The sequence below is a fragment of the Rhamphochromis sp. 'chilingali' genome (genome assembly GCF_963969265.1).
Source record: "Rhamphochromis sp. 'chilingali' genome assembly, chromosome: 10".
Taxonomy (NCBI): Eukaryota; Metazoa; Chordata; class Actinopteri; order Cichliformes; family Cichlidae; genus Rhamphochromis; species Rhamphochromis sp. 'chilingali'.
In genome coordinates, this window is record NC_137937.1 from 3,839,472 (window position 1) to 3,961,367 (window position 121,896).

The window sequence follows — 121,896 nt, forward strand, 5'->3', positions numbered from 1 at the left end:
TTCATGGAATACCTGTAAGAAACTCTGTAAGATACCTTGGAATTCAAATGATAAAAAAACGAGCAATCCAGATGCTCCACAAACTTCACTCCTATTATAGATAAAACCCAAAAAATCTTTAATTATTGGCTACAGCGAGACCTGTCATTGAAGGGAATAGTTCTGCTATCGAAGGCTGAAGGTATCTCCCGTCTAACCTATGCTGCTCAGTCACTACATGTTGATAATACAACCTGTAAGTCAATTAACAAATTATTATACAATTTTTTATGGAAAAATAAAACTCACTACTTGCATAAATCAGTAGCTTTAAATTCATATGATAAAGGAGGTATAAATTTTATTGATTTCGGTGCTCTTAACAGCACTTTTAAAATAAAGTGGATTAAAAAGTATTTAAAAAATCCCATTTCTATCTGGAACTTTATCTCACATCATGTGTTCTCTAATTTAGGCGCCTTAACTTCCTACTGCTCTGTAATTATAGTATTCCACAAATACCACTGAAACTTTCTCACTTTCATCAACAAATTCTTTTGGCATGGGCGCTGATTTACAAACACAATTTCTCTCCACAAAACTGTTTTATTTGGAATAACTGCAATATTATTTATAAAAATAAAACTCCTTTTTAAAATAAATTAAAAATTTGTAATTTAAAAATGCTATAAGTGCAATCCAAATACGGATGACCGAAGCTGAGGGCCGCATCTCAGATGTGGAAGACAAAATGAGGAGCATAACAGAAGATAATGGCAAAAACGCTAAAAAGCTCGAACAACTATGGGGCCGAGTAGACGACCAGGAAAACAGAAACCGCAGAAAGAATGTTCGGCTTATCGATCTGGAAGAGGGTCTGGAAAGTGGTGGCAGCATAAATGATTATGTGATGAAGATACTCGCGGATGGCCTAGGTCTACGACGGGAGGAATATGAGCTGGAAAGATGCCACAGAAGTACGAGACCACGCCTGGGACCTGGTCAGCCACCTCGAACCGTGCTGGTGAGATTTCTCCGTTACACGACAAAAAGTTCTCATGACCGCTAAGCAGAAGAAAGGAATACTGTACATGAAGTACATGAAGCTTTTGCATTTGGACGACTCCCTGCAAGTTTTAATCAGGCAGTGATATCACTAATTCCAAAAGGCGACAAGGATTTAACTGATCCAGGTAATTACAGACCGATAAGTTTAATCAATGTGGATTGCAAAATTCTATCCAAAGTTTTAGCAACAAGGTTGGAGGTTGTAATACCACAAATTATTCATCAAGATCAAGTAGGGTTTATCAAGAATAGATCTGCTTCTGATAATATGAGGAGATTACTACACCTGCTGTGGCTGAATAGAAATAACACAAATCCTGTATTGGCTATATCTTTAGATGCACAGAAAGCTTTTGATAGGGTGGAGTGGAACTTTCTGTTCACAGCCCTGGAAAAGTTTGGAATAGGTGACAACTTTTGCAGATGGATTAGAACCATGTACTCTGGTCCAGAAGCAGCTGTATTTACAAATGGGGTACTTTCTCCTTTTTTTAGTATTTCCAGATCAATTTAAGCCCATTGCTATCCATTCCATCCATTCGCTTCCGCTTATCCTTTTCAGGGTCGCGGGGGGCGCTGGAGCCTATCCCAGCTGTCATAGGGCGAGAGACGGGGTACACCCTGGACAGGTCGCCAGTCTGTTGCAGGGCTAACACACAGAGACAGACAACCAGTCGCACTCACATTCACTCCCGCATTCACACCTATGGGCAATTTAGATTGTTCAATTAACCGGTTAATTGTAAATATTGCTATTTACAATATTTTTAGAGCCATTAGCTATTCAAATTAGAGAAAATGCAGAGATTAAAGGTGTATTTGGGGGAGGCAGAGAACACAAATTATTCCTGTATGCAGATGATGTGCTGGTATTAAACCAAGACCCAACTAATTCTATCACAAATCTATTAGAGGTGATTAATACACACTCAATGTTTTCAGGGTACAAAATTAATTGGCATAAATCAGAGGCGATGCCAGTTTCCTGGGCTTGCAGTCATAACTTAATATCGGGCTTTAATTTTAAGTGGGTGGACAAGGGAATGAAGTATCTTGGAATTGAACTGAACCCCAATATTGAGGATATTATGGCTAACAGTATGGGAAAATTATTAAACAAGATCAATAAAAACTTGGGTAAATGGAGTAAACTAAATTTGACGTTGTGGGGAAAAGTGAACACAGTTAAAATGGTTGTGGCACCGCTCATCAACTATTATACAGGAATGCTGCCTATGTGTATCCCGCGACGGATGTTGCAAAGCTACAATAATATGATAAAAGATTTTCTTTGGAAGGGTGGTAAACCCCGTATTAACATTAATCGACTGTGCCAACCTAAGAAAGAAGGGGTGCTAGCCCTGCCCAATATAGAGTATTATAGCATCTCTTTTGAAAAGGCTTGATTAGGCAAACATTGGGCAGGAAAAACAATATAGATTGGATTTTAATAGAACAAGAGCTTGCATCTCTATTCACACCAATTGATATTTTATCACAAAAAGTAAATAATCACGGTAAGACGCAAAACCCAATTTTGAAATTTTCGAAAATGGTTGGAGGTGCATAAGAAATATAAACTTGTGCCATATGTACAAAAGTATGCCCCCTTGTGGTATAATCCTAAAATTTAATTTGGTAAGCAGACTGTTACAGTGGCTAAGAAGAGGTATCAGAACTGTTAGTGACCTATTTGAAGGGGGTGTTTTCATGTCGTTTCAAGTTTCATTTAGAGGGTATTTCTGATATACCTTTATTAGTCCCACAAGGGGAAATTTCATAAGGCTGCCGACCTATTGCATGCAATGCCGACGCCATCTTACCCTCCGACCATACATACATTACACAAAACATCACATGGGGAAGACAGGTCAGAGAGGTATAACAATGGAAAATGCACCACATGAGGAAAGATAAGGAGAAAAAAAATAACTCCCCCCAGACTGAGCTCCAACAGGGAGATCAGTTTGAGAACAGAAAAAAAACACCTCTGCACAAAGATCATGAAACAACCCTTAATACGCCAAAGAAACACATGACAAGCAACAGGGGTGGGTAAAGGGTGAGAGACAGCCGAATTAGACAGTACATCCGAGCCTGCAGCCTGTGCGTTGGTCTCCTTGATCCCCGTCAGCATCGGAAGGGAATAAGCATCGAAGGCATTTGGAAAGGGAGGGGGGATGAGTGTGTGCATATCAGTGTATATGTATGTGTGTGCGTGTCCAGAGTTCAGCTGAGACAGTGTCCTTCGCCCTGCCAGGCTAAGTAAACAGTCTTCCAGCCAACCCAGGTGGCCTTGCATGGAATGGGAAGAACAGACTAAACACAGTCGTTATCAGGGTGTTCTGGAAGTATTTGCAAATAAGAAACTGTTTAAAAGGAGGAGTTACAATAACGCGTAACTAATTATAGAGAACTTTATGCTACTACCCCCATTTCTATGCACAGCTGCGAAATGATATAATATTTGCCCATGGATTAAAAATAATATAAATAAGCGCCTGAAAAAGCATTTTAAAGGGATCTAGGGCGTACAATGGATGAAGGTACATGGGATTCTATATTGTCGAACAATGGATTATACATTAGGGAAGCCAGGGGGAAATTTATTCAATACAAAATTCTTAGCAGATACTATTATACTCCTTCAAGGCTGTATAGAAAGGGGAATTGGTAGAGATGACTTGTGTTGGAAATGCCAACAAGCCAAAGGTACTCTGATACATGCCCTCTGGGAATGCCCGCTGGTTTTTCCAGTTTGGAACACTGTACTGAATTATTTGCAGGGGGGGACACTTTGTAACCTACCCAGATCACCTAAATTATGTCTACCAGGAGACAAAGGAGAGGTGCCGCAATTAAATAAACACCAGTTTAGAGTGTTAAGTACTGCATTGGTAACTTGTGCCCGTGTCATTTTGGAACACTGGAAGGACTCCCATACTCCCATACACTTAAAATGTGGAAAGAAAGAATGATTGGGAATGTTGCGTGCGAAAAGATGTTGGGAAAGTTGCATTATGTGACGGAAGCTGCAGTGGAACAGTGGGACAATTTTTGCACCTACATGTCTACCTGACTTGGACATTTGAGCTTAATACAACAGATGTTAAAACCTCACTGTTTTTGTTTTGTTTTGTTTTGTTTTGTTTTTTGTTTGTTTGCTTCTTGCTTTTGGTTGCTGCATTTTTGTATTTGCTATTATAAAATGCAAAATCTAATAAATATTTGAATTATAAAAAAGATTAAAAGTAATAAAACAAGTTTTAAAAAGAGACTTTTCCATTTGATTACATTGTGTAAGGCAAGGCAAGGCAAGGCAAGGCAAGGCAAATTTATTTGTATAGCACAATTCAACAACAAGGTGATTCAAAGTGCTTTACAGAGACATTAGAAACAAAAGCAATGATGTATGATGGATTATGCAGAAAAATAGAATTGGGCTGAAAGATCTGTTGCTTTATCACCTATTCAGGTTGTAAATTGTGTTTTTAAAAAGTAACTAAGTAATTAATTACTTTTGAAAATAAGTAATCAGTAAAGTAACGGGATTACTTTTGGGGGGAAGTAATCAGTGATTAGTTACTGATTACTTGACCAACACTGTTCACAACACCGATAGAGAGAATGACAGATGGGAGCTGTCTTATTTAAATCTCTAACATTTAAGTCCCTGAGTGGTGTGCTGTTATCCTGCTAAGATATTTAAGGTTATTCAGATAATTTGAAATAAATCTTGCCAATACAGGAAAAAAAATCTGAAAAATTATAAACAATTCCCAATTTGTATAGGACTGTCTGCCCAAAATTCAGGTTCATTCCACATACAGACAGTCTTCAAACTTCAATCTTACAACACAGAATCTGCAGGTAAATATTGCAGCTGTTTGCATCAAAGTAAGCAATCACAGAAAACCTTAACGCCCACTCACATCCTGGACCATCTGACCTCAGGAATCACATGATAGGGTGGGGCCAGGCCCCACAATGGGTTACCCGAAACCTTGGCTGATTTTGACTTACACCCGTTTTCAAACCTTGGCTCGTGTGATTAGGTAGGGGGTCCATGCCCCTCTTGGGGGGACACTCCCATAGGGCTTAAATCTGTGACTCTCCACAATTTCACCTTAGAACTGAAGAAGCTTCTCGGATGAGAGGTGAAACGTCTTCAAGCAACTTAAAGAAGTCCAGATGCTTTTCTTTCCAAGCTCCTTAGACTACGATGACCTGGATGACTGAGAACCTTCACAGACAATCACAGAAAAACTACCCAAATTTGACTCACGTGGGAGGCGTGTCAGGAAAAAAAATCTTTGCTGTTCAAAAACAATAGTAGAAGAAAACTGGGAATAAGAAAAAGTGTACAAGCAGAATACATACACGTTAGGCATGGAGAATTAGACAGGCAGATAGCCCATTCAGACCAAATGCACACAACTATTAGACAGCTCTGTGACTGCCTAAATAATAGATGGGGGTTTTTTGTTATTAACAGATCACTTGGTGCATTGGCACCATCAAAAATCAAATTCAAGTAGCCAATAGTTTCCCAGTTAACAAGAAAACACAGCAGAAAGAGTGAGAAGTGTCACTGTCTTCTCTCTATTGCTCACTAACCATACTTATAAATTCTACACACTGTATTTCATGTGACTACTTCACAATAAACGACACCTGTGTTTTCCCATTTAATGGCTTTTTAAATGAAAACTACTCTGACAAAGATGGTAAAAACCATGAACACTCTCAGGAATGAGAAACTATCAAAAGAGAATTTGTGCATCTCTTATAAAACATTGTTGCTGTTGTTGTTTTCTTTCTTTTTGTTCACTTTTGTTTTTAGGTTTTAAATGCACCTTTATTGCAAAATGCACTTAAACCTGACTCCGAGTCTCTTCGTGACGTAACTCCAACATGTTCCACTCAAACATCTGAGCTCGCCTGTTTCATCGAGAGGTACCGACCCCTCGCTCGAAGAGCTTAGTGTTTGTTTCTACTCTGCATTTCAGAAGAGTTGAAGAGTTGAAACTTTATGTGAGTCACACACTGTTTACTATGGGTGTAACTAAATAATCTGGGGCAGCAGTTACAGTAAAAACCATTAAAGAGTCAAAAATGGGATTCATATTCTTCTGTTACTGTAATGTGAATCCAGTGAGAGCACACAATGTGAGAATTAGAGTAACATGAAGCTGTGACAATGAGTGGCCTGACTGACTTCCAAACTCATCAAGAACTCATTGTTTTCTTAATCTTTTTACTTTTTTGGCTGTAGAAACCTGAGATATTTTGCATAGAACTTTTTTTGTTTGTTCTCTTTGAGCTCAGTGATCATTTAGAATTTGGAAAATGTGCACAGCTGTTGTATGACACAAAGAACCTCTTACTGTGATGGGTCACTAGAAAGAAAGAAGAAGAAGAAAAAGAAACAGACAGTCCCGATGTTGTGTAGTCACACAGCTGGATGTGCAGCATCAGCTGCTGTAAATAACTGAGTGTAATAAAGTCCCAACACAATCATAACAAATATCATAAATTTAGGATTTGTTAGTCCAGGGCTGGACTTCTTAAATTCTGGGAAGTACACTGAGTTTCCAGAAGCTAGACAGAGGTTGCAAAGTCATCTTCATATCCAGCAAAGGCTTTCAGTATCCCTAGTGGTCCGGGACCCTCAGGCATTTCTTGCTCTTTTTCAGCTTAGCTGGTCACTTAGGACAACTTTATATTGATTCGAAGTGACCCGTCCCTCTAAGTGGACAAGCAGACAATGCAAGCCAGCCTTGCCATGCCAGCAGAACGTCCTCAAGCATGGACTGCATGACATCATTTTGCTGGCAAGATATGACGTCGCTTGTTGCTGCTTGGTCCTTTCCACTGATTAACCTCAGCAGTGTAAAGCAGGAAGCAACAGATATTATCTTTTTTTAAAAGTAAACATCAAATATGCTTTAATTTTTTGGTGAATTTAAATGATCTTAACAAATGTTAAGCACTGTGATTAAATTTGGCTGATTAATCTTAACATTTTCTCGCTGATGACATTTTCCAAAACTAACCACGAGTCTAAAATGTGATTACTTGTCTTTGAAGAACTTTTTGTTTACTTTTTTCAGGAAAGTGAAGTGAATTGCAAAAATCTGAGCTCTCGTGCTCAAAATGTTCTTCGCAGTGAGCAGTTAATTAAGTAGAACAAGACCTGAAAGTAGAGCACTTTGTCAACTAGTCCCGAGGTCAGCAGTTTGATCCCTTACTGCTTGATCTACATCTTAATATATTAAACCACTGAAAGTGGAGAGATAAAGCACTACATAGTGTAAATGAACTGGTGCTTATAGAGCGCTGAGCGCTTTATGCAACATGCCTCACTCACCCAAATACTTTTTGCTTTAAAGTTCTGATGCTGGCCTATAAAGCTCTGAATGGTTTAGGACCAAAATACATCAATGACCTCCTGACCCAGTATGAACCATCCAGATCCCTCAGGTCATCTGGATCCGGTCTTTTATCAGTTCCCAGAGTCAGAACCAGACACGGAGAAGCTGCATTCAGCTTTTATGCTCCTTATATCTGGAACAAACTCCCAGAAAGCCTCAGATCAGCTGAAACACTCAGTTTATTTAAATCCAGGTTGAAGACTCACCTGTTCTCAGCTGCATTTGAATAAAGCACCAAATCCACACTTTAAGCTTAAATTTCAAAACTTACATTTAACTACTGATTTTATCTACTGTTCTGATTTTATCTGTTTTGATTTTATATACTGTTGTTTGTTTGTTTGTTTGTTTGTTTGTTAATTAGTTAGTTAGTTTATTTGCTTGTTTTATTCAATTTTAAATCATGCTTTTTATTTGTTCTTGTTTCTAATGTCTCTGTAAAGCACTTTGAATCACCTTGTTGTTGAATTGTGCTATACAAATAAACTTGCCTTGCCTTGCCTTGCCTACGTACTAGTGCTTAATATCTAACATTCACACTCCGATGGATGCATCAGAGACCAACTCCGGGTTCAGTATCTTGCTCAAGGATACTTGGTATGCAGAGTGGAGCATCCTAACCATCAACCTTCCAATTAGTAGATTACCCACTCAACCACTCATAACTCAGGTGCATTAGGTTGGTGTGACAGATGCAGATGCTAGGGATAGGGGGAGATGGAGGCCAATGATCCGCTATGGCGTCCCCTAAAGGGAGCAGGAAGAAGATGGATATGGTTTGTAGGTTCAGTTACTTTAAGTGGTCTATACATGTATGAATGCCAGTACATTTACAAACATCTTCTTTAATCTTGGCCGTCTGTCCAGCAGCCACAGGCAGCTACCTAGCACCATCATTACTGTGCCAAAGCATGAGGAGGATAGTTAGAAAACAGCAATGTGTTTTCACTCATTTTATTAGTTTTTTATGTGAGAAATTACAAATTAAGGTGTCAAAGACCAAGTAAACTTTTGAATAGGATACGATTACTATAAAGGCTAATTAAACACTGCAAGGATTTAGCAGGTCAAATATGTTCAACCACAGACAAAGTCATCAGAACAAAAACCTTTTTGCAAATAATCATCCACACAAACTGAATTCTTTTTGGAAACATGGCCTGGGGAGTTAACGTCCACCCGAGGGATGTACTTTGAGTGGCTTTCTTCGCATTAGGTCGCTTGACAAAACCTAAAACTCCAGCTAGAAATAACAGGTATCACAACAGTGGTTATCAACTTCCTCTGTCAGGTTGGCCTTTCTGCTTCGGTTTTGGTAAACACTCACATAAAAAGGGGCATTTTTTTCTGCAGAAAAGATCCATCTTTGCCACCTACTAAAATCAGAGATGTTATCAGATGATGGTGATAAAAATAATGATAAAACTTGATCTCCAAAGCAGCATAAAAATTTAACAGTGAATATAGGACTGTTGATAATAAGACAAGAGATTAATGTTGCAGAAAATCATTAATTTGGTCATTTAGTGCACAAAGGGGTAAAATAAACATTTTAATTTAAGTTAATTAGTTTATGGCCCAGTGCGCTCACGATGCTGCTGTTTATTTCTAAGGTGATGGCAGCAAACTTTAAACATTATAGCTTACTGTCTCTCAGCATGATAAAGGAGAAGTGGAAAATGACTTAAGGTTCGATGGCTGGTCAAAGTAAACTCAGTTTCACTGATTGAAACAAATATTCTTGGTGTGTGTCTGTTTTCCTGCAATTACAAGAGTGTAAACGAGAATCAGCAGCAGATTAAAATCAAGTATGACAATGTTCCAGTGGTAATCCGGTGCTTCATCCAGTGGTTTTAATAACATGTGATTTAATAACGTACACATATTCCCCCAGGCCGCCTGGACTTATTTTGTAATTTTGGCTGTAAAATTACAAAATAATCCTCAACCTTCAGGAACCTTTGGAATTTTCTCTCTGTCCCAAAAAGGTTGAGGAGTTACAATAATGCGAAGCGCACATTTTTTTTGTCTGTGTTCAGACAGAAAGCCTTTATCTATACGGGTTGGTAAAGACTCAATGTCTTATTTAGAAGAGAGACCTGTTTGAGATGAACATAATAAAATTACACCAATAAGAGAAATCCTTTGTGCCACTGTGATACACTGAGTATCGACATAAAGCTCGTCAAATATAATAAACCATTTGAATTTTGTCTCTTGCACAAATGGTAACAGTTACTGTAATTTAAAGAGCACTTGTAAAGTGAGCCCACCGGGCAGAAAAAAGAGTGAAAACATGCTGCAAATAAAATAAACAGTAAAAATGTGAAGCTTCCAGCTGATTTAACCCTTGTGTGGTGTTCGTATTTTTGTTACTCAGCCAGTGTTCATGGGTCTGGTGGACCCGCTAGAGTTTTGGCTTTCCAAATTAACACTATCAAACAATTTTATGTTAAATTACTCAACAGATGTTTACTTCATCCCAATTACAAGACATATGAACAGCAAACATGGTTAATTTTTTCCCTTTACCTTTGTTAGATCACATTTATGAATTAATGTGCTTCTCGTTTTTCTTTTATATAAAATGTTATAAATAAATCAGTTATAATCAAGTGGAGTGAGTGGAAAGACACAACACATTTACACGTGAAAAAATAATTAATTGTTTAATTTTTCTTTTGAAAAAAACTGAACACGGGTCTCACAGACCCGAACACCATACAAGGGTTAAACTAATATGTTATGTGTCCAGTATAAAGTGGCCATTGTCCTGGTGGATTTTAGGAGCTGAAAACAAACTTTTTGAATGTACAAAGGTATTTTGGGGTGGAAAGTTTGTTTGTAATTCTTAAGCATGGAGGTATTTCAACCAGATAATGATACAGGGATAATTCATTAGTTTAGGGAATACTTGAAAATAATCCATCCATTCTCTTTTGCTTAGGACCTTCTCAGGGTCACGGGGGAGCTCGAGCCTATCCCAGCTGTGTTAGGACGAGAGGCAGGTACACCCTGGAAAGGTCGCCAGTCTGTCGCAGGGCTAACACACAGAGGCAGAAACCCATTCACACCTATGGGCAATTTAGAGTTTCCAATTAACCTATCCTCATTAACTGCAAATAGGATAGTTACTACAACAGGAGAAGGATTAATAAACAGACTTCAAACTGTCTCAAAAAGGACAAGCTCAAAGTTTCACAGTGACCCTCACAGTCCCCTGAACTACACTGTAAAACCTAATAAGTTCACAGAACTCAAAAATTGTTGTGTAACAGATTACACAACAATTTTTTAGTGATGTTTTTAAAAGTTTTAAGTTTAACTAAAATAAAAATTATAGTTGCAGTTGTCTTAAATTACCTCAATGTTAACTCATAAATGTTGATATTCCTCAACTTATAATTAGGGAGTAATAAACTCAAAATGTTCAATTTTTTCAACTTAATTAAGGTGGGAAATACACTCAAAATATTTTACATATTGCAACTCATACGATGTGGGAAATAAACTCAAACTTTTTCATATTTTCTAACTTATAATATGGGAAATAACACTTAAAATCTTCAATATTTTTTAAAATACTGTGGGAAATACACTTACAAATAATTCTAAACTGTTTACCCAGTAAATTATAATCAGCTAAAAGTGTTAGAAAACATGAAAGTAACAACACTAACAATTTAACAACTTTTTATTAAACACAATGTGCTTTAAAAAAGGCACAAACAACAGAGCTCACTCATAAAAAAGTGCTTCATAAATAAAACAAGAGAAAAAGACTCCAAGGGTCTCCATCTCAATTCTAAAATTCAATAACATTTTCAGTATTAACAGCAATTGCAGCTATTAGAACATTGATGCATTTAACACTTACTGTACCTTGACAGCTGCAGCTCACTTTCTTTTTTAAAAATACATAAAAAAAACAGTACTGGTTTCCACTGCTGTACTTATAGGGAACAAACATCAAGGCAGTGCATTTACGTATTAGGCAACAGAACATTAAACATGAATAGTGAACTGAACAGTCATTCATCTTAAATGTGAGGTAGAAGAGGCAAATGATTAGGAAAAAAACAAACAAAAAAGCTTCCTCAATACTCAGCTTAACAAGTAGTCCATTCTGAGTGATTCACTCATTGAACAAATCATTCTTCAGCATCAGTAGACGCCCTTTCAGTGGTTTGTTGTCCTCAAGGCACATCACAACCTTCTGGATAAATGTGAATGTAAGCTCAAGTTTCTTTGGGTATTGTAGGTCTAATGCATAGATGTACCCAAAGAGCAGGAGAAATGACTCAGCCAGATTTGTGGGACCATTCACAAGTATTTCATCCTCAACGACAATGCAGATGCTTTCGGGACTGAAGAGGGCCGAATCAGTAGTGTCATCCGTGACAACTGTCAGCAGAGCCACAGGAGTGTCAGTGAGGTCTGGACCATCTGCTGACTGCAAAACAAAAATAATACAAGAATGAGTTCAGCCCCACAAGGACACGATTCATGCTATTGATTAGAGGTGTGAATCTTCATAAGTCGCACGTTTCTTTTAGGATTATAATGTCAACGATTTAATTTGATATTGCGATACATCATGATGCATTACAATAATCTTAATTTGGGTTTGGTTTCAAAACATATGTGTAAATAAATGTTTTCAATAATAAATATATGCCAAGATATTTGTTTTTGTTATTTACCAAACATTTCTCTGACCACAACATGGCACCTCCAAAAAAATAGAACACTTGAATTTTAAAAAGGGAGATAGTTTTTATCTGCAGATTTTTTTTGTATAATAATCTTTCAACTATTTTCATGTTTTCTGGTTTATGCGTAACAATCTTCTTGCAATCTTATTCAACAATAGTTGATATATGGGAGAAAACAAGTCAGATGAGGACTGTGTTGAACATCCTTCCTGATATACACCCTGGTTCTCCTTGAGTTCTGAGCGATGTCATATGGTTGATGCTGAGGCCAGTACACTTACATCACAAGTCCTGAATAACGTGGAGGCATCTTCACGCAGGTACACAGGAAGTGCACGAAGGACGAGGGCCCGTCTTGTATTTACATCATGCTGTTCCTAGATGAACACACAATATCTATTAGAATAGTATTTACACAAATGCAGAGTAAAAACAAAGTGTTGGATAGCCATGTTCTGATTGTCATTGTTATAGATCAGGGGTGTCCAAACTTTTTGTGTAACGGGCTAAACCTGTCAATCTAGAAGGGTAACCCAAAAAAAATCTAAAAATTTTGAATAATTCAAGGCAAAATTCTCTAGTTTCTTTGTATTTATTTTTTATTTAAATTGGGACACAAATTATAAAACTCACCCACTGACAACTGGTGAAATGTTGACTCTCTGTAGCGCTCTTTGCAGTCTGATATCTGTAAACAATATGTGCACAAAGACGACTTATTAATGTTCAAAAACATTTTTTGCACAGCACACACACACAAGTAGTCAGCTGATCTCATCTGATGCAGATCTGCTCCTTGATCAAGTGACATTTGTCCGGATTTTTGGCACGAGTGACGTCGAATCAGCACCGCAGCTGGATGGCCCGATTTACATACCCAGCGCAGCTGATACTCACTACAATAATTTACTAAGATTATATGCACTCCTGTTATTAAGTCCAGTTCAGTCTGTTAATGTTAACCGTTTCAAACTAATGTTGATAGGTGTGTTGCTAAGCTTAATAACTTAAATAACAAACTTGAAATTTACCCGTCCTATTTTCCCTTTTATTGTTTTTTCTCTGTGCTGTAAATCTTCTGTCTAAGAAGAAATCTGAGGCTGCTGTTCTGAAAATAAGCTACCAAAGCTTTTTCTGAATGAATCAATAAAGATCCATTTATGGAAAGCTGTGATGAAAGCAGTTTTGTCTTTAATTATATTCAACAATATAACATATTCGACCACTTTTAAGTGATTTTGTGATCTTTAATACACTTTAATACACTAAAGTTAAGGTTATTTACCTAATTTCTAGTAAGTAGCCCTCAGTGAAAAAAGTTTGGACACCCCAGCCTTACAGGTTAGGGAGTATTTGTGATCCGCACAGTCTGCATCAATGATTCTTTCTTAGCCTGGGAGCAGAACGCGGCTCTTTATTTTCATTTCATTTCAATTTATCTAGCAAAGATCGATAGGGTCTGGCTTAAAGGTGTCAAGGAGGCGCCTCAGTCTGGCTGGTTGAGCCTTGTCGAATTAGCGCGAACAATTTAGCTGAACTTCGTTCGTAGCACCGAGTTCGACCAGTGTATAATGTTAGGCTGAATCAGGCGATGCATTTTTCCGCAAGCCTTGACTTGTAGAGCTCGCTTAGTGGAATACCCCTCTAAACTGTTAAAAGGATTTCGAGATTATCTCACAACCACACATTTGAGACTACGAAAAAATACAAACGTGTCTAATTACCATCATGATAACACACTCATGTTGTTTATTATTGTTCGCTTCATGCTAGCACACACACACAGCTCAACAGCGTAAACTACTGACTGTGTAACACGGACACTTATTGAAATAAGTATACTCACAATACGCACGTACATTACCGGCGAATACGACAACCAGTGGAAAGTTTTAGTAGAAAGTTCAAATGCATGGAGCTAGAACTGCCACCGTCAACTTCCCGGGCAAGAATACAATGCATTATGGGAAATGTTGTCCCCCACGGAAAACCGCCAAAACGTTACATCATTCTAATTTGAAATAACATTACGTATTTGTCACATTAGAAAACTTCTAAAATTACAATTACTTGGATTCGAATTCATTTATAACAAACATTCACTGTGCACAAAGTACGAATATATTTCCAGTAAAAAATAAAAAAGAATGTTTATCGAAATTAAATTTAAACAAAACAAAAACACGTTAGACTTACCAAATTTAGGGCAGTTGATGAAAAAAAATAAGGTGGTGGTCGTGGTGGGTTGAAGTTGGGGACTCTTAATCCACACGGGCTGGCCAAAACTTCCCCGTATGAAGGTAAATTCAAGATGGCTGACTAAGCTTTCCTGAGGGAGCGACAAGACTCCACCCACCAGAACGTCACTAATATATGCTTTTTAAACTTTTTGAGCGTTCCAAAAAATTTAGCTAAAAAATATTGAGCCCTATTCAATTAAAGCTGCATAAAAGCCAACAGAGCTCAATACTTTATAGTTTGCTCAACTACAAAACGACATTTGAGTGTTATGAGCTTATTAGTTATGAGCTAGAACAACTGTTAGGGATTACAGTGTAATTATCATAACAAATATATGGCTGGACTCTAAAAGAGGAGTATATGTACAACAGCTTAATTATCTAAAGATCTAAGGGGCCTTTGTAAAAAGAGCTTGGAATATAAATAAAACATGGAATGAAATGTGGTTTTGAAGATTTCTTCTCATAGCACAGGGACGACTTGCAGGTAATCATCTAGAACACACAGTGGCAAAATATGTCAACAAAGCTGATGAGTTTACAAGGTTGTAAGACCCAGACTGGAGGTGTGAAGTGGCAATCAAGGTGGAGGTAATGGGCCAAGTGAACGACCTCAATCCGAAGATGCAGGCGAAGAATGTATTTGTGCACGAGCTGATATTCACACGTGCAATCAAACTAACGCCATGTCGATGTGGCGCCCTGTCACATCCACAAATATACCGCTACTCGTCCAGGACTCCACGCTGGCATTTCACTGGCTTTTCAAAAATTCATGCAGATCTGCCGGGGCCAGAAAGCACCCCCCCCCCCCCCCCCCCCCTCCCAGATGTGTAACTACAGCTGACTGAGATCCACTGTGACACTCCTCTCAAACAAATTTTCAGTCCATTAACACCGGACAAACTCCGCAGCTCCCTGAAGAAACACTCTTTCCAAGCCTTCACAGACAGTGGATGCTCGTTGTATACGACTCTCTTACATCTGTGAACCAAACCTTTTCTTGGATGACCTACCACAAGTCATACTGACAGCTTACTGATAATGAAATAAGCCCCTTGTACTTCAGCATTGGGCGTCAGCCAAACTTTGATCAACCTGCAAGGAGGGGTGACTATTTTAACAGCTCCTATTACAATAAATGACAATTTTATGACAGTGGCAGAAGCAAAAAGCAGTCTCACACAGTGAATTGAGTAATAACAGATTAGAAAATAAGTTCCTTTACAGAAAGCCATGTTCATATTTGGTGTCTTTGAATAGACATTTCCTCATTCACTGACTGTAAACATGTGGTCAAAGGCTAAATTACATTTTGATCATTGCAAAACTGTTTTTTCTTTTTGAAATCAAATAATGACAAATTATCGGTCATAGCTGCTAAACTCACGCAGTTTAACATATCTCAGCACTGTGTGTGTAATGTCTCAAATTACTTTTCCAGGGTGTGACCCTTGGATTACTGCATTGAAGCCAATATGACCCTCAGGAAAGAAAAAAAGCCCACCCCTGATTCCTATAAAGACTCTCAAGCTGTTGGGTGGACGCCACTGGTCAGGCTTCGAGCAGCTGAGGCGTAGATGATCAGGGCAAACAGGAAGTGAAGCCAAGAAGAATAAATCAGATTTCTTTATGGAAAAAAAGGGCTTGCTGATATTAACCTTTATTCAAATACAGGTAAACTTAGATTTTTATTTTTATTTTTTACACTTTCACATGAATGATAATAACTTGCAGGGGGCGGTGTGTGAACTTTGTTTGACTTCTGAAGTGGGACATGCTTGAACAAGTTTAAAAGCTATTGTTTAGACATTATACCAAAGCTATGATAGTTTATCATTTCTTTTTAATAAATCAACATTAAAGCATGGATGATAATTTATAGGCCATGTATTTTTCATGAATTAATTTAATACATTTCAGTATAGATTCAGGTAGCCTATGTTGCAGAAAGGGGACTGAAAAAGTAGATTTCAATTTTAAAATTGAAAAACCCGACGTGTTAAGGAGTAGAAACTAATAATAACAAAATGACAGAATTATTCAGAGAATAAATCACAAACGTTCATAGTTTCATCCTGTATGTGCGTCCTATCACAGATATTTCCCGTTTTGCATTTTATAGCCTGTTTGTGTGAGTACATGACTTTCCCCAGGCAAATCTGTGTTCCCTTGGTGCATATTTAGCATATTTCCTTTGTGCGATATATTTTGGTAAGTATGCTATTTGCATATTAAAAAGGACAAAATGAAGGGGAGAAGGCCAGCTTTTCATGCATGTCCTGTCATATTTTAGAAGCTAATCACAATAACGCTTGTTTTCTAAGAAGACAAACAAATGATTATGTGATATCAAAAAATCAAATGATGCACAGTGGTATCCATGGTATCTTGTGTTCCTCCCACATAACAGGATTCACATTCGTTGATTTTAAAGCACTGATGTCTATCAAATATGCATTATGCACAAGTCGGTTGACCCAGTCAAGCAGTACTGCTGTCCTTTGGAAGATGAGTAATAAAAGCGGAGCTATCAGCAGAGAACTACTAAATCTGCTCTATCTCACTCATCGCCTGCATGCAGACAGGGTCGCAAATGGAAACGACTCCAACCTAAATAAATCCTGATTGCAAGATGCACAGTGGTGCATGGCTTGGCTGGGCTTTTTGACTTTTTAACCTGGACAAAAATAGGAGTTGCCAGCTGTGCTGATTGACCCTGCGTAGGCCTGACTTCTGAGAATATTGTGAGTAAAGGATGTGAGCAATCCTACCCCACACTTGTCAGGTTTGGGAAGTGGAACATCTGCAAGTCATCAGCCCAAATGGGATACATGATTCATTAGTAAAGAGGGTTTTTTTGTGTATTGCAGTTAAAAGAATAGAATAGTGTTTGTTCTCTTGGGTTTTAAGTGGCAGAGTTTGCTCTGTCGTTCAGCATGTATAGTTAGGTCTATCAGTTTTTAGAGAGTAACACTGTTGTTGGAATGCTACTATGCAAGTAACCCTGGCGGAAGGGGCTACATGAATAGGATGACGGACCTATGGATTCTTCGATACCCAATGTTGTGATATTTTGATACCATGGTAGCATTTACAGGATATTGTTTTATTGTGATATTATACAGAAAAGAGTTACTCAATAAGGCCCATTTAATAGTTGTTTTTCTCTTTCTCTGTGACCCAAGAATTAATGTGTAAGACTCACAGGCTGGTACCCCAAGGTCGAAAATACCACAGAGACGAGACCACTTCCTTACTCCCATCCTCCCTTTTTCTTTATCTCTTAGAAAAAGGCTCGTTAAAGGCCAGGTGGTTTGTTTCAGAATTCACTAATGAAAGAACTCTGTATTCTATGTCTAGGAGTGTATTTTGCTGGGATGATCATAAATTGTAGCTGAACTGATAAACTACACACAGGATACTTCTTTGCTCACAAGGCAGGAAGACGTTTCCTTATTTGGTCTGTACCGGTTTGAACTGAGAACTTGCTGACACACGAACCTTTTTTTCCTCTATATAAGCTGTTATGTACTAAATAAACCTTTGAGTCGATTTGGGAAGACAACCTGAAGCAGTCTGTGTTTCCTTGTTCTCCCAAGCTGCTCCCGACGTCGTAACTAACCCAGCTGAATGGCATACCTGAGTGTTACTTTAAATAATTAGGAATCTTAGAAGGAAAGGACAGAACTCTGCTTATCGCTCGTGCCTTGGAGGGAAAACCGGGATGGACATTTTTTCCTTCACCCAACATCCACAATGACGGCGAAACAACTAGTAGCTCAGTGTTCCAACATTCGAAAGAAGGGACTGCTCTCACAGCTAGAGATTGACGAGGTACAACACAAATGCTACGGCAAGGAGGAGTCAGGACGCCAGGTCAGGGGGGCGATATCATCACCCCCACCCGAGATTGGGTACATAGCCCCAAGTACGATAGGAGAAGGATCGTTGAGTGCGAGAGGAACTGACCTGAAAAATAGGATCATGGCCAAGCTTGAAACCTGGATCCCCCGTAGCCGGTTACCAAGATTACGTGAAGTACCCTCAGAAGGTCTGCTAGATGATGTTAATGCAGCACTACGGGCAATACCTACAACCACGATTACCAACACTAACAAGCTGATCTACAATACGGCAGCAGTGATCAGTGAGATGCTTGGCTACAAGTTGAACAGCGACAAGGGGCAGTACCCTCCATGGAGAAGGAGGCTAGAGGGCAAGATCAAAGTAGCACGGAGGGAGGTGCGACAAAGAAGGTGCATAAGAAATACAGCAAGCTGTCCATACCTGAGGCCTTAGAAACTGCCAAGCAAAGACTCACAGCCTTGGCCAGCCGCTTGAGGAGGTACACCAGAGAGATAGAAGGCAGGAGAATAAACCAGCTGTTCTCCACAGAACCAGCAAAGGTGTACTCTCAGTGGCAAGGGAACAATAAGAGAACAGCACCACCAAGGCTGGAGACCGAGCAATACTGGAAGAGCATATGGGAGAAGGACGCAACCCATAACGGCAATGCTCAGTGGCTAGTGGATCTGAGGGCAGACCACAGCAACCTCCCCGAACAGGGTCCAGTAACCATCACAGTGGCAGATATCCAAGAAAGGGTCTCCAGTATGAAGAGTTGGACAGCACCAGGGCCCGACATGGTTCACGCCTACTGGCTAAAGAAGCTGACTGCACTCCACGAGTGTCTAGCAGCACAAATGAACCAGCTGCTAGTTAATGAGAGACACCCGGAATGGCTAACCGAAGGTCGGACGGTCCTGATCCCCAAGGACCCCAAGAAGGGACCGGTCCCCTCCAACTACCGACCAATAACCTGCCTCAGTACTACATGGAAGCTCCTGTCAGGCATCATATCGGCTAAGATGAACAGGCACATGGGTCAATACATGAGCGGGACACAGAAAGGAATTGGCAAGAATACCAGAGGCGCAAAACACCAGCTACTGGTAGACAGAACAATCAGCCGAGACTGCAAGACCAGACTGACCAACCTGTGCACTGCCTGGATTGATTACAAGAAGGCCTATGACTCAATGCCCCACAGCTGGATACTGGAATGCCTAGAATTGTACAAGATCAATGGGACCCTAAGAGCCTTCATCAGGAACTCAATGGGGATGTGGCGTACAACACTAGAGGCCAACTCCAAGCCCATAGCACAAGTCACCATCAAGTGCGGGATCTACCAAGGAGATGCTCTGTCCCCACTGCTGTTCTGCATAGGCCTGAACCCCCTCAGTGAGATCATTAACAAGACTGGCTACGGATACCGACTACGGAACGGAGCAGTTGTCAGCCACCTCCTGTACATGGATGACATCAAGCTGTATGCCAAGAGTGAACGAGACATCGATTCACTGATCCACACTACCAGGCTATACAGCAATGACATTGGAATGTCGTTCGGACTGGAGAAGTGTAGTCGGATGGTAACAAAGAGAGGGAAGGTAGTCAGAACTGAGGGGATTGAACTACCAGAAGGCAACATTGCAGACATAGAGGACAGTTACAAGTACCTGGGGATCCCGCAGGCGAATGGGAACCATGAAGAGGCCGCTAGAAAAGCTGCAACCACCAAGTACCTGCAGAGGGTCAGGCAAGTCCTGAGGAGTCAGCTGAATGGTAAGAACAAGATCCGGGCCATCAACACCTATGCCCTGCCCGTGATCAGGTACCCTGCTGGGGTAATAGGCTGGCCAAAGGAGGAGATAGAAGCCACTGACATAAAGACAAGAAAGCTCCTTACCATGCATGGAGGGTTTCACCCCAAGTCCAGCACCCTGAGGCTGTACGCTAAGCGGAAGGAAGGGGGCCGGGGACTGGTGAGTGTCAGCACCACAGTCCAGGATGAGACAACGAACATCCAAGAATACATTGGGAAGATGGCCCCAACTGACCGAGTGCTCAGTGAATACCTCAGGCAGCAGAAACCCAAGAAAGAGGAGGGAGACGAGGAACCATCATGGAAGGACAGGCCCCTGCACGGTATGTACCACCGGCAGATAGAGGGGGTGGCTGATATCCAGAAATCCTACCAGTGGCTGGACAAAGCTGGACTGAAAGACAGCACAGAGGCACTAATCATGGCAGCACAAGAACAAGCTCTGAGCACAAGATCCATAGAGGCTGGGGTCTATCACACCAGGCAAGACCCCAGGTGCAGGCTGTGTAAAGATGCCCCAGAGACAATCCAGCACATAACAGCAGGGTGCAAGATGCTAGCAGGCAAGGCATACATGGAACGCCATAACCAAGTGGCCGGCATAGTGTACAGGAACATCTGTGCCGAGTATAACCTGGAAGTCCCGAGGTCAAAATGGGAGATGCCCCCAAGGGTGGTGGAGAATGACCGAGCTAAGATCCTGTGGGACTTCCAGATACAGACGGACAAAATGGTGGTGGCTAACCAACCGGACATAGTGGTGGTAGACAAACGGAAGAAGACGGCCGTAGTGATCGATGTAGCGGTTCCGAATGACAGCAATATCAGGAAGAAGGAACACGAGAAGCTGGAGAAATACCAAGGGCTCAGAGAAGAGCTCGAGAGGATGTGGAGGGTGAAGGTAACGGTGGTCCCCGTGGTAATCGGAGCACTAGGTGCGGTGACTCCCAAGCTAGGCGAGTGGCTCCAGCAGATCCCGGGAACAACATCGGAGATCTCTGTCCAGAAGAGCGCAGTCCTGGGAACAGCTAAGATACTGCGCAGGACCCTCAAGCTCCCAGGCCTCTGGTAGAGGACCCGAGCTTGAAGGATAAACCGCCCGCAGGGGCGTGCTGGGTGTTTTTTTTTTATATATATATATGTATATGTGTATGTATGTATGTATGTATGTATGTATATATATGTATATATATGTATATGTGTGTATGTATGTATGTATGTATATATATATATATATATATATATATATATATATATATATATATGTGTGTGTGTGTGTGTGTGTGTGTGTGTGTGTGTGTATGTGTGTATGTATGTATGTATGTATGTATATATGTATATATGTATGTATGTATGTATGTATGTATGTATATGTATACACATGTGTGTGTGTTCTTTCATGGCATAATTAAACACAGTCCACAAATTAAAACTTCAGGATTAGGAGAACAACTTTGTACCTTTAATACCTCATCATCCAAAAAATACATATTTGAGATACTTGAGTGAATTTATGTAAGAGGTCCCGATTTTTTTATGAATTGTGATGAGAGTCTAAAGTGCACTCAGAATTTATATGTGTCTGCATTACTTTAAAGGATTATTCAAAGGTTAAAAAATACTTCACAGAAAAAAGAAAACTATACAGCCTGTGTTACAGATAATGGCTTATAACTCTATTGATTTTGAGAAAAAAAACACTGTCACCTTGCATGTTATTTGATGCAATGATTTGTGATTTTCCATCATGACTGTGAATCAATGACAATCAATACCAAACAAAAGGTGATCATGTTCATTATCCTGAGTGGATAGTGCTTACACATCAGTAAGCACAGAAGAAACAGTTGTGGGAGATGCCACTCGATGGCTGAAGTGAGTTAGTGAGCGCTGAAATCTCAAGATGGAAGCAGCAACCAGTGCTGCTGTTTGAAGCTTGTGTCGTGAAGGCCATTTGGGCTGCTTGAGTTGCATTCAGCTTCTGCAAAGCACTGCTGCCCACATAAAGGTCATGAATGCTATACGAATATCACAGAGCCAGTGTGTCATCTGTGATATCACAGCATGCAATAGGACCACGCAGAGGAAAAAAAATCAATAAAGAAAAATGTCTGCATTAAATGACACATCTGAAAGCATTAATCTTCAAATACCCTGCCTCACTGCACTGATCCCCCAGCTCCTCTCCATCTCCTGAAAATAAGTGAATAAGTATTATTATGAGTATTATCTTTTACAAAAGAAAGTAAAATGATATAAATGCCCCTCATCCCTCCAGCTACCCAACTGGTGTTTTAGAGGATATTTACATACATGCATAACATCGGCTGCTACCTCTGATTCTTAGCTTATGCTTCTGTTTGTTGCACAAGGACGGCTGCACATCGTTCCTGCTCCTCCCAACTTTTGCAGCCTGCCAGGCACAGCACGGCTTGTGCATACTGCAAAAGCAAGACTGGAGCTCTGATTCTGTAACCAGGTCCATCTCTACATTCCATCAATGTGAGTACACGCAAATAGAACCTTCTATCTAGAGAACTGTAAACGGAGAGCTTCCTATATTCCATCTCTCCCAATGGTATTCCAGTTGTGCATTTTTATTTGATTTTTTTTCTCTGAGCACAAATATTTCATTCATGTTACCCAGAGGACAGATATCGTTACTTTTCCTCCAAGTCCAAAATAAAGTCAGTGTCAGTATGCTGTACAGACATTCTACTGAGTTTAACCTTGTTCTATCAAAATTCCCTTTACCTCATATGTCTGTTTTATTTTTTACTAAATAGCTAATGTTAGCATGCTAAATTGATGAAATAAGATGGCAAAAATTATGGTGAATGTTACTTGCTGAACATTAGCAGATAAAGTTCTTAATGTAGGCATTTTATTGTTGAAACGTTGCAATGGCTCATCTCTTGCCTTGCCATCTCTGTGATCCTGAAGTTGATAAGCAGTTAAGACTGATGGATGGATGGTCCTATTGCACCACCCAAGACACTCAAACATTTGTTTCGGCAACAGCATCTTTTTTTCTGGAAAAGATCTGGACAGCATCATTACCTCACAGCAAGAAGGGTCTGGATTCGAATCTACCAGCTCGCTGGGGCATTTTGGTGTGTGCAGTCTGCCTGTGCATGCATGGCTTCCTCCACAGTCCAAGGACATTCTTGTTAGTATAACTGATGATTCTAAATAGGTTGTAGCTACGAATGGGAGCATAAATGGTTCTCTGTCTCTGTGCGCTATCCCTGCAATAGGCTGGTGATTGACCCTGAATTGGACAAGCGATGAAAAAAAATGGATGTATGGATCTGGCATAATATCACAAATATACAGTAGCCTTCATAAACAAACACAAAACACTGGAATCATGACTGTGGATCATGGATCTGGATGATGTCAGAAACAAAACAGGCCAAGGACTCAATCTGGCATTTTACATCCCAGCAGGACGGAACCGTTTGATAGACTCAATTTAGAAAAATTCCTTTGAGTCCTTCATCTTGTCCTGTTCGTGCTACTCATCACTGACAGCAAATCTAAGTGACTGTGGGGCAGTACACTGTGGGGAGTTGACAACAGAAAACAGAGCTAAGATTTGAGAGCAGTCAGGTAAGGTGTCATGATGAGAAATTCTTGCATGGGCTCATGATGAGAAATTCTTGCATGGGCTCATGATGAGAAATTCTTGCATGGGCTCGACCCCACAGATCAACAACAATGTGCAGTGACAAGAGGCAGGTGGAGATTGACTGCTGCTCCAACTGGCTTAGACAGCACAGGAACACCTGACTGTGCTTGAGTCTACACTCACAGACCAACTGCTGTCAGTCTTCACTTTGCACCCTGCTGCACTGCCAGAGACTTGACAAACTGACATAGGCAAGCTGTGCAATTTAGTTCCCACCTCACCCACACTTCACGACTTCACTTAAGTCTCAGGCTGCCTTCGCACATAGTCACACAGAGCAACTTTTGTGCACTTAGTGCAGAATGCAGATTAAACTTGTACTGTCACATTCATCAAGCTACCGTTACATCCCGTGATTTTCAGCGGATGCCTCAGCATATTCGGGACCCATTCAAGATTTCAGAAAAATGAAAGACAAACCCATCGACTGTATGCTATGCTAACGCGCTACTTCAGGTGGTCCACAGGTGCACAGAACTATAATATTCACAGGCAAGAGAATGTCTATACAATGCACACAGAAATCATGTTTAGTCTTTATATATCCCAACTTTGTTTGATCATCTTTCTGTTTAGTAATTAGAAGCATTATATTCTATTAGTCTAGTGATTTATATCTATTTTAATAGCATTTTAAAGGTGAGGAAACTAACTGGGTTTTTACCACAATTTGTGGGCTACTGATGGCTGTTACGGTCTCTGGCCTCAGGGTCGTAACAATGGCTAGATTAGGTCGTTATAAAACTTTAGTGCTAATTACATTTCTGGCAAATGATGAAGATATGCTGAATTATTCAATTTATATGATTAATGATGTACACTGAATTTTCCGACCAGTGAAGGAAACGTCCATTATTGACATAGAGGATACAAAACTGAACAGATGAAAGTGCCCATTAACTACAGAAATTATTAATAAAACATTTCACAGTTCTTTAAAATGATAAATTGTTCTGTTTTACAAATACTGGAATTCCCCATAAGGTTAATAGAAATTGCACTGGTAATTTTCTGGTCAGACCTCAGTCTATTCTATGGATTTTTTCTTTGTTACAGTGTATAAACTTTATTTAGTCGCTCCATTGTATAGTGATTAACACTTTCACCTTTGCATGTGAAAGATCTCTGGTTTTATTCCAGGAAGAGACACAACCCAGCACTTCTAATGTCGGTTCCAAGTCTGGATAAATGGAGGAGTTTTATCCAAAATCCTCCTTCCCATAATGACAAAATGAAACTAAATGGCAAAGCGACTGAGTTGATTGAACACATAATAACCAACTCACAGTGGCTTTAATATATCTAATTTTTTGTGCTTTGTTAACTTGCATAAAAGCCCGCTACTTGATGTTCCTCAGTCTGACAATGGAACTGCATTTTAAATCTGCGTCTTGCACACAATTACAAAGAATTAATTCACACCAAATGGTGGCCTTTGCAGGTTGAGGCATTTACTGTCATTTCATAGGCTGCTGGTTGCAAAAGGCAGCCCATTATCCTCAATCTCACCAAACTGCTGTTTTCTTTCACTGTTCTTAAAAGGCAGCGAGACAGCAATTAAGCTAGTTGAGCAGATGACAAGCAGCTGACCTGTCCTGGTCACTGTGTGAGACGTATACGAACAAAACGACAGACAACTGATGTGTGGTGAATATGTTTAAGTGAGTCTGATAAAAGAAAAAACTTATTCTAATCTTACAAATCATTTCAAGTCTGTCCATCCACTAAATAATCGATTGCTGACATTTCTCTGCATCCTAAAATATTTTATTAGAGAAGTTATTTCATGAGATTGCAAGCCTAATAATAACTCTATGTGGTAGATTCTGTTCTGTTTTTTTTTTCTTTTTTAAATTATTATTATTTTATGTCACACTGTTCCAAGTGGGAGTTTTAATTCTGGAAAATCAAGTCTGTCTGAAAAATGTGGCTCGCAATATGTTTTTACCACCACAAATACTGTAGCCTATTTATAAAAGAAAATCCATTTAAACAAAACCTGGCACTGAAATGGGAAGATGCAAAAATATCAGACCTCCGTGTGAATGGGCTTGTAGGTTAATCACAATGTCTGCAAATTCTTTAAGATCCCAAAAAGCAGCGGATGATTTTAGGAAGTGCTACTATTGTGATACGCTTAACATATTAAGGGAACGTGGAGCATTAGACCATATGGGGGCCTTTCCACACACATTCACACTCTTACTGATTGGCCTCAAAGATGCAGTGCAGAACAATCGACAGGCTTATCCGATACAAGCCGTGTAGGAGGGTTTCTTGGCAGCCAGCACTGTGAACATGTGTGCAAATACAAGGCATCAAGTCCATGCTCTCATACCCGAGTTAAAAAAAAACTGCTATGCAAAAGAAGTGTTATATCTACTTCGTTCACTTTGAAGTGTACAGGAGAGGCTGCCCTCATACGCAGGTTCTTTGATGCTTGCAACCTTAAAAAGCAGACATTTACCTTCCAGCTCTATGACAAAACCTAATTACAGGTCGCTGCCTCCACAAAATAAAATGAGGGGAAAAAACTTCTTGGTGACACTTAGATAACTTATCTGCATTTGCCACAGGCCCATCCCCACAGGAAGTCCCATAGACAATGAACAGATACTCATGCTGTGATTGGCCATGGGTGGTGGCCGTGGGAGGAAGTTGATATTTCAGGACACACCGCATAAATTGGATTAACACATAATTGACATGTTTACTGGTGTATTTATAGCTTCCCTTTTTAATTAGTAGGTGGGAAACGAGGCTACATTTATGGCCCTGATTATATTTGAGGATGTAACATCCGGGTACACGTGTGCCCAAAATGTCTCAGAAACCAGATTTACATCGATGTGTGTTTGGAATAATCTGAGAGTGGCTTTGATAAGTTACAGGTAAAAGAAATAATTAGTCTGTTACATTAAAAATCGGCAACTACCCATATATCCATCTTATAGTTAGAGAAGGGAAGCATTGGAGAATATTTAATAATTTTAAATATAATGTATGATTTTCTTAAATTAATTATTTTGTTATAGTTTATTACAATTTTTTATTTCTTATTTCTTACCTGGTTAAAATCGTCTCAGGACGTCCAGTCCTTCCGTTGACATGTTGGAAACCACCACGTGTACTTTATTCTGTTCACGCAGTGTAAATGTTAATGCACACATTTTTTGTTCTTTGTTTTTTGTTGAAAGTCAGACTCATACTTTCCAAAAGTTTTTGCACCAACATGTGACGTGTCCTCAGCTACAAAACATATTGTATATAAATGAACTTGACTTTGTCATGTACTGAAAGAAACACAAACTGTATTTTAAACACAATAAATGTGGACTAATCATGTATTAAGTGAGTTGAATAGAAATATTACAAGTTCCTGGTCACCATAATTGTCCTATGCAGTATCAAAGACTATCTCCAAATCAATAATTATTATTATTATTTGCATGTGCAGAGGGTACATGGAAGGATAGCAAAATCACAGTACTTTAAATTCCTTTTCCCCCATGCTTAATCAGAGCTTCCTCGTTTAATTGCTGGGACAGATTAAAAATAGCAAAGCGCGAGTGGATAGTCCCCACATCAACCCCCACAGCTTGTCAGAGCTGGCAACTGAGCCTTTGGGCAGCATATGTGAAAGACTCTCAGCTACTATCCTTCTCCCTTAGATGAATGTACTACATCAAATGAAAATAGTTCCTCCCGTTCACCGACAGCGATGACACACATCAGGCGCCAGCACAGGAGGCCAGACACGGTGACCGAGAGGGCAGGCGCTCCTCGCAGGCGCAGTGGTGCTCACTCCCCGAGAGTAACGCCCGTTGACATGGTTGCCGGGAGTCTGAAGGTCTTAGGGGCAGCGCACAAGATCCACCAGCGCTGCCTCCTCTGAGTGTGCTGAAACAAAATGTCAGCGTGCGGGTTGAGGCTGTGTTGCTGCTCTTTACTCCAGGGACTCTGAACCCTAAATAGACTTTAGTCTGCAAAGGGCCGGTTAACTAGATTTTATCCCCTGTGATCATCATATGGGTTTTTCTTATTGTCAGCAGGGCTGAATTGCATAACATTGTTCAACTGACTTGGAGAGCCACTCATAGTGCAAATGAAAGAGTATAATTAGGAATGTCCTTATGTTAGATTTGGGTACCATCCCACCAAACCATTTGACAGACGGTGAAATCAAGGAAATGGCCAAATGTTCCGCCAAGGCTTATTTTTGGACTCATGTAATAACAGTAATAATATTAAAAGCGGCACATTTAAAGGGTTGTCCAAGAGATTTTATACAGGAATCAGTTGAAAACATTTCGAAAAATCACATTTGTGTTGGGATTGTATGTCGCAGCAGTTGTGTCATGATGAACAGTAACAGCATTCTTCTGGATTAAATAAAGCTAGCCTAATTTCTCTTCAAAATCAGGAAAACTTGCAATGACTTTTGTTGCATTGGACAATGACAGGAAGTGTCAAAGTTGCTACAATTCACAGTTTACCACAACAGCTCTTCAACCAAAGCAAGTAACTATTTTGAGGAGAAAGCTCTGAAAACCCATAGTAAGTTAGCACCTGTCTGCAAAATGAAAAGTATTACTTTTATGTTCTTTCTCCGACCTTTTTAAGGTGAAGGGTTTGCATGTCTGAGTGATCCCACAAGTATGTTGTCTATGATGCATTTGCCCCTGGTATGGTCTCCTGAGGCAAACTGCTGGTGAGGGGCAGCGCTAAGTTTAATTCAACAGACACCTATAAAGAGCACCACTATACACTGGATAGGGGGAGGGGTTCATCGGCAAGTGCTTGGAATATTTTTTTAAATAAATGAGTTTGGCCGTATCATACCTGTGATGTGCAAAGTCATTTTGATGAAACAGTTTGTATGTGTATGTGAGTGAAGGAATATGTATGTACACACAAAATAAAAAGGCTTGTTTGGTGTCAGCCTTAATAATATGATTGGAAAGCCATGTTGTTGGTCTTCTAAGTTGGTCTTTATGTGTTAAATATATTTGAAGTGGTGATTTGCCTGTGATACAGTGACACTCCTCTACAAACACAACCCAAATATGTCTGTACTGAGACATACCTTCTGACCACAAGACGAGACACATCCTACTTTACTCTTCTTCGTCACTGTTTTTCCCTTGGAGTAAGCAGACAGCTGTTACCCAGACTCTGAATAAAAGCATTTGCTCAAAGCAGACTTAACACAAAGGCGTTTCTGGGGCAGACGGGAGGGGCAACCATCCTTAAGAATCCTAGCTGTAGCCCAACAGTCTTGGCGATACTGCTTTAAGAAAGGTCACAAATGTATCAAAGACTTCTAATGGGCTTAAAGGTTGGTCTTTATTTCTATGCATGACATACTGGGTGCATCAGGCATTTGAGGATGCTCCGTGGGGGCTAGAAAGCAAGAAGACCCATGTTGATTGTCTCCTAAATCACTGCAATCTCAGTCCAAAGAACAAGAACTTCACTGACTTTGCACGAATGGCTTTCACACTAATCTAGGCCACAGTGACATCTTCGGTGTTTCTTTATTTACAAAGTGATGAAATACTTTTACCCCTTTCCCCAACTTCTTTCTCAAGGTAATAACAGAGTGGTCACTCAAAGCGCTCGCACACAGCTGTAGACAGATTGACTTTACACAATAAAAAATAGCATTTCGATACAAAATGATACAGCAGTACACCTTTTTTGGGGGGAGGAAATGTAGAGCATTTCAAAAAATCGAGGTAGAAAATAAGCACACACTGCTCGACTGATGATATCGGACATGGGTTCGTACAAGTCACTGAGGAGATAAAAAGGAAATGTACTGAACTGGGGGGGGCACACATCCTGATTGAAAAGAGAGATAAAAACACTGTCAACAACCAGTGAGGAAAACGAGTCTTAAGAATGTGGAAATTCTAATTATTAAAGTGGAAACGTTTAGTTGCCTGGAGAAAAGTGAAAAGCTCCACAGTATCATGGTTTCTGTGCGATGCAGTGTCTGGGTTACCCATGAAACACCGCTGCCACCACTTCTGTTTTGATTAATGTATACAGTGGCATGTAAGAAAAATATGTTTCATGCAGACACAAAACAAACTACCTTCAAACACTGAGAAGTTCTCACTATGTTGTGTTAAATCAGCATTTTCCACCCCACTTTGTTCTACTTGGAATCACCAGATTTTAAACAACTGGGTGACATCTAGGGTGCTCAAAATAAATTCAGTCGGAGGACCAGCTTGAAGGCTCTGACTTTAGATGGCGTGATATAAGTTTCAGTCCTGTAATACGCCTCAAAGTGTTTACCTCCCGTTTGAAAAATAATCATCGGGGATTTGCGTGGATACACGATGAGAGGGAGATGCTCAGAAAGCCACGAAACAAACGTTATTTGTTATCAAACATCAATTTTGTTAATATACAGAAATCTGCTTGCCTTATGGTCTCTTTGAAAGAGAATGATTGATTGTGTTTATATGTCATTTCCTTTGTTACGGCATTATTCCATCATAAATCTGGAACAGGATGGAATTGTGGCATATGCACAAAAGCAGTGTCGACCTGAATAGTCCATCAAGTACGCTCTGTGATTTTCTTTCCAAAAATAGAATGACTGACTCACACACTGAAGTGATTGTGCTGTCTGCAGCGAGCCACTAACACTGACTTTTATCCCGTTAGGCCGTGTCTGTCTGCAGGCCGGCTGTTTATGTGTCGCCTTTTAAGCACCGAGTGTCCAAGAGCAGCGACTTTAACCATTCGGCCTTACACTTTGAGAGCTTCGTGTACACCCACGGCGGAAAGCCGACGGTTGATGTTGCGATAGCGACACCGGAGAAGGTCACGATAAGTGGAGCGCAGGTCTCGATTGAAGAAGGCGTAGATGAAGGGATTCATTAAGGAGTTGGCGTAACCTAACCACAGGAGCGTGCGCTCCAGCCAGATGGGCACACAGCTACATTCCACTCCGCAGATAAAGGGCCTGGCGGTGGACAGGATAAAGAAGGGCAGCCAGCACACGGCGAAGACGCCCACAATCACCCCCAGTGTCGTGGCCGCTTTTTGTTCCCGCTTGAAGATGGAGATGTTTCTGCGCTCGCGGGTCAGCAGGCGGGACAATGCGGCACACTCCTCTGCCACGCCGGGCGGCTTCAGGCCCTGCATTCGGAGAGCCTCGTTAGCCACTGTTTCGAGACGCTCGCGTCGTGAAAGGTTGGTGAAGCGGTGCTTGGCGCCGCTCTTGCGAGCTGCCCTGAAGATCTTGTAGTACATGACCAGCATGACCAGCATAGGGATATAAAAGGCCACAGCTGTGGAATAGATGGTGTAGCCAAAGTCTTGGCTAATGAGGCACACACCGGCTGTGTGGACGTTTTTGGCCCAGCCACAGAAAGGCGGCAGTGTGATGGATGCTGACACCAGCCAGACTCCCAGGATCATCTTGGCCATCAGCTGACCGTTCTGCCGGGCTGGGTAGGTGAGAGGTCGTGTGATCCCCAGATACCTGCGAGAAAAGGAGACAAATGAAGCATCATTAGCAAGTACTAAAAGCATTTGATGTCACATTGACATCTTGTTTTAAACTCCTCATCTAATATATTCTCTCTGTCATCTCAAAAACAAAATCTTATTATTCATTTATCATTTACAATCCACCCTTTTAGGCTTGTAGTGTGGTAGCATCAAAGAAACGTCCCCTCATTTCAAAGACAGACATCTGGATGAAAGGTCTTAAGCTCTGTCATTGCCCGGAGGGTTATTTGCTGCTTTTTCTTTGGCTCTTTGAGCTTGGTAAGTAGAGAACGAGCTATCAATCAAACAGGCAGCTCAGTGGTTTCAAATAGCAGCTGGAGGTGTCAGGGAAAAAAAATAAGGACAAAATGAGGTGTGAAAGGCTCGGATTTGTACAAAACTGGGAAAATAGCCACTATTCACACAAAATGATAAATCTGTGTGTACGACACTGCATGTTTTGGCGGCACGCCCGCAGCACTCATCAGCACCAGATGCGTCACTGATGAAAACTCTATATTCCACTCTCCGGGCTATTTATCTGATTTCTGCTTTGCTGTTAATTCTAACATAAAAAAACTTGGTAAGGATCGCTGTGATTCACTGTCAAATTACATTCAGTGCTTTTCGACTTGGGTCTTTACTCTATTGACAGGTTTTTAAAAGTTCAGCTTGTCAGGTGTAACTTTAAAATATGACTTCATCTTTAAACATTTTCTCCAGTGTTTGTACAGCTTAGTATTATGCTAGTCACAAATATTACAGAGCTCGCTGCCATCTGCAGCTCATTTTCTGTTACCTTCAGATTAAGTATGGACATTAACAAACTTGGCTGTCAAATAACATTATAACACTCCTCAGAAATCATTTCTAGTGCGTTTTTAAGAGATGCTGGTTGTAGACACATCTGAGTGAAGGTATACAAAATGTCAAAATGCTCTCTAGTCCAGCACCTCTGATGCACACTGGTGCCTATTAACTAGTGCCAACACATAATGCAAGTGGTATTGATCTAAATCAGAATGACTCTGAATGGACACCAGGGCTACAACTAGCGCTTTGCTAGGAGCGCTTTATTATATCCTTTCCTCACCACCAACACACACACACACAGACATCTAACCCAGATCAGATTTTTTTTAATCGGCTTTAAAAAGCCTCACACGCCTCGTATCAGAACTGCCACGCTGAATGAAACATCAGTCGTTTATCTGAGACAGGTGTCATTATGTTGTCGCCCGTGGCAGGTCTTGTGGGCTGACGGTGGTAGAAAATACTGCGACACTAAAGAAAGAAAGAAAAAGATACAGCTACAACTGGTAGTTGCGTTGGTGTAGGTTACTTTTGTCATTGGTTACACGAGACAGTAACTTTTCAGTTTCCATGTAAACTGTGTGCCGCGCACCATCACACTGTCAGACTCCAAGATCCTTCAGCTCAGGTTGTCCGTCCTCAGTGGACGTTATATAACAACTACTTTGTGTTCATTCTTCTAATCCCTCCACTAATCTGAGTAGTTTACACCCCTCACTTAAAATGTACTTAAGTTTCACAGGGGAGACTAAACACACAGACAACAATGTCAAATAAATATGAAACAGAGCCAAGATGAGTACGTGCCATGCTTCTACGGAATTCATAATAGATACGCAGTAATGCAACACTCCTCTCTGAATCCATTACTCAGTAATGAAGATGGTAATGGTAAATGGTAAATGGCCTGTATTTATATAGCGCCTTACTAGTCCCTAAGGACCCCAAAGCGCTTTACATATCCAGTCATCCACCCATTCACACACACATTCACACACTGGTGTTTGTGGTGCTTATTTGGGGGGATATTTGTTTGTCAGTGGAGGGTGGAGGGCAGTTCTCTGCCACCATGACTCATCTTCAGACCTTTAGAAGGCAGAGCTGTTTCCAGGCACACTCTCATTGGACACACAATCCTCTCATCGTCCTTCTGGAGACAAATGACTGCCGGTTTGGCTAAGAGAGCACGCATTTTGACACTTCATTACACTGCTTCTTGCATATCTTGCAGCAGGATGTGCTGATGCAAACATCTGTGGGTTTAATCATTCTTATTTTTGCATTCTAAAAATTGAACTTTACTAACCCTGGAGAGGCAGGGTAACAAGAAACAATAACAACGGCAAAAAACATGTACGTGTAGTTCCCTTTGCCGCGTACAACGTAACAGTGATAGGTTAATATGGCAGAAACATGCATTCAGCTCAGAGATAAAAGTATACTGTTCTTTCTCCCTCTCTCCACTAACTCCTGTGTTCACCAGCTGAACACAGTTAGTCCCCAGCACTGACACGCTGCCACATTATGAGCACTGTCAGAGTGAGACAAAAAACATAAGTGCGCCACAGAACTGAGCTGAGAAACCAAGCAGCATCGCTACAAGGGATGTCTCCCACATTACACACAGTCACTTAATCCAATGTTGATATTAAAATACAGAACTTTTATTTTCATACACAGGGATGTGCAAAAGTGTTGAACCACGGACCCAGACTTTCATTTTTATTTTTATTTTTTTGCAAGCTTCCTGGTGTTCTTTCAAAGTTTTTTCTTTAGACATTGGCTTCTTTTTAACAAATTTACAGTCAATATAGTGGAATTTTTTTTTTTATTATTAAGCTACTTAACATTGACCTGTCACTCATTCAAGCGTCAAAAAGTTACCTAACTAAAGGGATAAACCTGTGTTGTCTCTAGACAGACAAGAACCAAATAGCATTTTATGCACTCGGTTACTAGCAGTCTGTCTTAAACATATATCATATGTTCTCGTTTCTTTAGCTGAATCTATAAAAAATGCAAAAGACAGACATAGTTTGACAGGCACAAAATTGTATTTTTGCACCAGCAAGGTGATTCCCAATGAGCTATTATCAAAAAACCTGGTATATCTCACCATGGTGTGCAGTTTATCTCAATAAACTGGATAGATGGAGGGCCTATAAAACTATCTACAGTAGATGAACAGTATCTGAAAGTCATGTCTTCAAGAAATAGGAAAAAACCCAGCAAAGATCATCCACATTCATTGGACTGTGTTGAAGAAAAACGGTGGTCATAGCAAATATTGACTTTCAAGTTAGAATTGAACTGTATTTCCAGTTATTTAAAAGGGTTCTTATATGGTGCTTTTTCTACTCAAGCTTTCAATGCACTTTGTACAACATGTCTCATTCATGCTTTTTACTTCATATAAGTGTTTTCTAAAAAAACATTCACAGTCCAATCTTGAACTCCAGGTTCAAGATCTCGCCCAAAGAAAACTGGAGCAGCCAGACTTCGAACCACCAAGCTTCTGAATAAACGATGACCTGCTTTACCTCCCAAGCAACAGCCTCTCCATTTGCATGTTATAAGTAAATTGCTGCATCTATTTCCTGTTTATAGGAAAACATAAACAAGAGGTGGCTCAAGACTTACGCATTGCTGGACCATCTGCAAGTCTGAATAGAAATCTAGAGCATTTTTCAAAATGCATACCATATTTGAACCTTGCAATATGATGAAAGCGCAAGCTAAATACACAGTGGCAGTGGATTATAATCACCTCCTATACAGTGTGACCTGAACACAGTCAGTGATGTTTAAATTATTTTTTTATTCACATCTCTGGTAGATACAGCGGCCCTCAGGAATTACCTGTCCATAGGTAACCAGAATGTCCAAGCTAATGGAGAATTCCATTACCTCCACTAGGCTACCCCATAGAGCACAATATAGTGTGCTATTTTCTGCTCTGAAACACTGTAACTGGCCCTCTTGTGCAACAGTCGTCAGTCATCTCCAGGAGAGCCTCACAAACCTTTTACTTCTGAGAGGGGAAACATGGTGAAATATTTATCCAAGCCATTGGCTGAGAGACAGGGTGGTAAATTTGGAGCTCTGTGTCTGTCAGAATACCTTTTTTTCCCACAGAAACTTTCCACTGAAGTCCCTTCACTAAGCCATTTATAATTCTTATATCAAGCACAAATGTGCAGGGAGGGGGTCAACATGAGTTTAAAAATTTTAAGTGTTGCCCGTTTTTGGAAGATCTCTGAATTCATCTGCGTGTGATTTAAGCGAGCGGACAGAGAGGTGCAAACGTCACCTGAAATCAAACCGTTTTTTGAGAAATGCAGCTTCATTGCTTTATGAGTATTGGCCGCTTTCACGCTTGGTTTGATTTATCTAAAGTGAACGAGAGTGCTGAAAATGGGAAGATCTCAGAAAACACAGTTCAGTGTTCACTCGAGTGTCAGCTGTGTGCAAGATATACCGTAGAAAAGCTTGTTTGCTTATTGATTTGTTAAGTACACCGTGTTGTAATAAAGGTATTATGAGCTGGACTAGCTCTAAACAAATGTAAGGTTTGACCTCTGGATATGATAATTAAAAAATAAAATAAAGAGTACAGTTGTTCAACACATGCATTTATTTATTCTGAGCTTTCTTCAGCTGAAGCACAACGGATGTGTTCAGTGAGAGCTCTGGAACATTTCTCCGACATCTGACAACGAGTCAAGTCCTCAAGGAGCGCTTCAGCTCTATTTGAGGAAGCACCATAAGACAGAAATTGAGCTGCTTTTCTTCTGACAGAGCACGACGTGAATTTTCAACAAGAAAGCAAAGGAGCAGCTTCGTCTTTTTCCGGGTTTTACACACAATTAAGCATTTTTGTTCTAACACACTTATACCTGTTTAGGTCAGGTTCTGTTCTCTTGCCTGATTTCTGCTCGTGGTGAGGTGAGAATGAGTGAGTAAAATAATAATAGAGCTGTTTCTTTAATCACATTTAGACTCTTACATAAGCTAAACTGAGTCATCCCTGGACAGACACAATTCTTCCCTCAGATTTGTGTATTACCTCCAGCCAGTCTGTGAATAACTATTATTTTATTTCAGCCAATGTGTCGAGGAGGGAATTGCTACTTAAGGCAAGGATTTTTTTTTAAGAGAAAAAAAAGTTGATAAGCCAAATTTATGCAAACTTTATAGTTACTGACAACAAACATAACACCTTAATTTTCCTTTTCTTAAACTGATAAGACAAAAAAGTGTTGAGGGGGTGACTGCAGTTTTGTTTTGTGTTTTTGCATTTCACACACACACAACATGGCAATGCTGGACCGAAGCTTTAGTCCAACCTGAAACATTTAGACAACTTTTGCACATTAATAGTTTCTTTGCGACCACAACATTTTGACAATAATCTACATTTTGATCTTATCCTGCAAGTTTCTATTTTACCTGTCAAGCTAACACTTTGCAATCTTCAAGGTGCTGGAAACATTCCTCAGAGGGTGTTTTTCCATAATAACATGATTGCATCTCACAGTTCATCCACATCCATGATGTGAACCTCTACTGCATGCCAAAGGTGCTGTGCTGGATTGGTGACAGTGGAGGCCATTTGAGTGAACTCACTGCCATATTCAAGATGATCTGAACTCTGTAACATGGTGCGTTATCCTCATGGAAGCAGCCATCAGGAGCTGGGCCCACTGTGATCTTAAAGAGATGGATGTGGGACTGAAACCATGCTCAGTTGGTTCTAAAGTACATCCCTCACACTATTATACCATCACCACCAGCCTGAACTGTTGATATAATTCGGACCCCATCTCAGTGTTGACTCAACAGACCAGGCACTGTTTTACCAGTCTTTGTTTTTTTTGTCCAGTTTTGGTGAGCCTGTGTTGTAGCTTATCCTTAGCTGACAGGAGCAGCACCCAATGTGGTCTTCCAGCCCATTCTCACTCTCGAGTAACATCCCAACGATGTTTCACGTCCCGCGGTGTTCCTGAGGAACGCGAAAGGTGACCTTCTGCGTTCTTATGCTACACGCCGGGTTATTGGTGAAATCCAGTAGAATGATGGTCCCGCGGTAATACACATTCCAGCCATGTATTCCAGCCCTAACCATAACCTTATCCCTAACCATAACCTTATCCCTAGCGTTAACCAGCAATTTAATGACGTTAAATAGTTTTCCAAAGTGATTTAAGTAAAATGAACGAACATGTGTAGATTGATTCCAAACGGTTCTCATGTTTCCTCATTTTTCTGATCTCATCATTTATGGACATGTTGGGCGCCCAGAAGCATAATATTTTGACGGTTTGTCACCTAGCGTAAAATATTACGCTTTGGGAGTGAGAACGTGTTGGCTCTTCTGTTGCTGTAGCCTAGATTCAACATGTTGTGCATTCAGAGATGCTCTTCTGCATTCCTCTTCTGCATTGTAACAAGTGGTCATTTGAGTTGTTGTTGCCTTTCTATCAGCTTGAAGCAGTCTGACCACTCTGGCAACAACAACGCATTTTATCCCTGAGAACTTTTTCTTGCTGGTTAGTTTTTCTTTTGTGGACCATTCTCTGTGAACCCTAGAGATAATGTGGGAAAATCTCACCAGATCAGCAGGTTCTGAAATACTCGAACCAGCCCATCTGGCACCAACAACCATGCCATGTTCAGAGTCACTTAAATCACCTTTCTTCCCCATTCTAATGCTCAGTTTGAACTCAGCAGGTCCTCTTGACCAAGTCTAGATGCCTAAATGCATCAAGTTGCTAGTAGGTATCTGTGATATTTGTGTTAAGGGGCAATTGAACAGGTGTACCTAATAAAGTGGTCAGTGAGTCTATATAACTTCTTTTAATCTGACTGGATGTTAAACTTATACCCCTCTAGCGTTCATTTTTTTCTCCAGTTCAGCTGCATTAAAAGGTGTATACCATGGTAGCCACACTGACCCATGTTATAATATTGCAACAGCTGCAATCAAACTGTTACTCACATGTGTATACGGTACCACCCATGTCCAGACTTGTGACTGAGATTAACAGAAATTGATTACTACTGTATTGTCCTGTAAGCACTTAACTATCCATGTGGCACCACGGGGAAATGTGGGCATGCTGAACACAGCTCAAGGACAGATCTGAGACAAAAGTTATCTATAATCCTTCTCAACATTCTCAACCTGCTTTGGGGTCCCAAAACAATCCTGGTTTTCAGTGCTCACCGATAACATCCCTGACCCTTTAAAATCTGTTGGATTTGTTCTATTTTGTTAATTATGTAGCAATGAAAACCATTTTCTATTGTTGACCTATTTACAGAGTCACCCTGTATACTTACAAGACACACCTAGCTTCACAAAGCACTTCCCCTCATCAGACTTTAAATCCTTTATGTCTGTTTTACTTCCTCCTAATTGTTGTAAACCCTCTGGGTGGATATTTTATGGCCTTTCCTACACAACTCACCACCTGTCACTATTGGAGGTTTAAGGGCTCTCACGGCAATAGGGATGATGGGCAGCTATTAGTGCCACAGTGATAAATGAAATCCACTTCCAACAGTCATTGTGTCCATCCCAGTCAGAGCTGGGTGTCCTTGGACAACAAAGGAAAAACAGCAGAGAACAGAAGAGAGCTGAGCGGGGCAGATAATAGGGTACAGGAATAAAGGAGAATTAAAAAGCTGGGCAAAAAAAATCTGGAACACAAAAGCATTGAGTTAAACCAGAACGGTGACAAAACAAAACAGCTGGGATTAAAGTATCTGAGGAAAGTGCACCAATGAGACTCAAGGGTGGAATATATGCATCCCAACTAAAGTTTTTACTGGTGTTCCAGCTAGCCTCAGTCAAAGTCAGTTTGATGATCTTCCCTTTATAATGAGGGCGTGAGAGTCAGTGACCATACAAAAATGTGGATAATGTAGGAGGCACTGCATGGCCCCTAAATCCAACATCAGTGTTGCTCTACATGCAGAAACACGTGGCAACAAAACATACATAAAACTAAAGTACGGAAAAGTAACTTCTTCAAAGTCCTTCAGAGCAAAATGTTGCAAATTTCTAGTCCAGCGGACCTGCTTGGGTAAAATTTAAAAAATAAACGAATAAAAGATCTCGAGGCCTGCTGAACTACCAGAGAGGGACCGAGAAAACCTAAGCTTACGCATGGAGTGTTCTCGAATGGGAGCTGGTTGAGCCAGAGGACGGCTAGAGAGGGTCTGAGCGAGGACACAATGTATTGCGACCTCTGGTGTTCCAGAGGTCGAGAGAGGGAGTGTGGAGCAGGGAAATTATTTTACTGCTATTGTTAAATAATCATCATTATTACCATTGCATTAATAATATAATCTGGAGTTTATATTGCATTCAGGGGTTGAACAGTGTGTGTCTTTCAGAAAGGCTAAAAGTAACAGGACAGGAAACAGGCTTGGAGAGTTTTGCAGAAGTGAAAGTTATTTTGAGCAGCAGGCTAAGACGAGGCTTTAACAATGTAACAGATAGCTTTAAGAAGGCCTTAAGATGTTATGCATACAGTTATTATGTTGACCTTGTATTTCAGGTGCAGTTATGACTATTTTATACACAATGCATATCTGTGCTTATTAAAGAGTTGGAGCTCGGTCAATTAATTGGGGGTTGGAAGCTTTGTTCGGCGCGATGTCCGGACAATCTATTGTGCAAGTGACTTGGAGCCATAGAAGGAATTGCAATACATGCTTACAAAACACTTATATATCAGGTCATTTCATATTAAGGTTTTAGTAGAGGTTCTTGGTTAAAACATTTATTTAGTAGAAGACATACATATAGTCTCAGTGAGCCTCTGGTCTGGTAAAAGGTCAGAAGTGCAACAGGTGAATTGAGAAAGAGCATGTGGGGTCAACACACACACACACATGAGTTAGATTTATTTAGAGGAGAGATTAGTCATGTCTCGGCAAGAAAGAGGAACAATTCACTTTAAGATAAGAACGGAAAGTACCAGCCATGAAAATAGAAGATGATCTTCTGGGTTAAAAGTCATTGTGGTGTTGATCTGATCTATGTATAAAATGTATCTGTGACGCATGAAGGGGCGTCAGTAAATCAAACCCTGATGCTATAAAATATCTGTTTATGCTTTGATTAAGTTGGAGATCACTTGCTGTCGGCGTACAGAGTGTCTTCCCACACGTGTGTTCATTAAAATCATTGTTTGACCAAGAGCTTCTGGACCATGGGTGGTTTGTACTCTCCCTCCTCAATTTTGAACCTTAACACCAAGCACTAACTCACATCTTTCTGTGCATCATGGCTTGTTGGTCAATCTATCACACACTAGACATTTTATGTGTGGCTCAGTTATTTCTATTGCTGGTTGTTTGGCTGTTGGGTAAAGAAGCTGATTTGAAAAAAAAATACAAATAGCTTCTTTTCTTTTTTTTTGAACAACACACAGCACAGGTTTTTCACTATATGGAAAAAAGTGGGCCAGACCTCTTAATCTTTGATATCAGGTGTTTTCACAAAGTTGAAGAATTTAGGGGGCTTCGCAGCCGAGTGTGAAGCAGTGGGAATGAGAATCAGCACCTCCGAAGGGTGGCTGGACTCTCCCTTAGAGATGAGGTGAGAAGTTCAGCCATCTGGGAGGGGCTCAGAGTAGAGCCGCTGGTCCACATCGAAAGGAGCCATTTTAGGTGATTTAGGTGCTTATCTGCCCCAGATAAGCGGAAGAAGATGGATGGATGGATGGAAGAGTTTAGGGACCACAGCAACCATAGCTAATAGATGCTAGCTGACCGCTGACGTAGTTAGCAGCCTATTAGCTGTTTAACAACATTTGGGTGTTAGCAGCTAATAAGCTTACCTTTGCAGCAATGTTTTAGTTATTGCTGTTTTGTTAATACCATGGCAATTGCATTTTAACAGCTCAGAAGCAATTTAGTGATTACTTTGTTGCCTGGCGTTAGAACTTCACAATCGAGGTATTTGTTATGACATTACCTTCTGATCCTTGTGCTTGCTCTCCAAGCGATGCTGTTAAGTGACTTGCTTTGCAGTCTCATAAATTTTTGGTTCAGATCATATGTCTTTGTTCTGTTTTTAATTAATATTCATGTAACAGAGGAAAACTGGTCTCAATTTGTTTCAGCTGCACAGCCTCACCTATAAATAACTATTATGTAAGTAAAAAATAATGAGGTTAAGACAGAATTTATGTATGCATGGAGCCTTTTGATTTGGACCAGCACTGTTAGGAAGCTCCTCAGTCCACAAAAACTTTTTCTCAGTTACCTGAATGTTGTGTATTTTTGTTAGAAATGAGACCATTCTCTCTTCTCTGTCACATTAGTAAATCGCTCCATCTTGTCACACAATCTACTTTTAGAATAGAATAGAATAGAATTCAACTTTATTGTCATTGCACATGCACAGGTACAGGGCAACGAAATGCAGTTTGCATCCATCCAGAAGTGCTTTAGTGATATAGATATATTACAATATATATTAGCAATAATATAGATATGTGAGTATATTACAGAAATGGGTCTATTATGGTATGTTATAATGTACACGGTATGAAGTATGTTGTGAATATTCTATAACTATAAGTATGTACAGGCTGTAGTGAGTACAAGCTATGTACAGGCTATGAACAGGATATAAATATGAAAAACTATACAGAATATGAAATAAATAACTTTACAGAATCTGGGATATACAGCTATACAGAAATGGGAACTATGCAAGTTGTAAACAGTTGTAGGATTAAAGATTATCGAATGTACAGAATGATTATTTACACAGAGCTATACAGTAGTGCAGTTAAGATAAGTGAGGGTGTAGATAGTTTCTACAGAGGCTATATAAAGTGCTAGTGGTTGTGAGTGGTGGTTCAGTCCATGTTATTATTGTGTTTGAGGGTACAGTTGTCCATTGTGGGTGTGTGTATGTTCAGTCCATGAGTTTAACGTGGGTCAGATGTCAGGAGGCAGAGTTCAGGAGTCTGACAGCTGTGGGGAAGAAGCTGTTCCGGTACCTGGTGGTCTTAGTCCGGAGGCTCCTGTGGCGCCTCCCAGAGGGCAGGAGGGTGAAGAGTCCATGTGATGGGTGACTGGGGTCTTTGATGATTTTCCCAGCCCTTTTCAGACACCGCTTCCTGTAGATGTCTTTTATGGCAGGAAGTGGTGCTCCGGCGATGCGCTGGGCAGTTTTCACGACCCTCTGCAACGCCTTCCGGTCCGAGGCAGAGCAGTTCCCGTACCAGACTGTTATACAGTTGGTCAGGATGCTCTCGATGGTGCAGCGATAGAAGTTCACCAGGATGTCTGAGGACAGGTGGTTCTTCCTCAGAGTCCTCAAGAAGAAGAGGCGCTGGTGAGCCTTCTTGACCAGCTTGGAGCATTTGGTCGTCCAGGTGAGATCCTCGGAGATGTGGACTCCCAGGAACTTGAAGCTGCTCACACGCTCCACAGCCGTCCCCTTAATGTGGATGGGTGGATGTGGGTCAGCATTCCTCCTGTAGTCCACGATGAGCTCCTTTTCCTTCCTGAATGGATTTATGCCTGCTTGTTATGCATTTAGCCATTTTCTGCTCCCTGTCAATTATTTAATGGAGTTCCTTTATGGTGGCAGCCATGGCGACCTGATTTGTAATGCAGCTACAAAGCCTCTAGAGGCTTTTGGCTCTCCAAAGGAAATTACATTTGTACATGCGCATGCTTGTCATTGTGCTGCGCTTACTGGCCACCTAAATATACACTTTCAGCTGTGAGTAGCATCTCACTAATAGTCTCAAATGCGAGCTCCCAAAATGTTACGTTAAATATTAAAGAGTGTACTCATTTTCTCTTCATTATTATACAACGAGTGAAGTCTGGTACTGGAAGGTGAATAAGTATGTGCCAGCAAATCCGTCTTCCTTTCCGTTTTTTTCCCTGTCATGATGATGAGAGAGAGCCAGGGTGAAGAGCCCCTCCATCTTTGTCACCTTCCCTTTGGTTCTGTCGCTCTCCCTCTCAAAGGACACCTTGAAAACTAAATAAGCTTAAAGGAAGTCTCAGATGTGGGGGAGGAATCCAAGTCTCCACTTCTTCCCGTTTTTCTTCTGACCTTTGAGAAAAAATGTTAAGCAATTTTAGTTACCAAGGATACCACAGACAGCTCCTCTTTTGAACCGACTCACTTTTTTCCAATTTGGCATCTAGCCAGCAGTTGGTATAGCTGAAGTAGCTGCGCGCCCCATTATACGCCATCATTTCATGCCTCTGCAAATGGAAAAGGACAGTGAGGAGGAGCTGTAGCCAACTTGTTCCAGAGTCACAACACTACCATGCAACATAAAGGCAACTGTTGAGTGCTGTTCTTTTTTCAATCTCTTATCCTTTTACTGACCTTTTATTTTGGGCAGATGAAAATATCAGAGATATTAAAAAGCTCGGCTAAGAGCAAGAGGATATATTTAAAGGCTAAAACCCATGTGAGGGCAAAACAAGGCATCGTAAAGTTGTTGTAAAAATAAAGTAGTATATATATATATATATACACACACACACACTTCTGAACAAACCAGAAGACATCTGGAACAATGTCCTCTGGACAGACAAGAGCGAATCCAAATCAGCGTTTGGCCACAATGCAAAGTGCTACATTTGGCGAAGACTAAACACAAGAAACCAGCACAAATACGTCACACCAGCTGTCCACATGTTGGTGCAGGGGTGATGATTTGAGCTTGTTTTGCAGATATTGGATCTGGGCACTTTGCAGTAATCGAGTCAAACATGAACCCCTCTGTATGTCAGGCCATCTGTCTGACAGCTGAAGCTTGGACTAAACTGGGTCATGCAACAAGACAATGATCACAAGCACAGCAGCAAATAAACAGCAGAATGACTGAAAAAGAAAGAATCACTGTGCTGGCCCAGTCAAAGTGCAGACCTCAACCTGATTGAAATGTTGCGGTGGGACCTCAAGAGGTCTGTCCATAAATGAATGTCTGCAAACCTCACCTGAAACAGCATTGTAAAGAAGAGTGGGCCAAAGTCTTCCACAACAATGTGAGACACTGATAAAGTAAAAACATTTACTTCACGTTTTTGCTGCTAAAAGTGGTTCTACACGTTATTGAATCATGGGCAGTGCTCAGTTTTTCACACACTGCATTTTCCTTTTGGCTTCATTTCTGTTGTAGCAGTGGTATAGTGCAGTATGTCATATATTGTTGTGTATCTGAGGTTGTATTTAAATAAGGTTACAACCTGGTAAATGATTCTATTTCCTGATATGTAAAACTTCAGAACTGACAGCGTCAGTTTACCATCACTGTACCAAATCAAACTATATTAAAAAAAACCACCCAGCACGCCCCTGCGGGCGGTTTATCCTTCAAGCTCGGGTCCTCTACCAGAGGCCTGGGAGCTTGAGGGTCCTGCGCAGTATCTTAGCTGTTCCCAGGACTGCGCTCTTCTGGACAGAGATCTCCGATGTTGTTCCCGGGATCTGCTGGAGCCACTCGCCTAGCTTGGGAGTCACCGCACCTAGTGCTCCGATTACCACGGGGACCACCGTTACCTTCACCCTCCACATCCTCTCGAGCTCTTCTCTGAGCCCTTGGTATTTCTCCAGCTTCTCGTGTTCCTTCTTCCTGATATTGCTGTCATTCGGAACCGCTACATCGATCACTACGGCCGTCTTCTTCTGTTTGTCTACCACCACTATGTCCGGTTGGTTAGCCACCACCATTTTGTCCGTCTGTATCTGGAAGTCCCACAGGATCTTAGCTCGGTCATTCTCCACCACCCTTGGGGGCATCTCCCATTTTGACCTCGGGACTTCCAGGTTATACTCGGCACAGATGTTCCTGTACACTATGCTGGCCACTTGGTTATGGCGTTCCATGTATGCCTTGCCTGCTAGCATCTTGCACCCTGCTGTTATGTGCTGGATTGTCTCTGGGGCATCTTTACACAGCCTGCACCTGGGGTCTTGCCTGGTGTGATAGACCCCAGCCTCTATGGATCTTGTACTCAGAGCTTGTTCTTGTGCTGCCATGATTAGTGCCTCTGTGCTGTCTTTCAGTCCAGCTTTGTCCAGCCACTGGTAGGATTTCTGGATATCAGCCACCCCCTCTATCTGCCGGTGGTACATACCGTGCAGGGGCCTGTCCTTCCATGATGGTTCCTCGTCTCCCTCCTCTTTCTTGGCTTTCTGCTGCCTGAGGTATTCACTGAGCACTCGGTCAGTTGGGGCCATCTTCCCAATGTATTCTTGGATGTTCGTTGTCTCATCCTGGACTGTGGTGCTGACACTCACCAGTCCCCGGCCCCCTTCCTTCCGCTTAGCGTACAGCCTCAGGGTGCTGGACTTGGGGTGAAACCCTCCATGCATGGTAAGGAGCTTTCTTGTCTTTATGTCAGTGGCTTCTATCTCCTCCTTTGGCCAGCCTATTACCCCAGCAGGGTACCTGATCACGGGCAGGGCGTACGTGTTGATGGCCCGGATCTTGTTCTTACCATTCAGCTGACTCCTCAGGACTTGCCTGACCCTCTGCAGGTACTTGGTGGTTGCAGCTTTTCTAGCGGCCTCTTCATGGTTCCCATTCGCCTGCGGGATCCCCAGGTACTTGTAACTGTCCTCTATGTCTGCAATGTTGCCGTCTGGTAGTTCAATCCCCTCAGTTCTGACTACCTTCCCTCTCTTTGTTACCATCCGACTACACTTCTCCAGTCCGAACGACATTCCAATGTCATTGCTGTATAGCCTGGTAGTGTGGATCAGTGAATCGATGTCTCGTTCACTCTTGGCATACAGCTTGATGTCATCCATGTACAGGAGGTGGCTGACAACTGCTCCGTTCCGTAGTCGGTATCCGTAGCCAGTCTTGTTAATGATCTCACTGAGGGGGTTCAGGCCTATGCAGAACAGCAGTGGGGACAGAGCATCTCCTTGGTAGATCCCGCACTTGATGGTGACTTGTGCTATGGGCTTGGAGTTGGCCTCTAGTGTTGTACGCAACATCCCCATTGAGTTCCTGATGAAGGCTCTTAGGGTCCCATTGATCTTGTACAATTCTAGGCATTCCAGTATCCAGCTGTGGGGCATTGAGTCATAGGCCTTCTTGTAATCAATCCAGGCAGTGCACAGGTTGGTCAGTCTGGTCTTGCAGTCTATATATATATATATATATATATATATATATATATATATATATATATATAGTAAGCTATATAACGTCCTTTATATGTATTTTCTGCAGTCCTGTGTTGTTATTGTTCCTTTGTATGACCTTGCTGTTAAAAGGAGCTATACAAGTACATTCACTAAAGGCTTCTCCCTTTATTTTTATCTATATAGAACAATAGCTCATCTGTGTGCTTTCAAACATGAAGCATGATTGGTAAAGAAAAAATGTACAGGTGTTCTCTTTTTTTTAGACTCTTATGTGCAAACATTGCTCATTTATTCATGTGATCATCTTCTCATCCCAATCAGGAGCACAGGAGATCTGAGGGGCGATTGTAATCTTTTAAATGATTCGGTGCCTCTACAGCATGTCTTCTATCTAGTTGGATTTGTCACTTTAATTGGAAAATCTCTTGAAGTATAAATCAATTAAGCTGTATTCTATACAGAAAGATTTTGATCAAATAAATGACAAAAGTATGTTCAGCCAGAGGTAATGACATAAGCAAAGATAGGACATGAGTTCAGCAAGATTGATATTAATAATTTCCAGCAGAAGAAAGCAATGAATTAAATTTGATTTTGTACTGGATGACACACATCAGAACATCAAACTTGGAGGTCAAATTCAGTGCACTACCCAGAGATGAAGAAATGACTAATGATAGGAATATTCATTATAGCAAGAATTTTGCTAATCTCATCTAAGGCGAGCCAGGGGGAAAAAATATAAATTATTCACCTGCGTGTGATGGCACTTTTTGGGGAAATTTAGGGTAAAACAAAATAAAAATGTAATAAAATGAATTGATTATACGTACTCCAAGGAAAAACTCATAATGTCACATATTTACATTTATATTAAAGAACTAGATACTTTCTGGGAACAAAGTGGTACATTATGACAAAATGTTGAATAGTATTTGATGTTATAAAAGCACAAATTAACTCCCAAAAATGTGGAGAGTTTTGCCACCGATTCACTTTGCAAGACTGGATCAAATTGTTGTGACAGCCGAGTACGGAGCCATATTGATGATTTAACCAGTAATGTATTTGCATGGGTCCATTGTGTTGAATGCACAAAAGCTGTCACCTCATCCTCACTTCTTTTTGTCTAAATACACTGCACTATTTTTTAATGCAAAAAAAAAGAAGTGCAACATAAGCTCTACTCTGATTAGAAGCTTCACAATCAACCTCACAGCTTTGTTTTCCTCATAAATTTACATTAGTTTTTGAAAAATGATGCTCTTTTCAAGGTCTCACTTATTCATGTTTTTGTTTTTCTTCTTTTACCTGCAATTATGGAACCAGTAGCTGTCTTAACTTTTTGCTGAAAACCCATATTTAATCACAGTTGTACACATCCATGTACATCCCCAGTCTCAGCGCGGCCTAATTTCAAAGACGGACAGACAAAATGCCATTGCAGGTGAGCAAACACAGCAGTGACAACAAGGTAATAACAGTGATAATAGTGATCTGGCAAAATAGAGGTTAGCATTGTGTTGCAGAAGCAGTGCGCATAATTATAGGTGAAAAACTGTCACTCTAAGAAAAAGTGCTGTGCAGCGAGGAATGTGTGCGAACAATGAAGCTGGCTTATTCAGACTGACTTATTATGTAGACTGACTGCATATGCACCAGCGTCCTGTTCATTTACATCATGAAATTATTCATATTGGGGTTTTATTCAATCAAATTTGGGAAACTGAGTGGCAGCGAAATCCTTCCTGTGTTATACCGAGCTTAAGCTCCATCATTTGAGCTAAAGGAGGAAAACTGTGGTTCTTTCTAAGAGGTGTCTCCAACTTCCACAAAGCATATGCAGTTTTGAACTTAAGCATAGAGCAGCAATAAATATAGCACACAATCTGTTTTCTTACAGGTGATGTATATTTTTGTGCTCTCACAGACACGCCCACTCAATCCATGGACACTGGAACCGCTGATCTGAGCACCTACAAGCTCGTGAGTCATTACAATCAGGGGCACATTTCTTACTCACTGATGATTATGATATAATTTTTTTAAAAGTTTTCCTCACAAATGAGAGATAAATATGGTCTTTTACCTCTTTGAAGCAAATCATGTTAAAAGACACAAACAAATGTTTCATCGTAAACAGCTTCTGGCTCCCACGAATACCATTACTATCAGCATCAACAAGAAAAAGCAGTGTGGGCCTTTATCTGCTTTATGCCTGCCTGTTCACCTGCCTGATCCTCTGATTGTTATATCACTGCCTGTTGCTTTGGCACAATCTTAACAACACTTTCCAATTTTTAAGTTGTTTTGTTTTAATTAAAGCAGAAAATTGCTGATATAAAAAACACCCGTGTATGTACATATCTTAACTGAATAAGATAAAGTTTAAAAAACTATCCGGGAACTTGATTTATAGTACCGGACCATAACCAGCTAATAACACCTGACCCAAATAACAAGGAAAACAAATCTGCTATAAAGTCACAGCCACTGAGGACATCCATCATACAACATTCTCTGATAATTACCTGACAGCTATATTATACTGACGCTGCTACTGTTTGGGAACAAGGCAGAGTGAGGAGTGACCCTATATATACAGTCCCGAACAAGAGTTTAAGACCACTTGAAAAATGGCCAAAAAAATCATAGTTTGTATGGTTGGATCTTAACAAGGTTCTAAATAGAGCTTCAACATGCAATAAAAAGAAATGGGACTGAGACAAAACATTTTTTTGAGCATCTAATTTATTGAAAACAACGCTTAACCTTCCTGCCTTCTTGGGACCTTTTTGTGCCACTGCTATGTGTTAAATGGCTGCCATTTCCACTGTGTTCAGTGGAATATAACCAAACTTGCCACAGGATAGTTTTTACCTGTCAATGTTAATATTCCAGTGTGAAATCCTTAAATCAGCCTAAAATGGCTGAGCAGCAGAAATCCCCACACCCATCACCCTGGGGATCATTTTCTGCCCATTGACTTCCATTATAAATGCTATTTTTCAACCCCAAATTATCATCATATGATTTTATTTTTTCTTCTTTTCTTGGATGTCAATGAAGACTCAGGGCCTTGAAGTTTTAATTTTTAAATTGCAAAAAAAATGCAAAAAAATAATGGCAGGTCAAAATGTATGTTGGTGCCAATCTTTGGTCCATCTAAAGGCCTACTTATAATGACAATCACATATTACTTCAACTGGTTTTTTGTGGAAATATTTAGTTTCGTTTTTTGGTTTTTGGGGCTTATAACACAGGGCGCTCATGTAATAACACTGGGATTTGAAGGGTTAAAACAACGAAAATATAATTAAAACTTTACATGAATATTTCAGGGAGAAGTAGTTTTACAAGGTTGGCTAATTTAAAGTGGAATAAGATATGGATATATGGTCTTTTTATGGCGTGGCTGAGAATGGTCCCTAGGGTGATGGGTGTGAGTTTTTTAAAGGATGGCAGGAGGGTTAAACTGAAACAGGCTGTTTTACAGCTGATCAAAAGTTTAAGACCACACGGCCCTTAAAAGGCCAAATCTGTGTAAAAATGTGGATTCATTGTCATTTTCTATCAGGTAGTCACACTGTCATGATGTCATGATGGCAAAGGAAAAAAAGCATTCCCTTTTTGAATGTGGTCGGGTTGTTGAACTGCATAAGTATAATTTAGAATTTTTTAAATGATCCTAAGGGTTACGGAACAAAAAAGTCAAGTGGAAGACCCAAAAGAATTTTCCAGCACTGAGCCAGAGGATCCAATTGGCTGTCCATCAAGACACTGGATGATGCTCCACCCAAATTAAGGCCGTTACTGGTGCTGACTGCAGCCCCGTAACCGTCAGACGGCATCTGACACTGAAGAGATTCAAAAACAAAAAACATCTTCAAAGGCCTCGTCTCCTTAAACGCCACAGAACTGACCGTTTGGACTTTGCAAGAGAGCACCAAACATGGGACATTGAAAGGTGGAAGAAAGTTTTCTTCTCTCATGAGAAAAAATGCAACCTTGATGGTCCTGATGGTTTACAACGTTACTGGCATGACAACCAGATCCCACCTGAGATGTTTTCTGTGTGCCACAGTGGAGGGGGAGTCATAATGGTCTGGGTTGCTTTTTCCTTCAGTGGAAGGAAGTGCCGGGGCGTCAAACCGCCGCTGGCTATGTCCAGATGTTGCAGAGAGCATTCCTTACGACAGAGGGCTGTTATCTGTGTGGTAACGATTGGGTTTATCAACAGGACAATGCTGCAGTACACACGAGGGACTTCTTCCAGGAGAATAACATCATTCTTTTGGACCATCCTGCACGCTCCCCTGATCCAAATCCAAATGAGAACCTTTGATGGCAAGCGATGTTTACAAAAATGGACAATAGTATAGCTACTCATTACTGAGTTCATGTTTGAAATTTTGATTTCTGTTTTGGGGGTGGTTTACGGGTTTTTTGGAGGTGTGATCCTAAACTTTTGATCAGCTGTAAAACAGCCTGCTTCAGTTTAAGTGTTGTTTTCAATAAATTGCATGCTCAAAAATAATGTTTTGTCTCAGTCCCATTTCTTTTTGTTGTATGGTGAAGCTCTACTTGGAACTTTGTTAAGATCCAACCATGCAAACTATGATTTCTTTTGCCATTTTTCAAGTGGTCTTAAACTTTTGTTCGGGACTGTATAATTACATTTTATTTTTTTGTTGTTGTTGTGTGTAGACTAAACTGTCAGTACTCAGAATCAGTGTGTTTATCTGCAAGATTTGAAGCTACAGATCTAGAGAGAGTTGGATCAAGAATTTATGTGGTCAGCACATCTGTCTCGCTGTACGTTGAAATGCCTTCTGATTGTCAGCTTACAGGAGCTTTCTATTCTGTATGCCAGGCTAATCTGTCAGTGATGAGATTCTCCTTTTTCTGAGCAATCCTGAATACTCAAAATCAGCTAAGAGCACGACATTGTATTGGTAATGGTTCTGTTTACTGCTGTTTTTAAACTTGTGCAGTTGCTTCTTGCTAGAATTTTCCCTTTTCCACACTAGACATTTCAAAGAGTGAAGTTCAGCACACAGTGCAGTGACCCAGTTAGTTGTCAGTTCTAAAGTTCAGTGTCTTGCTGAAGGGCAGTTTGGCAGTGATGGGTGTGCCATAACTCAGTTTGCTATTTCACAGCTGGAATACAACCTCTGTGGAGTGCCGGGAGTTAAATCACTAACTTCCCAGCATTTACCTGACCCAAATAACAGGAAAAACAAATCTGCTGTAAAGTCACATTGAACTATAGCCAATGAGCACATCCATCATAAAACATTCTTGGATTGTTAGCTGACAAGTATATCTTAATGATGCACAGCAGTGAGCATGTATGAAGAACGATGTATCAGTTAAAGTAACATGCAGGAGTTAATTAAAGTCTGCGTGTCTGAAGACATTGCCACTAAAAGCTGTCACCTGCAGCAGCGTTACAGTATATGCTCTAATGCAGACAGTACGTTTAGACATGCAACATACTATACACAGAGTAATGCACACGATTGCTCACTGAATTATCAGAGATAACTTCTCAATCCCTGTTTGTAGGATCTTTAATACTGCTGCATTTAGTGGAACGTATAAATATTCAGTTCATGTGCACAAATGAACTGAATGTCAGCTTGAGTTATTCTGCAAGAGCAACAATATGCTAAATGTCCTGAGTATATTATCTGCAATCTACAGTGTGTGTGTGTGTGTGTGTGTGTGTGTGTGTGTGTGTGTGTGTGTGTGTGTGTGTGTGTGTGTGTGTGTGTGTGTGTGTGTGTGTGTGTGTGTGTGTGTTTGCAGTCTCTCAGCTCCATCAACAAGAAACCCATTATCTCACTGCTTAGTAAATTCTTGTTGGTGCTTTGTTCGGCCTTGATGAGTAATGGACTCCACCTTTGTTATACCAAATAACACAAAGCATGATTTATACCACACTAAATTCACTCAGCACTTTGCCCTTTTCTGCATCCTGTCCCCAGAGTTTGCTGGGTAAATAAGGTGACAGACCAAGAATAGCAAAATAAACTCACATCTCTATCCATGGTCTGGTTAGCGATCTGTCATCCTGTACTGCTGCTTTGTATTAACGCCGGTGGTCGAGATCGAATCTGGTTCTAAAGCTCACTGATTAGGAGGCTCCAACACAGAAAACCTCCAAATCGACACAATAAATCAAACAGACACATCATGCGATCATGTTCGTGAAGCATGAATCTTTGTGCTTTTCAAACTCGTGCAGCATTTTCCTGAAAGACAGGAATGAGAGCGGGTGCATTGAAGGTTTTTTTCAATGTAGGTGTTAAAGTGAATAAAGAACTGAAGAAATGAAGCTCTGGACAAGTTATGAGGTTTTGGAAAGGAACCCATAATTCTGAGATCCAGAGCACGTATTTAGGTTGATACAAAACTTTTATTAAGTGGTTTGTTCCAGTTTCTCCCTGAATCGAAGTGTTTCTTTAGTCTCCAGATTGACTTCAGACAAACTATTTAGGGCAGTTTGAATTTTTTTTCAGAACATGTCATTCATTTTTAAATGTGGCAAAGTCTGATTCGTGTTTCTGGGACTATTCTAACCGAAGCTACCCAACAGTAAATCACAAAGCTTCCACGCTTTTTCAGGCATTTAAGAAGGACCTGCCCAAAGACACGCACACACAGTTTCAGATGAATCATATTTTGCAATGGAAATAATTTAGCTCCTTTTGTTTAGCGATAATGCCACAATATCTGTTAATTTAATCAGTTTAGCAATAAAATCTTTTTTTTGCAAAATTCGATTTTCCATATGGTTGACCTTAGAGGACATGAAAAACATTTCTGTGCTTTGCTTTACCTCTGGTATCGGTATCTTAAAGACACTTTCCTGTGTCTTAGCTATAACCTAGTAGTTTCACTCCAATAAAAACGTAGTCATGTAGCCAACAGAACATACATCAAAAACTGAAAATTATTGTCCTCAATTGATGTTTTTTATTTTTTATTTATTATATACAGTGGGGCAAAAAAGTATTTAGTCAGCCACCGATTGTGCAAGTTCCCCCACCTAAAATGATGACAGAGGTCAGTAATTTGCACCAGAGGTACACTTCAACTGTGAGAGACAGAATGTGAAAGAAAAATCCATGAATCCACATGGTAGGATTTGTAAAGAATTTATTCGTAAATCAGGGTGGAAAATAAGTATTTGGTCAATAACAAAAATACAACTCAATACTTTGTAACATAACCTTTGTTGGCAATAACAGAGGTCAAATGTTTACTATAGGTCTTTACCAGGTTTGCACACACAGTAGCTGGTATTTTGGCCCATTCCTCCATGCAGATCTTCTCGAGAGCAGTGATGTTTTGGGGCTGTCGCCAAGCAACACGGACTTTCAACTCCCGCCACAGATTTTCTATGGGGTTGAGGTCTGGAGACTGGCGAGGCCACTCCAGGACTTTCAAATGCTTCTTACGGAGCCACTCCTTTGTTGCCCGGGCGGTGTGTTTTGGATCATTGTCATGTTGGAAGACCCAGCCTCGTTTCATCTTCAAAGTTCTCACTGATGGAAGGAGGTTTTGGCTCAAAATCTCACGATACATGGCCCCATTCATTCTGTCCTTAACACGGATCAGTCGTCCTGTCCCCTTGGCAGAAAAACAGCCCCATAGCATGATGTTTCCACCCCCATGCTTCACAGTAGGTATGGTGTTCTTGGGATGCAACTCAGTATTCTTCTTCCTCCAAACACGACGAGTTGAGTTTATACCAAAAAGTTCTACTTTGGTTTCATCTGACCACATGACATTCTCCCAATCCTCTGCTGTATCATCCATGTGCTCTCTGGCAAACTTCAGACGGGCCTGGACATGCACTGGCTTCAGCAGCGGAACACGTCTGGCACTGCGGGATTTGATTCCCTGCCGTTGTAGTGTGTTACTGATGGTGACCTTTGTTACTTTGGTCCCAGCTCTCTGCAGGTCATTCACCAGGTCCCCCCGTGTGGTTCTGGGATCTTTGCTCACCGTTCTCATGATCATTTTGACCCCACGGGATGAGATCTTGCGTGGAGCCCCAGATCGAGGGAGATTATCAGTGGTCTTGTATGTCTTCCATTTTCTGATGATTGCTCCCACAGTTGATTTTTTCACACCAAGCTGCTTGCCTATTGTAGATTCACTCTTCCCAGTCTGGTGCAGGTCTACAATACTTTTCCTGGTGTCCTTCGAAAGCTCTTTGGTCTTGGCCATGGCGGAGTTTGGAGTCTGACTGTTTGAGGCTGTGGACAGGTGTCTTTTATACAGATGATGAGTTCAAACAGGTGCCATTCATACAGGTAACGAGTGGGGGACAGAAAAGCTTCTTACAGAAGACGTTACAGGTCTGTGAGAGCCAGAGATTTTCCTTGTTTGAGGTGACCAAATACTTATTTTCCACCCTAATTTACGAATAAATTCTTTACAAATCCTACCATGTGAATTCATGGATTTTTTTTCCACATTCTGTCTCTCACAGTTGAAGTGTACCTCTGGTGCAAATTACTGACCTCTGTCATCATTTTAGGTGGGGGAACTTGCACAATCGGTGGCTGACTAAATACTTTTTTGCCCCACTGTACATTCAGTTAATTCTCACATAGATCCCATTTGCTTATTGCTCTTGAGTTATTTGTGAACTGGAAGGATTTTTCTAATTTCCAAGTACCTTTTAACTTTCATGTCAACAACTTCAGAGTATCAGTTATTTGACAGAGTTGTAATCACACTCAGCCCACACATTTTGTTCACACCAGCGAGAAGAGTCAGCGTGCAGGACAGGGGTAAGAAGATTCTGCACCATGTGTGTCTCTGTGGTCATTCTTCAGTCAAAGTGTGTTTGATTTTTTTTTTCTGGAACCACTTTTACTGGCCCTGACCGAGTCCATCTTACATTTCAGTAATATCCACTGACTGTGGAACATGTCTGTCTTTTATTTATCCCGTTTTATTTATGTAATCTAAACCGTGACACATACCACAGCCTTTATGCGCTAAACTCCAGTACTGATCTCTTTGAAATACATTAAAAATTACATAAAGATTTGATTAAAAATAAGCACAAATCTTCTGCTTGTTTTCTTTTTTCTTTCTCAGCAGGTGATCCAGGTGATTGATATATGCATTTTTTTTCTCTCTGCCCGTTCTGTTGGTTTTTGTTTTTTGCCCTTCTCCCCCGTCCCTCTTCTCAGCTGTTTCTCTTTCCCTCTTTCTTTCTCCCCTTCTTTCCCCCAGTCAAGTCTGTCCCGTATTCAGTAAGTGAAAATAAAATAAACAATAAAAGGTGAATCAAATGGACCATTACGGCAAGGCTGGGATGGTCAATTTGGTAAAGTAAATCCGTTGGGCATCTTTGTTTGCCTTTAGACAACAATTCTGATGGCAAAAGAGCCAAACGGGACAGGCAAAAATAAAATAAAATAAAATAAAAATAAGCACAAATTATGCAATAAATACATACTTTGAAATGCAGACCTAAAATAAGAAATAAGCTATGCAGATCATTCAGAAGCTTTCTGTGATCCCTTTTGCATGCTAAGTTATTTTTAAGGGGATTTTTAAAAAAACAAAAAAACAAAAACCTTGCTGTATCAACTAAATCTGCATGATGTGTTCAAACCATCATATAGGTCACAACTATATTGTGACCTAGATTTGGTTTTCCAAAAAACTTGCACAGAACATAAACAAGAGTTTGGCTTTAGATTGCGACACATAGAGTTGACATAAAAGTGGTCTGAGTTGGACTTTTTAACAAAGCTTCAATGTTCTGAGGCTATTTGCTGTAATTATGACGTTACGAGGGCTGAAAAATGCCGGGGAAATTAACACAAACTGAGAATTTGAAACTTCTATGTGCGTTAAGGCCCATGACCAGAAAAACTTTTGATTGACTTTATTTTCTATACTTAACTAATTAATATAGTATTAAATGTGCAAAATGTATTATGCAAAAATCAAAGAATATACAAAAACTGTAAAATGTCAGATGACAGTGACGGGGTCAGGTTGGTATAATCTGTGTCACTTTTAGTGGCATTCTCTGTTAACAAGCTTGCTTGCCTGCAGGTTGATCTGACTGATCGGGGTAAAGCACAGAGCGCACGCTACCATGCAGATTGTAAAGACCCAGATTTTGAGGTTAGGTTTGCCTCAACCACCACTCATGTTTCACATCTTTTCATATTTGTGGCTTGTGCAGTTTTCAACAGTATATACAGTAAAATTAGACACTGTCACTGCAATAGTCTCCCTTATGTTCTCGTATTGGACCACTGTTTTGAGTTTTAATTTCTTCATTTATGAATTCATATCAATCCTGAAACAATGCTGAAATCAGTCCTTTTAAGTGCATTTAATGACAAATCTCAATCAGCAAACTGAAATCTCTTCATTAATGTAACTTCCAAATGTTATGAATGCACATGACACTCTGTGACTGACGCGTACTGGACCTGACTTAGCTGTAATTCAGTTCAGTTTTATGCAGCTCCAAATCACAACAACAGTCCCACAGGGGCTTTATGTTGTTAGGAAGACCCTACAATAATACATACAGAGAAAACTCAACAATCATATGACCCCCTATGAGCAAGCAGTTTGGCGACAGTGGGGAGGAAAAACTCTCTTTTCACAGGCCACGAGAGAAGGAAGACAGGCTAGAAGACATGCTGTGGAAAGCATATAACTAACAATAAGGATAATGATCATGTTTGCCTGCATCGTGTGCTGAAAAATAGCAAACAGCAATACAACAATGCGATCATTTTTATAATTTCACTGTCTTCTCTTTGATTTTTTTTTGTTCTCAGTTATTTTAAACCCCTACAGGTCCGTTCCCACACACACCTCACCCGTCACATGATCAATGTGCAATTTGTCTTTCGCTTTGCGTGCCCCTCTAATAAAACGCAAACAGACCATCAAACAGGATGGTTATGGTGCGTTGTGTAAGCAGGATTTATCAATGATTAACTTGATCTAAAAAAAGAAAAAATGCTGCTCCCAGTATTTTTATTTAATGCTGCTCTGAAATGTTTTTCACTGACAGCAGTTTGCTTTAGAAGAAGAAGTGTTTGTTTACAGGGCAGGAACAGTGATGCATTTTAAAAGTAAATACTGTTTCCTCTTAAACACAAGAGTGGTTTCTCTTCTCGGAGTAAAAGGTTGGTAGAGGTTTGTAACAGGAAGTGGGTCTCGTGTGGTCTCTAAAACCTCTCAAATTTAGCACTTTCTCTAACCTGGTTTGGTCCACAGGAATTAAAAATTCACTGTGACATCCTGTTTAATCCCAAAACACACTTTCTTTACTTATTAAGCACATCTTTATGGGCATGATCTGACTGCACAGGCCTCGTCTGAGATGTCTGTTCCTTCAGATTTTGGAGAGGTGGCCAACAAGCGGGGAGCGGATAGCGCCCGGGAAAGTGGCTTATTACCACAGGAAACATCACAGAGGTCAAGTCATCTGTGCGTGGTGCTGCAGGTGGACATTTCCCAGCTGCTCTAAGCAAAGAAAGTCTCTCCTGGGACAAAAGTGCACACAAAAAATATTATCAGTTGTGGAGAACCGGTTGACATACTTCCATCGCACTCCCTGCAGGAGCTTACAGGTGTGATCACACCTATGTTGCACTTAGACTGAACCTTGATGGAAAAGTTTACTTCGCTGCATTCCTGTGATATTTTTTTTCTTGACCTACATCCCCTCCGTCTTAGACAAGTTCACTGACAGTTAAGCCATTTGATTTGCAAATTTAACAAGCCCCACTCCTCCGTTCCTTCAGAGTCGTCTTTTCTTAGACTTCTGGGGAACTATACAGAAAAAAGGACTTTCCTCGCTTCCCACTGTTGTGAATAAATCATTCATCTTTGACTTTTGAATTATTGAGCGTACAACATATTACTCTCAGTGAAGGTAAAAACTGAATGTAGCCTAAAGCGATACTAACTTTTTAGGGAAGTGGGCATGAAGGCTGCTCCTGAAAGTGCATGCTGGAACGCTGTATGAAGGAGCAGGCCTGCATTAGTTCGGGCAGGAGGCCTTGGATATGTAACTTCACTTTTCTTCACTTCACAACACATCAAGAGACTGACTCTTCTGCTGTGACTGGGTCATGCTTTGGTGTGTTAGCTTCGATTTGCACTACTGATTCTCCATTTAAAGAGGCTGGAGGTGATTAACGGGCTTTTACAGTGAAACTCTAAGTCTCATTTGCACAAACAGTACAAACTAACTGGAGCTTTTGATATTACTGGGTATTTTGGGAGTACAGCAGCAGGTTGTTTGTTTAGAATAAAAATGGTAAATGGCCTGTATTTATATAGCACTTTTACTAGTCCCTAAAGACCCCAAAGCGCTTTACATATCCAGTCATCCACCCATTCACACACACATTCACACACTGGTGATGGCAAGCTACATTGTAGCCACAGCCACCCTGGGGCGCACATTTACCATTTAGAATATACATATTTAGAACAGAAATATTAACATAGAACGGTGCTTTTTTTAAAATGAAAGTCAAATCTTTCTAGAAAGTTTAATAATAATTTCTTAATTAAATTACAGTAATTCAGTGCATTCAATGGAATAATGAGGGTTTTGATATTGATAGAGCAATATACACACAATTATTGTTACTTTAGCACCAAATATCAATATGTTTTATTACACTGTTGTATATAGGTGCTCCTAAAGGATTGTGCCACATACCTGACTCACCAGAGTCTCTAAAACATGACTCCTCGTGGTGGCACTAATCAAATACACTCACCAGTTCATGTATTAGTTACACCTTGATAGTACTGGGTTGGACAGCTTTCGGGTTCAGAACTGCCTTCATTATTTGTGGCACAGCCTGAACAAGACACAGGAAACATTCCTGTGAGGTTTTGGTCCATAGTGACATGACGTCGTCACACAGTTGCTGCAGATTTGTCAGATTCACATACATGATGTGAACCTCCTGTTCCACCACATCCCAAAGATGCTCTGCTGGATTGATATCTGGTGACTGTTGAGGACATTTGAGTACAGCGAACTCACTGCTGTGTTCAAGAAACTGCTCTGAAATGATTTGAGCTTTGTGACATGTTGTTATCCTGCTGGGCATGTGTTAACCATCATGATGAGTACATTGTGGTCATGAAAGGATGAGGGGGGAGGGAGGGAACTCAAAGTGTGCCAAGAAAATATCCCCACACTGTTGCACCACCAGCAGCCTGAACTGTTGATACAAGGCAGGATGGATCCATGCTTTCATGTTGTTTATGATGACATTTTTCCAATCTTCTGTTGTTGTATTTTGCTGGGTCTGTGTGAATTATAGCCTCAGTTTCCTGTTCTTAACTCAGAGGAGTGGCACTCGGTGTGGTCTTCTGCTGCTGTAGCAGTTTGACGCGCTGTGCATTCAGAGATGCTCTTCTGCATATCTTGTTTGTCACTATTAGTTATTTGAGTTACTATTACCTTCCTATCAGCTCAAAGCAGTCTGGCCTCTCCTCTGATATCTGGCATCATAGAAGGTGTTTTTCCCTTGAGAACTGATGCTCACTGGATGTTTGATTTTCTTTCTCAGATTCTCTGTAAGATGTGAAAAATCCAAACAGATCAGCAGTTTCTGGCCGTGTGGCCCCAACAGCCATGCCACATTTAAAGTAATTAAATCATCATTTTTCCCCATTCTGATGCTCAGTTTGATCGTCAAATTGGTATGTAGATGTGGTCAACTTGCATCAACATGCCTAAATGAACTGAGATGCTGCCATGTGATTGGCTGATTAAATATTTGCACTAGCGAGCAGAGGAACTGATGTACCTGATGAAATGTAAATGAGTTTTATCTAAACATAAGTCACTTGTGGTGAAGCAGAGACTCAAAGGAGAAAAATAGCAAAGAAAAAACAAAGAAGATCAGAGCTAATTATTTGAAGTGACACATCATGGATGTAGTTTTATTGTGCTCGTTTCCAGCTCTCTATTTTTGTTATTGGACTCTGTTAACGTAGCTTTGCATGAGCCACAACTCAAAATAACCCTTATTTGTCTCTTACTGGCCCTCTGCCTTGAAACTGCAGTTCTGATTGCCAGATTGTTTCCTGCTAAAACTTTTCTAGTAGTTTGATTTTTATTTTTATTTTTAACTTGCTGGATTAGATGAGAAACACACAAAGTTCCTATCTGGTCATTTTATTAACACCATGATGTTGTTGTGCTAATGTGAGAAGACTGAAACCCTTTGAAGTCACAGTGAGTTTTCTCTCACTTCTTCGCCGAAACAGGAAATGCTTCCTGCTCAAGTCTCAATCTGTCAAGTCATTTTTAGGAGGCACAAATTGCAGAGGTAAGAGACTGAGACCTTGGAGTTAGACCGAGGCTTACTTTGCTGGCTGGTAATTTAGTTAATTACATATTTCTTTATGAATGTGCACCAGTAAATTGCCTTACTGACTAAACATACAATAGCATGGGCCTTTGATCAGGCTAAGAATTATTAAAGGGACACACTTTTGTTTTTATATGTGACATTACGTTTGCTTCTGATTCTTCTTTCAGCACAGCTTCATTCCTGTGCCACGTTTCTAACAGGATGAATGATAAGACCTTACGGAGATACTGTTTTCCACCAGGATGACAGCGATCACACTGAAACACCATCGCTGAACTCTGTCAAATCCAGGATCATAAATGAATCAACCACTTACACTAGAGACTGTCCTTCTATGTTGGCATATACATTGCACGTTCTCCCCTTTAAATCTAAATGAGCTCTGAGAGAAAATCAATAGTCCTCTCTGTTGTGGAACACCTAGGCTTCAGGGAGCATATAATCGCTGCAGACACATCTGGTCAATTTGCAGCACTGCTCTTGAGCTTCTCTTTTTTTTAGAAAGCATGTCCTTGGGACTCTGAGACGACTGCGAGAGACCCTTAATTACAGCTAATCATGCGTCTAATTGGTAAGTCTCATCCTAATGAGTGATCTCTACACTTCCTGTTGTGAATCATATGCCCAACACACACTGCATTGTTTAATTAAACTGACTCTGTTTTCATGGAGATCGACACAAACACTTCGGGGGAACTGCCTGTAGAGCTGTTGTTAGGGATGAAAACAAACCTAAACTGATACAACGTCAGCTCAAATTCTCTTTCAGTCGTTTGCTTGGGGAAGGTCAGACAGATGCAGAAAGCAGTCATGGTGGCTCTGTGACTTGGTTTTGATTTCACGGCTACAGATTCAATTAGACGCTGTGTTTTTACAGACACGCTTGCTCAAAGGTGGCTCCATCTGTCCTTTTTGAGTGTATAGTATGAGCATGCCACATTTATAATCACAGCAAGTGGCTAAGATCAGCAAAGCCTTTTAGCCACAGTCTCTCTGATCCTTTTCAGACTGGCTCCGACGAGTTCAGCTTGTGTGATGTACAAGTTTGGATTCACACAGAAAATTTCTTAATCATACTTTTAGTCATTAAATGATTTGTAAAAGGCAGTTATGATTTCTAATACCATTCTTTTTTGTCCTTCAAATTTTGCTTTTTTCAAAGGATTTCCATTCCATTTGCACAAACCACAGTCCAGCAGACATTTGGCATTCTGTCTTCATTGAGGTCATCTAGAGACATTAACCCCATGCTTCCTGATGTACCTCCTACTTGCTGAATTGGTTTCCTGAGCAGTTCATATGCACCAAACGTTCTTCATATTTAGAGCTGTGCTTTGCATGAGCGTACTGTTGTACTGTTTGGAGAGATTGGCTCTTATCGGGCCATGTTCACAGAGTATGGCAAAGTAATGGAGAAAATATGTGCCACCAAGGCACCCCATTTTTTCAGCGAACATGAAAAATCCCATCAAGCACCTCCAACAAACCTTTCATTGGTTCTGCATCTCACAGATGTTCTTCTTCCTGGTCTAAAAACTGAAACCTCCATTCACCACCTGTCCCATATCCGTGTTCTTTGACATGTTTGAAATATTTCCTCTTTGTGGCTCTGCAGTCAAACTTAGCATCCAAGAGAGGCCTCTGAGAATCTATGAGGCATCTGTTTCTTAAACCAGAGATATGCTTTACGTCTCTTGTTGCTCAGCTGTGCAGGTTGGCAGTTCTGTCAGGGGAGTACTTTACACCACTGGATGCAATCTTGCATCAAATTTTTAGGTTTTTGGCAAAGGCCTACATTTTTTTTTAGAACTTCCGTTTCAAAAAGAAACTGGAATGCCTTGATCCATTCAATAGTTCTTTTTTTTTTTTTTCAAAAATAAGAACTATTTAAAGTTTAAAGTGGCTTCAAACTTTTGAGCAATATTACATGTTATTGGTTCCACGTGGTTCCATAGGGGGCCTCCTCAAGCCCTAAATGGGATTTGAGTGGCCAAACATAACCCTCAGCCTCTATCCAAACTCATCAACCAGCCCAAAACACATTCATACTTCTGTCAGCTTTACTACAGCTGACTGGTGCAATCACAGTATCACAGTGTGATATCTGTGAGCCAGTTCCTCCCATAATATCGTTAGCTTATCAAGCGTACTTAAGCCCCACGTGCTTCACTCATTCACACACAGGAAACATGCATAATTCTGAGCATAATACCCTGAGGTAATAACATCTGATTGGAAAGTCAAGGGAGATAATCAGTTAATCAATACAACCATGAGCCTCTTCCTTCGTTATGGTTACAGAGGCAGATCAGTTACACCAATCACCTGATGTTTATCACAGTGTGGATTGTATTGAGAGCAGTGGAAAATTCTCATTTCTCTCTACTAGCAGAGTTAGCTCAGGTTTTGTGAGCAGTCACTCCAATACCTGAGACGCGCAGTGGGATTTTGGTGTGTGGGGATGAGAGCTGGGGTCTTACATTCCCCATTTTGAAAGTGGAATGTAAAGCAATTAACTGGAAATTCAGTTTCATGAATAGGGACAAATAGAAAATGGGCAAAAAATACATTTGAAAGATCCTATTTGTGTGTTTTGTGTGACAAAAAAACCCAGTTCAGATTTCTAATATGAAATTTGCACCGTGTACTGCGGCATGCACTTAAAGGGAATTTTCCCCGCTGCTTTGTTCTTGTTGTTAAGACTAACAGTGAGAAGGGCAACCTACATGAACTGGAGCAGACCTGCATGATATTGGTAAGTCATCTATAAAGGAAATAGTCGCTGTAAGGTCAATGGGCGCTGATCCTCAAAGCATACAGGAAATGCTGCTGCCGTGGTCCGGTCAAGCTAATGAATAAAACCTGCTGTACATCATTCACAGTCTATGAACTCATCTTCTGCTCCAGTGGCTTCAACCGCACAAATAACTACGCAAACGCGTGTGAATGTCTCACAGAACAACAGTTATTTCATTCGCTCCGCTTGCGGATCATTACTTCATTTGCTGCTTGATCTGTTCCTGGCTTCAGTTAACGCGCTGCGCGCTGCGTGCGTAATTTTGGTACCTGTGCATAACGAAAGTCATCAAAGCAGTAACGAAAGCAGCTCTGATACGGTGCTTTGAAAACTTTTGGAAACTTACCTATCCACGCTGATCACACACAGGGTCATGATGGAGGCAGTGCAGCACATTACATCCATGCCGATGAAGATGTTGCAGAACACCTCCCCAAAAAGCCACTTGCCCCCGGTGAGATCTGTCACGATCACGAACGGCATGACTACTATGGCCACTGACAGGTCAGCCACCGCCAAAGACACCAGCAGATAGTTTGAAGGCTGTCTCAGTTTCTTCACCACGCACACCGCGATCACCACCAGCGTGTTTCCCATCACTGTGACCGCCGTGATGATCGCCAGCATCACCCCGATAACGATCTTCTCCGGGCGAGTGAAATCCAGAAGCTGCTCCCCGCACGACTCGTTCCACATGGCTGTGGGGCTGATGGTGACGAGGAGAAGCTGCAGAGAGCCATTGATAACTTCGGAATTGTCTTCCTTCTTGTTAAAAGTGGGCTCAATCCCCGAAATATTGAACATCACGACAATGTTATCCGGATAGGGGTGCAAGGGTGGCCTCGCCAGAGCACTCCAGTTACGCGCATATTTGGATGTGTGTACCCTGCTGTCGGTTCCTACCCAGCGGTTTTACGTCGAGTGTGTTGCAGCTGCACCACATCGGAGCTGCCAGCAACTCAACAGGGTTCTTAACTGGCTTCTGTTTATCAATGATTCGTCTCAAGAAGTGCTATGCGGACACGTGGTACATTCCTATAGGGAAATATAACTTCTCCAAAATGATCAATCAGGAAGGGAGCAGGAAAAAAGTTGCAGAATCTAAATATAGCTACTCCAGAAATGCCTGCTGCTCAGTGCATCACCTCGACAAATATGGACTTGCCTCTTTGGGGAGTTGCGATGCGCAAACCGCACCTATCAATGTGACGCATGTGCTAGGACGCAGAGACTGCCTAAGAACTTCACGCATATGGCCTACAGAAGTGGTTTCGCGGTGGGTTGAGAGAGGGTAGAGCGTGAAAAACCTTTATTAGTGATGTGCATGTTGGTGCATCTAGCCACAGGGCTCCCCTCAAAAAGATATGATGTACAAATGTTATGAACAGAATATGTTTGAGTTCGTATTTGGAAAACGATGCAACTTTACTTTCTTCTAAACAATATTGCTGTCAGAAAGAGCTGACTTGAAACCCAGCTGCTTATTTTAAAGCTCTTAACGATCCAGTCTTTCATGGAGAAAAAAATCCTGCAGTAAATTTTGCATGACAAATCTGAAAAAGAAACAGGAAATGAACTTAAGGGCATTCTTCCAGTGCTTCCGACATGCAAAAAAACACGTTTTCTAATAGTAGGACACATTAGACACTCAAAATGCAAAACCACTTAACAAAAGGTACATTTTCTCCCAGTGTGCTTTTGTCCTGATGCTTTTCTTGGTCGCCATGGTTCCGAGAAAAGCATAAAGACAAATCAAAAGAGAAAATCCAGCAATGCTGATGACGCTGGGAGACACTGGGGGGATGTGGGAAAGCTCCCCAGGACTTTTGGCCGCTTGCATCACCGTCCAGGCAGCAGGAGCAGCTGTGGTCTGTTTGTCCCCTCTGGCTGTGCAGGGCCTGTGCTGTCATAGTTGTCCCCTCCCCACAACCACTTTCATGCCTAGTGCAGACCACCGCAGCCTTGGCCTTTTACTCACCATTACCTGAGTGACAGGTCAGGAATGATTGTCACACCAGATTATTGCCAGTGACCACTGGCAGTTTCTGCTAGACCTCTTGCTGTCAGGGAAATTTGGCCCATTTGTGCTTAGGACATTAGTGCAGATGTCAGGGTTTCCGCCTTATGCAAGGTATGCTGTCAATGTGTCACTGTTTGTCTGAACCCCTCTCAAGGTCCTGCACTGAGAGGGGTTGTTATTTATTTTTTATTTCTTTTGTCACTTTGTAGTTGCTCAGTTCACTATCCAACAAGAAACATTTACAGCCATTTCCAAATGAGGTTTTGGTCTTTTTTTTAATGTGCATTTTAAATCTAAAATTAAATGTCTAGTTTGTAAAAGACAGTTCTGTTTAACCACAAAAATTTTTTATTATGTTTGTCTCAGGTATTTTTGGTTTATTATTATTATTATTATTTATTTCCTGGTTCTTGATGTTTACAACAAAGCGTTAACCTTCCTTAAATAAGAAGTGATTTATTTTCTTCAATAAAGTATCCATGCACCAGTGCATGGATAAATCTGCATCACTTCCAACAACTGAACGTATATTGAGGTCCAGAGTAAACCTGGTGCAACAGGATACAACATTAAAACAGCTCAAATTGCAAAAGCAAATGTATAATTTGCACCAGTTATGGAAGGTGACTTTGAATTGTTGTCTCATCCTGACAACAATCGCCCCGTGGCCTGTTTGCATGTCAGATTACTCTGTCCAATAAACAAACCCCCATGTGAGCTCGTGGGACTTTTGCTGGATCCCTTCTAGCTGTGCTGTAAGAACTTTAATGAAACCAAAACATTAAGAAAGCATGCTCCTTTCACTCCACAAATCTGGGCGGCCCATCAGGTTTTTACACTTTAACCTGTAATTTCACCGGCTCGCCAGTTATTTTTAAAATCATGCTGTCAAAAGTAACCCGCCGATCTCGTCCAAGCGCACTGCACTTGGCATTCACCTGTGCCTCTGAAATGCACAAGCATAATGCTATCAGCCAGTCAGCTCAACATCTGTTCTTCAGATGTAGATTATGGCTGAAGGCAGACAGGTGGAGATTGTCCCTCTTCATCAGTCAGACATTGTTTATCTTGGTTTTCCTGGCAGCAAATTGAAGATTTGCAACCATGACCTTAATAAATTGAGACAATCGGGCAGAAAGCGGGCAAGAAGCGGGTAATTTCATCACGACAAGAAAATGTAAGCGAGGACCAGAGCAGGAAAACACATTTGTTTGAGAAATAAGGCCAAAAGAATTACCAACAAACAACAGAGTGTCCTTATTGCTGAGCAGGCCCCACATGTAAGCACCGCTACGTTAGATGCATATGAGTTTCGGTGTCATCTCAGTAATACAGCAGCTACGTTCAGTCTACGTTTACATCTGAATAATTGAAACAGCAAAACATAAAAACTGATCAGCACTGCGAGCAGGATTTGAATGGCTAAAAGAACTTCACTAACAGTGTGTGTTGTGATCTGGATCTAATCTAGGTCACTACTAGAAAGCAAGAATAAGCATTTAAGAGCATATTTCAGTCAAAGAAAGAAAAGGGAGTTGCAGCAGCATCCTAAAAAGCCCGTTAAGTAAAATCACTGCTTTGATATGTATTCATCTGAACAAACATCAGTCGGAGATTCTCGGGTTTGTGTTCTGCTCTTCAAACGTGGCCTTTACTCTCAGCTGCTATTAGCAGCTTACTCCGCAAGTCATTTTTAAAAATAACTCAAGGAGAGTTACAAAATAAAGGTTCATGACCTGACATTCATTCTCAGTTGGTGAAAAATTAGAAAAGTTACTCCTCATTCTAGCGCAAATCTGCAGCCAACGCTGTTAAGAGTCGCTGGGAGTTGAATGCTGGCAAATCAGCATGCAACTCTGTGCCAGAATACACCTGGATCCCCTTCTTTTTTGACATGCCAAACCTCATGGACTTAATGGATCCATATTTATTACCTGCCTGTCACCTCAAGGAGCTTTATATTGTAAGGTAATGACCCTACCCCAACAATCAAATGACCGCTATTGAGCAAGCACTTGGCAACAGTGGGGAGGAAAAACTCACTTTTAACAGTAAGAAACTTCTTGCAGGCTGACTTCAGATATGTATGTATATTAATTCTGGTCTTCCAGTAATGTTAAAAGCAGCTTGTTTTGCTGCGACCTCAGCAGTTTGCTTAAATAACTCAAAGGAAGAAGAGCTTGTCTGAGAGCTGGATGGGCGGTTCCGTGTGTAGGTACTGGCCAGACAGGAAAGCCAGTTTGTGGGCATATTTGCAGGGTGCTGGAACACAAATGGTGCCTGGCCAGTTCCAGTACAAATGGCGCATCTCGAAAGTCAACCTGGCAAGACACCAAATCAACAATGAAATGTTTTTGAACTGTACAAACACTGACAATAAATCCCAATTTGTCTTGAAGACATGCAGAAATGAAATGACAGTAATAGTTAGGAAAGCAATAAACCTGAGGTAAATACCAGTGAGGCTTTAAAAAAGGATTAACTGCTGATTAAATTACATTGACCATATTTAAAAGACAGAAATGTGCATCTGCACTAGTACAGAAACACTCAAAACACACCTGGCACATTCTCGCTATTCACTTCTGCTCAATTTATGTGTCAGCATTTAAGGTCTAGCAGATTAATTCAGTTCAGTTTTATGTATTTAGCACCAAATCACAACAACGGACACCTTGAGGTATTTTATACTGTAAGATAAGGCTTTACAACAATACAGAGAAAATGCCAACAATTTGTCCACACCTGGGACGTGGCAGAAAGCTTTCCTACGTTTTATCTGTACTTTTTTCTGGGCAACACCACAATCCACCTCATGTTTCTGCTTATGACTTCTTGAACAGCTAAAAGGGAAGGTGGCTTGCTTAGTGCATCTAATTAAAGTAGATCAAGTAATAATAACTCCTGAGTGTGAATACAAACCCAAAAGTACCTCAAACTCCTCTGGGTTGGAGAGTTTCCTCTCAAAAGGCCAGCAATTACGGATTAGCCCCCATCAGAGGTTGAACTGCTCTAATTAGAACATAACAAACAAACATAACAAAGCCCTCTTACTGCTATAAGCACCACTTCTTTCACGCTGACATTTTGCTGAGCCTCTTTTTCAGAGGCAAACAGTGAAAAGGCGAGTAAATATGCAGCACGCACTGTGAATGTTGCATTTATTTATTCATTCATTCATTTACTTTGCAATGTTTGCAACATTACAGACACTATGAGAATTCCTGCTGTCAGATTTGCTTCATTCAGCTGTCAGTTTGGCCAACCGGAGGAAATGCTGGGAGCTGGTTTTTACATTCATGAGGGAAGGTCACTTCTTTTCTTCTATGTTGCAGTTTCCTACATTCGTCGATAGATGGCATCACATCCTTTAAAACGTAAAGATGTGTGTCTGTTTTTTTTACTGTCTACGTGATTATTTAAGATTATAGCAGCAAATATAAGGAGCAGACAAACTTGCTACTTTCTATAACACTGAATAATTTGTGTGAGCACAAAGTCATCACCTCACACGCTCTGGGAGCATTTTTGGGATTATTTCAATTTAGTTTAAGACTAATTGCTAATATGTCTGACCAGTGACCTGAAAACCTAAACCTCTGTGGGCTTTTATATATTTAAGACTGCTTAGCCGCCTTCTTTTAATGTGCATTTTAAATCTAAAATTAAATGTCTAGTTTGTAAAAGACAGTTCTGTTTAGCCGCAAAAAAGTATTTATTATGTTTGTCTCAGGTATTTTTATTTTTATTATTATTATTATTATTATTATTAATTTATTTATTTCCTGGTTCTTGATGTTTACAACAAAGTGTTAACCTTCCTTAAATAAGAAGTGACATTGAAAAACAAGTATTTTCAAATAAGAAAACAGGAATGGGATGAGAGAATGCATGCAAATATCCTGGCGTTTGTGGTAACAGTAGAAGTGTGAGAATGTGATCCCACATTCTCTAACTTAGAGATTAAATTGTGTTACCATCTGAAAAAAGTTGACTAAAACTAAACTCAGAGCTAAAACTAGATGGAAACAACAATATTTTAGTTAACGAAATTACAAGCTAGAATTTTGTAAAAACAAAACAAAAAACACAATAATGATAATAATATTAAATAAACGTTATTTTATAAAATATAATAATAATAAGAAGAAGAAGAACATAAAGACATTTTGATGTCGGATAAAAAGAATTTTAAAAAATTAAAAAGACATGAATTACGCATGTCTCAAACTTGGCACAAATACTGCAAAAGTAATGCAGAATTATTTCCATAGAATTTCCCCAGCTCCCTCTCTAACAGAATACAACAAGCCTGAAAAACAGCTGAGAAAAACTCAGAGAATTTCCTTTTATTGGTCTCACACACTGTTGTAAGGTTGTGAGAAATTTATTGAGCTGTATTTCCTTTTCTTTGGTGTAGGTTACATCATATGTGCTGAAATAGGCTTTTTGCTGTTGTTGTTGTTGTTGTTGTTAGTGTGTGTTGTGTGTGGTTACTGATATTTTTGCCTGTTGAACATAGTGTAGTTGCAGTAGAAGGTGGTTTTTCGACCCTTGATGACAGCTCCTGCTTTCACAGCCAATGAGTATAAGTCTGACTTTGGAAAGATATCTGCCTCTCAATGTCCCCTTCTGGATACTAGAGATGAGATGAGATGAGATGAGATGAAACAAATGAGATGAAAGCTTAACTTGCTCATTACATCACATTAACGGCATTGTTTCTCTAATTCAACTTAGGTGAGGTATGCAGATAGTAACCACTAGATAAAAGAACGACAGGATCTGTCTGTGAAGGTTCTCAGTCATCCAGGTCATCCTAGTCAAAGGAGCTTGTAAAGAAAAGATTTAAACCCAGTGGGGGTCCTTTTGTCCCTCTTTGGGGGGGATACCCCCACTGGGTTTAAATCTGGGACTCTCTCCCATTTGACCTTAGAACTGAAGAAGCTTCTCGGGTGAGAGGTGAAACGTCTTCAAGCAACTTAAAGAAGTCCAGATGCTTTTCTTTACAAGCTCCTTTGATCGACAGGATTAATAAACCAATACCCTGCCCCGGACAGCACTGACTATCCAATCAGGATGCTGCAGGGCGGACACCATTTGTCACTTGTTGGATTCCGTCGGAGGATTAATTAGACTGATACGTGAGGGAGGACAGAAGTATTTTCGTCAATTAAATGTAAGTTTTCCTGCTGTAAATTTAAGAGCTAAGACCATATTTCCGTTTATGACGAAACTGAAATACAGCGGGGGGGTTTCTGGGATAATTTTTTCAATCTTATTTAGTTTGTAGTGGTTGACAGCTGTGCACTTGTTTTAAACACGTGTTTAAGCTAGCTAGCAGTTTTTGATTTTACTAGCTAGCAGCTGTTAGCTTTTTTTTTTTTTTTTTTTTACAATAATATTGTTGGAGCGCGTAGGAAAATGTTTATATTATGACTCTTTAAAAAACAATTATACGGTTCAAGCCACTGGCAGCTAAATTCGGTAGCAAATGAGTAGGCAGATTATATAATATAAGCGCCTGTGCTGCTTTAAAAAGCTAGCGAGTGAAATGAGGCGCCATTATTTTTGGCTCGATAAAAGTAGCACACACCCAAAATAAATGATATTAAAGTGTTGTTACAAGTTGTCAGTTGAACATGGTCAGCGTGTCTTTATCCGTAAAGACGATGTTCACGGGCAGAACAAGTAAACAAATATCGCGCGCCTATAGTTTCTGTTAGTGTGGGGATTTCTAAATAAAGCTATGGTGGACATTGGTGTTAAAACTAACTCTATTTGCAACAGCCTTGCACCTTGAAAAGCGTATGAATTACAGTATTATATGAAGGTGTTTGTGCCATTAAGCATAATTTATCACTGAAATCTTGTGATGTGCGGATCAATATTGAAATATCGATTCTTCCGACCCCAGTAATTTATGTTCTAGAATCATTCTCATATTAAAATATCGATATTTTAGTACTTTGGGGTAAATTTGTAGTTTTTCATTAACAGGAACACAGTGGAAAGAAACTATCCGGTTGTTCAGTCTGACGTCACTAGCCGTGTCTGGGTCTAAACTCCGCTGCAGGTCCATATATCAAACGATCACTATGGCATTACTGAGAGTTGAAAACTGTCTAAAGTCTTTCATCTTTAATAAAATGATCAGCGTTCTGCTCTACCAGGTGTAACAATTGAGTTTAACATCCAGGCATCCATGAAAACCGAATTTATGACATTTAACGGAGTTAGAAGTTAGCAGGGAGTTAGCTCGCTAGCTTCTATCTAAATACAATATAGCATGTCCTGACTGCGGGGTTTTGGAAACAAATTAAAACGTACAGCTCTGTTATCACTTCCAGCATAAATGAAGACAGAAAACTAAACAGCAGTGACGTTTGTAGGGTTACTGAAGTTGGGCTAGCTGGTATATAATGATGTGCTACGTGACCGCTAGCGACACAGCTATGTTAGCATAATATAAACAAGCTAACCTTTTTTCCACTCGATAAAAGTTAACGTGAGTGTTCTCGGTGGTCAGAAACAAATGTAATCGCATGGCAGGATGCTGTAAAAGGACCAAACTTCAGCCAGGAGAACAACTGAGATAATCCATCCACAATACGAGGTTAGTCATTCATATACTGCTGCATGGGCTGGACTGTAGTTACATCCTAGGGTTTTAAAAACTGAGCTTAAATAAATGATTAGCGGTAATAAAAGCCGAGGGAGGTCAACAGGGATCACTGACTGTTTTAGGAGCTTTTTGAGATCAAATAGAAGAAAATACATAACATTAAACATGTTAACAACACAAAAGCCATATTAAACGCAGACTACTTTAGACCCGGAAGTAGGATTCGTCGCGTCATCACTGAACAACCGGATATCATTCAGATCGTCTAAATTGGAAGAAACTACTTCCTCTTACGCCTTCCATAGTCATATGCGAAATACGGCTGTCGCAGCCCCTGGCCAGTGTTGCCAACTCCTCAGTAAGAAAAATCGCTATTGGCTGTGCTAAAAGTCTCTAGAAGTCGCTAAACGACGTCATCGCCTAATTTGCATAATTGGTCATGCTAATATCATTGAAACCCACGTTGTAGGAGAGAAAAAAAGAAGAGACATAAAGTGAGTAAAAAAAACGTCCTAAATGCATTTAGAATTTATTTAGAATTACAAATTATTTTTTTTAGCGATTATTGTTTTTGTGCCACAATTCCAACCTTATTCCTTTATCTGCGCTTGGACCGGCAAAAGTGACCCGAAAAAGGCACTCTGGTGGAGTTACTTTGTGTGTGTGTGTGTGTGTGTGTGTGTGTGTGTGTAAGTAGTTTTAAACCTTGTGATCCACAAAACAACATAACAGTAAAAGAAGAACTGATTGCGTTACAGTCGGTGCGGGAGCAGAGGCTTCACTCATACGCGATTCATTTGCAGTTTGGACGCATAGGTGGGAACATCTCCTGCCCTGATAGCAGCTGGGGGAGGACTATCCTCTGCCTGTGAGCGCTTTGGCACGGGCGAGGTGCCCACAGCAGCACCCGCTGCTTGTTGAGAAGAAAGATACGCGCTTTCACGTCAAAAAGTTGTCATAAATAAGTCTCCAATAATACCAGAAAAAGTCACCAGATTTGTCACTTGTTGTTTTTTAGAATAAAAGTTGCTAAGGGGCTCTGAAAACTCGGTAAATATAGTGACAAAGCCACTAAGTTTGCAACACTGCACCTGGCGTGCGCACTCACAACAATGGCTGAGCGTAAACAGAGTCATGCGTGGACATATTTTACCTCCACAAACAGCCAAGACGCGGTTTGCGATACATGTGGCAAGACAGTGAGGTGTTGTGGCAACACCACTAACCTCGTCAAACACCTCAGAGTAAATCATATCTAGGGATGGGTATTGTTTAGGTTTTATCTGATACCAGTGCCAAACCGGTACTTTTGAAACAGTGCCGGTGCTTAAAGAATGGAGAACACAAACTTTGTCCAAAAACCTCTCATGTTTAGCTGTTTTTTTGTAAAAAGATAACAATGTTAGCCCTTCCTGCAGCTATAGGGCATATATGGTATCACTCTTGGCTGGAAGCAGTGCTTAAACAATGGAAAAAACACAAACTTTGTCCAAAAACCTCTCATGTTTAACTGTTTTCCACTTTTTCTTTGGTCATTTTAGCCTTTTTGGCCAGGGTGAAGGGAGCATCTGCCATCAAACAAGAAGACAGCCGCATGTATCCACGACGGTGTTTGCTAGTTCACCTTACATGCATTAATGTAATAATGTGGTTAGCGTACACAACGTAAATTAAACACGAACAACATTAAGCTACTCACACAGAGAAGAACGGCTGCTGCTGCTAACATCATCCGTCATCATTTCTGCTACACTGGCAGGGCTAGGGGCCAGGACTCTCCTCTTCGTGTTTTTGGGGGATGTTGCTCTGGGTCCAATAACAGGCAACCCACCCGCAGTAGATGTGCACGGTGTGAGGTCTCGCAGCAAGCTATCAAATACGGCGCATTTCTCGGCTTTTAAAAAAACGCTATGCATCGCCAGGTGTTTCATCGGATTTGAGGTGTTACCTCCTTTGACAGTATCACAGTATCAGCTTAAAGCACTTGTTGCAGGCTGCTGAGTTTGTATATTTTGCTGTGAAGTACAGCCAGACTTTTGACTGCTTCGCCTTGGGCATTTTTAATCTGTAGCTCTGCTCTAAAGGAACGTACGTACCTGGGCCCGCCTACTATCCTCGGAAACGTAAAATGATTGGCTAGAAGTGTATCACAGCTCAGGAAAAAAAAGCAGCGAAATAAAGCACCGAAATTTGCGCTGCTTTTCGGTCTGGTTACTACCGTTTATGTCAGAACCGGTGCCATCATGGCACCGGACACCGGTACCCATCCCTAGTGGTTAGCGTACATAACGTAAATTAAACACGAACAACATTAAGCTACTCACGCAGAGAAGAATGGCTGCTGCTGCTAACATCATCCGTCATCATTTCTGCTACACTGGCAGGGCTAGGGGCCAGGACTCTCCTCTTCGGGTTCTTGGGGGATGTTGCTAACTCAGGGTCCGATAACAGGCACCACACCCGTGTAGGTACGGTGCATTTCTCGGCTTTAAAAAAACCCCGCTATGCGTCGTGTTTCATCAGATTCGAGGTGTTACCTCCTTTGCACAATATCTTCTTAAAGCACTTGTTGCAGGCTGCTGAGTTTGCATCTTTTGCTGTGAAGCACAGCCAAATTTTGACCGCTTCGCCTTGGGCATTTTTAATCTGTAGCGCCTCTGCTCTAAAAGAACGCACGTACCTGGGCCCGCCTACTGTCCTTGGAAACGTAAAATGATTGGCTAGAATCTGAAGTGTATCACATCTCAGGGAAAAAAAAAGCACCGAAATGTGCGCTGCTTTTCGGTCTGGTTACTACCGTTTATGTCAGAACCGGTGCCGGATACCGGTACCCGTCCCTAATCATATCACGGAATATGATGAGCTTATGTTGAGGCGAACTGAAGAGGAGGTGAGGACAGGGACAGGTGCTGCTAGGGCGAGACAGACGTCTCTCACGGAGTCCTTTAGTGCTGCAGGCAGGCAACATGTTCAAATAGCCACAACTTCAGGTTTTTTATTTCTATATGATTATTCTGCATCATTAAGCAATAAGAACAAGTAGTCTGATGTCCTGTAATCATTGTGAAGCTATATTATTACTACATTTACATACTGCAATTCTATATTGTATTATGAAATACAATGAAACATTAAGTTTTTGAGTATCGGTATCGCATCAGTATCGTCGATACCACCCTGAATTTTACTTGGTATCGGATTGGAAAGGAAATCAGTGGTATCGCACATCACTACTGAAATCCTTCTGCAGGACGGGTGCCGGGAAATCTGATAGATCATTGTATTTTCTATGGCGACACCAATTACCTATTTTTCTAGCTATCAAACTCACTGGAGAAATGATTGAAATGCACTGAGTGTGATGCAGTATGGCAGCGCTATTATGGAATATGCTGTGAACTTAGCTAACGTTACTTAGTAATGTGAGTTAATTTACTCAAGTGAAAGCTTTAAACATTAGCCAATACATAACTAGCTAACTTAAGGCTTTCTGATTAACCCTCTGGGGTCGACGGACCCAGAGTCTCCATTTCAACTTGGGTCGAACGTGCGGACTTCAAACTATATACCAGTGTTTAAACTGTGTTGATAGGCCATGTAAAACCGATGTTTTGTTTTCTGAATAAAACAGTGGCGTTTACTCCGGGAAGAAACGGTAAAAACTGTGTTTTCTAAGGAGAACGCTAGCAAACACGCTTTGCTTTTGAGTGAAAAAAGAAAAACCACTCCTTCCCTATTGGTGGAAAAATTTACCATGTCGACCAATCAAAAAATGATATGGCAACATGTGGCGTTTGGGAAGAGGGGGAAGTTTTAGGAGTGACTGGCGAGAGAGAGCGAGTGAGCGAGAGAGAGAGAGTTTTGATACGTGAGAGCTTTGTGACGTTTACCGCGTTTGGAGTCTCAAGTTAGTGTGTTGTCTTGTGTAGTTAGTGTGTAGTGTAGTCATTGTTTTGTTTTGTGTGTCAGTTCTACTAGTGAATGTCACAGTTGCTGCAAAAAAGCCACCAAAGGCATTTTGCAGTGTAAACGCTGTCTCCACATGGAAAACAGGAGTGACACACCTGCTGTCAGACCTGTAAATAGTTTAAAATGGTTATATAAAAAACGTCTGAGCCTTGGCTGCATTTTTAGGTAAATAGTTCCACAACTTTGTTGTTTGCAAAACTTGTGCATATTTTTAAAAAAATGTACAATTTCTATTTGCATTTCAAGTTATGAAAATGATTCGTTAAACATGCTTGTGGTTTTTACAGTCAAAATATCACTTTCTACTCGTATTTTAAATTTTGTCTGAATTTGGATAAGTTGTGCTGATACAGTTTGTCAAAATGAGAAAATAACAGATTGGCAAAATAAACAGTTTTTAAAGGTAAAATATAGAGGCCAAATCAAAAGTAGTCAAAAATGGCCAATTGTACCCTGGACCCCAGAGGGTTAGAGGCTAAAAGCAAAGTTGTCACCAAGTACTGTTTATATTTGTGTGTATTGCTGCAGCTTTTTGAGCATTAACTTGGTGCCTTTGGGTGAAATAATGGTAATATGAGTGATCCATATGGTCACAAAGAATAGCCACTTGTTTCTGTGCTACCAAAGTTCCCCGGCTTTCATTCAAAATGTGTTTATCGTCATCACCGACACATTAAACTACTTAAACATTATAAATGTCTTCAAGCTCACACTGAGGCCTGTGGGGCACAATCAGCCACTCAGACAGTACACACATTTATGTGTATTTATATATGAATATTTCATATTTTAAGGCTGCCTGTTTATTTAAGGGAGATGAACAAAATACATTGGAATTGTACATAATAATATCACAGGTGATAAATTCAATGGATTTTAAGCAGATGCTTGTGCATCCTTAAAGTCTTATATGTTGAATTGAACTATGTGATCTGTTCAAAGCCTCCCAGTCAGTGCTGCTCTCCATGCCTGTCTGACTGTACATGATGTTTGTAGCACAAACACTTTAAAGGTGATCGTTTAGGACTTCAGCAATAATACAGACAGCAATTTAGTTAGCAAAAAACAGTTTATTTGGGAATTAACTTAAAAAACAAACAAACATCTGCCTCCTATTTTTTGTTTCAACGGGGGGGTTCAACAGGAGAAGAATATCTCTAACAAGTTGATTTGTTCACATTTTCACATCTTAATTTTTAAGTGAAATGTGCATTTTGAGTTTATACACTATGTATATAAGGCGACAGTTTTCTTTTGCAGTATTTTTGTGTGGTGCGTTTTTCTATGTCTTAACAAAAGGGGAACAAAGGTGTTTAAGTTCACCTAGGTTGATTTGTTTTCATTTTCACATGGTCTTACTGAGGTGATGCGAATTGAAACATGCATTCTTTTTGGGGGGGCGGGGGTGGGGATGTGCTGGAAAAGCTTGAAAAGGGACCTTGAAAGTGCTTAAAAAGTGCTTGAATTTGACCCTGAAAAAGGCAGATGAACCCTGAAATTTCTGTGTATGCAGACATTGGCTGTATCCCAATTCAGGGTCTGCAGCCTTAAAGGCCGCATTTCAAGGCCGATTACGTCACAGCGGCGCGCCGAAGGCTGTCCCAATTCAAAGGCTGCTCGAAATGCGGCCCTGAAATGCGTCCTTCATTTCCCTGAATTTTAAGGCTGTGGCAGTGTAGACTTCGTGGCCCAACATATCCCAGAATGCATAGCGCGGCAGTGGGTGTGGATAATTTTGCCGAAAAAAAACGGCGGATGGGGGCGCCCGAAGAGTAAACTTTAAGTAAGTACTGAATATTATGTCACTTATTTATGTACAAATGTTTAATAACGAAGAACATTAAACATTACTGTTGGCCACATGTCGGCAAAGTTATGTGACATTAGTGACGTTTGTACTAACTTGGTTTTAAAGCCTTTACTTTAAAATATACGCCGTTCAATAGCTGAGCTTAATCTTACGGAGAATGATCAAAGCTCATGTAGAAACAAACAAACAAATGAACAGAAGATTTTCTCCTTTATTTCTGTCAAACACAGCTGTATGACACTTTTCCAGCTGTTAGTATCATGGTTGCTAGGCAACCTGGGCAGCGCAACAGAGGCTAGACCGTCCCATTTCACAAGCCTCCCACTTCCGGCCTCAGCGGTCTTTGAGTACACGGCCCTTGAGGATCGTTGAGGCTGCGTACTTTAAGGCTGCAGACCCTGAATTGGGATACAGCCAGTAACAGATATGTGATTTTCAACAGTTGTCACAGTTCATTGCAGTATTGTCAAAAATGGATTGCATGTTATTGCCAACTTGACCCCATTCAGTCGTAGTCTGATAGAAGACTGATAACAGGGACGGTATTAATTTGCATAATGATCTCATTTTGCACCGGAAGAAAAAACCTTCCTTTGAATTAAACAGACATCACAAAGTTTAACTGAAATGCTTTTTCAGCATTCAGGAAAGTTGAAGTGTATTTGAACCTGGCCATGCATTTCCTTTATTATTGTATGATTGAAATGTGCTACAAACTTTATTATTTGGTTTTTTTCCTCTGCTGTTAACAGCTGATAGTGGTAAAAGTTGATCAGATGGATCCAGGCAAGCCTCCTGATCTCACTGAGAAGATGGGTGCCCATTGGCTGGGACGAGGAAGAGGATTACAGCTTGGGGAGTCTGCTGTAGGACGTGGTAGAGGGCTGTTGCTCTCTACAGAAGAACCTGTTGTAGGACGAGGCAGGGCTTTCCCTACTTTCAGTGATAACTCACTGGGACTAAGTGGAGCTGTCCCCATTACTGAACCTGTGGTAGGAAGAGGTAGAGCACTGTTGGCGCAACAGGATATAGTAGTTGGCCGAGCCAGAGGGCTGCTCGTCCCAGCAGTTGAATCAAAGGTAGGAGTGGCGAGAAGTGCAGGCGTACTTAGACTGGATCCACAGGAAGGACGCACACCTCCAAGTGAGACAATGATGCCAGCTCTAATGGGAGAAAGCCCTACTTTGACAAAAGAAGAGGTGCGAACCAGAAAATGCAATAAATTATGTTTTAATTTTAATGGTGAAATTGAGTTGCACAGGTTTGCTTTCTTCTGACAGATTGGCAAGCCACCACATGTTAAAGGATCAACACTGGTCTCAATGTTTAGAGGAATGGGCATTGAACCATCAGCGACTTCACTGGGAAGAGGAGCAGCACCACTGGGTCAGTATTTATTCTGAGAAATCCAGAGATACTGAAAACAAACAGTCTCTGGGCCCCTAAGCACAACACATTGTGTGCTCATTTGCTCAAAGATTTGTAAGCCACAGAGTGGCGTGATGTTGGTTCATTTTGGTGTTTATGTATATGAAGAAGAATCATATGGATTCATGTTACATTTCGTTGCAGGTAGGGGAGCAGCTGGGGATGTGGGAGAGGTGAAGCTGCGAGATGCCCCACCAGGTGTCATCAGCACACCACAGAGTATCGGCCCATCTGGAGAAATGATGGGCAGAGGCAGCAGGTAAGCAGCACAGGAGTGACACTGTGTTGTGTTTCGACTAACAGGGTTTCTGACATATTTTCATTCAGCCTGATGTAGTTTATGAAACCTGCAGTAGACTAAATGAGAGCCTACTTTGTCTGTGCTGCTGCAGTTTCTGTGCTCGCTGCTGAATGCTGCTCGCTTGAATCAACTGACTTTTGACTGCTTGAAGAGGGGTCCTAATGTGATTGGTCACCTTTGATGGACAGTTTCTTTTACTTAAATCGAGTTACACCGAGGCAGCAACATAAGCGCTGTTTTTAAACCATATTTGTAAATTAATTCTGCAGAGTTAATTATCAGCAGTTGCTGTTTCCTGTGTAGCAGTGGAAATACTGACAGCTGTCACTAAATAACCTTACTGATGAAGAAATCTTTAAAACCAGAGCGTTCTGAAGCATCTTCACTGCTGTCCCATATTGTTGTACAATATTCCATACATTTAATAAAAAATTAAAAACAAAAAACTAACTCATGAGAATCAGGAAGTGTACGGTTATAACCAAAATACAGACGTTTAAATCTGCCAATAAAAAGTTGCTTAGTCTGCAGCAAACGTATAACTGCACATACCCTCCATTTAAAGCTGTAATCATATTTAGCAGAATTAGATTTATATGAAATATAAGTTAACTAATAAATTGTGGTGTGATTTAGCTACAGTGAATTAGTAGCTTCAATGACTTTGTGAAGCGTACACTTTAATAACTCATCAGTTCTATAGAGTTTGAAATATACCTTAATTGATAAAAATTTGTACTTTTATGTCAGTAAAAGTTCATTTTTTACAGAATGTATATGTACAGTAGTATTATTACTTCTATATATGTATAGGATTTAGGATAGGTACTTCTTCCACAACTGTAAAAAGCTGATAATCAGATTTGATCAAAGCATTTGTTCACTGAAACAGTAAAAACGTTTTTTTACTAATAATCAATGATCGAAGTACCTCCCAGAAACAGCTCTTTAATATTGTTCTTGCTTTATGAACACTATTAAATCCTTCGTCAAAAGTCAGTTGATTGGAGCAGGTAGGATTCAGCTGTGAGCACAGAGTGTGAAACTGCAGCAATGCCTGCAAATCAGACTCTCACACGTGTGTGGCTGCTGAGTTTTACACACGCAGGTTGTTGAATTTGCACGCATGGAATTTAATTCCACATGTAGCAATGAATATCTGCAGGCAGGAAATTAAATTATTTGCTGGATTATGTTTTTTGTCGCACCTAACTTTTGACAATTAAAACAAATCCATATATAAAACCTAACGGCCATGAAGTTAAATCATTGTACAGGAAGAGCACAAAGTACATGTTCTAACCTTTATGAAGGTATGACTTGATCCAGGTTGGGATGGAAAAAGTAGTGCCAGTGCCAAATTACACTTACTTACTTTATCTGCATTGAACAACCATTATATGACTTTTCCTTGTGTGGATTTTGCCTTTTTCAGTTTCCTTGGCCGAGGTTTGTCCCCTCAGAAAATGGTGGGCCTCGGAAGAGCAGTTATGCCTCAGCTTGGAGTTGGCAGAGGCCGTGCTTTGCTTCCTTCATTTCCTGCAGGTCAAGACGTGTTTGTTTCTCCAGTGTCTGAGCCGCAAACAGAATACTCTCAGCCCTCTCTGACGGGTAATTATATAAAATTATTTTAAAGGGATTGCAAACTGAGAGTTTACCACCTTAATTTGTTTTTAATCCTCTTTTTAAAAGAAAAAACAAGAATTCCTGTGCAGGAATTCTAGATTTTAGATTTGGAAACTGTCTGAAAACTTGAGACTGGAGAAGATTGTGATTTTGAAAGGGAAAGAAAGGTGTAGGAACCTGTTAAGGGTCAAAATATTGGGGATGGAGACAAGAGAAAAAACCACAATAACAACACTGGTCCGGCCGGGTTGAGTCAAACGATGATTTAATGATCACACACGTGGGAGATGGACACTGATGCAGACAGCCTCAAAATCTCAAAATGGTGGAGCATTGCTCAAACTTTTATAACCTCTGGTGCCTCCACCTTATCATAAAAAGCCTAAACATTCACATGCTCTCTCTCACCCAGCGCCTAAGCTACGACCTTGGCTCCCTGTTTATCTGCTCCTGCTGAAATGGGGCAGAAAACTCCAGCACACTCTGTTCTCTTCTACTCAGACAAATTAGACAATAACCTTCTGCGAACAGTATTTCTTATAACTCAGCAATATAATGCATCATAAAACAATATCATTCATTCACAACAAGTCAGCAATTTAATGTAATGCAAATCAGTTTAACTAATGCAATAGTTATCAGCTTCTTCTAATTCAGGAGAATAATGCAAACTAAAACTACATAATAATTCACAATCTTTAATTAGGGGTATAACATGGCATAAAATAATATCATAATTTTACAATTCCCCCTGATGAGGTCATTAGAATAATGACCTCACAAACACCCTGTAGCCCAGTGTGGCCGGGTTCATCTCTTCTCACTCCCGAGGTCCTTTGTCCCCCTGAGGGGCAAACCATATGTAAGATGACCTCTGTGTTTGCGCAAGTCAGGTGCAAGACAAACTATTACTACAAGGATAGCAGGTCCAGATGACACTCCCCTGTTCTCCCACAGCTTTATTTGGTGTTCCCTGATACCATTCAGACGTAGACTAGAACCTCTGTCCGAAGAGCTCTTAACCTTTATTTTATTGCTGCAGCTACCAGTGTCGTCCAGTTGGGTGATCCTCTGCTCTTAATTCCTCAACCTTAGGGGTTAGACAACCCTTCAGTCGTAACACAGATCAGGGGATTATTCTGCTCCGATTTCAAACAACGATCTGTGTATTCTCCAGAAAAAGGAACAGGAAGGTGTCCCCTTTTTGCCCAAAAGCCTCTCGAACTTCGTTGGTCTGGTGTTCCCGGATTTCCGCCAACCCCTTCATGGTTATTGCGGTGTTTATGGGATCCATCCTTTTGTGGTGACTAGCTGGAGCCCAAACGCCATGACCCTTGGACCCAGTTGATGTCTCGGCAGTCACTGTGTCTGACTCTGCTACGGAGGGTCCTCGCATCTCTGTGACCTCGTCTGGTGTCTGTTCCTTTCTCTGTAAGAGACAGAAAACCAAAACACCTCTCTTCCTAACCCTAATAATCTAATGTTATTATCTACTGACCTTCTAGTGATTCAGAATTGGTCTAAAACATTCAGAATGTCCCAGGGACTTATTCTAATCATATCTTATGTGTGTGTAAGCATGTTTGCATTTAGCCCTCCGCACTCAAGGCATTTCTTACACTTTATCAGTCCGGACAGTCACGCCGAACGAAGCTTCTGACCTTCAAAAGGCCGAGTGCCAACTCGTTATAAGCACATTTGCAAGGTGTGTCTGAAAATTATTGAAACCCCTCTTTTTAACAAAAGACAAAAAATTAACAAATCTTCTAAACGCTATTCAGTTCATTTCAATGAGTAATGATTAAACATGAAAGTGATAGTTTATGCTTTTTCACTGATTCTCTAAAAGGTCCGTCTTCTCGGACCGCTATTAGCTTAAGCTTTACCATTCCTAAATTATTAAAGACACAAATGAAGTTATAAAATGTTCAAATAATCCTGGTTTGATGTTAAAGCTCAACCTTCCCCCCCTTTTTTGACACATTCCAATGTGTCAAATCAACGGAGCTAGAACATTCAAAAAAAAAATTAGGCAGCTACAAAGTTTCCCAGACTCTTAAGGTGATCCGCGTGTAACGTTCTGACTCAGGTATTTAATATTTTAATGAATCTCGTTTAATTAACTGCCACTATTTAAACTAACCTTAAAGACATAATTTAAGAAAAGATCACAAAGAATAACATGATATCAGTGTTTTGTAAGCGCGTGCGGCCCTCCATGCTCGAAGCCTTTCCCCTCAATAGATCAGTCAGACATTCGCGCTGACTGTAGCTTTTAACCCTTATTAACTTGAGCACAACTCTACAATGAGCAACAAGTTGCAATATGTATAAAAATGATCGTGGTTACACCTGCAATGAAAAATTATATCATTATCCTAACACCTGTAAATAGAAGATTCATCAGAAGTTATAACAATCACAGGAACACAGATGTTAGTATAAGGTCAAAAGCTTCAATAAATGATCATCGATGCAATGCTTGTTGCATGATTCTCATACAATAATAATGCTGACATTGAAAATAACAGTATAACACCCCCTTTTGTCCCGTTTCACTTGACACCTAAACGTTTATAAATGCCTCTTTAATTCTTGATTTTATTTCCCCCTTTTCTCCCCTTACTGACCACAGCAGGGGGATCTTAGTTTTGAATCAGCCATGAATCCAGCTCACCTGATTCATCAGTGAGCTCCACCATCACTGGCGTCTGACAGGGTGGCGCTGCATACTCTTCCTTTAATATCACTATTTTCAACCTGTTAATGAGAGTGTTTAAACCTGAAGTCGACTACGTCCACAACAAGTCAATACAGCTGTAAATGTGGCCAATTATCAATCTATTACCAATCAATAACAACAGATAACTTCTATTTTATGCATGCTTTTAATCAACCACTCACCCAGAGGATCTCCAATCCCAGCAAGTTCCTTCTCCTCCTTTAATGAGTCTGTCCTCCTTCCATGCCCTGGTAACCGGTCCATCCAGAGCCATATGATCTCAAATATACATACAACAAGCCAAACCACACCTTGGTCACACCAACCCCTTCCCACCCCCAAGATGTCCAATGCCATCCTAGTATGGACTGTCAAAAGTGGCTTTAACGCTGACTGTCCTGACAATTCATCTCATACTTTTCCTGGTCAGATTTGCCAATCTCTGCACCAGGGTTTTAAACGTTTCGCCATTTTCATTAGGTTTTATTTGTGTTTTGCAAAAGTTAAGTGTAACCAAATCTCAGTTGCATCATATCAGTCATGCTCTTCTAATTATCCTTGGGTGTTGAGACTAATAACTATTAACTCTTGCCGCACCGAGTGGTCCTAATTTTGGTTAAAGTTAATTGATAACCTTTTGAAGGCGATTGTTTCACACCTTTATTTAGATGTCCCAGTCCTGTTATCTCGGGATACATCACGCTGCCTTATCTGGGGTTAGCTGTTTTCGGGGGATGCGGGTTGAGTGGGGGAGCTCTTCAACGAGGGGGAGTGTGCTCCCCCTGATGAGGTCTTCTAGGTAAGCTAGGTTAACCTTCTTGTGTGAGCTTTTCAAGTGCACTTTTAAGGTTTGTGGGATTTTTTTGTTTTATAAATGTCCCTCAAGACCCCCTGATGACCCAGTAATTCATTTTTGCGCACTGTAGTACACATTTAGTTTTTTGCTTGTAGCTCTCATACTCTACTTGCCACTCCTCTAAGTCCTGATGTTTCTTAGAGAGGACAACAGAACCTTTAAAATTATATCACATGTGTGGGGGTGTGGCCTTGCCAATTGTTTTTCCCACCTTTTCAAAATGGCTGGCGTGCCCACAAGCACATTTTATGGAAGAAAGAAAGGTAAGCTTGATATTTACAATTAAAATGTTTTGTTAAACTCAGATTTTTATTTTATTCAAAAAATAAACATCTAGTAAATAATTTCAGGGGTCTTTAAGAATTAGGCTCATTTACTTTCACAGGGAACATGACTAATTTATTAATGTGTGCTCTACACATTGGGACTTTATATTTATATTTATTTCACTTTTTCCTAATACCCAACTTTTGACAAAGGCGGAGAGAATTCTTAACACAATTATTAAGGGAGATTCAAACATAGATTTTTCAAAATATGAGAGGGTCAGGACCCACTAAAAGCCACAGAGAAGATTATCGAGATGCAGTGGCAGATGTAATAGAGAAAGACACAGGGCCACCTGAAATCTGTCGTCCTATCTGGTGCAAAACCAACATGTAGTAGAATCTGGAATTTTGATTTTGAGTTAAAAATAAAATATGGGTAAAATGCAGAAATCTTTTCCAGTAAAGTAAAAAAAAATAAGTGTCGCAATTATAGTTGAATCCATAACACCTAATTGTTTCTACGAGATCACGTCGTTGCTGAAAGTTATCAGTGATCTCAATGTGTGAAAAGAACTCACAGTATCTGGAGTTTAAGCTCCTCTTGGCTGAGAAACCTGGGACAAACATGTGAACAAGACCTGAATAATACCAGTAATGAAGACTTCTCTCCAAAGATCAATAAAAGGAAGCCCCAATCTGATGAGAGTCTAGCAAAATATGGTTCACTCCACTTGCCTGAAATGGTTAGCAGTCCAAGGCATTTCAGTTGTAGAATGATTGGGTACAACAATGAAACAGATGTGAGATGAGGGAAGTGCCAAATGTTCCTTTGTGTCTCCAAATAAAATCAGTACTTCCTCAGATATCCTAAATAAATTGACTTTTGTGAAATAGACAGTTCAGTGCCATCACTTATTCCTAAACCAATAGTTTACAGCTAGTGAAGTGTCAGTGACTTCTGGGTTGGTCCCTGATCTTCATCTTATGAGATTGTTATTTTAATAACACTTGATTCATTTAAAAGAAAAAAAAGAAAAAAGAAAAAACGAAAATATTTTCTCCCTGTTTTTTCTTGTTCTCTGGGTCTCAGGAGGACATTACGTCCCTCTCCACTACAAGACTCTTGTTATGTCTACAAAACAGTCATATTAAAATCATCCTCAATTCTATTCTGGCGCTGTCTCCCGACTTTTCCTGACCTGATTCTGCGCGTGAACGGAGCAGCAACACAGACAACTCGACTAACGTACTACCTTAATTTCACTATAGGGCACGCACACATCAATGCAACCAAACACACTTTGCTATAAATCTAGTTAATTTTAGTTAGTTTTGTGAACATTCAGTACAGTTTTAGTTAGTATTTCTTTTTTTTTTGATTTTATTACCGTTAACGCAAATTTTCCACTTCTACTTTTCGTTATTTCATTTGTTGTCTTTAATAATAATAATCTCCTCTGCACCCTGAATAAACACCATTAACATGATCAACCTTTTGCTGCTTGTTATTACACTATGTTATTGAATCAAATACTTCATGCTTATGTGGTTTACGACATTATATGTATCTAAATCTCCACTTTGTGTCTAAATGTTTGAAGGATTTTTGAGGGTCAAATTTTGAGAATTTGACCATAGTGAAAGTTATGGCATTATCACCCCCTTTGGGGATTACCTGTTTCCAGTTTTGATGATATTCCTCCCCGTTCTTTATTTTTGCAAGTACCCCTCTTCGGTGGCGAGAAACTGTTGGTGTGATCAAGCGGGTGCTGTAAAAACAAAAGCTCAGGACAGAACAGTCACCAGTCATGTACTTCATTCAAAATTAACAAATATCAAGCTTCATATTGATCCTCTGAGTGTAATGGTACATTTTAATTTCCACTTCTCAAAACTAAAAACAATATTTTCTTTATTTTACTCTTGTTCTTGTGCAGCACCACCCCTCAGCACATGCCCCTGTTATTTTATCTTACTTTTAAAGTGTTGACTACTTCAAGAGAGCGCCCAAAAGACGGGGACCAGTGTTTATCATTACATATCTCCATTTTGAGTGTGGCTGTCTATCATTCCCCTCTTATTCATAGACCTCGGTGGAGGGTTTTTTGTTTGTTTGTTTTTTTTTCTAAAATTAATTGACTCTCTATAGTGACCCACTATGGTTAATAATAACATGCTCAGTCATGAGTGGGATCAAACCTTTTCTTCACTTTAGCATTTAATATTCCCAACAATATAATGTAATACCTTAATTAAAACACAGCTACTAAAACACAATTTCCTTAATGCAAACATCAGTAGCTCAAAATTAGCAACCAAAGGGTTCAGTCTGCAGTTCACACTGCTGTGAAGCTACAGCTCTTTAGTCTCTGTCATTCTTCTGTTCTTGCAGACAAAACAAAGCAAAACAAAACATCCACCCTTCTTTTACAGGCTGGGTGAATTGTCTGTGGACATTCAATAATCCTAAAGTCAGCACCGTTTTTGTCTCAGTATCAAGTCAGTTAAACTTTTAGTCGTCAGTCCATGACTTTCAGTCATCAGTCATATGCATACATCCACACACATTCATACCAAAAGTTGCTGATAATGGAGTCTCACGCGCAGCCTATTCGAGGCTCCATCACCAGCAAGATGACGTCATCATTTTAAAGGAAACAGCTCCTTGTTTGTTTTTCCTTCTTTGGACTGGATTGACTCGCTGCAATCCTTTTAGGCTTCAGGATCAGTGTCCCATATAAGTGAATTTTCTCCCAAGCTCATTATAATCATGGAGAAAAAATACTTTGCGACTGTTTTCAATAAGAATATTTTATAGCGCTTTAAAGTTCAATCTCTCAGGCCTGGATTAAAGAGCTGATTTGTTAAATCAGGAACTCACAAAATACCAAAATATCACCACCGGTGGATCACACCTCTCAGATGTTCTTATCTCAGTGCACTGTAACAAAAGCAAACCCAGACGTAACCAATTAAACACTCATATAATAACAGATACTGGGGCCCATTGCAAACATGTCCAAAGTTCAAACCATCTTTCTCTCTCTTAGAGAAAGAGAACAATCCAAACCTCACTGATAGAATCAACCTAGTATCAAACAAAACCCAAAGATCAACCAAAACTCCTTTTTGCACCAACAAAACATGTTGGATTTACTTGACTCAATAGTGGACACTAGTTACACACCAACTCTTTACCTTGGCAAAAACGTAAACAACTAAGTTGAATCAACACAACCTTTTCATAATCTCTTCGAAATAAAACTCACACCATTCATTCATCATTTTCGCTCTGTACCACTGCTCCTTGTTAGACTGTGTGAAGCACAGTAAACAATTCAGTGGAGGCTTTGAGCCATAAACAGACATCACGCACAGACATTGTTTTCATTATCAAAGTGCTTCAGACCATGTCCTCTAAATCTACACAAATGCCCTCTGCGTGGCATGAAATACATTTAAGCAATAAATAATCAATCAGTTCTTGCTGTTGTAACCAACTCCGTATTTGGATGTTTGTGTGCAGCATTTGTTAGTAAAGCATTCTTCATTGCATCAGCGTGTGTGTGTGTGTGTGGATCACTTCTCAGTTCATTGAATCAACATTTTAATTTGTGTGTGTGTGTGTGTCATTTCTCCCTCAATCAACGAGTGCATATGTTCATATGTATGTTTCTTTTCACTCTGAGTCGGTGCATGTAGATGTGTGTGTTTGTGTGGGTGTTTGTGTTCATCACTTTCCTGTTGTAGTGTTCTGGGTAAACCACGGCCTGAAGCGTGCCCTGGGTCCTGCCCTCCTCCTTTTCAGTCTGTTTGCATCCATTGGTGCTGCTGCTCAGAGTTCTGTCCATACTGGTTCTGGCCCCAATTGAGGCAGTCCTTTTCTCCAGTGTCCAGCATCTTCTCCTTATTTCGCTCCTCCTTAACTTGACCCTTTTGCTTCGGTCTTCCTTCAGGGTTTTGATACGCAGCTCAATTGTCTGGATGTCCGTTTGTTGCTTGCAGAAGTGCGACTGCTGTCCGTTTGTTTGCAGGTGGAACGGCTGACATCCAGAAGGTGTATAGGAGAGTCTGCAGCTTCCACCTCCCCAGTGGAAGACCTCAATCTTTGTTCTGTTAGTTTCACACAGGCCTCAAGGCTCTCTGGGATCCCTGCTTGCACTTTCAAGCCCACGGCTGAGGTCGTAGTCGTGGTCCCATTCCACGGGAATGGAGTCCATGGTTGTTTGGGTGTCTCGGCCCGAGCGTTCAGTCCAGAGCTGGGCAGCCCAGGACGCTGAGCGATCGGAGGACGGCAGAGGCGACAGGAAGCCATCCCCCTAACGTTCGCTCCATAGCAGACCGGACAAATCACACTGCTCATCTAGCTCCAGGATGCTCCGGCCTGATTTCAAGTCCGGTGTCTAGGACTCCAAGCCTGATGGGTTCGATTTTCAGCTAGCTCCTCCTGGGCCATGCTCAGTTTCTGCTCTGATGCCTCGAGGTCTTATTGAGGGCAGAAACCTCAGAGTCTTTTCCGTAGAAATCAGATTTAAGTCCATTGATGTTTTCCTTGCTTTGCTCCACGGCCTTTTGCGGCTCTGCTGTTCGGCTCTTCTCAGAGGTCAGCTCCTGGCCGAGCCCCGACACCTGTGCCTTCAGCTTATTTTCTCCTGGTGTTTTGTCCATTCTGAGGTGACCTCAGTTACTCCTCCTGTCCCTGGCACGCCCTTTTTGCTGCCCGATGGTCATTGTTGGTCCGTCACTGTCCTGCACAGTTTTAATGCAGAGTGGTTAAGGTCAGCATGGTTTTGCTCGGCCTCACTTTTCATCTGGGCTTAATGGGCGTCTCGTCACAGCTCTGTCAGCTGAAGCTGTCTTTTTCCATATGGCAAGAATGTAAAGAGTGTGTGAGAGGGGTGTGTCCAATCAGGCACAATGCTGGTGGCTTTGCGAGTGCCTCGTTTTCCAAATCCAGATGTTTATTTGTCACGTACACAGCAACAGAGAGAACAGTCTGTTGCTGGGATGGCTGAGGTCTTTCACGATCTTCCTGGTCTTGGTCCAGCACCGCCTGCTGTAGATTGAGTGCAGGTCAGGGTGCTCGGAGCGGATGGTGCGCTCAGCTGATTGCACAACCCTCTGTAGTGCTTGTCTGTCCGGCATGGTGCTGTTCCCGAACCAGACAGTGATATAGCTGCTCAGGATGCTCTCAATAATTCCTTTATATAAGGTGGTCAGAATCGGTGGTGGGAGCCGGGCCTTTCTCAGTCTTCTCAGAAAGAAAAGACGCTGACAGAAATCTCCCCGTGTAGTGAAACGGGCCTTGGATTACCGCTCTCCGTCTCTGCTGCATGAGATCATTTTCCTGCAGCACTGTTGACATTTTCAAGTTGTCGTTGCGGGTTCAGCTGCTTTAGCATTTAGTCAGGGTCACATCAAAGATGGTAGAGGAGAGAGCAAAGATGGTAGAGGGGAGAGCAGGAGTCCAGGGTCAGCCTCGGCTTTTCCGGGCCGACAAAGCAGCCTGTAATCAAGCATAAAGAGAAAAAACAAAACAAAACAAAAACAAAAACAAACGAACAGGAAAATCATGTTGTATTGGCTGTGTTACTCAGAGAGGGGAAAAACAACGGGACCAGGCCCTGTGTCAGCCTTCTCTCCCCCTTTTTTTTTGTTTTTTCTCACCATATAATCCTCTCATAACTCACCAAGCTGACAGGACAACACAGGTACATGTTAAAATTCTTAAGATCATGTTTAAAGCACAAAAATGGAATTTTCTTTCATTCAGTAATCACTTGTATTAATCAATCAGAAGAAAACATGTCACAGTTTGACTTTTATTAACCACTAAATTTGTCGTGTTATCACTGGTTGTGATTTTTTTTTTTTTTTTTTTTTGAAGTTAAGTTGTTGTCCTGCAACCCAGAGGGTTTATTTGTTAGTAGTGGATAAACTTTATTGTGCAACGGCGGGTGTATGTTAAGTTTCACTGCTTTAAACTTGCTGGAAAATCTTCACGTGTTCATGGGTGTAAGCTGTTTCTTCATTGCGTGTATGTGCGTTTGTACATGGGCTAATTTAACGTTTTTTCTCAAACGAGGCATTTCTCTAGCACGTGCCTCTCTCTCACATTTCTCTGCTTGTGTGTTTTTATTTCACCTTTTTGTTGTGATGCTCCAGGCGCCTTCCCAACCTCCACAAGTCTGTTGGCCGCAATTTTATGTGTTAAACTTCTCTTAATTTCTCCTTTAATTCTCTGCTAGCTGCTGTCTTTTCCACAGCTGCTGATTCTTGCTGAGTTTGGTTTCCATTACTATAATTTTGCTTCGGCCGCCGTGCTTGTGGGGGCAGTTGGTCCAGCCCTGTAGCCACCTGTATCAACACACTGAGAGATTTATTTAATATCATTTTCATCACTGTTAAATAGACTAGCAGGCAAGACGCCCACCTTTGCACTGCAGACTACATGCCAGTCTCCCAACACACTCCTCTCTGAGTTTCAGCTTTAAAACCCAACCTCATTCACACCCTAGTCATTCGAAACCTTATTTGTAGTATCATAATCAGCAAAATCAGCGTTTTAATTACAGGCATGTATCATTGTTTGCAAATCAAAATTATAAAACTCAAAAACACGCTATACAGGAAGCAAAGTCCTCTGTGCGCGTCACAGCTCATTTGCATGTTCACACACCGTCTAAAAATAGCTCGCAGCGCTGCAGTGCGCTGTCGTCACACACAGGGTCACACAAAGCTCAGACAAAACTCTTCTATTTTATATTACAAAGACGTCTTGTATTTACAATCACTGACAGGCCTGACAGATTCAGCGCCTAACAAATTTCGACAAATTTAACCATAACGGGTCCAACCGAAGAAAGTTAACTTTTTTGTAATCAATTAAACAGTATCTGTTACTTCTGGAACAGTTTCTGACCTAATTTCTAAAATCCCTAACTCAATTTAACAGTATCCAAACAAGCACATGACACCGTTTAAAACGGTGAGGAGACTCGGTAACTCCTAGCTTATTTCGGGATGCCCTGTACCCCACAGTTAAACCAAAACTGAACTACCCCTGTTCGCCGACAGGTCAAGACCGCGCGTCCACGGCCAGGAGGGAGCGTAACCTCCGGGCTATGTGCTTCTTAGCATCTTCCAGTGCCGTCCTATAACAATTTTCACCTAACCGATTTTGAGAAATTTTACCATAACGGGTCTCACCGAAGAAAGATAACTTTTTTACGACCAATTCAACAGTCTCTGTTACTTCTGGAACAGTTTCTGACCTAATTTGTAAAACTATTAAACAGTATCTGTTACTTCTGGAACAGTTTCTGTCCTAATTTCCCTACCAAACTACCTGAGCCTTCAGCTCAACATCCAGGGACTCAAACCCAACATTCTCTGTTACTTCTGGAACAGTTTCATATTTCTTCAACTTCATTAAATACTCTTAAGCAACTTTAACTGCATACCACACGGTGATTCTCATCAAAATCAAAACAGACACTCTACCAGTAATTTCAGTGAGTAGACTTTAATTTAGTCATATCCAATTTGGCACATTTTGGAAATCATTCAACAGGTAGTGCCTTACCTTTAGATAAGCCGGCTTTTGTCCACTCACATCAGACCACTAGCTCGTGCCTGTCCGTTCGACAACCTCGGACCGTCCAAACTTTTAAATTCCACCCCAATACCACAGGACGAGCCCCCAAGCTGTTAAGGTTCAAAATATTGGGGATGGAGACAAGAGAAAAAACCACAATAACAACACTGGTCCGGCCGGGTTGAGTCAAACGATGATTTAATGATCACACACGTGGGAGATGGACACTGATGCAGACAGCCTCAAAATCTCAAAATGGTGGAGCATTGCTCAAACTTTTATAACCTCTGGTGCCTCCACCTTATCATAAAAAGCCTAAACATTCACATGCTCTCTCTCACCCAGCGCCTAAGCTACGACCTTGGCTCCCTGTTTATCTGCTCCTGCTGAAATGGGGCAGAAAACTCCAGCACACTCTGTTCTCTTCTACTCAGACAAATTAGACAATAACCTTCTGCGAACAGTATTTCTTATAACTCAGCAATATAATGCATCATAAAACAATATCATTCATTCACAACAAGTCAGCAATTTAATGTAATGCAAATCAGTTTAACTAATGCAATAGTTATCAGCTTCTTCTAATTCAGGAGAATAATGCAAACTAAAACTACATAATAATTCACAATCTTTAATTAGGGGTATAACATGGCATAAAATAATATCATAATTTTACAAACCCCAAGTAAACTATTATGTGCATCTTCTTTTGCATGTGTCTAATACAATCTTAATTGTGTTTTTTTTATTTTAATTTGATTAATTTGTGGGGGGGAACATGCATTTTGGGTAATGACATGCATAATACTGTAAAGGAACGGAGTCCCCTGTGCACACCGTTCAAGAAGCCACAGACCTTTCCACTGGTCCAGCTGCAAAGACGGGGCTGACAATGGAGGCAGTTCGGTGAGTGTGCTTTTCTCTATTTCCTTTACCTTAGCGAGTCCTAACAAACCAACATGAGCTGTGTTGTGGTTTGGAGGCTTTTAACGGTCAGAGCGAGTGTTCTGGTGTTAGCTGTTCATTCTAAAACATCATTACCTCTGACTTATCCATGTCTTCTGACATTCTCATTGTCTCTTATGAGCACATAATGGTGTATTTTATTAAGGGTCATCTAGTGGTATTGGTTCCGTATTGATTAAATCTAACATTTTGCAAGACAGAGCTTTTATTCAGGTCAGTAACTGATCATTTGTTTTGCTTGTCATAAACTGATCTTTTTGTCCATGTATGTTCTCCACTCGTCAGTGAGCCACTGAATAAGGCTGGAACCAAAGGAGCTCCTATAAATATTGGGTCAAATCACATCCAAATTCAATGCAAGAACGAAGCGGTGTATCAGTACCATGTTACATTTACGTAAGTATCATATAACATTCAAGACCACTTGTTGCGTACAAGGAAACAAAGTTTATGTCTAAAAACTGGAGGAAATGTTGGAAAGCTTTAATCATAGTTTCAGGTAATACAGGGACTGGTTCTAATACAATGTAGGCACTGGTAGCTGCGTCACTGCCTACACAGACAGGCAGTAGACAGTTTTTCACAATAAATGCTCTGTTTTGTTCACCATAAAGATGGTTTACCTGCATATAAATCTGCCTCACACATAGAGTAGAATTAAAATTACAGGAGCAAAAGATTATAAATACTTGATTTTCAGTATATTGTTATTCTTGACATACAAAAAGTGCAGTGTTTCCAGCTCAACATCCAGCCTAACATTCCTGTCTGAACAAACTAACTGAAAATTACACTAAAGTGATATTTGGACTAATTCTCTGTCTATGATCCTTAACAGATTTTAGTCTACTTTCGGCTCTTATTAGTCCGTTGATTATAAGTGAGCAATTAATGAAACCCAGAGAGCTCCTGTTACCAACACTCACATGTCTATAAAATTATGCAGGTATTTTGGGAAAATCTTAATGTTTACTAGGATTTAACATTTTGCCAGACAACAATGAAAATGTAGGATCAGCTTAAATTACACTGAAGAACCACAGAGAAACTTGAAGTTTGTTCATTCAGTATCGTTACCCGTGTTAATATTTACTGTGTATTTTGTGATGTGAATTTCTTACCCAGTCCTAATGTCGAATCAGTGGCGATGCGTTTCGGCATGATGAAAGACCACCGTCCAACCACAGGTGAAGTTGTGGCATTTGACGGTTCGATACTGTACCTTCCTGTTAAACTGAAAGACGTGAGTATCACAGTTGTTACAGTCACCATGCTAAATTTAAAACTTAATACGCTCTTTTTAAAATAAATATATATATATATATATATATATATATATATACATATATATATATATATATATACTATTTTTGCACAGGTGGTTGTTCTCAAGAGTTTGAGACGGACCGATAATCAGGAAATACAAATCAAAATTCAAATGACGAAGATTTTACCACCGAGCTCAGATTTGTGCATTCCCTTCTACAATGTGGTGCTCAGGAGGTATTATGTCAGAGACACATTATATCCTTTCTATTTTACACAATAAGCCCGACTGCTGTTAAGAGTCCTAAACAGCAATGATTGTTTCCCACCGTGTGCCGTTATAAAGGAAGTTTAAATTACAGGATATGACACAGTGTTCCTCTCGTTTTTTCAAGGGTGATGAAAATCATTGGACTAAAGCTGGTGGGCAGAAACCATTATGATCCAGAAAGCGCAGTCATTCTTGGAAAACACCGGTAAGTCGTGAGATTTGTTGTAGCACCAAAGGATACCTGCTAAAATCAGGCAGCGCAGTTTCATTCACTAGTCTACCGGTTTTTCTAGACTCCAGGTTTGGCCAGGCTACTCAACTGGTATCAAGCGCACAGATGGAGGCCTGTACCTGTGTATTGATGTCTCTCACAAAGTCTTGCGGAATGACTCTGTGCTGGATGTCATGTGAGTTTACACAACAAAAAGCATCAGCATACAAACATGCTCGAGCTGCTGCAGATAGATTCATGTCTGTGACTGTATCTCCAGCCACAGATGATTTTGCAACATTTCTAATGGCCTTTAGTGATTATCGAGCATTATTAACTTTGACCAAGCTTTCCCTGTTAGGCTTGAGCAGAACAGTCTAATAAAGGCTCCGTTCCATAGTGTGAAAAAAGAAAAACACGTGCTTGTGTTGGGCTGTCTGCCAGGAACACGTTGTACCAACAGAGCAAGGAAAACTTTCAAGATGAATGCACCAAAGAACTCGTCGGCAGCATTGTCATCACCCGCTACAACAACCGCACCTACCGCATTGATGCCATTGAGTGGAACAAATCACCCAAAGACACCTTCACTTTGATGGATGGCACTGTAACTACCTTTGTGGACTATTACAGGTTAGACTGCTTTTTCCTACAGCAAACTGTTTTTGTGTGTGTTTGTGTAGTGAAATATCGGCAGTTCGGTCTTCATACCAACCCAACAATGAAAAGATCAGTTGGATCTGGGTTTTTTTTTTTCTTTTCTCCGTTTTCCCCAATGCTCATGTGATTGCATGTTTGTTTGTTTTTTTGTTTAACAGCAAAAACTATGGCATTACAATCAAAGAGATGGACCAGCCTTTACTCCTGCATCGGCCAAAGGAGAGGTCCAGACAAGGCGGGAAGGTAAAAACCTATGTTTTTAAAAAAGTTTTATTCAACAGTTCAGTGCAACAACACTATTTGTGTCTCCGGGAGATATTTTTAAAGTCAGTACTAAATATGGAATGATGATTTCCACATGCCTAATGCTAGTATTAACTCATTCACTGCCAGCCATTGGCAGTGAATGAGTTAAACCCATTGACTCATTCACTGCAATTGACGGCTATAGACATCAATGGCAGTGAATGAGTTAATAAAAGCTCAAGACACACAGACAGATTTTTATGCAGGCTCGATGAAGTAGATCAGTCATCTGACATGTTTTTCTAAGAATGCCACTTCACATTCATGTTCACGTTTCTTTAATTTATGTTTGTCCAAATAGTTACCAGAGGGTTAGTAGGGTTGGGTGATTGGATAAATATATTGACTATCGATGATAGGCTGAGCCCATCGGCGATCGTTTTTCCAAGGGCGATTTATTTATTTATTTGCCCATGAGTAAGTTTGCTAATAATGATGGCGATAACATAAGCAATCAACAGAAAAAAAAATAATAGTGCCTCTTTCATCTGCGAGCAAATGCACCCTCCTCAGAGTGCGCCCAAATGGTTGTTGATGGAGCTGCAGAAGCTGATGGTAGCCTAGCATGCTCAGCCGGATGGTGGACACATACATGCTCATGCAAGTTAGTCGTGTTTGAGTACTTTGCTCGCACTAGACGTCTGCACAACTGGCACACTGCTTTGGTTACATCCGTAGGTTTACCTCTTTCATCTCAAATTGGCGACTATATATTTTTAGTGCTGTCAGCATTAACGCGCCGTCATCATGACTAATGCAATTAATAATTAACCCATCTGGAGCGCAGACTGAGTCACAATCCCTGAAATGTCTCTTTCAACACATTTCGGGCAGTTTGTCCAAAGTTTGTTCAGTCTGCGCTCCAGATGGGTTGAGCACGTTTAAAAATTTTAATCGCGTTAATCGTGATGACCGCGTTAACGCTGACAGCACTAATGTTTTTTGGGAAATTACTTCGTCCATGTTTGGACTTCTTCTGTGTTGTAAACGCACAAATCAGTCCATGCATGATTACGTTGCTCCAACCATCAAAAAGCCTGCGCATGCCTGAATATATCGCCCAACCCTAGAGGTTAGTCAGCCTGGATGATTAGTTATCATGTAAGACTCAACATCTGTGTGAGATGGGATGAAGCTAAGTAAGTGAAAACCAATAAAAATATGAATAAAAACTTTATCTTAATGCATGCATGTCAAGCAGAGCTGTACACAGCTGTATGCACTCTTGTGCTTTGTTGTACCGAAGATGTAAAAAACTAAGTTCAAAAGTTTTTATAACAACTAATTGTTCATTTGTTGCAGCAAATCATCACTGGTGAGATCCTTTTAGTCCCAGAGCTTTCCTTCATGACAGGAATTCCTGAGAAAATGAGGAAGGACTTCAGAGCTATGAAGGTAAGCTTAATGTGTCAGTAAACTTTCCTTACTCTTAGGAGCTGCCCATCTAATTTAATGTTAGTGTTAATACACACTGTGTATGTTGGTTGAAAACAGAACATATAGCATTTTAAAAATCAGTTGTCTTAAGAGTGTTCAATATTAAAGTGTTCAAATTTTGCTAGTTTAAACTTTGAGTGTAAACACTTGATTTCTACACAGCAGAGAAAGAGCCTGACCATTGTAAACATTGACAACGACACGGTAGTGCAATGCTTTGCTAACATAACCGTCAGAACAAAGATGTCTTATGATTATTGTCAGTAATGGAAATTTCCAAGAACAAATTCTGGTCTGAAAACCTTCATGAAAGTAATTGTAATGAATAAAATAACTTGTGGAAACCTGACTGCTCAAAGAGAATATTGCTCTTTTTAACATGTTCTAGGACTTGACAATGCACATTAACGTGAGTGGTGAGCAGCATACTCACTCAATAAAGCAACTTCTGAAGAACATCAACACCAATCCTGAAAGTCTGAATGAGCTTGGTGGTTGGGGACTGGAGGTTGGCACAGAAATCTTGATGGTAGGAATTTTGTCTCTTTAGAAAACTCCTTCATTCAAAGCCCGTGGGCTATTTTCTCCCCAAGAGTTGTCTGAGAAATGCACAGTGAAACCAGTGCCATGCTATAGCCTTTCAGTATGTCGGTACTAAATTCTGACTGACTTGAGGCCATGTTTAATTTCTTTGGTTAGTAAACATAATGCGTACAAAAACAGTTCTTTTAGAAGTGGATGTAAGAGCTTGTCCTTTTTGTTTTCCTTCCTTGTTTGCCCTTTTTCCTTGTGGACGTTTCTTTTTCTCTATTTTTCCCAATATAGTATGAATATTTTTCTCTTTTGCAGCTCAAAGGTAGAACTCTTCCCTTTGAAACCATCTGCCTGCAGTCTTCATCCTTTGCCACTGGTGCTGATGTGTCTTGGTCCAGAGAGGTTGTGAGGGATGCTTCAATCAGCTCTGTAAGTGTTATGAATGCTTATCTGTAGAGCTCTATATAAATGTGCTGTTTCATATCCCAGATCTTGTCTGGTGGTTACCAGAGATGTGTTCAGTCAGCTAAACAATTAAACAGCTGTAAACCATTAATGTTTAAGCATAATGACATGTAACTGTTTGGTCAAACATTGTTAGTTCTCCTCTCTGTGATGAAAATTTGGAAATTAAAAAAAAAAAAAAAAGCTACATTCAGTTGGGAACTGAATTTGAAACATTGGAAATCATGAGTGAGTCATTTTGTTATCACTATGTTTTTAAAATAGGACATGAAAATGTCCCTCAGAATGTAAACTAAAAAAAGACATTTTATCTGTAGTTCTGCCAGCTTGTTTTATGTGTGCTTGCTAAGAGTTGCATACCTACAAAATGTGATAAGGCTAAGGATGCCTTATAAACAATGCAATATTCTTTTTACAGTTAAACAGCGACAGTAGTTTGCTAAAGTTTATGAAGTCCTACTTCTGATTGTCCTTTGTCACTGAATGCACAAGAGACAGGAGAAAGATGGGACTGTTTATACACAAACAGCTGATTTGGGGGGAAATGGAGACGCTTGGGGAATAATAAATCTGAAGAGACGAAACCTCAACAACTGAAAGTAGTTAAAGAACAAAACGGCATACACAGTTAATACACTGCTTCCTAAAGTGTCAGTGTGTGAACAAGTTACTTTACCATAATACAAATATGGCTGATTTACACCACTGCTTTCTTTCATTAAACAATCCATGTTACTCTTAGATTCCCTTGAAAACCTGGGCCGTCTTCTACCCTCGACGCTGTACAGCACAGGCTGAAGAGCTTGTTTCCACCTTTAACAAGGTGGCCACACCTATTGGGGTCCAGATGGGTCGACCCATTTGTGTGGAGCTGAGGGATGATCGGACCGAGACTTATGTCAAGACCATCCACTCGCACCTCACGAGTCAGGTATGATGTAGAAAATGTTTAGTTTGACGAAATCTTCATAAATCTCATTTCACTGGTTTTTAGTTCACTACACAAATATTCATTAGAAATATATGAATGCCATCACAGTAATGTGAAGATTTTTATATATATATATTTATATTTATTTATTTATTTATTTATTTAAAGGGGACAGTGCAGTTTAACATAGTTCAAGTGCAAGACATGAAACTGATGTACCGCACAGGTTTATAGCTACTGCTAATTTTCAACAATTGTCCCTTGTTGGGCTTACAATCTAGATGCATTTTACAATAAAACATACATTTTCATAAAACCAAATTACATCATAAATACAATTACAAATTAATAGACAATAATTTAAAATAAAATTAAAATTATTAGTTAAAATTAGAGATGGCACGATACCACTTTTTTATGTCCGATACCGATACCGATATCATAAATTTGGATATCTGCCGATACCGATATGAATCCGATATAGTGTTTTTTAATCAACAAAACTGTTTTTTAAAATATCTTGCTGCATTTTGCAAGTCTGCAAGTTCATACTCAAGTTTAAAACAACAACTACACTAAAGCTATTCTGTTATACCTGTATACAAAAAAAATATTTCATAGTTCAGCAATACTGATCAATCTAATAAACTTAAACCTACACCATCCTCACTATTCTGGTATTTTAAAGAGTACTTAGCGTAAATATTAAGCAACCTAACTAATAGGGTTCCAACTCCCAGCAACAACAAAAATAAATAAATAAAAAATAGGGAACCACCCCTCACGCGCCACCTCATGATGCTTAATCGACGTAATCAACCTTAATTTGATGCAGTGTGAAAAAAAATGCACAGAAATCAATTATTTTTCAAGAAATATTAAATAGATTCAACATCTTTCTTCAACAAAATTGCAGACTGCACAGATGATACCTTCCCAAAGGAAAAAGTACTATAGCTTACTAGGGTATATATATTAGACTTAATAGTCACTATATACAGTAATTGACTTCTATTCATTTTACATCAAATTAAAACTTTGGCTGTCAGATAATTATTTATTAAAAGCTAGACATTTTAAATGAGAATAAGAAAGAAAAGTATGTCTTTGTGCCCCCTTTTCCCTGTTCATGCCCTATCGGCCCCCCTGGCTAAACTTTGCTAGATCCGCCCCTGCACAGTTACGTCAGCTACATAGAAAAAGATCCTGGTGTAGAAAGTAATATTAAATAAATTCTAACAACAGCTTATCAAGCTTAAACGTGCTGCTGTTGTTCAGCCGCTGGTTTCCTCTTTCTGGTGCAAAGTGGGGCAAAAACAAACAAGACAGACGGATTCCCGACAGAAAAGCCGATCAGCTGATCATTAAGCAGTTTCACGATTGAAGTAGCAGCCGGAGAGCGAGAGGCAGTCGCTTGTTAAGCTTAACGCAGGAATGCTTTACAAACATTCAGAGATGGACTTACACACTTGCTTTACTTCTCTCGGGGATAACTTTGTCGGAGATGAAATGCCAGGTTGCTAGCAAAGCTCCAAATGCTATCCAGACCACCGACAGGTCCCGCATGCCACAGCCGCTCTATCACGTGATGCATACTGCTCCGACGTGCTAACGTTCTGAGGTGAGTTACGGCGCGTTGTGAGGTGCTTTCGTGATATTTAATGGATCGGATTACATTTTTTATTTTTCTCCGATATCCGATCCAGTAATTTAGGTCAGTATCAGACCGATACCGATACGTAATATCGGATCGGTCCATCTCTAGTTAAAATGACTACAACTTTGATTTCCCTTTAACCACACTTTACCTTCAATGTAAAGGATCTAATGTCTGTAATCAATTTGATATCGGTTGGAAGTGTGTTCCACAGATGGCAAGCCTTTATATATAGATATATACACACACACACACACACACACACACACACACACACACTAATCACATATACTAATGTTGGATATATTTTCATTTATAAACGTATCATATTTTGTCAATAAAATAACTGACAACCCCTTATAGTTTATTCCAGTTCAAAGAAAAGGTTTGTGTATCCTTTGGCGTTACCAGAACTTGTGAAGTTATTGCATATGATGGACAAATGGAGTGTAACAGACAAGCAGTTGTACTTTTCATGTCTTTATCAAATACATCAAACACCAACTTTTTCTTGCCTAGTGCACACACTCACCAGCCACTTTGTGAAGTACCCCTGTTCAGCTGATTGCCTTATTAATTATTTACTTTAACAATCACATGGCAGCACCTGAGTCCATGGTCATTTCGATCATCTCTGCATACTTAAATGGCCTACTGAAGTTCACTGAGCACTAGAATGCAGAAGAAAGAAACTTAAGGGACTTTGACCATGGTAAAGTTGTTGTTGTTGGCGCAAGACAGGCTTGTCTGAATATTTGAGAAACTGTTGATCTATCGGGATTTTCCCACACAACCGTCTCATGTGTTTATAGAGAATAGTCTGAAGGAGAGAAAATATCTGGTGAGCAGCAGTTAAAAGTTGATAAAAATGTAGGAGTCACTTAAATAACCATTTGTTACAACCAAGCTGTGCAGAAGAGCATCTTTGAATGCACAACATTTTGAACTCTGTAGTAGATGGGCTGCATCAACCGAAGACCACATTGGGTCCCACTCCTGTCTGCTAAAAACTTGAGCTACAGTTTGCACCGGCTTACCAAAATTGGAAAACAGAAGATTGGAAACATGTTGCCTGTTATCAGTTTCTGCTGCAACATTGAGATGGTAGGGTCCAAATTTGGCAAAAGCACAGCATCCCTCATGTCATGTGTCAGCTGTTAATAGCGATGGTGGTGTAACAGTGTGGTGGATATTTTCTTTGCACAGTTGGGACTGCTTTCCAACTGAGAATCATTTCATTCCCATCCCTTAATGACCATCCTGCACCCATCTTTTGATGACTGCTTCCACCTTAAAACGTTCAAATCTATCAAAGAGAACAGTGCTTTGTCTGTTGTATCTTTCCTGTATTTTTACCTCTTTGTCATTACCAGTGAATGCTCAGATGTTTGGTGGATGTTGTTTAAGATCACTATACTCAAGCTTTTCACTCCTGTGTGCAGCCCAATTTGCAGCTTGTAGTTTGCATCATTTTTGGCAACAGAGATGATCTCTACAGTGCCATCAAGAAGCTGTGCTGTGTTAAAAATCCCATCCCATCCCAGGTTTGTGATGTTTGTGCTCTTCTTTCAGCATTAGAGGAAAGGAATGAAATGTTTACAACTTAACAAATGCATAAATAGTAATTTTGAAAATATTTTCTTCCAAAAAAGAAAGTTTGTTTCACTCTCGCCTATTTGTCATTAGGCCATCAACGTCCGCACAATTTCCCAGCAACAGAAGTTGAAGAGTGTGGCACAGAAGATACTTCTGCAGATGAACAGCAAGTTAGGAGGAGAGCTGTGGACTGTCAATGTTCCTCTGGTAAGTGTCATGACACACAAGATGACAGCTGAGCAGTTTAATATCAGAAGTGGAGTCATTTGGATTGTTAGGATATTTCCTCAGCTCAATTATTTATAACAGAGATATAGTCTTCATTTATTTTGGGGCTCCTTTACCATGGATCACTACATCAGCGTTGTGGTGTGGCTTGGAGGCGATCAGCTCACGGGCCTGCTGAGGTGTTATTGAGGTCCAGGTTACTTTGACAGTGGTTTTCAGCTCCTCTCTATTTCTGGATTGGGTGTTTCTCATCTTCTTCTTGACAATACCCTATAGATTCTCTGTGAAGTTTCAGTCGTGTCAGCACAAAAGCGAGCCTTTTTAGCAGTGACCTCCTGTGGCCTAATCTCCTTGTACAGCATGTCAGTAACATCTGAATATCAATCAGGCTTTAGGAAAAATCACAGTACTATCACAGCTGCAATGAGTGTAGTAAATGATATTACTGTTGCACTTGATAAGAAACAACACTGCATCCCTTTTTATTGATTTGTCAAAAGCATTTGACACTGTTGATCATTGATTTTAAAACTTAGACTCCTTCAGTGAGGACTCTCTGAGAGAGCAGTGGCATGGTTCTCAAATAGGGCTGGGTATCGTCACTGATTTCTAGAATCGATTCGATCCACGATTAGATTCAATTCGATTTGATTCTGGGAAATTTTGACAGTCAGATATATTATAATTCAGATCAGTACATTTACATAATTTTGTATCTATAAAAAGGAAGCTGACACACGCAAGACTTTATCAAAGGTGTGAGCATCACAGCAGATGCCTTTGTGTCAAAGTAGCTGAAGATAAAACACAGAAAAACATGAAGGTGGTTTTCCTGGCCTGGGATTTTATAAAAAATATTCTGCAGTAGATCAAAAACGAAAGAGAACCATTAATCAACATATGAACGTTACCTCTGACGTTCCAGCGGTTTTATTAGAGACCGCTGAGCGTTTTGCATTTTGCATAATTTTAAAAAGTTTAAATTTGTTCAGTATTGAACAGCAGAAATTAGGTTGTCTTTTCGGAAGTATGTAATAAGAAAAAAAAACAGTGGCCGACAGCGCTGTAAACAACGGTAGACTTGTGCGTAACAAGCAAGCGAATAATGAAGAAAACAGATTTTTAGACGGGAAACTTCTTGAAGTACAGAGAGAGAGAAAGAGAGCTGTGCATGAAGTGTGATTTCATCCTGGTGGAAGCAAAACAGTAAAAGTCAGAGTGAATTCATGACGATGTTTATGTGAAGCGTAGTTTGGATCTTCTTTTGCTGCTGGTTCGGTCAATATTGTTTGGAGAAAGATAAAACTAAGAGCTTTAGAATCGGCGCAAAAAGGGCGTGAACACAAAGCGCGGACCCGCCGACGGATCAGAACCAGCGAGCTGTCGGCTTTCAGCCCCGACCGTGTCCGTGCCGTCAGGTGAGAAAGGCGCATCTCACTGATTCTGATCCGGGTCCGCGCTTTGTGTTTACGTCTTTGTGCAGAATCCGTGTACCTGCTCTCATTTACTGTTTTACTGTTTGGTGGTTGTTGACAACAAATTTGTGAGGTTTCACCTGAGATTCTGGCATTTCGGGCAAAATAAATTAATATTAAAAAATCGATTCAGGATTTTAATGAATCGATTTCACGTTATCCAAGCGAGAATCAATTTTAATCGATAAATAGATTATAAAAACCCAGCCCTATTCTCAAACTACCTCAGTAATCGGTCTCGGTGCATAAAATCCGACGGTCTATGTTCTGAATTTGTTACAGTGCACAACGGAGTGCCACAGGGCTCTGTATTAGGCCCCCTTCTATTTATCATTTACATAAACAATCTTGGTCTAAATGTGCCAGATGCAAACATGCACTCCTATGCTGATGACACAGTTATTTACAGCTGTGGTTCAACTCTTGTCCAAGCCATTGACTCCTTGCAGAAAGCCTTTTTTGCTGTCCAGCACTCATTACTTCAGCTTAAACTTGTTCTCAATGCAGACAAAACAAACCTCGTGTTGTTTTCTAAATATGGGCCCAAACAATCCCATCAGTAACCACTCTTGAAGGTAATAAAATCTAGTTGGTTTACACGTATAAATATCTGGGTATCTTGATTGATGACGCGCTCACCTTCAAACCACATGTAGAGAATCTTGTTAAAAATCTGAAGTTAAAACTAAAGTAAGTTGTGTTTCTATTTCAATACAAAGAAGCGGCTTGTTGCTGCAACATTCTTGCCTGTGCTGGATTATGATGATATTCTATATATGAATGCTTCTGCTCAGTGTCTTCGAATGGTTGATTCTGTGTATCATGCTTCTCTGAGGTTCATCACCAACCGTAAATCTCAGACTCACCACTGTGAGTTATACTCTCAGGTAGGATGGCCTGCTTTGGAAAGTCAGAGGAACTCTCATTTATACAGTTTTATATATAAGGCAATGCTTGGGTTGCTACCTTCTTATATATGTTCCCTGCTTGCAATGAAGCATGCTGGTCCGCATGGTTACTTGTTGCTTTCTGTTCCATTTGCCCGAACTAAATTTGGTAAAAGAGCTTTTGTCCGTTTAGCACCCCTGGCTTGGAACAAACGACTAGAAAAAGACTGAATTCATTTCATTAAGTGCTTTCAAATCTAAACTAAGAATCCTTGAGGCCAAGTCCATAACATGTAACTATTTCAATTAGATTGGTTGTCATTTTAACTGATTTTTTTATTATTATTATTATTATTTGAATTTTACTGAATTTTATTTATTTATTTTTCATTTATTTTTGCATGTGTGTTGTTGCTGCCTGTGTTTAATTGAGTAATTTCTGTAACTGTGAGACACCCGCTGCTGCCTATCTTGGCCAGGTCTCCCTTGAAAAGGAGGTTTTTAATCTCAATGGGATCTTTCTGGTTAAATAAAGGTTAAAGAAAAGAAAGAAAAGAACATCTGTCAGATCAGCAGTCTTTCCCATCATTACTGTTGCGCGTACTCTTCTAGACCAAGATATACATGCCATTTATACTGTTTGAATTCTCAGTGGGCTTAAAGTTTGGACTCTGGTGAAGTATCCATGTGTGAAATGATGTCTCGTTCAGGTGACCTCAGCTTTCAGGCAAAGAATGTTGCTAATTTGTATGTCTTACCAGCTGAAGCAACACTAGGTCATAATGTTTTTCTCACAGGGTTGTATGGTGGGCTTTAGTCATAATAATGGCAATATCTTAGATTCATACAATACCTGTTCAAGGGACTCGAGGTGGCTGTACCCAAAAAAGAATCAAAGGCTTCAGTGAAGGGGAGTGATGGGATCCCTTCATCTAACGTTCTTCTCACCCTGATGGGCCTATCACTATGAGCAGGTTAAATCTGAGACATGACTTTTGAAAAATTGTTCCAGAGTCCAGTTTTTGTGATCCCTGCAAATTGAAACTGAATGAGAACACTGATTTTTAACTGAGGTGATTGAGGCTTGCAGTTCTTTGGATGATATTCTGGGGGTTTTTGTTTTTGTGATCCACTGGACAGGTTGTTGATGTGCTTATGGAGTAATTTTGGTAGGCTGGCCTCTCCTGTGAAGGTTCATCACTCTTCCAATTTTAATGTATTTGTATATTGACATATTTACACTCAGCATGTTTAATTAGAGTCCTGAAATATTAGAAATGGCCTTGTAACCCAGTCTGATCGATCTCAACGTCTATGTTTCTCACTTGTTCACTTGAGTTCCTTTAGATTGAGACATCATGTGTTGTCTGTGGTTGCCCTGCCATATGTATTTTAACATCATTACAGAACTTTTAACATGGGAACATGATAAACCTGTCTCCCCTGAACAGAAAAACCTGATGGTAGTTGGAGTTGATGTCCACCACGACCCCAGCAAGTCTCATCAGTCAGTTATGGGGTTTGTCGCGAGCGTGAACAGGTAAACTTCCCTTCCCATAGGGGCGATCGTGGCTCAAGAGTTGGCAGTTCGTCTTGTAATCGGAAGTTTGCCGGTTCGAGCACCAGCTCCGACAGTCTCGGTCACTGTGTCCTTGGACAAGACATTTCACCCGTTGCCTACTGGTGGTGGTCAGAGGGCCTGGTGGCGACAGTGTCCGGCAGCCTCGCCTCTGTCAGTGCGCCCCAGGGCAGCTGTGGCTACAGTGTAGCTGCCATCACCAGTGTGTGAATGGGTGGACTGAATGTAGTGTAAAGCGCTTTGGGGTCCATAGAGACTAAGTAAAGCGCTGTACAAATACAAGCCATTACAATTTTTCCCTCTTTTTGTCTAGTCGTTCTTTAGATTTCATATTTTCTCCATAGTTGAATTATTACATTTAATGTGAAGCACACAAAAAAGTGTTAGTGTGCACAAAACACTGACTTCACATTACTAGACAATGCAAAGCAATGCTGTGACTCACTGTTTTCAAGCATTTTTGCATCACCTTGACAAATAAACCTTTTCATGTCGTTGCATATGAGTGCACAAACGAGAAATTATTTGACCTTGAATTGGTGAGATGCACTATGCATGCGTCCTAACAGCAGCGTGTTGTTCCCTACAGCTCATTGACCCGCTGGTACTCCAGAGTAATTTTCCAGACCCCCAATGAGGAACTGATCCATGGCTTCAGGGTTTGCTTACTGGCTGCGCTGCAGAAGTACTATGAGGTACAAATGCACTTCAGAAATGTGTTCTGATTCAGGACTCCTGTCTGTAAAGCACCACTAATTCTCACCTATCAGTGAACGCAGTATAATGAAAACAACAGTGTAGTTTGTTTCTGGGTGTTATCAAGTTTTGCTGGGTTTAATGCATTTTCATTTACTGTATTAAATTTGTATAACTTTACTTTGGTTACGCATGTCTAACAGGTAAACCACAACTTGCCAGAAAAGATTGTGGTGTACAGAGATGGTGTCTCAGACGGCCAGCTTAAAATGGTGGAGCAGTACGAGATCCCACAGTTGATCAAATGCTTTGAGACTTTCCCCAGCTACGAGCCCAAGCTGGTCTTCATCGTGGTACAAAAGCGCATTAACACCACTCTCTACTCCTGGGCTGCAAACAGCTTTGGCACTCCCCCTCCTGGAACTGTCGTGGATCACACCCTCACCCAGAAAGATTGGTTAGTCCAGGGCGGGGCGATAACAGCAAGGGGTTTGATTCCAATTGGAAGGATTGTAGGATGTCAGTTTGTTTCTGAGGCAGCATTTTATAAATGTGAGAAATGATCACAAAATGTGTAAATGTAAACACGGTGCTGCTGTTAAAGATGAGAGGCCTGCTTTTTGTGTGTGTGTTTTTTGTTGCTGTTTTTTAGTCTGAATCCAGCTTTAGGGCACAGGCGACCTGCTTCAGTAGTCTACACTGGCAGCTCAGTTTAAAGGCGATGATGCTAATGTGTAGTAAACAGCATTTCATGAAAATATCTTGTAAAAATACACGAGAGAGAAATGTGAATTTAAACATGTGCACAGCAAAACTGCTACGACAGATGTACTGGCAGCTGTAGCAGAGGAAATGTTTCGATTCTGTAAAGTTTCCCAAACCAAAGTGATTGTTTCCCCCCTGCTCAGGGTGGACTTCTACCTGATGGCTCATCACATTCGGCAGGGCTGCGGACTTCCGACACACTACATCTCTTTATATAACACGGCAAACCTCACACCAGACCATTTGCAAAGGTATGATCCAGTTTCCTTTCCACTAAGCAATATCTGGATTTAATATTTGATCATTACAAGATTGAGGTTGTTTTTTTAGGTCATCGCTGTAGCTGTAAGAAAAAGAGCCTTTATCACACCACTAAAGCAGAGTATTGAAAATCTTCGGGGCAGTCTTCCTTCTGTCTAAAGGGGAAAAAACACAAAAGTACTCACAAGCTTACTCCATTTGGTTTGTAAATATGCTTCCTGAATACGATGTAACAGTAAAGTTGACGTCTGTATGATGTAATGTCTGTTTAGTTTGAGCAGCTCATGAAGAAAAGTAAAGATAGTCGCACAGAACTGCACAGAGCATCTGTCATGACAAAACAGCATTGTACCTGACTAAGAGCCATAGGGTCTGTCATAATTCAGTACATAATCATAATCTTTATATGGTTTGCAAAATAACTCTGCTACACAGTGAGTCTGTGATGCTCTGTTATACAGCTGTGTACGATACACAGTGAAGCAGAAAGATGTAGCCCTATGTATGTAAAAATCTCAAAGTATTATTCACTGTATTATGTTGTGTACATGTCATTCAGATTTGTCTGAATTTCTAAGGCTACGTTCACACTGCAGGTCTTAATGCTCAATTCCGATTTTTTGATCAAAGTTTTTTTTGTCTGCTCGTTCACACTACAAATAAAATGCGACAGCAAACGTGCTCTACTGTGAACGCTCAAAGCGGCCCGCATGCGCAAAAGAAGACGTCACACACAACGCGCTCTGTTTAGACCCAGAGCAAACAGTATTGTTTGACTGATGGCCCTTAATATGCAGACTTCGGACTTTACGTTTCCCAATTTTTGCTTTTAGTTATTTTGTTATTTACATAATAATGTAGATAACCTAATAATGATCCTTATTGCTGTTTTAGAGGAGCGGTGCTTTCTGTCAGAATCTGCAGATTATACAGTACAAATAAAATGTTCACGTTGTCTTCCCAACAGTTTCACTAACATCTACACTGGATGGTCAGGAAGTGTTCACGACGTCTTCTCCGGTGCTGATAATTGGCGTCTGTCTTCTCTCAGTGACGTAAAAGACGGATTTAATGCGACCTGACCGTTCAAACAGCAGTCGCTTTCTAAAACATCGGATAGGTATCGGATTCCGGACCACATACAAAAGTGACCCAGATCGGATTTGAAAATATCGGATTTGTGCCGTTCACACTGTCACACCATGATCGGATAGATGGGTCGCAGAGGGTCAAAGAAATCGGATTTGATGCGCTTTCGCCTGCAGTGTGAACGTAGCCTAAGATCTCCAATAAGTTTATAGCGTTTATAGCGTGTTTGTCAGTTCAGAGCTGATACGTGTTTGAATAAAAAGAGATTTTTGGTGCCAATCATGTCCCAAGATGTAGCAAAATCGTGCATTTTGATATCAAAATTTTGCCCAGCCTCCAGTTGTCAGTAAGACACACAATCAGTCAAACATCAGCTTCTACTGTTTAGTCTGGACCTGTATCCCCCAGCTGGTCTTGGCAGATGGCTGAGCCTCCCTGAGCCTAGTACTGCCCAAAGGTTTCCTCCTGCTAAAAGGAAAAAACCTTCCTGTTGCCAGAGTAGTAGACCATACTTGCAAAAACACAAATGGAGTAGAGCTGAGTAGAGATTGTGTGTCAGGAGTTTGAGTGGTTCTGTACACATTTATATCTTGGAACTGTACTAGATGCATTTTCAAGTAATTAACCACCACCCCCCTTTTATTTTAAGCCTCACTGGTATTTACCTCGAGTCTATTGTTTTCCAAAGTATTGCTGTGATTTCTTTTTTTGTGTATCTTCCACACAAATTGGGATTTATTGTGAATGTGTGTACAGTTCAAAAACACTTCATTGTTGATTTGGTGTCTTGCCAGGTTGACCTTCAAGATGTGCCATTTGTACTGGAACTGGCCCGGCACCATTCGCGTTCCAGCACCCTGCAAATATGCCCACAAACTGGCTTTCCTGTCTGGCCAGTACCTTCACTCAGAGCCGGCCATCCAGCTCTCAGACAAGCTCTTCTTCCTTTGAGTTATTCTTTGCCTTGATGCAGACGGCAGTTACCTGTTTTTAATGACAACTCATTTACTTTAATGAGGGATTCATTAATAACCTAGAATATCGTTGCACACATTGTAATAATTATAATCAGTGTTATTTTAAGAGTTTGTTCATTTTAAGGTCAGTTCAGTTATTTAAAAAAAGAAAGAAAGTGGTTTAAGTTTAGGAAGTTTTACTGGGTTTTCACATTTTTGTCTTTTAGTAATTACGTTCAGTAATGCAGCAGTGTTCTTAATGTTTGCACCAATTCAGCTTTCAGCTGTACAGATTTGTAGCTTGTAGTATTTCAAATCTTTAAATAAAACACGAGCCTGTTTGTGTGGTGCTGTCATTATCATGATCGGTCTCTTTATTTTTATTTAAGCCTTTAATGCTTCACTTACAAAACTGTCTGCTGGTAGACATAAGAGCCAAATGCCCCCCATCACTCTCACACTTTAAATTCTTATCAGATAGAGAATAATTATGAAAAAAAAATTATTCAATGAAAAATATGATATGAGTATTCATAAAGGAAAGAATGGATATGGTGATCCTAGCAATAGTCATGTTGACTTTACACTGTCACTTTTTTTCCATATATATGTGTAATTGGTTGGCACATGGAAAATTGTGCTAAACACTCTCCTTTAAAGATAACTGTAAAAAAAAAAACACATCTCCAAGCAAGTAGTTGAGCGTGTAATTTATGGAGTGTCAAGAGTGCTAAAATTAAAATAAACAATTATTAAATAATGAGTGTCAAATTCATTAAATCACATGAGTTAAATTGGAAATAAATGTATTTAGTATATAAATAAACTGTTAATTCATTTCAAACCAACTGATTCATTCATTATTTAGAAGCAGTTGATTATTAATTTTTTCCATGGTTACTGTGATGCACTGCACCATGAATTTATTTCATCTGTCAACCTCACCCATCAGAGTTAGGGGGCGGGGCTAACAATGAAATGGTTAAAACACTGCTTTAGTCCAGAGTCGAGTCCTTTAGATGCCATCTCTCAGTACCAAGTAAAGAGATCATACATGCATACTTGATAGTTCTTATTTGGCACGTTGGCTCACGAGTCCAGACTTCTGAAGATGAGAGAACACAGCTGACAGGGAGACAGCAGCATCATTTGCCCTTCACTGTGTACTTAAACAACTACCACAGACCTTCCACGGCACAAGAAAGACTGAGTGGACTGGCAGTAATTAGTATTGTAGAGTGTTTAGCTTATTTTAGAGTTTAGAAATGTGTTAACATAGAATGTAGAACTATTGTAGAGACACTGACACTGCCCTCAATGTAATAAAGGCCTGATTCTGTCATGAACTTACGAGTAGATTGTAGGAGACCCCTCCCCCACTTGAACTGTGAGAGTAAAACGGAGAGGAGTTAATGCTGAGTGGAAATTCCCCAGAGAATGTTTGGGTGGGGGTCTCAACATTTGTAACTGGATAACTGTGGTCTGGAAGGGAGATGGGTTTTTATGACCTCTAGGGAGTCACCTACACCCACAGTGTTTTAACTGTCACGCACACACATCCACACGCACACTCACTCATGTGCACTCACACATACACACAGGTATGCGTACACAGTCACACACGAGCACTCACATAGACACGTGGGAACGCGCACATGTAGGCATTCATGTGCTCGTGCACACAGACACAGTTTGCAGCACACCGTGGGGGGTTTTATGATGGGGACGCCTCTATAAAGCTGGCTGTAACTAACAAAGGGGTGAAGATTTGGAGAGGGACACACCGGCCTCGTCTTCCCTTCTAGAAGTGCATGCTTAAATGAAGATGAATAAAGGTTTTGTGAAATGACTACTGAGTTCCGGTGCCGTCTCTGGAAGTTTCGACGAATAAAAGAACCGGGGTAAAACTGATTTTGTAACAGTTTTAACAACAAAGTTGGCCATCAGATTTCTTGCAGTGATGTAATAAATGATTTTCCCTCTAGAAAAGCTGGAAAACAAAAATGTTAAGAGGATTGAATGTTGAGGAAAACGTCAAAAAGTCAAAAGTCTGGATTCCAATCATTCATTTTCAAATGTAGTTCTTCTTATTTTCACCAAAGTGTTTACACATGTTTACATATGTTTATATACTTTTCAGAACAAATTATTCAATTTTGGATTTGATTTCTAAAGCATGTTCTCTTGTCGGGTAGCATAAGATAAACATCAAAGAGGGTGATAAGTGAACAGCATCAGCATACTAGTCAAGTTCCTTTTAAGTATACTTTATTTCTGGCATCTCCATTCTACCATAAAACAACCAACCTGGTAGGCAAAATCCCACTTGCTTTATACAGGACTTTACACACACCTGAACATCATTAGTCTCTACCGCTGGAAAAAAAATAGGTCAGACCAAACAATACGATTCTAAACGAAGAACAGAAATAAGATTATACATGAAACTCATTTACACGCCTAAATGGTTTGAAAAGTAAAACACTGCATATAAATAACAATCTATATGTGTTTGCCTGAATCTTCCACCACAAACAGAAAGAGGACATGTGAGCTGCTGTCTGAGTATCAATGCAAATACACACCAGAAATTGTTTAGTAAAGACAAATTTAATAAATGAAAGCTGTTGAGAGGCCCTTTAATGTTTTTCTTTGGATCATCCTTTGATCCATCTATCCATTTTCTTCTGCTTTTCTAGTTCATGGCTGGAGCCATTAGGGACAACATCACCAAGAATTAGAGGAATAGTCCGAATGAGCCACAGCGTTTGACTGGCATTAAGACTGAAGCCAAAACAAGTTTTTGTTTGTTGAACGATTCTTTTTATCCACAAAGCTAAAACTGATACACAAACACGCTGGAGTATGTTTTCAGTTGAAATGAAGCACCTTCTGACTAAATACTTTGTCAGTAAAACACATTCTACAGTCGTAGCTTGCAGAGAACGATTCAACATAACTAAGAACTGAGTTCAAACCTCAATTATCACCAGTTACTTGTGCATTGTTCAGTCAATGATACTTATTGAAACCACTGTTTTCTAATACCTATGCATAAAGGTAAAGAACAATAACAGAGTTATCTTTATTTTAGATGTCAAAAAGTAATTGCGGCTCCCAGTGTTTTCTTTTCCATGGAAACGGGGTCCAAATGGCTCTTTGGGTGTTAAAGGTTGCTGACCCCTACCCTAGGAGAATTTGATGTTTCAGTCATCATCATAAACTTAAATTTGCATTGTGCCATTTGAGAATAATGGTTGATGTCTGTAACATCTGTCATCAGAAAAATCCTCACACATAGCTGGTTTATTCATGTGTCATGAAACTAATGCATTTTTGAAAATCAAAGCTAATGTTTTAAAAAGATGTACATAAATGAAAGTGTTGTTTACTGGATATTGTTTATATAAAGCAGATGATTCGCTTCTCTTTGAAATATATCGCACCCACAAATTAATTTAAACTGGGATCCATGTTCAGTAATATCTGACTGATGTGGATTTTGAATATTACATGTAACATGTCCAGAAGAACTATGATAAAAATTTAAATGCATTCTAAAACCTGCACACGCATGGTCACGTAAACGTAAACTGCAGTGAACATTCATCTTAGGATCAAACGAGAACACATTTTTTTGCCTGCAGGGTGTAATTAATGAAAAAAACCTAAAATGCTGGATTAACGCACTAGGTGTACTGTCCAAGGATCTACAAATGTAACATTAGCATGGCCAATTATGCAAATTAGGCGATGACATCATTTAGCGACTTCTAGGACAACCAATAGCGATTTTCCTTACTGAGGAGTTGGCAACACTGTTTGGCAGTCATTGAACGCATCACAGTGCCGTGAGCAAAGGCCTAGTCCAACTGCAGAATTTCTTCTTTTCCTCCCGTCGATCTGGTGAGATGCATGCTGTTCTGGTGCCCTCTGCGATCTGGAAACCTGGGTACATTTAACACCAGTCACTGTAGATAGGTTTACAAAACATTTGTACTTAAAACTGATGCTTTAATGTGTTGTTAGAGAGAGAAATCATGAAGCGGTACGCGCTGAGCCGAGTCCGACAAGCATCCGCCATTACACCAACTCCTCTGGTGAGTTAGCTTGGAGCTCATGTTTACATTGAATATTATGTCCATTTTTATGCTGCAGCCAGGTGTCAAGTTAACTGCTGGGATGTTTTTTGTTTTTGTTTCTGTTTTTTTTTGTTGAGGAAGAAAGCTAAATGTTCTAGAATGTGTGAATGAGCTTAGCTGAATGTTAGCAAGCTAGCGGCTAAGCAAGCCTGGCTACCCTCATAATATGGCGGCCGATACAAGGTCAATTACCGAGTTGATGTGTTTATGCCTAAGAATTTTTTTTTTTTTTTTTTTTTTTTTACATGAACAAGCCTGTATTTTTTATGATGTTGAGACTGCTAGATGAGCCGTTAGTGATACTGGAAGTCATGAATATGCTTTGGTTAATTCTCCAGCATCCGGGTGTGTGTAGGCTGGTTTTTCCTTTGGTATCCTGTTCCTACTGGATGATGTTCCTCATCTGATGACTCCACTGAAACATCCTACCTGGTAGATGGTCGTTGCTACAAGTGGATGCTTCTGCTTTCTGGATGCTGTTACTGGATACTACACTGTTCCAACAGGGTGGTAGGAACAAATTGGAGGGCCCCAACGTTGCACTTTACCTTTCCCTGAGCTCAGGTGTTTGTTTGTTTTTTGGCCAAAGGACCTTGATAAATTTTTTTTTTTTTTTTTTTTTTTTTTTTTGGGAACACTGAGTGGAAAGACAGTAAAAGAAAAGGGTTATTGTTTAAAATTGTGTTTTAATAAATGTGTCTATGTTAAGTGAGTGTGGTGTTCGTTGTGTGCTGGAGGTCTTACTGTTCCTATGGTGGAGCAGCTACTACCAAACTCCTTTACAAAACTAGCCTCTGATGGGTTACAGAGTTTTGGGACACATTTCAATTCTTGTAACCTCTTTCTATACAAATTGTGATTCTTTCTTTTTTTGGGGGGGGGGGGCTAAAACATTGTGGTGAAATTGATGATACAGACAGTCCTGATTTCCAAGCATTAATGCTTTGGTGTAAGTACAGATTGAGTTACAAGTGGAGAGCCAGCCAGGAGATTGGACGATAGTAGCACCTTGACTTTCCAGCTCACAACACCCACCTTTTCATTTTTCTCAACCGCATTGAGTTGGACATTGTACCTTTGCAGATGCTTTAATGTAGACCAGCAGTCCCCAACCTTTTTTGCGCCACGGACCGGTTTATGCCCGACAATATTTTCATGGACCGGCCTTTAAGGTGTCGCGGATAAATACAACAAAATAAAACTAGTACCGGTACCAAAAAAAATGATTTATTCATAACACACGTGAAAAGACCCAGGAAAACCGAGTTAACGATAACAAAATAACGCTGAAAAACGATAAAAACCCTGAAAACCATTCATTTCACACCTGAGCCTCAACTCTCGCGGCCCGGTACCAAACGACTCACGGACCGGTACCGGTCCGAGGCCCGGGGGTTGGGGACCGCTGATGTAGATAGCTAATGCTCACTTTTTGTGACTGGAATTGAAAGGATTTAAACAGATGATGACAGTGCTAGTGTTTTTTTTTCAGTTAATGGTGAAGTTTCTCAGATAGTTCGGATTCCTGATGAACCAAACCATCCAGAAGGTAGAGTCCTGGTAGAATATTCGTCTGATCAAGCCATTCCCAAGATCAACCAAGGTCTTTGGTGACTAGCCTAGCCCCAAGAATCCTGCTGTTGGTTCGTTTGTTAAAACCATTTGAGATGTTGCTCAGGAAGAGGTATACAAGTGGATCTTCCCCTCAGTGATTCTTCCTTTAGGGTTAGGAACATTCTTGAAAGTTTGCTCAGTCCAGCGACAGATGTTTTTAAGTTGTTTGGTTTGAGCTCCCCACCCAGAGCTTATATTACGCAGCTTGATTCTGCTTTTAGTCTTGTAGATAACGGAGAAGAGGTTTTTTTTTTTTTTTTTTTTTTTTTGCAACCTTTCTCAGCTCCAGTCAGAATAGCAGAGAAAAGCCCTCAGCATATTTGAACAGACTCCATAGCCTCCTTACTTCTACTTCTAGAGGGGGAGTCTCTGTTGAAACACCTGCTAAGACAGTTCAATAGAGGCTGCTGGGATGAGTCTCATCATAGCTCTCCAGCTAGAGAACAAAAAGAACAGTCCACCAGCATTTTCAGAAATACTCCTTGTGTTGAGAACTGAGGAAGGTGCTAGATCTGCAAAGCTAGACAAGATGAAAAAATATCTTGGTTCTACAAAAGTCAGCTGTACATGCCCACTCCATTTTTGATGTATTTTAGTATTTAGTATTTATTTATTTATTGTCATTGTCAAGAACAATGAAATTGCGTTGTACCCTCCTATGATGATGAGCCTGTGCCAATACAGACTACAAAACAGAGCAAGGCATCTAAGCTTGAAAGGAGATTGGATAAGCTTGCAAAGCAAGTAGAGAAACTGAGCCAAAGGTCCATGAATCCTCCTTTTGACAGTGAGCTTAGTGCAGCGTCAAAACAGAGAAAACAAACTGTTAAACTTCAAAATAAGACAGATCAGTTGTCTAAGAAACTTAGAGAGCTCGCTCGGTACCAGAAATGTCCTAAAGAAAATAAGTGATGGCAAAGATTACTTAATGGCAAGAAACAGCAGTGGCAGGAGACCTGTTAAGGTTCCCTGTCTGCCAGAAGTGTGGTTCAGCTTTAGATGTGGTGAAGATGACCATACTGCTGCTCGACGTCTGAATGAACCTAACCAGACACTAGTCTGTCAGGCAAAGCAAGAAAGGTTCCAAGCCCAACAGGTTACTGAGCCTTTTACTTTAAACTTGTAGCAGCTCTTGTTGTGGGACGCCCAGGAGCTGAGACCAGCATCAATCCCACCTTATTTGACCAAAGCATTCATTTTCAGAGAAAAATAAAAACCCAGACAATGGTTGAAGATTTTGATTCCAAATCTCGCTTGCCAGCCAGTCTGCTAGATCCTCATTGTGCAGCTTCTGTTTTGTGTGAGGGTGTGCAATGCAATTCCATGATGGATTGTGGTTCACAAGTCACTACAATGTGCTAATTGTTTCAGAAAGATAAACTTGCACATCTCCCCATTCAGCCAATTGAAGCATTGTTTGAGATTGAGGGAGCAGGTGAACAGCATGTCCACTACCTACCTTGGTTATGTTGGTTACATGCTCATTGAAACCATCCCAGTTCTGTGAGCATAGCAGCCACCTAGTTAAACTCTAGAATTTTCTTTTCCTCCCATCAATCTGACGAGGAGCATGCTGTTCTCTTAAACACTTCATGCTGTAAGCTAATGATAGTTATATTAGAGCAGATGCATGCTGGTGCAATAGGCTGTCGACTAATTGCAAAAATAATTGATGACTAGTGGACTATCAAAATAATCGTTTGTGGCAGCCGTAGTTTCAACATTTGAATGAATGAATGAAGATTCATATGTAAAATGCATTCTTATCTTGTTTTGGTGAGAGGGCCTTTAATGTTTCTCTTTGGATCATCCTTCCATCTTTCCATCCATCTCTTCTGCTTAGGGCTGAACGATTATGGAAAATAATCTAATTGCGATTTTTTTTGCCCCAATATTGCGATTGCGATGCGATATGCGATTATTTTTTAAGGTCTTTGTCTTCTGTATTATTAAACAAAGACAAGCAATACATCATATAGTATGGCCAATACTATATTACATTAATTTTAAACTGTTCTTTCCTGGAAGACAGACCTCTGTTATGATGACATGAGGTGATGCATGAATTGATGACTGACATTTTTATTTAACTTCTTCAATCACAACAGTATATTTGAACATACACAATAGTTTATTTTTAGCTTACAAACATCTGAGCATAAAGTGCTGACAAGGAACCCTGGTGTAAACATTAAAATGAAAGTCAGTACAATGTGCAGATTGCAGAAATATACATAAAAAAAATCAGTGGCTTTACCACACTCAGTTTTTCGACATCTGTGAACTACTAGACAGTCATTCAATTAAAAAATAATATTAAATAAATAAAACTAATAAATAAAAAATACACACATCTTACTGATCTCTGCAGTCAGTAACATTACACATAAAGTGCAAACATAATAGCAATTGTATAAACACACACACAAACACGCCTTTAAAATTTAAAGGCGTGAAATTGGACGGTCTAGTTCTGATTAGCGTCACCGCTGTCTCGGTGGAGTTTAATAAACTCGGCCGTCTGCTTCTTGCTATCTAAAATATAACCAGACACTGGTGTAAATTCTCGACTGTCTCATACTTCTGTTTAATAAGTTTTCTGTTTGACGTTTAGTCAGCTGTGTGAAAACCAAGGAGGAACCCACCCGGGGGATTAATAAAGTTTTATTTTATCTAATCTAATAACTTTAATCTCAGCCAAACCGATTTACTCACGAACAAACAAAACACTGAAAAAAGCCCAACAATAACATTTTTAGGTTGTCTAAGTGACTTATATATTACGTTTAACCCGAGCAGCGAAACTCCGCGGTGATCTGAAAATGATGTGCCGGGAGTTGTGCCGTTCTCGGCCGCATCAGTAACCCTCGAGCTCCCGGCTAGCTGTCGAGCTGGTGGGTAGCAGACGCCTCTGAAAACGTCGAAGCACTTTTGCAAATATGGGATATCTTGATAAACCGAGCAGATATTTGATGTTTACACAACTACTTTCTCGCCTGAAAATATGTTAAAAGTTTATTTTGTGACCCAGAAAGATTAGTATGAGTAATTTTAAAACTTAGTAGCGGCCGCCATTGCTGGAAACTGGAGTTTGGCTGGGCCGCGCTATGAATTCTGGGATATGGTAGTAATTTGGACAGCCTTCGGTGCGTCGCTGTGACGTAATCGGTCTACAAATGCGGCCTCAGGAGGATGCAGCCCATGAATTTGGACATGTCCAGAGTATAATCGCAGCCTTTGCGGTTAGAAAATTGCACTTGATCATGTCGCGATATTATCGCAAATGCGATATATCGTTCAGCCCTACTTCTGCTTATCTGGTTCAAGGTTGGAGCCGTCCCAGCTGTTATGGGGCTAGAGGCGGGCAAAACCTGGACAGGTGGCCAGTCTAACACAGAGAAACACACAACCATTCACACTCACATTCAACCTAACTGCATCGCTCTGGACTGTGGGAAGAAGCTGGAGTACCTGAAGGGATCCACAAAGGCATGAGGACTCTCTTGCTCTCAGGTCACTGCCGTTCACGCTGCTCTGAACACTCTCAGTTGTCTTTGGAACAAATAACACCAAATGAGAGTGAATCACTTCAGAACAACAGGAACACTCCTGGTTATTGTGAGCAAACGTCATAACAAGATGAATATATTTACCATTTTAATGAGGGAGAATCTTCTGTGTGGAGTTTCTTCTCAGCGTGACTCTTTTTCCCGACTTTTAGAAACAAGAGGCAGAAAAGAAAGAATAAAAGTTAAAACCTCGACAATTTTCTATATATTAGGACAGAATTTTAGAAACAACCTTAAACACTATTTACTACTTACCACTTTGTTCAGGCTTGCTGGTGTTCGACATGCTTCACTTTATATTAAATCCTGAAGCGCTTCCTCAGTGGAGTCGGGCTCTGGATGCTGTTGTCTTCCTCTTAGCACCCTTTGCTGACGTCTTCAGAAAACGGCAGAGAACCGACATGAGAACTCTGCCGTCTGCGCTGTAGTCTGTTACTCTCCAGCGGTTCGTCATCTCCGTGTCCTCTGTTCGGTAAACGGTGGAGATGACTCTGGTGACGGGGAGGCCGTCGACAGTCAGGGTGCGGACGCAGTTCCTCCGGTCTGCCTTCAGCACAGCGAGATATGCTTTCTCGGGAAGAACTGGAGTCAGGAAGCGTGGATGAGAGCTGGAGCCCGCAGGCGGCAGCATCATCCCAGCTGGTGAGTCCGTAGGAGGAGAAGGAGCGGTGTTCTCTCTCTGGCTCAGCCTCACATGGACAAATGGTGTCGTCACCTGGTCCCGGTGGAGCAATCCTTTAAACAGTATGTGAGGAAAGTCCTTGGACCCCGTCACCAGGTTATGGTATAGAGTGAGGACCAGGTGGGACATGGAGTCCAGATTGCTGTTGGTCAGTTGACGGTTCCTCAAGTTAATGACGACCATCTGACGTGAAATGGTTGGACTCACCAGCTCAGCTACGAGGAAACAAAGCGTGCGTCTACATTAATCATGTGATCGCACAAATTAAAGCCTGAATTTAAATTGTCAAGACATGGCTTCACATCATCATATGTTATTCCACACACAGTAAGAAGCTCCCAGCAGAACTCATTGTTTATGAAAGCCTTCACATTTTCATGTGGTGTAAAGCTGCATGGACTCTCATTGAGGTTTTAATACGCATTCACATTAAGGACTAACGTTTTCATATTAGTTGAGCAACAATCTGCTGAGAATAAAGCAGCTGCATTTAGGTGAGAAACCTCACACCTCTATATTGGAGGCGCACAGCAGTCTGACATATTATATTATACCTTTTAGCCTGCTGTACTTACCATAGCATTGATCTTTCTCACGCTCAATCAAAAGGGATAGCAGGTGCATCTAACGATCTAAGTCGGCAGAAATCATTTTGCAATTCCTTCGTTTCTTGAAAAGTTCGGAAAATCCGAGTTTTCACAGCACTAGTAGGAAAAAGCTGCTGTTTGCACTGAAATGTGAAACCGAATTCCAATTTTTCCTTCTGTTTTTATATCCATAGCTCAAACACGCCATCCTCATCACCATGACTCCCAGTGTCACCTAAAACCAATTTCATTTATTCAAAAGAAAAAATTATTTTTCTCATTTAATTTTACTATTGCATGTTCTTTTTTTTGCCAATCTTTGTGGTTTTCTATGCTGTTAAAAAAAAA

The 121,896-nt window shown here is 40.4% G+C and overlaps 3 protein-coding genes across 10 annotated transcripts; 1 reads left to right on the forward strand and 2 right to left on the reverse strand.

Annotated features, from left to right (window-relative positions):
- Positions 1-11,208: 11,208 nt before the first annotated feature.
- Positions 11,209-14,492, reverse strand: LOC308403681 (uncharacterized protein). Of its 6 annotated transcripts, none has more exons than XR_013972949.1 (4): positions 14,393-14,492; positions 12,834-12,884; positions 12,478-12,573; positions 11,209-11,934 (listed from the first exon to the last, which is right to left on the reverse strand). XR_013972949.1 is itself a non-coding variant. In XM_080893320.1 (4 exons), exons 1-4 carry the CDS (start codon positions 14,055-14,057, stop codon positions 11,617-11,619), a joined length of 480 nt encoding a protein of 159 aa, XP_080749446.1. In that variant the 5' UTR covers positions 14,058-14,361; the 3' UTR covers positions 11,209-11,616. The 6 variants fall into 6 exon arrangements, 1 of the variants encoding a protein (XP_080749446.1); XR_013972950.1 differs by having other exon boundaries at positions 12,830-12,884; XR_013972951.1 differs by lacking the exon at positions 14,393-14,492 and adding an exon at positions 14,056-14,369.
- A 14,643-nt stretch (positions 14,493-29,135) lies between these two features.
- Positions 29,136-65,259, reverse strand: htr7c (5-hydroxytryptamine (serotonin) receptor 7c). The gene is made up of 3 exons (XM_080894901.1): positions 65,175-65,259; positions 63,842-65,048; positions 29,136-31,302 (listed from the first exon to the last, which is right to left on the reverse strand). The coding sequence occupies exons 2-3, from the start codon at positions 64,297-64,299 to the stop codon at positions 30,564-30,566; spliced, it is 1,197 nt and encodes a 398-aa protein (XP_080751027.1). The 5' UTR covers positions 64,300-65,048; positions 65,175-65,259; the 3' UTR covers positions 29,136-30,563.
- Positions 65,260-70,466: 5,207 nt separating this feature from the next.
- piwil2 (piwi-like RNA-mediated gene silencing 2) lies at positions 70,467-111,666 on the forward strand. 3 transcript variants are annotated; one of them, XM_080894217.1, is made up of 25 exons: positions 70,467-70,694; positions 77,774-77,892; positions 78,672-79,118; positions 79,200-79,305; positions 79,492-79,606; positions 81,084-81,259; positions 93,534-93,624; positions 93,970-94,080; positions 94,810-94,927; positions 95,063-95,187; positions 95,346-95,426; positions 95,515-95,628; positions 95,877-96,065; positions 96,251-96,335; positions 97,701-97,793; positions 98,224-98,364; positions 98,685-98,798; positions 99,577-99,765; positions 102,865-102,966; positions 103,109-103,225; positions 107,060-107,148; positions 107,777-107,882; positions 108,087-108,340; positions 108,792-108,899; positions 110,793-111,666. In XM_080894217.1, exons 3-25 carry the CDS (start codon positions 78,696-78,698, stop codon positions 110,947-110,949), a joined length of 3,204 nt encoding a protein of 1,067 aa, XP_080750343.1. In that variant the 5' UTR covers positions 70,467-70,694; positions 77,774-77,892; positions 78,672-78,695; the 3' UTR covers positions 110,950-111,666. The 3 variants fall into 3 exon arrangements, with proteins under 3 accessions (XP_080750343.1, XP_080750342.1, XP_080750344.1); XM_080894216.1 differs by lacking the exon at positions 77,774-77,892 and having other exon boundaries at positions 110,793-111,665; XM_080894218.1 differs by lacking the exons at positions 70,467-70,694; positions 77,774-77,892 and adding an exon at positions 72,039-72,131.
- Positions 111,667-121,896: the final 10,230 nt, after the last annotated feature.

Coding starts and splice junctions, on each gene's coding strand:
- LOC308403681 (XM_080893320.1), bottom strand. Junction 12,574..12,833: donor CAACATTTCACCAGTTGTCA/GTGGGTGAGTTT, acceptor GTGTTCATCTAG/GAACAGCATGATGTAAATAC. Junction 11,935..12,477: donor CGTTATTCAGGACTTGTGAT/GTAAGTGTACTG, acceptor TTTGTTTTGCAG/TCAGCAGATGGTCCAGACCT.
- htr7c (XM_080894901.1), bottom strand. CDS start 64,299: ATGTTCAATATTTCGGGGATTGAGCCCACTTTTAACAAGAAGGAAGAC. Junction 31,303..63,841: donor TGTGTGATCAGCGTGGATAG/GTAAGTTTCCAA, acceptor CTTTTCTCGCAG/GTATCTGGGGATCACACGAC.
- piwil2 (XM_080894217.1), top strand. CDS start 78,696: ATGGATCCAGGCAAGCCTCCTGATCTCACTGAGAAGATGGGTGCCCAT. Junction 96,066..96,250: donor ACCTTTGTGGACTATTACAG/GTTAGACTGCTT, acceptor TTTGTTTAACAG/CAAAAACTATGGCATTACAA. Junction 99,766..102,864: donor ACTCGCACCTCACGAGTCAG/GTATGATGTAGA, acceptor TCCTGTGTGCAG/CCCAATTTGCAGCTTGTAGT.